This window comes from Meles meles, chromosome X (genome assembly GCF_922984935.1).
Source record: "Meles meles chromosome X, mMelMel3.1 paternal haplotype, whole genome shotgun sequence".
NCBI classification, from domain to species: domain Eukaryota; kingdom Metazoa; phylum Chordata; class Mammalia; order Carnivora; family Mustelidae; genus Meles; species Meles meles.
Genome location: NC_060087.1, coordinates 9842651 through 9986510, shown reverse-complemented (window position 1 = coordinate 9986510; position 143860 = coordinate 9842651). Strand labels below are relative to the sequence as shown.

Below are 143860 nucleotides of genomic sequence, written 5' to 3'. Positions count from 1 at the left end.
CATAAGAAAGAAAATATATTTACAGTACTGTAACTGTATTTCTATTTAAAAAATCCATGTTTAGGAGCACCTGAGTGGCTCAAGTCGGTTAAGCATCTGCCTTTGGCTCAGGTTATGATCCCAGTGTCCTGGGATCAAGCCCTGCATCAGGCTCTCTGCTCAGCGGGGAGCCTGCTTCTCCCTCTCCCTCTGCCTGCCTCTCTGCCTACTTGTGCTCTCTCTCTCTGTCAAATAAATAAATAATTTTTTTTAATCCATGTACAAATGGACCTGAGCAGTTCAAACCTGTGCTGTTCAAGGCTCAACTGTCCAAACTCGGAACAGTACAAAGTCAGAAGGTGTCCTACAGATCATCTACTGCAAACTTCCTGTGTTGTAATATACGTTCAGGTAATTGGAGTTACATCTCCCTTAACACTTTTGTGTCGATCAGTCTAGGCTTAGCCATGCTGTGGTTGAAAAAAAAAAAAAAAAGAAAAGAAAAAAGGAAACAAAGGTGGACCCCTCATACCCCCCACCAAATCTCAGTGGCTTATAAAAACAAAGATTTATTTCTCACCTTAATGTCTGTTACAGGTCAGCTGTGGTTGCATTCCGTGTTATGTTCCCTCTGCACCCGGGCGGATAAACCAGAGCTACGGAGAAGCCCGTCTGATACACTGCAGTTCTCACTGGCTGGCTGGCTCTTTTTTTTTTTTTTTTAATTTTTTTTTTTAAGATTTTTATTTATTTATTTGACAGACAGAGATCACAAGTAAGCAGAGAGGCAGGCAGAGAGAGAGGAGAAAGCAGGCTCCCCGCAGAGCAGAGAGCCCGATGTGGGGCTCCATCCCAGGACTCCAGGATCATGACCTGAGCTGAAGGCAGAGGCTTTAACCCACTGAGCCACCCAGGCGCCCCGGCTGGCTGGCTCTTAAAGCTTCTACCTGGAAGTGACATGCATCATTTCCACCCGTATGTCCTTGGCCAAAGCAAGTTATGCACTAGGATGTACAATTCTTCTAAAGGGATGGGGCAGTGCAAACCACATGGCAAATTTGATCTAAGTGGTATGGTTTTCCAGAATTGTCTCACTGGAAGGTCATCAAATACTTGAGCAATAATACAATCTAAAACAACCCTTATGACTCAGGGCTCTCTTTCATTAATTTGGTAAGTTTCAAATGCCATAACATGAGTGAAATAAATTTATTTTGAAAAAATTATTTTTTTGGAGAGTGGGTTTGAAACATTAACCATCATAACATGTGATCCAGTTTTATTAGATACAGTGCTTCCAAAGCGTGGGGCAGCAGATGTAGAAAAGAAACACATATGAACTCACTGAAATTCTACTCTAAATAAAAACCCATTTTACAAAATTGCATTAAGCGGGGCGCCTGGGTGGCTCAGTAGGTTAAAGCCTCTGCCTTCAGCTCAGGTCATGATCCCAGGGTCCTGGGATCGAGCCCCACATCGGGCCCTCTGCTCAGCGGGGAGCCTGCTTCCCCGCTCCCTCTCTCTGCCTGCCTCTCTGCCTACTTGTGATCTCTGGTCTGTGAAATAAATAAATGAAATCTTTAAAAAAAAATTGCATTAAGCATCTGCCATGCCCAGAGTTCATCTTGGGCCTTTGAGGGATACAGACATACCTAAGATGTACACAAGGAACTTAATGGACAATCAAGGGGAAAAAAAAAACCACATATTTACAAATAACTTACGAAGCCATGATAAAATAGAGGAGAGACAGAACGGAGAAAATTCATAGGACAAGTTAAGTGTGAAATCTCTCCGCCTAGAGATATAATAAATTGTGTGAGGAACCGACTACTTTAAAACAAGCCATATACTGGATGCCTGGGGGGCTCCGTCAGTTGGGCGTTGGCCTTCAGCTCACGTCATGATCGCAGAGTCCTGGGATCAAGTCCCGCATTGGGCTCCCTACTCAGCGGGGAGCCTGCTTCTCCCTCTGCTGCTCCCCCTGCTTGTACTATCTCCCTCTCTGTTAAATGAATAAATGAAATCCTATAAATAAATGAATGAATGAATAAATAAATAAATAAAACAAGCCATGTAATTCTTTTTGTTTTCAAGCCATATAATTCAGAGGCACAATAATTTTATACCACATGGTATGTGTGTTTGGAAGAAAATGTGCAGGGGAGGAAACACTGATCCAACAGGTTGCTAAGAATTCCTCACTTTGGTCCTCACTAAGCAATGGCTACAAGTCTTTACTGAAACAGTGGTTATACTGAAGAGAGCTGATTGAACTCTACTTTGCCAACTAAAATAAGTGGTGGAAAATATCCTTGTTTCCCTTTTCTTAAAGAAAAAAATCTTGTGACCTTTATCTTGTAGATGAGTGGGGGTTTTTTGTCTTTCAAAATGTCAAGTTTTACCATGTGATTATACTGACATAAAAATCTGAAGAAGGGCAATTATGACAGATGTGTTAAATTATGTATGTAAATTCAATTAAAGCTGGGCTTTAAATAAAGGCCAGTACAGTCCCCTTGGTTAGTAAAATAGGGTTTATTTCTTGAGTTAAAACAAAACAAAACAAAAACAGAACAAAAAAACCATGTGAAAGAAGCCAGACACAAAAGACCACAGATTGCATGACTCTACTGATGTGGAATGTCCCGGGTCGGCAAATCCTTAGAGACAGAAAGTAGGTTAGAGTTTCCCAGGGGCTCGAGGGAGAGAAGAATGGCAAGTGACCACTAATGGGTTTAAGGTGTTTTTGGTGGGGGGTGATGGAAATGTTCCGGAATTAGATGATGGTGATGGTTGTACAACTTTGTGAATATACTAAAAACCAATTGAAAAAAAAAACCTTATAAGTTGCAAATAATGTTTATACATGTGATTTGGGGGATGATTATTTTCAGAGGCACTTTTAGAATTACCGACATACAGCCAAGCACTATCTGTAATACACAGAAAAACCCAACAGCAGAAATATCACCAAACAACTCTTTCGAATATGTTCCTTACCTACGATTTGTAGGGCCTTCTGGAAAGTAAAACAATAAACAGAAAGAATTTTATATATCTTTTAAGGATTTTATTTATTTATTTGAGAAAGCTGTGTTTTGCTTTGTTTTTAAATGATGCTCAACATCATTAATCACTGGGGAACCATAAATCAAGACCACCATGAGACACCACTTCATGCCCACTAGGATGGCTATAATTTAAAAAACGGGAAAATAAGTGTTGGTGAGGATATAGAGAAGTGAGAACCCTTGTAATTTGATGGTGGGAATATAAAATGGTGCAGGCACTTTGGGGAACTGTTGGGCAGTTTCTTAAAAACTCAAACACAATTTTACTATACAACCCGGCAATTTGGTACATACCCAAGACCCACACAAAGACTTGTATACAAATGTTCACAGCAGCATCATTCATAACAGCCAAAAAGTGGAACAACGCAGATGTTCATCATCTGGTGAATGGACACAAATTATGGTCTATCCAGTCAAAAAAAAAAACAAAACCAAAAAAACAAGCTACTACTCAGTAATATAAAGGGATGAAGTACAGGTATTGTGCTGTGACAGGAATGAATTTTGGGAACGTTTGCTAAGTGAAGGGAGCCGGCCACAAAACACCACATGCTTCCTGTGACTCCACTTATATGAAATGTCTGGAACAGGCAAATCCATAAGGACAGAGGCGGATGGGTAGTCGCCTGGGATTGAGGGAGGCACCGGCAAGTTAGTGCATTATAACGGGCACAAGGGATTCTACTGGGGTGATGGAAACATTCTAAAATTGGATTGTGGTGAAGGCTGCACCACTCTGGAAAACTGTGCAAACTCTCCACAATTCATTAGTATGTGTACTTAAACTGAGTGAATGTCATTGCGTGTAAATTATGCCTCAGTAAAGCTGTTAACAATGTCCACAATCTGACCATATGATGTTTTCTGCCACCGTATCTAGTGTGCTGTCTTATAAACTTTCTCCTTTTTTCCTTTGTTTAGAGAGAAAGAGAGAGAGTTTGAGAGCAGCGGGAGGGGCAGAGGGAGAATCCCAAGCAGGCTCAGCACCCAGCACGGAGTTGGACACGGGCCTCGATCCCCAAACCCCAAGATCGTGACCTGAGCCAAAATCAAGAGTTGGACACTTAACCGACTGAGCCACCCAGATGCCCCAATCTTTCCCTGTTTAGTACACTGTTTTCCATTTTAGTGTTCCATAGCATTGTCACCAGAAATAAATAAGGAAAAGGAGATCAAAAATAAAATCCTAGAGGCACCTGGGTGGCTCAGTTGGTTGAACGGCGGACTCTTGATTTTGGTCAGGTTATTGTCTCACCGCTGGGAGCTTGCTCAGCAGGGAGTCTGCTTGAGATTCTCTCCCTCCCTCCCCTGCTTGGGTTCTCTCTAAATTAAATATTTAAATCTTCGAGAAAAAAAGAAAGATTTTCTCTCTCCCTTTCAAAGGAAGGAGGGAAGAAACAAACAGAGGCACCCGGTGGCTCAGTGGGTGAAGCCTCTGCCTTCGGCTCAGGTCATGACCCCAGGGTCCTGGGATCGAGCCCCGCTTCGGGCTCTCTGCTCAGCGGGGTGTCTGCTTCTCCCTTTCCCCCTTCCGCCATTTGTGCTCTATCTCACATGCTCACCTGCATTCTCACACTCTCAAATGAATAAAATCTTAAAAAAAAAAAAGATTCATTTTAGAGAGAGAGAGTAGGGGGTAGGGGCAGAGGGAGAGGGAGAGAAAATCTTGAACAGACTTTGCACTGAGCATAGAGCTAGACCAGGGCTCGATCTCACCACCCTGGGATCATGACCTAAGCCAAAACCAAGAGTCAATGTTTAACTGACTGCACCACCCAGGTGCCCCAATGACGCTGAGCATCTTTTCATGTGCTTATTGGACATCCTTGTATCTTCTTTGATCTTCTTTGTTGAAATGTCTATTTAAATCTTTTGCCCATCTTTTATATATATATATATATTATATATATATATATTTTTTTTTTTTTAGAGAGAGAGGGAGGTGCCCCCAGGCTCGAGCTCACAACTCTGAGATCATGCCAAAATCAAGAGGCAGACGCTGAACCAACTGGACCACCCAGGTGCCCCAATCTTTTGTCCATTTTTAAGCTGGGCTTCTTTTTTTTTTTTTTTTTAATTTAAATTGGGATTTTTTTTTTCTTAAGATTTTATTTACTTAGGTGACAGAGAGAGATTACAAGTAGGAAGAGAGGCAGGCAGATAGAGAGAGGGGGAAGCAGACTCCCTGCTGAGCAGAGAGCCCAATGTGGGGCTTGATCCCAGGACCCTGGGATCATGACCTGAGCTGAAGGCAGAGGCTTTAACCCACTGGGCCATCCAGGCGCCCCTTAAGTTGGGCTTCTTAATCTTTGAAATAGAGCCACAAAGCTTTGTTGATTGATTGGAAGTTCAGAGGAAGGGAAAGAAAGGACTTGATCATTCCTCCAAGGAATTTAGCTTAAGTTATTCAACTATGGAGTTCCTACTAAGTGGAGAAGTAGTGTTGGAGAGAAGATCGGAAGCTTGATTTGAAACAGACGAAGTTTGACATGCTTGTCAGATATCTCAAGTAGGCTGTGAGATTTTGGGACTTGGGATTCAGAGGACAGATGCAAGCCTGAAGATAAAGAGGGTCATCAGCATGTAGATGGTACAGAGAGCCGTGGAACTAGATAGATCAACAAAGGAGGGAGTGTAGATAGCGGGGTCCGGGACTAAATTCTGGACACTCCAAAATTAAGAGGTCAGGAAAATAATGCGGAAGCAGCAGTAATATTGAGACAGAGTGGCCGGTAAGAGGGAAAACCGGAGAGTGCAACCTCCCACGAGCCACGTGGAGAGTGTTCCCAAGGAGGCCAGTGTCTCAAATGCTGCTGACAAGTCTCAGGGCTGAGGACTGTCCCTTGGATTTAGTAGCGTGGAGAGTGGACGTGGTTGGTGACCAAGACAAGTGGAGAGACCTGTGTTTGCTAGAAACTCGAGCGTTTCATCCAAAAGCGCAAGAGGGAAGGCGGAGTTCCCAGGCACACTCGAGGAGCGGTGTCACCCGCGTCACAATTGATTTTTGAAAGTTTTCATTTCCCCGGAAAGGAACCCGCAGGCCCTTTAGCCGCCGCCCAGATCCAGCTCTCTGCTCAGCGGGGAGCCTGCTTCCCCCCACCCTCTGCCTCCCGCTCCCCCTGCTTGTGCTCTCTCTGTCTGTCAAACAGATAAATGGAATCTTAAAAAAAAAAAAAAAAAGGAAAAGTAAAGAAGAGAAACCTTTAAAAACAAAATAAAATAAAAATCTTAAAAAAACAAAAACAAAACCCAGAACAACCAAAACTGTAAAGCTGCAAGTCCTCAGTCTGAGAGACACTAAGGACAAGATGAGACACCAACACTCCACGTAAACCTGGGACATCTTTCTAGTCGGATGTGGGGGACCATCTACCTCAGCTTGCCTGTACAGAGGAGCACTCGGTTCCCCTGCCCTGGGTAAGAGCGAAGCGGCACAGCGAATGGCCAAGCCCCAGCCGAGCCGTGGTTGGGGGCAAGAGAATGGAAAGTGGGTTGCAGTTCTGTGTGCTCGGACCTCACTGGGCAACTGTGGAAATGTCTTAATCTTTTGTTTCCACCCACCCATGTGAATATATTCTGAAAATACTAAGTTTTTGAATGGGCATTTTTTTTTTAATTTTGGAATTTCTTCATTTTTAAGTAACAGCTTTATCGCGGTATCATTCACACACCATAAAAGCCACTCTTTCCAAGTGTACAGTTGAGTGGTTTTTAGTGCACTCGCAGAGTGGTACAGCCATCACCACTGAAATGGGCAATATTTTAATTTGTTTATTAATTAGATCTATAAATTTCCTATGGCTGTTGTAGATGCCTGAGTGGCTCAGAAGGTTTAAGCGTCTGCCTTTGGCTCAGGTCATGAACTCAGGGTTCTGGGATGGAGCCAGGGAAGGGGTTCCCTGCTCAGTGGGGAGTCTGCTTCTCCCTCTCTCTCTCTACCCTTCCCTCCTGCTTATGTGCATTCCCTCTCTCAAATAAATAAATGAAATCTTTTAAAAAGTTTCTGAAAATACGTGCCATCATTTGAAAAAGTAATGACTACTTCGAACCTACTCCTGTTTGTACCTCGTTCGTATTTTAAAAGAAAGAGTATGTCCAACAAATGCTTTTATCTTTTTAATTGTCCTGTAGGATGCTTGCAATCATTTAACAAAAGATGCAACACAGCTTGGTTCGTTTGTCACAACTGATTGCTACCTTCGTTACAGAGTCTCCCTAGTCCTACAGAGACGGGAGATACAAAGGCCAGGATAATTTAGAGGAAATAGTATTTGAAACTGCATTTATACACTTAAGAGTCTTCAAATTCCAAAACTATATAAACATGTAAATGTCCCTTTAAAAGCTATACGTTTTTATATTTTAAAATTTAAGTATTTAACAACTCACTTTTCAGAAAACCCGATAAACCCCATGGGGGCCACAAGGTTTGGGAAGGGTCCCGCGTCAGGAGGGCGGGCGACCCAGGCTGACCTCACTATCAGAGGGAGGAATGCAGAGCACTGGGCCACGCGGAGCCTCAAAACCACAGCTGAGAAACAGTGGTACCTGGAGCGGAACAAATAGGAAGTCTGGACGCTTCTGGAAGCAAACAGATATACAAGAAAACAGCCCGCAAAGGACACCCCACCTGGCTCTGGCTCCGTGTAGCCCTGTGTGACTATCTGAATCTCCCTGGGCCTCAGATTCTCACTTCTCAAGCGCTGGCAGGGTCGTTGTGTGGGTTAAATGGGAGGTTGGAGATGAAGTGCCAGGAATCTAGCGAACACAGTGATGAAATATCCGTCCCCCTTCCTCTACCGGGCTAACCTCATCTCCACATTCAGCCTCAGCATCACAGCCTCCGTGAAGCCCTCCCTGATCTTCCCAGGTACCGTCGGTCGGTGTCTCTGTCCTAGCCCGTAATATCTAGACTGAGAGCTGCCCGCGTCTTGGTGCTTCCCCTGCATCTTGCAGGCCCTGAGGCCTCGGACACGGCTGTTGATCACCTCACCGCTCCCAGCGCCGGGCCATAAAGCCATGCACAGTTGCTACCGCGGGTCATTTCTGATAACGCCCGGCAACGTCTCTGCAAACCTCATTTGCAGCAGTGATGCGGACGGAATTCTGCGAAGCTCTCATCCTTTCTCCTTTTGGACTGTGGGCTCTTCTGAAAGCAAGATGACGCCTTCTATAAATCCAGGCACTTACAGTAAATACCCCTGAGAGATATAAAAATATTTGTGGAAAATATTTTGCATTTACTGGGCAGGTATAAATAAAGCCGTCGAACCAAAGAGACAAGACAAAATCGCCGCCCTCGCAGAGGCAGTGAAGTGCGGCTAGCAGCGGGCTTCCTGGCTGGTGCTTAGAAACGGTAATAGGGAATGAAAGGAGCCTCTCCTCCCAGGAAGCGCCGGGGGAGAGACAGAGCTGCGGTTGTATCCAACTTTTTATCTAAAAAATGTAACCCGGACAAAAGGAGGGTGATGTGGGGAAAGGCACGGAGAGCCCTTTCAGATTCAGGTGTAACAGCGGATGCTCATGCCCCATGCAGGGACTCCTCGTAACCAGGGCAACCAAGATCCAGGCTGCGCGTGTATTGTGCTGAATTTCTGTGCTGTTGGTTCATCTTTATTACGGGTCACGGGTAGGGAGCTTGCGGGGGTTGGAAGTGAAGACACATCCGTTTGCAAAACTGCCAATATAAGGAAGGAAAAAAATGTGTTTTCCTCTACCCGATCTAGCTTCTCGGCTGGAGCTCTGTAGCGGAAGACAGGTTAACAAAAGGAAAGCACTCACCTTTGATACAAATTTTACAGGACACAGGAACCTTCATAAGGAAATGAAGCCCCAGAGAGTGCTAAGCCCCTGTGTTTCCGGGGCAGGTCTGGGAGGAATGCGATGGGACAGAAGCGGGGGAGCTAAGGGGGAAACCTAGAAAGTCCTCTTGGCTCAGATCCCCTAAGTGTCCCTTCCCTGCAGAGACCAGGGATGCTCCCCTCCTTGGGTGTGGGGAGGGCACCGCTCCTAGGAGGGTCTCGGGACCTGCCCCGGGGACGGAGGGAGAGGCAGGCAGTCCCCTGGGTACAGGCTCTTACTCCATTCCCTTCAGCTTCCTGGAACGCAAAGGTACCAGATTTTAGAGTGGCGTTTCCTGAGCCCCGTCGCCAAGGACTTTGTCAACTGTAAAGGTGCAGGGAGACCATCTCGTGTACCCTTGTTTGAACCCAGTCACGTGACAACCGGACCATTGCTGTGGCCACCTGACTGGGTGTCTCCGCACCCGTCCGGGCTTCCCTTCCCATCTCACTTAACAAAGCAGCCGGAGGGAAACTTCCGAAAGGCCCCTGAAGTTGTATAACTCCCCCATTCAATGGCTTCCCTTGGAAGAAACCCAAAGTCCTTACGGTGACTGACAAGGGCTCTAATGAACCCAATGGCTCTTGTGACTTCCCCGCTCGTCCCTCCTCCCCTTGCCACTGTCCGTCAGCTCTGGTGGGCTCCTGCGGCCACCCCAGCCCCCATCTTGGGGCCCCTATACTTGCCAGTTCCTGTGAACGTGATTGTAAATTAAATGAAAGCTCCTTTCCCCCAGAAGAAATTGTAAAAACCCCTTTTCTTTTAGTGGGTAAGACATAGAATATGAAAGGATGATTATCTATACTTAAAAATATAATGCTGTCTCATTGGCTGAAAGAAAAAAAAAAAACCCCACATTGCTATTTGCCTATGTCTGGTTCCAAAAGTCAGTTCACAGGAAATGAGAAAGACTACCCAGATTTTTACATTTTGGAGAGTGAAGGAATTTCCATTTCAAATGCTTTTATTTGTCTGCGAACGAAGTTTGCACAATTCCAACATCAAAACTTTTTTTAAAACCCCTCCACTCACAAAAGAACAAACAATGCGGGGCGCCTGGGTGGTTCAGTGGTTTAAGCCTCTGCCTTCGGCTCAGGTCATGATCTCAGGGTCCTGGGATCGAGCCCCGCATCGGGCTCTCTGCTCAGTGGGGAGCCTGTTTCTCCCTCTCTCTCTGCCTGCCTCTCTGCCTACTTGTGACCTCTCTCTCTGTCAAATAAATAAATAAAATATTTAAAAAAAAAAAGAACAAACAATGCCACGAACACTTGGTTTTCATGTGATGTGCTCTTTTATAACCACTGAATAGTTTTTAAGATCAGACCAAGTCACATGAAACCAGTTTGTGCAACTTGAAGTTTTAGGTGACTTTGCAAGTCTCTCTTTAAAAGACTAGCGCGTTACATCACAATAAGCAGCCCTGGGAAGCCACAGGGAGGGGAGAAAAAGATATCAAAAATAGAATTTGCACTTGCTGGCCTCTGATTACTTCAAACCCACTTGAACACACGAACATATCTTAGTTTTAGGCACCGTTTGGGGAATTGTGTCATGAGGCAGGGAAACTGTGTATCTGGTTAGGCCTTCGGAGCTCTGGCACAGGAAGGCAGGAACAGTGGGAGGAAAGAATTGGTGCAAATGTGTAGGTTTGGAGGTAACTATGAAGTAAACTTATTAAAACCGTAACCGTTAACATTTGACAAGTTCTCAAAAGAGAACAAAATCTGCTATAATCACACAGAAGGCGTGTTGCGCTTAAACAATTGCACAGGTTGGTTCAACGCTGCAAAAGCCTGAAAGAAGGAATTCCCTCTTCATTTATTAGAGAAATGTTGGTAGATTCAAAGGCCGAGGCAACAATGGACGACCTTTGACAGATCAAGGCCCGTTTTTGCATAAACAGAATTGGAACTTCAGACCTAAAAGGGTTCAGAGCACACGACCCCCCAAATATGCCATCCTGGCACAATGGATCATTCTGGACCGAGAGCGAATGAGAAAAGGCAGATGCAGAAGGTGCTCTCTGCCCCAAAGCAGAACGCAAATTCCCCTTGTGAATTCTGTATCCGGAAGAAGGTAACAACCTTCTCAGGATGACAGCAAGAACGGTCTACCCAACGAACCTTAGTAACCGTTAAGTTCACTAGTCCCCGCCATGTATGTGCCCTCCCAGTTTGCTGCCCCTATAAGCCTCAAGCCCCCTTCGACTTGTTATTTCTCTGCAAATATATCATTCTTAAGATGCTATTACGAAAGCCCAAGTTCTAACCACCCATTTGGAATCTTCATCAGTGAGTTTCTTCTGTATGTATTGTGTCCTGCGTGTTAATGGTTTTTCTCTCGGGAATCTGTCTTTTATCCATCTAAATTGTAGGCTCCCAGTTGCAGAGCCTAGGAGAGCTTTTTCCCTCCCCTACGGATCTAAACTCACAGGCCTTGAGAATACGAAGACTCCCTTAAATCAGAGACTCAATTTCGTGCATGATTTATAGACTTGAGAGAACTTGTGCAGAAAAACTAAAAAATAAACATACAACTCTTCGGATAAGGCAGAAGGACTCGAAACGAATTCTAACTGTGGGGTCAGAGGCTAACTTTCACGGTTTGAGGGAGAGACAAGTGAGGAAAGAGAGGGGAAAGTAACAAAGCCCTGGTTATCCGATTGTGCATCCTAAAGATACTATTCACCTTTGTCCCATGTTGCCAGGAACTTGTTTCTCAGAAGTTAGTGCTAAGGCGGTCTTGGACGGTGAGTTTGGAGGGAGACTGTGCAAGCGGTTCCAGCCGGGCTAGCTAAGGCTGTCTGGCTTGGCCAAGTCACAGCGCCTCTGGGGATCTGTTTTCTCGGGTATAAAGTGCACAGCAACGTTATTTTCTTAAGGCTGCAAGACAATCACTTGGGAGCCTGTGTGTGAGGAGTTCTTAACTCTGCTGCATCTCAAAACAACTTGAGGAATTAAAAAAGCCTGGATTGCACCCTGTGCACCCCATGCATTTAGATTCAATTTTTTTTTTTTTAAGATTTTATTTATTTCAAAGAGACACAGCGAGAGAGGGAACACAAGCAGGGGGAGTGTGAGAGGGAGAAGCAGGTTTCTCACGGAGCAGGGAGCCCGCCCAGGCAATCCCACATGACCTGAACCAAAGGTTTAATGACTGAGCCACCCAGGCGCCCCTGGATTCAAGTGTTCTGGGGAAGGCCCCACCCCCCAGCATCAGTGGTTGTCAAAGCTCCCAGACAAGTCTCATATACAGGCCCTGCCAAGGACTGCAGGCCTACTGAGAAAGCAGCACTTCCCAGAACACTTTGAATGGGATCATGGCGGGGGGGGGGGGGTGGCGGGGGATCCTCCCAAAATGCAGAGCTGGGACTCAATGGTGTGAGGCCTGGGACTCTGCATTTCTAACAGGCTCTAGAGGGCCTGCTGAGCTGCTCTCAATCACACTCTGAGTACAGCGAAGGGCTAAGTGGCCACAAAGCAGACAGTCAGTCATCTATGCTCTCCCCAGAAGGTCAACTTTTAGTGGTCATGGCATGAGCTTCAATGAATGACTTTCCCTCCTTAAGAATACAGTGTTGGAAAGGCGCCTGGATGGCAGTTGGGTAAGTGTCTGCCTTCAGTTCCCGGCATGGTCCCAGGGTCCTGGGATCTAGCCCCGCATTGGGCTCCCCGCTCAGTGGGAAGCCTGCTTCTCCCTCTCCCCACCTTCTGCTCGTGTTCTCTCTTGCTATCTTCCTCGCTATCCAATAAATAAACTAAAATCTTTTAAGATTTTTATGTATTTATTGGAGAGAGAGCAAAAGTTAGAGAGAATACAGAGGCAGAGGGAGAAACAGACTCACTGCCGAGCAGGGAGCCCGATGCAGGGCTCGATCCCAGGACCCTGGGACCATGGCCGGAGCCGAAGGCAGACGCTTCACTGACTGAGCCATCCAGGCGCCCCTCAAATAAACTTAAAAAACAACAACAAAAAAAAAACACACACACAAAAGACTATAGTGCGTGTAAGATTTTAAAGACCAAGCATAAAAGGGTGGTGCCCAGAGGAAGGGTACCGCTCCAGTTCTTGGTTAAGAGAACACTGGCCGGCAGTCACAGGCACACCCACTTGCTATGGTACCACTGCTCCCCGCATTCGTTACAGATCACGTAGGTCATCATCTCTTCATCTGGATTTGAATTCCGCACCCAGCTTGGCAGGAAAAGCGTTCCTCGGGCGACTACGGTGACCTCGCAGTTGAACTTCTCGCAGCGCCTGCACTTGATTTTCCGGGTCGGCGTGCCCCCGGCAGCTTGGGGAAGGTGGCGCTCCCGTATGCAGGACTTCGTGTAGGAGGCTCTCAACTGCTTCAGCTCCTCGCTTGCCATCTCCAGCGCCGTCATTTCAGCAAATTCTCTCGGAGACGTGGTCCCAGAGAGCAAGTTCTGTTGCAGGTGAGAATTGTGGGGGTTCTTCAGGTTGGCAACTTTGCTTCGAATGCAAGTTTTGTACTTTCTGAGGTTCTTCGAGTGAAGGGTAAAAAGGTGCCCTTCAATTTCTCTCGCCAAGTCCTGCCACACATCAGCCCTGGGCTGATCCGTGCAAGCGCTCGTTAGGGCTTCATAGAGGAGCTCTGTGCATCTGGCTCTCACAGGTGCGGCGGGATCCGGCGGCTCCCCGAGATGCTCGTCCCTGGGCTCCATGTGACTCGTGCTATTTTCAGGCACAAGCGTTTCCAGGGCTCCTGCCACATCGTGGGATGATGAATTAGAACTGGAGCCGCCTGACAGCTCATCCTGACTTGGGTCACGAGGAAGTCCGGGCTTTTCTTCCATTCTGCCCGGAGGGAGCGATGGAGGGCTGTCCCTCGGTGAGAAGTGGAGATCCTTATGAAGCGCTTTCCATTCTGACAGCAAACGCTTGGCTTTCTTTTTCAACGCCACCGTAGGGCAGTTTCTGAGGACGCCGTACACTGCCCTGACCACGGCCGTCTCCTGGAGATGCTCTTTGGTCACCTGAAGAGTCTCCAGCTCAGCAAGGTGGTTGCCAAGCTCCTCAAAATTCCTCTTAGACATCAGCTGCTCAATAAGAGACGCTCTGGCGGCTACCTGCCTCTGCTCAGACATCCTTGCAGCTGCAAAGAAAAGAGAAAAGAGGTTTCTGGGTTTTTTTTTTTTTTTTTTTTTTTTTTTCAGCTTGGGCTTGCCGACTGCAGCCTCCTGATGGGAGCAGAGCGCTTTCTGCCCATCACCTATGTGGCATTTTCTGCAAGAGTTATGTAACACAAGTGGGCGGGACCTATTAGCAAATGGAATCTGCGCTGTGGTCTGGCTCAGTTTCAAAAGGCTGAGTCTGGGTGGTTGGAAAAAAGAAAAAAAAAAAAAAAGGCAGCACCGCCACCAGGTTCCGCATTAACGGTTGCTTGTGAGAAGCTCCCGGGAAGAGCCCTAGAACTTCTTCCATCCCAAATTTTACAAATCAATGATCTTTCCGGATCCGGATCGGTTGGTTGCTTTGGATCGACTCTGGTGGTCATGCTGAGCATGCAATCGTGCCAGGGTCAGCAACAACGGGGTAAGTCAGAGCGAGGCTGTACTGTTCCCCCCACACTCAGCTATAGAGCTGAACTCCTTGCTGATTTTATCATCTTTAAGTGGTACTTTTCTGAATAACAGAACGAGACACAGGGCAGTAAGTGGATGCTGTTTAATGTTCCAAGGAATGTGAAGAAATCGTAACGCAGTGAGGCGGCAAGGCGGCCGGAAGCGGACCTGATGGGCCCCCGGAGCCCACGGGCACTGTGCTGACATCGGAGCCTTCTGAAAAGCAGGATGAGGGTTCAGACTAAGCGATCTGGACAAGTTATGACTTTGGACCAGCTGGTCCCTAGGCCAGTTTGGTTCCATTAACTTTTTTGTTTAATTTTGACATGCAAAAAGTTGCTTGATGATTATATCTGTGGGAATCCCATCCCGGGCAGGTAAATGTTTACTTTATCTAACCAGGCTATTTTTCTCCCCACACAATGTACACAACCTTGCTACCTAATACCCCTGGATCTACACCTGCCCATCTGGCCTAAATCTGGACTTATGCATTTTTTTTTTAAAGATTTTATTTATTTGACAGACAGAGATCACAAGTAGGCAGAAAGGCAGACAGAGAGAGGGAAGCAGACTCCCTACTGAGCAGAGAGCCCGATGTGGGACTCGATCCCAGGACCCTGAGATCATGACCTGAGCCGAAGGCAGCGGCTTAACCCACTGAGCCACCCGGCGCCCCTGGACTTATGCATCTTAATGGCAGGGACCCTGTCTTTTCAAAAACTCACGGGCTTCCATTTCATAGCATTTGATATTAAATGCTCGTCACTGGGGCACCTAGGCGGCTTAGTAGGTTGAACATCTGACTCTTGGTTTCAGCTCAGATCCTAATCTCAGGGTCCTGGGATGGAGCCCCGTGACAGGCTCTGCACTCAGCAGGGAGTCAGCTTGAGATTCTCCCTCTCCCTCCCCCACTGCCCTACCCCCTGCTCACGCTCTCTCTCTCTAAATAAATAAAAGCTTAAAAAATGTCCACCACTGAGCACACAGACTAATAACACCGAAGCAAGTACAGAGAGGATCAACGCAGTCTCCTTAGAAACCAGCTGACAAGTTCCACAAAATGCAGCGTCCTTTTCTTCTCATGGGTGATTTGACTTTTATAAATTTACTTTAGGGAAACGAGAGACGTGGAAGCTATCCGGGTAAGAATCTTCTTCCAACTCCGAAGAAACGGTGAGTTCCCAAATGGTTAAACTTGCACAGAAATGTTCAGAGAAGCATTATTCTTAATAGCCCAAAAGTGGAAACAACCCAAATGCCTGTCAACTGATGGAGAAACATGTAGCTTACCCAAGCAACCGAATAGTATTTAGCAAAACAGAAAGGACCCAGGAGATTCTGAATATACAACAGGGATGAACCTTGAAAGCAGGAAGCTAGTTAAAAACACAGAAGACTCCCTACTGTAAGATCCCATTCATATGAAATGTCCAGAATAGGCAAATCTACAGAGACAGGGAATAGACTGGTGGTCGACTAGGGCTGGGGCGGAGGGATGGGGGAACCAGTGGGGGGGGAACCGTGGCAGTTGCCCACGGGTGCGGAGTTTTTCTTGGGGGAAGTGAACAATGTTTGCTAAAGTTGACTGTGGTCATGAACTGCATAACTGTTTTCTTCAAACTAAACATCACTGAAGTGTACGCTTTGAGGACGTGAACTATATGGTGTATAAATTAGATCTGAATAAAGTTGTTATTTAAAAACGGCATATAGAGTCTGATCCAAATTTCATTTAAGAATCCCAGGTGAAGAGAAAAGGTCAAAAACAAATACGCAAAATTTTAGTGACATTTTCTGAATGGCAAGATTTTAGAGATTATTTATTTATTTATTTGAGAGAGAGGGAGAGAGACAGTGAGAGCGCAAGCATGAGAGGGGAGAAGCTCAGAGGAAGAAGCAGACTTCCCGTGGAGCTGGGAGCCCGATGTGGGACTTGATCCGGAGACTCCAGGACCATGATCTGAGCTGATGGCAGCGGCTTAACCAACTGAGCCACCCAGGCACCCCTGAATGGCAAGATTTTATATGATTTTCTGTTTGTTCTTTTATTCCTCCCCGTATTTTGCGTGATGAGCATGTATTATTTTCCTAACCAGAAAAGTGATTCGTCCGATATCATCTCCCAATAAACTCTGGATATTTACAACATTTGCTATTGGAAAATGGCACAGTAAATGCTCTTCTGCCTTCCCTCTGGAATCAGAGCATCATTTTTTTTTTAAAGATTTTATTTATTTATTTGACAGACAGAGATCACAAGTAGACAGAGCGGCAGGCAGAGAGAGGAGGAAGCAGGCTCCCCGCTGAGCAGAGAGCCCGATGCGGGGGCTCGATCCCAGGACTCCAGGATCATGACCTGAGCTGAAGGCAAAGGCTTTAACCCACTGAGCCACCCAGGCGCCCCGAATCAGAGCATCATTAACGGTGCTACGTGACCTGTGGCTTCATCTCCAGATTAGCATCAACAATTTCCTAAGAGGTCTATTGCTGGATCTAAACCAGCTGAATCTCCCCTGGGACAGACACACCCTCGGTCACAACTGTGAGGTTCCTACCGATGTTTTCCTGCTGGACCAGCTCAAGGATGACCAAGATTGTGAGTCTGGAATTTTTGCCAGCAGAGGGAGCCGGCATGTAGACCACCTGGGCAGTCACTCGGTGAGCCAGCAATTCAGATGGTAAGAGGCTTTTTTTTGGTTGTTGTTAAGATTTTACTTATTTATTTGAGAGAGAGAGAGAGAGAGCTTGAGAACAGGGTGAGGGGTAGAGGGAAAAGCAGACTCCCCACTGAGCAAGGAGCTGGAAGCAAGGCCCGATTCCAGGACCCTGGGATCATGACCAGAGCCGAAGGCAGACGCTTAACTGACCGAGCCACCCAGGCGCCCTTAAGAGGCTATTTTTTTTTTTAAGATTTTATTTATTTATTTGACAGAGAGAGATCACAAGTAGGCAGAGAGGCAGGCAGTGAGAGAGGAGGAAGCAGCCTCTCCGCCGAGCAGAGAGCCCAATGCGGGGCTCAATCCCAGGACCCTGGGATCATGACTGGAGCCGAAGGCAGAAGCTTAACTGACTGAGCCACCCAGGCGCCCTTAAAAGGCTATTTTTATCATTATCAAGTATCAGTACTTCAAGATCATTGTTTTAGCTTTTTATAATTCCAGACTGCAAATAGTGAAGGAGGTCTTCCTAAGGACCAAAGGTTCAGCAAACAATGAACAGGCAAGATAAAAATGCCAAAAAATTAACAATACACGGCCTCCCTTACTGAACATTTCTCTTAGAACTGTCTGCCGGACGTCCTGGGATCTGGAGGAAGTCAGGCAGCCAAGTCATCGTGATAAGGTTTCAAGCTGCTTAATATACTTGAACCCTGCCCAGCTTGCTGCGAAGTTTCCTAACGAAGAAAAAACAGTCCTCTCGCCTGCCCTCCGTATTCATTCTAGAGTTATCACTACCCAAGATTTCAGGCTGGAAGTTTGCCGGGTGTTGGCAAGGTGGTTAATAAGAGACAGGTCTCGAGTGTCCACAAGGAGGTTAGGCAATATTTAACTCAGGTCAGAATTTCTCACCAAACGGGCAGAGTCTCAAGGAGATCCTGAAGGGGACTCTGTAGCTCCGGGGCTTCAGTGCAGTGAGAACGGCAGTCTGTCTCACCAGCGAAACTTTTCCTTCACGTCTGTAAATCTACAGACGTTCATGTACGCAGGCATAAGCACTCTGCTCTTTATTTCCCATGTCCTTTTAGTTACCTCTCCTCCGTACTTCTTTTTCATTTCTAGTTGTGGTAAAACACACGTACCGTAAGACTTAGCCTCTTAAACATTTGTAAGCGTATGGTTCAGTAGTGTTCAGTACATTGGCGTTGTCGTGCCGCCAACTCCCAGAACTCCGCTCCTCTTGCAGACCAAACTCTGTACCCATGAAAGAGCAGCTCCCCACTCCTTTCTCCCCCACAACCCCTGGCAACCGTCATTCCACTTTCTGCCTTGAAACTGACTACGTGCTGCCCGTAAGTGGACTCATACAGCATCTGGCCTTCTGGGTCCGGCTTATGTCACTCAGCATAATGCCCTCAAAGGTCACCCGTGTTGGAGCCTGTGTCCTGGATCATTTATACTCCACTGTAGGTACAGACCACGTGTTCCTTATCCACTCATAATAAATGCTTGGGTTCCTTCCACCTTTTGGCCACTGTGACTAACGCGCTATAAACATGGGTACACAAATATTTCTTCGGGACCCTCCTTTTCAACGCTTCTGGGTAAATATCCAGGAGAGGCATTGCTGGGTCACACGACAGTCCTATTTGTAATTTTCTGAGGAACCGCCATACTGTTTTCCACGCTCCTCCATACGTTTAACAGCATTTAACTGCTGTCAAACTTTCTGCTCCCCCTGTGGGAGGATGATGTGGATATAAAGCATTTATTGCTCCAGGAGGGTATACCGTGAAAGCAACTGAGATACAAAATTTTGAGCATTGCCATAAAGAAGACTAAGTTGTGTCTCCAGTTTACAGCTCTATAGAGTTCATTCAGTTAATATTTATCATGTATGTAGGACATATGAGATGCTGAGCCTAAAGAGACCCTCTCTGCCTTGAGGAAGCTGACAGCCCCGTGGAAGGAATACAGACACAAAACGGGCCGTGTCTCCGAAGGACAGACACGGCTGCTAGAGGCCACTCAGAGGAGGAATCCAGAAGCCAGGCTGGGCTCCCTATCACCTGGCAGGTGCTAACTGCTTCTTCCCTGCATTTGCTCTGACTCATGCCTCTTTTTTGGAGGAATCATCCTCTAATACAGACCTCAGCAAGACATCCCCTCATCTTCCCATTTTTTTTTTTTTTTAAAGATTTTATTTATTTGACAGACAGAGATCACAAGTAGGCAGAGAGGCAGGCAGAGAGAGAGGAGGAAGCAGGCTCCCTGCTGAGCAGAGAGCCCGATGCGGGGCTCGATCCCAGGACCGTGGGATCATGATCTGAGCCGAAGGCAAAGGCTTTGACCCACTGAGCCACCCAGGCGCCCCTCCTCATCTTCCCACTTAAAGCCCTTCGGAGGCTCCCTCTGCTCTCAGGATGGAGCCCCGAGGCCCTGGACCAAGTGATAATTTTTTTTTTTAATTTTTATTTTACAGACAGAGATTACAAGTAGGCAGAGAGGCAGGCAGAGAGAGAGAGTAAGGGAAGCAGGCTCCCTGCTGAGCAGAGAACCCGATGCGGGGCTCGAGCCCAGGACCCTGAGATCATGACCTGAGCCGAAGGCAGAGGTCCAACCCACGAAGCCACCCAGGCGCCCCTCGACCAAGTGATAAAAAGCCACCTTCCAGCCTCCTCCATGACCTCGCTGATCCGCGACAGGCACTGCCCATTTCGCAGCTCTGCCTCTGTGTCAGCAGCTCCCTGGGCCGAGCCTACTTCTCGCCGCCAGTGGCTGTCAGTCCTGACTCTAAGCCTCAATCAGCTGGAGAAATTAAACAGCAAACACAGAAACAATGCCAGCGCCTCGTCCCAGACAGAAAGGGATCAGAATCTCTGACGGGAGGCCTGGGTATTGTCCCAGCGGTTGAGGTGACTCTGATTTTAACCAGAATTGCCACCACTGCCCTGCACACACGAGCACGAGGCCTTCCCGTGGCAGGACTGTCTCAGTTACACTGCAATCAGCCCAAAGATGGCCCCGGACCTGCTCCTCGACTGAATGTATGGAACCTTTCCGTTTTGGATTTCTCTGACGAGCTCCATTGGGAGAGATTAAAACCACCTGCTTGCACCTCTCACCTGAGAACCTACTCTACAATTACAGCCGGTGCGTGCAGTGTTTTAAGTGTCACCGGGCACCCAATTCCCTATACCCACGCCCTCCCTTACCTCTTAACAGCAGGAGACAACGTGCATTTCTTGAACTCCACGTGCCATCCACATTCATGTCCTCTCCATCCTTACCATGAGCCCGAGTCAGGTAGACGGCTTATCTCCATCTTACAGAGGAGGAAACCTGTTTAAAAAAAAAAAAAAAATGAGGGGCACCTGGGTGGCTCAGTGGGTTAAGCCGCTGCCTTCGGCTCAGGTCATGATCTCGGGGTCCTGGGATCGAGCCCCACATCAGGCTCTCTGCTGAGAGCCTTCCTCCTCTCTCTCTCTCTGCCTGCCTCTCTGCCTACTTGTGATCTCTCTCTGTCAAATAAATAAATAAAAATCTAAAAAAAAAAGAAAAAAAAATGAAATGTTTGCAGTGGCTTTTTTCATGGCATGTATCACACTAAAAGTTTTTTTATTGTCTGCCTTCCCCACAAGACCGCAGAAGAATGATGTATTTCTTTTGCTGAGACATGCCTGGCAAACACCTGCTCAGTGTTTCCTATTACTCAACAAGTAGGTTTTTTTGGCTGTTGTTGTTAGATGAGAAAAGAGAATCCTGAGTGCTCCCTCTCCTCTCCGCTCGTGGGCTTCATTCTTTTCACTGCATACCAGCTTGCTTATACCCCCACGAGACTAAAGCCCAGTGTCCCTAAGCTTCTTCCACCGGAGCCAACCTTATCTCAATTCTAGTTCAAAAAGTCATTCGAAAGGAGGGGATAAAGGGCAGCAGCAGCAGCATAGTGCCCACTGCGGGCTAACCGAGTGGACTCTAGAAATCAAGCGTTTGGGGATGAGGGTCAAGGCGGTATAGCTCGCGGAAGTGAGAGGTGTTAAGCATGTTTGGTAAGTTTCTTGCCCATTTTGTGCCTCAATTTCCTTGTCTACAAAATCAGGGAAATTCCACATCCTCGGATTCATATGGGAAATAAATGACATAGTCCTTATAAACTCCTTAGAGCCATGCCTGTCATACAGTTAGGTCTGACCGACAATGACACAGGGCTATCATTAAAAGATTTACGTGACGTGTATCCACCATACCAGGCACTGTTCTAGAGCAAGGCGCCGGCAAACTTTTTGCGTAAAAGGGCAGACAGTAAATATTTTCAGCTGTTGCAGGCCATCGGATCCTTGTACGGACTATTCAGCTCTGCTGCTCTTGCGGCAGGAACAGCGGCCATAGACGATACGTGAGAGAATGGGGATGGCTTTGCTCCAGTGAATCTTTTTTCAAAGACAGGCAGGCTGGATTTGGCTGGAGGCCTTCATCTGCTGACCCCTTTCTAAAGCAGTGCTATCCAAAAGAAATACTACACAAGCCACGGATACAATTTAAAGTTTTGTAGTAACCACGTTAAAAAATAAACAGGGGAAATTCATGACATTTTACCTAAACAGTGTGTTCAAAATCCTGCCATTACAACATGGAATCGATAAAAACAAATTAGTGATCTTTTACATTCTCTTTTTCATACTAATTCTCCAAAATTCCCTGTTTGACACTACCACACGTCTCAATTAGGACTAGGAACATTTCCAATGTTCACTAGCCTGCGTAGCTTGTGGCTACCTATCGGACAACCCAGTTCTGGAGCATCTGCTAATACGGGTGGTGTTTACATACACACCTGTACCCCTAGGTTCTGAATGCATTTCAAAGAGTTTCCACGTGGCCAGCAAGAGCAGGTCCTATGGACCTGTTGACTGAATGCATATAAAAGCCTGTAAATATTAACTAATACGGCTGGGTTGCACCCATCTGCCCACATCTGGCTTAAACCCCGGGGAGAGGGGAGGTCAAAGAGAAATTCTGTTTCTAGTCATAAGTCACGTACACCTCTCCAGCCACACAGGGAGGCCCTTCCCCAAATGGAGAACTGATGCCAAATGTTGGGACGCCGCCGTTTCCGAACAGCCCCTCAACACTGCGCTACTGCCCTTTCAGGTCGGAATGATCCCTGGCACAGGTGCAGCGAGTGGAAGGAACCAGCCCAAGGGCCCGCTGTGGCCCGGGGTCGGGTTCCGGAGGGCGGGGCGCGGCGACAAGCGAAGCCTGCTGCAAGCCGTCCCGGGGTGCCAGCCTGGCACCCAGCACAGAAGCGGCGGCGGTCCCAAGAGAGCTGCCCACCCAGCGCCTTCCGGGGGAGAAGAGGGGCGAGGGCACGATCGGGCCTACCCGACCCAGGACGCACCGTGGACACCCCCCGGGGCAGTGGTGGGCTTTCCCGAGCACCGGTGGCCTGAGACACCGGAGAACCCGCGGCGTCGCTCACCGAGAAGCGCAAAACCCCGTGAGTCTCGGGAGACCTCGGCGTCTGGGGAGAGTTTCCGGTACGCGGGGCGGGACCACCAAGGTTCAACCAATCCAAGCCCGCAGACTAGAGAAGGCGGGCCCCGGGCGCCGGCGCATGCGTGCTAGGTAAATGGTGTCCGCGCAGATCGACTAGCGGCGGTGAATCCTCCCGAAACTGTGGCTGCCGGTGGCCCCCGGGCCTCGCTGACAGTCTGGCCGCAGGGCGTGCGTGGAAAGAAAGTGTCCCCAGTAATGCCTTTCAGCTGCAGAGTTTGTTGAACTACTCTACGACATGCGCGTTCTGCTTTCATTCAAGACATTGCTTAGCGAAATGCTGACAAAACCTTGGCCAAAAATGCCATTTAATGCAGCAATTAATTCGACAAGTACTTTTTGCCCCCTTGGCACACATCAGTTGATATGGAAGTGTAAACATTCATTAAGTAGCCATGTACGTAGCCTGCACTTCTCACCTGTACGCATTCTTTCCCTGCAAGGGTCCAATAAAATCAAAGCGATGGTAAAACTAGAGACTTTATTTTCAAAAGGCTATCGTTTTAAGATCGTTTCTAACACAAGACTGAAGTGAGACACCTATAAATCTAATTTATTGAATAGGCTCTTGGGGGCCGTTAGGTAGCCTCAGCGGCTAAGCAAAGGCTTTGGGCTGGGGTCCTGATCTCCGGGTTCTGGGATCAAACCTCCTGTCCGGCTTCCTGGTCTGCGGGGAGTCTGTTTCTCGCTCTCCCTCCACCCCTCCCCACGGCTCATTCTCTCTCTCTCTCTCTCTCTCTCTCTCTCTGTCTTAAATAAATAAATAACATCTTTGATGGGGGAAAAAAGTAAATTTAATTGACTTGGTAGGTGGACTGGAGCAATTACCTGTACTTGAGACCAGCTTTTATGAAATGGGGTCCAATTGGCGGACTTTGGTGGGCTTGGGCCGCCCAGCTTTCAGCCTACCTTCTGAAGAGCCAATTGGGCCTGCCATCTACCCTAGCCAGGGGCCAGCTACAGGACCAAACTGGGCCCACTGCATACCCCTCCCTGGAATGTGAATTTTGAGTAGAGTAATGTGGAGACTAGTATGGTGAGAGATCATTCCAGTAACGTTGGCATGCTGATCAGCAATGCTTCTTTCCACAGCTCGGCTTCCAGCCCTGGAGTCCATTGCCAAGGCTGGATTGCTGGTCTTCCCATGCACCTGCACGCTCCTGTTTCCTTACCATAACCTCCCTTTGCTGTAAGTTAGCGGACGTCTGGTTCTGGTGCTTGCTACCAGCAAACGCTGCCATAGTCCCCATCTTAGTGTAGCTGTGTGATTTGAGAGCCATCCGAAGAGCATCCCTGATCATAGATGGTGCTGAAACTGCCTTCTTACTTGTACCTTCGTAGTAAAGCATTGGAAGCTACTATTCTAAAAGAACAAATATCTGAAAGATTACACTTGGAACTCTTTATTCCCTGCACCCGCGTTATCTTAGAAGGGTAGCCTCTCTTCACTTGATGGAGACCAGCAGAATGGGAGAGAGGCCAAGTAAATGTTGACGGGGGGACATGGGAAAGAAAGAAAGGTCCACAAGATTAGATTCTTCGAGATCTCAGGGGTCACTGAATTGGAAGGCTCTAGGTATCCAGAAAGACGCATGAGTTCACAAGACACGGGGAAGGGAGAAATGGAGCAAAGCGGGAGCAGGAGATGCTGCAGACACAGCCCTCTCTGCGGTTTGCCAGGTGGCAGCCACACATGGGCACACAGGCCATCACAAGAGGGCACTGCTAGAACTCTGAGAAAGATCCAAAAACTGAATGTGAGCACCCGGTGCCTCACCTTCTGGAGGAGAGCTGTGTTACTGCAGCTTGGAGCCACGAGGAAAAAGATTTTTTTTTTTTAAAAGATTTTATTTATTTATTTGACAGACAGAGATCACAAGTAGGCAGAGAGGCAGGCAGAGAGAGAGGAGGAAGCAGGCTCCCCGCAGAGCAGAGAGCCCGATGCGGGGCTCGATCCCAGGACCCTGGGATCATGACCTGAGCCGAAGGCAGAGGCTTTAACCCACTGAGCCACCCAGGCGCCCCGGAAAAAGATTTTTTAAAAAATTAACATATAATGTATTATTTGCCCCAGGGGCACACGTCTGTGAATCATCAAGCTTACACACTTCACAGCACTCACCATAGCACACACCCTCCCCAATGTGACAACCCAACCACCCTCTCCTTCCCTCCCCACCCCCCCAGCAACCCTGTTTGTTTCATGAGATTAAGAGTCTCCAATGGCTTGTCTCCCTTCTGATCCCATGAGGAAAAAGATTTTTAAAGGGACAGTGACAGGGATAAGAAAGGGGGGTGAAGAAGTTTCTGTGGGTGTCCAGGAAGACTAATGGATGTGGGAAGTTGAGAGTTCCAGGCTTTCTGAGCAGCAGGCTCATTTCCTCAGGTCTCAGCCCACCCCCCCAAATTCCAATGCTGTTGCCCTCCTGCAACCCACTTGATGTCCAGAGTCCTTTGGTATCCTGGAGGGCAAGCCAGGGGACATCCCCAGTGTCGGAGTCATTGGTGGCTGGGTTATACATGAGTCTATGCAACTTCAGTTCCAACTTGCCTGGTATTTATTGAGAGCTGAATTCACTGAAGGTGTCCCAAGTTCATTGGCACAGTCAGATAGATGAAGCTCGGCTTTGTCGGCGGTGGTGGTGGTGGGGGGGGAACACTTTTACTTTCCAAAGTGAATTTTCATCAAAGTATAGCCCACATGTAGACATGCTGGTGCACAAATTGTAAGCGTATTGCTCAACGATTCTCAAAAAGTGAACATGTCCGTCCAAAAAGCATCGAGAAACAGAATGACCACAACCCCACATCCCCCCTCGTGCTTCCTTCTAGCATCCTCTCAGAGGGCAAACACAACCCCAACTTCTCCAGCACAGATTAATCCTGCCTCATCTTGAAATTTAGGTAAGCATAGCCACACAGTATGTCCTTTCTAGATTCTTTTGATCAATGCCGTATTTTAAAATTCATCTGCGTTGTTGTGGGCAACGTTGGTTTCTTCATGCTCACTGCCTGATAGTATTTCATTGAATGGATAGACCACGGTTTATTTTTCTATTCTACTCACAAGGGACATCATGGATTTTTGAGTGGTCCCACTGTGACTATTATAAATTGTGCTTCTGGGCATTTCTATTGAGGGTATACCTAGGGTGGAATTCTGGCTCGGTCATACTGTTTGAGGCCATAAATGACTGATACAAAGTCTCTTGCATGATTTTTCTACCTGAAAAAGGCCAATTCCAAATGTGTTTCAAGCAACATGGTCAGCAAAATAAATATATAGGCTTTGAAAAAAAAATACTGAGACAGAAAGAGTAATTAGTTCTTACCTAATTTCATTGCCTCCAGCATTTTTCATGCTGTAGAAAGTGGCCACAGGGTGGGGGAAACCGTGACCCCCAGGGCCCGCCTCTGCACTGCACCCCTGCCCTGAGGCCTGTGGCAGAGAGGTCGGGATAGCCGTGTGGACATGAGGCTCAGGCTGCCTGCTATCCCGTGAGTAATAAAGCCCAGCTCTCTGATCCAGGAGTCTTGTGTTTTGTACTGGTCCGTATGAAACCAGAATAGGCCAACTTGTTAGCTTTCAAGAACAGTTCTTAACATCTGAAAACAACCTCAGGTAAAACCATTCCATAGTCATCCCTCAAGGATTCTGTGCCCCCAAGAAGAAAAGAAGAGTACAAAACCTACAGGCTACCTCAGGTCTGGCTGAAGATTGGTGGAGTCGTGGACAGACATCGAATGCCCAAGCAGAAGGTCTCTGGGTGTTGCCCAAGTCCCAACTGCCATCCTACAGACGAGGGAAATGGTACACTTCCCACGGGGGACCTGAAATCTCCCGAGGTCTGTAAGGGAGGGACACATCTTCCTGGCCACAAGGAGGCTTTTCCCACATGTGAGAGCAGAAAACCCCACTGTCATTCAGTGCCCCTCCCTACTTATGACAAGGGCCCAGCTATGCTCTCAAAGTCAGCTTGGTGCTTGAGTCAGCTGCTGACATTCAGCCCCAGAGGGGAGGCAAAAATGGGGACTCGTGTCATTGTTATTTCAATGGGTTCATGTAAACTCATGAGGCCGGAGGATGTGGGACATCCTGGTGAATGTTGCTAATCTGTGCCAGTGAAGAGGCAAGCACCATTCAGTGATAATTTGGGCAGCACGTGGGGTCTGTGAAAGGTTGAAGATCATGGTTTTGTTGAAGAATCTATCTGCACAATGTATCATTTTCTGTAACGCTGCTCGGCCGCCTGGTGATGGGATAGGGAAAGAAGTCAGTGGGGTGATCAAGATTGGGGCTCTGTACGGTGGCCTGGGTGGAAGAACACAAGAACATGGGTCTTGGGGGGCAATGGCAAGAATGTTTTTGAAGGGATGGGGGGCCTTAGACCCTATGTCGTTTTATTAGAGAGAGAGTCAAGATAGGAAGCCAAGAGATGGGAAGAAAATGAAAATGTCAAGGGAATGGGGCTTCAAAAAGTCCAAAGGAGAAGTATGAGGTTAAGAGAAAGCGAGATTGGGGCACCTGGGTGGCTCAGTGGGTTAAAGCCTCTGCCTTCAGCTCAGGTCATGATCCCAGGGTCCTGGGATCGAGCCCCGCATCGGGCTCTCTGCTCAGCAGAGAGCCTGCTTCCTCCTCTCTCTCTGCCTGCCTCTCTGCCTACTGTGATCTCTGTCTGTCAAATAAATAAATAAATAAATAAATAAATAAATAAATAAATAAAAGAGAAAGCGAGATAAACTAGGTAGTTTGATGTTGGAGTTCACGTTCAGAGCTGATGATTAAGTCCGAGGTGGTGGCCATGGTGCCGGGACCAGGAAGATGATGGTAACTGGAACAGAGGTCAAAGAACAGTGAAGCTAGGACATCAGATGGGTCATTTGCATAGATGTCACCACACTGGTTGATGACAATGGCCAGGAAGGGCCAAGAGGACTGTAGAGCTGTTTCACTGTACCCTCAAGGAACAGTGGCTTTTCCAGGGTAAGAGAGAAATAGGAGATTGTGAACAAGAGTGGAGCAACAAGGGTGTCCCCTTCAAGTGGACCTGGCATGTGCGCAGGGAGGAAGGACAAGCAGCTTTCATTTGCTAAGGCCACAAGGACAGAGGTTGCCCAGGAGAGAGCTCAGCTCAGCTGAGGAAGAGGTCCTTAGCAGAATTAAGATGGAGGAGAATTTTTTACCAGTGTCGTGTGTGTGATGGGGGAGAGGACAGAAACAGTGGAAGTTAGTATCCAGAGGAAGCAGCACATAACACCGTGGGCAGGACAGTGGAAGGGGGTGAATGACAAGGGGGTTTCAAGTTGAGCAGTGATCAGGGACAACAGATATGGATCCCGGCTAAATTATCTGCCCTTAGGTTCCCCAAAGGAACCCAAGTATGACTCAGGGCTAGTGCAGGCTAGGGCTCCATGACATAATAGCCCGTTGACCAGAGTTCAAAACAATATTTTGGTATTTAAGGACCCAAAGAGTTAGTCCCCCAAGACTATGGTCTTGGGGTATCAACAGCAGGGGAAGCCCCAGGGGTCAGGGAAGAGTAGTCACTTGAGTCTGGATTGTGATTTGTTTGAAATCCTACATAGGCCAAGAGAGGGTTTATTTTATTTTATTTTTTAAAGATTTTATTTATTTACTTGACAGACAGAGATCACAAGTAGGCAGAGAGGCAGGCAGAGAGAGAGGAGGAAGCAGGCTCCCCGCTGAGCAGAGAGCCCGATGCGGGGGTCGATCCCAGGACCCTGGGATCATGACCTGAGCCGAAGGCAGAGACTTAACCCACTGAGCCACCCAGGTGCCGAGAGGGTTTATTTTTGTCTCACTTAACAAAATGTTGAACAGAGACTGGTTGGGAACAGTTACCGAAATGTCATCAGGCACTCAGGTTTCTTCCAGCTATGCACCCCTCCATAAGGTATGGTCTTTGACTCATGATCACAAGGTAGCTCGAAGAGCTCCTGCCTTCACAACCAACTACACTGCAGGAAGGAAGGAGGAAGAGAAATGGCAAGAGAGGCTGCCAACTGACAACCCTCTTTAATGATCCTTCCTGGAAACCCCACCAATGACTTCAGTAGGCTCTCCATCTGAAAGAGGGGTTGGGAAATGCAGCCTTCTAATTCAGCACATTCCACTCCCTGCCCACAAAAACAAAACAAACAAATAACACACACACATTTATATGGTTATACTAGTAAGGAAAAAAATCTAAGAATGGATATTGGGTAGGCAACTAGAAATCTCTGCTACAGATATTAGAGAAACATGAAATACTATTATTCAATTCAACTTGACTCAGCCTTGCGCAATAATTCTCTACCCATATATAACATGATTTCCAAGCTTCCCTATTTCATTTCTGGTTCAACATCTCTTCCTTTAACCAGGATCACTGGGGCACTTGTCCTTCATTGCAAGTTCTCCCTTCTATCTTCCTTTCTTCTAAGCCATCACTGAGCTCCCAAATTTCCTTGGTCACTGAAGAAACAGAGGGTTCTTCTTCAAGTTCTATCACAGTCTTAGAAACGACCTGTATCAGTTAGCCCTTGCTGCATAACAAACCGCTCCAAAGTTTAGTGTCTTAAAATAACCATTTTATTCTCTCTCACAGTTCTGCAGGCTGATGGGACTTAACTAGGTACCTCTTCATCTGGTCTCACTAGAAACACAATTTTTCGGGTTTCTGTAACTAGTAGTTTTCCTAAAAGATACAACTACAGCCATTGAAGACAAGACGCTGTATGCCAAAGTTACTTCACACTAAAGGAAAACAATGTTTTTGCCCTACCATCTTAAAACGTTGTATGTGTTGGTTGTATTAAAGAGAACACTGTTGGAAAAAAGGTTACTAAATTTTTTTTAAAAAGGATTATTAAGAGTTTCAGTTTAAAAAAAAAACTTTAAAAGTGAGGTTACACATATGAAAGGTTAGTAAGTGGACTACCTTTTCTCCTTCCTTCCTCCTACAGCTCAAGGCCTTCGTTGCTTTAAGGGACAACAGGAAAATACTTGGGGAACCTTCTCTTTATGACCCAGAATCTTAAAACACAATATATGTTCATCTACAGGGAATATACTCAAGATTCATTACCATACAAAGCTGTTGCTGAATTTGAAAGAGAGAAACAGAGAAAAGAAGGCATTGGTTTTTTTTCTGAACCCTATACTTGCCTGATTTAGTTTTAGGTATTTCTCTGAGGCCTTAAGCTCAATAACTTAAGCTAATTTGCGTTGCACTTATGAGGCCTAATAAAGCAGTCCTGTGCTCCCATAAAAGAAAGTAATTTTACGAAGTTTTAAGTATATAGAGTGTTTCCAAAGAAAAAGAAGAAAAACCACATGTTCCAGTAAAGCAAATAATTCTACACATAATGAAACAGAGCATTAACAACACATTTTCTTACTTAGAAAAACTTAAACCGGGGTGCCTGGGTGGCTCAGCGTGTTAAGCCTCTGCCTTCGGCTCAGGTCGTGATCTCAGGGTCCTGGGATCGAGCCCCTGCATGGGGCTCTCTGCTCAGCAGGGAGCCTGCTTCCTCCTGTCTCTCTGCCTGCCTCTCTGCCTACTTGTGATCTCTCTCTCTGTCAAATAAATAAATAAAATCTTAAAAAAAAAAAGAAAAACTTAAACCATGACACAAGGTGCTCAGTTGAATATTATTACAAAGAATTTAAATATACAAGCTTGGCTATAAAAGATCAGGCTCAGCCACTTAGATAAAAATCTACCTGTGATGTCAGTTTCCAAGAAGTGCCAGAAAAGTCAGAGAAACAATTCCCTGTGGGGTTTTATTGTTATTTATTTTTTTTTAAATTTTAAACTTTTAAAAGTTTTTATTCATTTATTTGACAGAGAGAGAGAGAGGGAAAGTCAGCAAGAGAGGGAACACAAGCAGGGGGAGTGGGAGAGGGAGAAGGCTTCCTGCTGAGCAGAGAGCCCAATGCCGGGCTTGATCCCTGGACCCCAGGATCATGATCTGAGCTGAAGATCACTTCGGCTTAACGGCTTAACAACTAAGTCACACAGGTGCCCGTATTTGTTTTTGCTTTTGTTTTTTTTTTTTTATAATTCTAAAAATGTTTTATAGGGGTCCATCAATTCATGGAGACAAACCAGATACACTGGAGGAGGGGGTGTTGGGGAGAGAGGGGAGGAAAGCTGAGCTTTTCCACACTTCCACATTTTATAAATTCCGAAACGAATGAGCGCGACTATACTGAAAGGCACCTACTGGCACATCTTCCACAAGAAAGACACCTTACAGTAATGTTTCTGTTGGTAGGTTATGATTTTTTCATTTTGTTATTTCTACAGTGGGGCGATCTATGATGTTGTATCAGAAAACAGAGAACAGATATAAGAAGCCAAACATAAAGACACAGAAGACCAGAGTAACATTCAGCCAGTCGCAGATAAAAGGTCATCTGGACACAAGCCCGAGAGCAGCAAGACGCCATCCACTGCGATTTCTCCGCGTTTGCCCTTGCCGCGTTCTGCTTCAAAAATGATCTAATAATGGAGAAGATTAAAAAAAATTACTTCAAACCATTCAAGTCAATGATATAATCAAACTATTTAATAGCAATAAAACAGAACTGAACTCGGGGCACCTGGCCAACTCAGTCAGTGGTGCATGAGACTCATGAACTTGGGTGGTGAGTTTGAGCCCCAGGCTGCATAAAGATTACTTTGAAAAAAAAAAAAAAAAAAAAAGGGACTGAACTCATCAGCCCCTACGGCGAAGGGACAGGCATTGACATTGCATATATAGTAATGTATTTTCCAGATGTCAGTATCTGCACTGAGAGGATTATATTCAGAGAAAACAGGGTCACTGCCACTACTAAAAGCATCTGCACAGCCCTGAAAAGCTAAGAAAGGTATGGCAGAAGGAGGACATTTTGGAATTCCCATTTAAAGGGGAAAAAAGCAAAAATAAATGAATGATGTGGTTTTCTTTTCAAAAACCAGGCTAGAAGAAATTCAACATTCCTGGTGAACATCTAATGTAAAACTAGATAGTTGAAGGGGAATTATCTTGATATATTCAGATTTTGGTAGTTTGTAGTAATATGGCTATTTTTCTTAAAATATTGGCTTTAATACTGGAAATTATTGGGGATGCCATTGTTTTGTGATGACAATTGTTACATAATAGGCTGTTATCATTTTTATCCATAACATATATCAAATATCTATTATCTATTAATAATCAAAAGAACAGCAAACTTCTTTATATTTTAGAAGTATCTAATGTATGGAGAACAGAGAGAGGATAAATACTAAAAAATGTATCTTGAAATTGGACACAAAATGACAAGACTGACTCATTTAACAAAATTAAAGATACACAGTTAATGTTTTATATTGATTCATCCAAAAATATTTATAAAGAAATAGTATTAAAATAAATATCTGAATGATGTTTTCTCCCCATTACTACAACTTAAAAAAAATTTAATGCCAGTAAACAATCAGTGTTATATTAATTTCAAACACACAATACAGTGATTCAACAATTCCATACTCAGTGCATGTCATAAGTGTGCTCTACAAGCCTTCCCATCCCCCCACCTGCCTCCCCTCTGGTGACCATCAGTTTGTTCTCTATAGTTAGGTGTTTTTGTGTGTGTGTGTGTGTGTGTGTGTGTGTGTCTTTGGGGGGGAGTCATTTGTTTTGGTTCTTAAATTCCACATATGAGTGAAATTATATGGTACTTGTCTTTCTCTGACTGACAGAGAAATTATTTCACTTAGCATTATATCCTCTAGTCCCATCCATGTTGCTACAAATGGCAATGTTTCATTCTTTATGTGGCGGAGTGATATTCCATTGTGTATATATACCACATCTTTTTTATCCGTTTGTTTATGGATGAACACACGGGTTGCTTCCGTATCTTGACTATTGTAAATGACGCTGCAATATACATAGGAGTGTATCTATCTTTTCAATTTAGTATTTTTGTTTTCTTTGGGTAAATACTCAGTAGTAGAATTAGTGGATCATATGGTAACTCTATATTTTTTTTTAAAGATTTTATTTATTTGACAGAGAGAGAGTACAAGCAGGGGGAGCAGCAGAGGGAGAGGGAGAAGCAGGCTCCCCAATGCAGGGCTCAATCCCAGCACCCTGGGATCATAACCTGAGCCGAAGGCAGACTCTTAACTGAGCCACCCAAGGTCTGGCTAACTCTGACTTTAATCGTTTAAGGAACCGCCATACCGTTTTCCAGTGGCTGCATGGGTTCGCATTCCCACCAACACTGCACAGGGGTTCCTTCCTCTCCGCATCCTCACAAACATTTGCTAGTTCTTGTGTTTTTTATTTTAGCCATTCTGACAGGTATGAGGTGGTAATTTATGGTGGTTTTGATTTGCATTTCCCTGATGATGAATGATGTGTCTGCTGGCCATCTGTGTCTTCTTTGGAGAAGTATCTTCTACCCATTTGTTTGTTTGTTTGTTTGTTTTAGAGAGAGAGAGAGAGCATGTGAGCTGGGGAGGAGGGGCAGAGAGAGAGAGAATCCCAAGCAGCTCTGTGCTGATCACGGAGACTGACACGGGACTTGACCTCATGACCCTGGGATCATGACCCGAGCTGAAATCAAGAGATGGATGCTCAACTGACTGAGCCACCTAGGTGTCCCATCTGTTTTTTAAATTGGATTATTTGGGGGTTTTTTTGGTGTGGGGGTGCATAAGTTTCTTTTTTTGAAAACTTTTAAAAAAGATTTTATTTCTTTATTTGATAGAGAGAGATCACAAGTAGGCAGAGAGGCAGGCAGAGAGAGAGTAGGAAGCAGGCTCCCCGCTGAGCAGAGAGCCCGATGTGGGGCTTGATCCCAGGACTCTGAGATCAGGACCTGAGTTAAAGGCAGAGGCTTAACCCACTGAGCCACCCAGGCACCCCATAAGTTCTTTTTTAAAGATTTTATTTGACACAGAGAGAGAGGGCACAAGTAGGAGTAGTAACCAAGGGAAAGGAAGTAGTAGGATCCCCACTGAGCAGGGAGCCCCATGTGGGGCTCAATCCTAGGACCCTGGGATCCTAACCTGAGCCAAAGGCAGAAGCTTAACCGATTGAGTCACCCGGGTGCCCCAAGTTGCATAAGTTCTTTATTTATTTTGGATGCTAACACTGTAGCAGTTGTCATTTGCAAATATTTTCTCCCACTCAGTAGGTTGTCTTTTAACTTTTTGTTTATTGTTTCTTTTGCTGTGCAGAAGCTTTTTATTCTGATGTAGCCCCAACAGTTTATTTTTTGTTTCCTTTGCCTTAGACATCTAGGAAACTGTTGCTGGGACCGATGTCAGAGAAATTACTGCTTTTCTCTCTTCTAGGATTTTTATGTTTTCAGGTCTAACATTTAGGTCTTTAATCCAATTCGAGTTTATTTTTGTGTACAGTATAAGAAAGGGGTCTAGTTTAATTCTTTTACATGTAGCTGTCCAGTTTTCCCAACACCATTTGTTGAAGAGACTGTCTTTTCCCCATTGTGTATTTTTGTCTCTGTAGTAGATGAACTGACCATATAAGTGTGGGTTTATTTCTGGTTCTCTCTATTCTGTTTCATTGATATATGTGTCTATTTTCTGGACAGTTCCATACTATTTTGATTACTATAGCTTTGTAGTATATCTTGAAATCTGGGATTATAATACCACCAGCTTTGTTCTTTTTTCTCAAGATTGCTTAGGCTATTTGGGGTCTTCTGTGGTTCCATACAAATTTTAAGATTATTTGTTCTCGGGGTGCCTCGGTGGTTCAGTGGGTTAAGCCCCTGCCTTTGGCTCAGGTCATGATCTCAGGGTCCTGGGATCTAGCCCTACATCAGGCTTTCTGCTCCACGGGGAGCCTGCTTCCCCACCACCCCACCCCCCGCCTCTCTGCCTACTTGTGATCTCTCTCTCTCTCTCTGTCAAATAAATAAAATCTTAAAAAAAATGATTTGTTCTAGTTCTGTGGAAAATGTTGTTGGTATTTTGGTAAGGATTGCATTAAATCTGTAGATTGTTTTGGGTAGTATGGATATTTTAACAATATTTGTTTTCCAAATCCATGAGAATGGAATATCGTTCCATCTATTCATATCATCTCCCATTTATTTCATCAGTATTTTATAGTTTTCAGAGTACAGTTCTTTCACCTCTTTGGTTATGTTTCTTTCTGGTATTTTATTATTTTTGATGCAGTTATAAATGGGTCAGCTTTCTTAATTTCTCTTTCTGCTCCCTCGTTATTAGTGTAGAGAAATGCAATAGATTTCTGCACATTGATTTTGTATCCTGTAAACTCACTGAATTCATTTGTCAGTTTTAATAGTTTTTATGGTGGAATCTTTATGGTTTTTTTTAAGATTTTTATTTATTTATTTATTTGACAGACAGAGATCAGGAGTAGGCAGAGAGGCAGGCAGAGAGAGGGGGAAGCAGGCTCCCTGCTGAGCAGAGAGCTCGATATGGGGCTTGATCCCAGGACCCCGAGACCATGACCTGAGCCGAAGGCAGAGGCTTAACCCACTGAGCCACCCAGGTGCCCCTCTTTATGGTTTTCTACATGTAGTATCATGTCATCTGCCAATACTGAAAGTTTAACTTCCTCCTTACCAATTTGGATGCCTTTTATTTTTCTTGTCTGATTGCTGTGGCTAGGACTTCCAGTACTGTGTCGAATAGAAGTGGTGAGAGTGGACATCCTTGTCTTGTTCCCAACTTTAGGGGAAAGGCTCTTCCCCACTGAGGATGATGTTAGCTGTGGGTTTCCAAATATGGCCTTTATTATGTTGAGGTCTTCTCTCTAAACCTACTGTGTTGAACATTTTTATCATGAATGGATGTTGTACCTTGTCAAATACTTTTCCTGCATCTGTTGAAATTATCCTATGGTTTTTATCCTTTCTCTTTTTGATATGGTGGATCCTGTTGACTAATCTGTGAATACTGAACCACTCTTGCATCCCAGGCATAAATCCCACTTGATCATAGTAAATGATTTTTTTAAGGTATTGTTGGATTCGGTTTGCTAATATTTTATTGAGGATTTTTGCATCTATGTTCATCAGAGATATTGGGCTGAAGTTTTCTTTTTTTGTGTGGTGTATCTTCATCTGGTTTTGGTGTCAGGGCAATGCTGGCCTCATAGAATGAATTTGGATGTTTTCCTTTCTCTTCTGTTTTTTGAAATAGTTTGAGAAGAAGAGCTATTAACTCTTCTTTGAATGTTTGGTAGAATTCACCTGTCGAGCTGTCTGATCCTGGACTACTGTTTCTTGAGAGATTCTTGATTACTGATTCAATTTCATCAGGGGTAATCAGTTTCTTCCAATGGTTGTCTGAGGTATCTATTGATGCTAGATTCTTAGCAACAAGACTCCAGCCTTAGTAAAGATTTCTGTGTCCTGGCCAGGCATGGAAGTTGAAGAGATGGGTGGCTTTACGCACGGCATGGGTACAAAGACTATCCATGGCCCCCAGGATGAAGTGAAAATGTGCTGCCCTTTCTTAATATCTGGGCTGCTTTTAGCCCGTCAGGAGTGCAGGGCACCCTAGGGAGGGGCGCCCTCCCTCAAGTCTATGTGAGCAAATAGCCGAGATCGAATCTCATCCTGCTCCCCCCTTATCCAGCATCCCCACCCTCCAGTACACCCCAGTAAGGGTGCCCTTCCTACTGGAAGAGTTCAGGGCATAGATGCCTGCATCAGGGCCTGGCTGGGCCCGAGCGTCCCTCTTGACAGAGCAGTGTTGTGTTACAGTGTCCCTGCTGGCTGGGCTCTTTGGCAGTATATTTGCAAAAATGTGTACCAGAAAAAAAAAACAACCACTGTTTTGACGGCACATGCTACTACCCCGCCCCCAAGCTACCGTGTTCTAGAAAGCATTTCTCAGTATAAAAATTCGGTCATGGAAGTCATGATGAATGCTATGCGGAGGCGTATTTCAATTCTCCAACAGGATGTCAACTATGCATAGCACAGCCCAGTGTCACGGTCCCCAAACCACGCTATAGCCACAACGACGTAAATGTGTGGGTTGGGTTTGTATCGATGCAAATATGTTGCATAAACTAGAACCAATGTGTGCATCAGCACTACACAAGCATGGGAAAGAGGGAAAGAATGGTGAGAAAATTCACCTATAGCCCAACGTGCATTTTATCTATAGTCAGATCTCAGGACGTATTTTAAACAAGATGGTCTGCTTCACTGTGCCACGTAGATAAAAAGATATGGAATATAACATCTGACCCTAGACCCCAGGTTTCCTACTACTGTGTATTATCAAAAAACAGGATTTCCCTTATATTTATGAATCATTCTGCTTTCACAAGCGAAGTGTCAATGGGATCCTGATTCACGGATCCACTAATGGCTCTTCTTCTGCAAACCGCTCGTTGGTTCTCGGCTGTTCGCGTGTCTCCTTCTAGCTTCCACCCCACCTTTTCCCTTCTCACCTCAACCAAGCCTTACCCAAGGATCCACAGTGGTTGCCTCCCAAGCTCTACTCCCTTCCTCCCTCGTGTCTCTGTAGGGTGGCCTCCTGCTCCCCTGCAGACAAGCCCTGCAAGGGGCACCAGCCACCTCCTGATGGTCTAACCTGAGAGACACTTGTCATTTTTACCCTATGTTCTCTCTGTTTCAACTCATTGACCAACTTCCTCTTGCACGCTGTTCCCATTTCCTTTCTTAAACCCACTGGACAGTAAAGGATTGATCCAGGGGTCTGGGTTGTCTAAATTGTCTAAACCCTGAACATTCTACAGAAAGGTTTGGCTCTTGACTGGTTCCTGGGAGATAACCTCTAAGTCCTTGGAATATCTTGTCCCTTAAGAGTGCTTTTGGGGGCACCTGGGTGGCTCGGTTGTTAAGCATCTACCTTCGGCTTGGGTCACCATCCCAGGATCTTGGGATCGAGCCCCGCATTGGGCTCCCTGCTCTGCCGGGAGCCTGCTTCTCCCTCTCTCACTCCCTCTGCTTGTGTTCCCTCTCTCACTGTCTGTCAAATAAATGAATAAATAAAATCTTAAAAAAAAAAAAAGAGTGCTTTTGCCCGTGCCAGATAATGTAGCCTAACAATGTGACTTCTAGCAAGGGCCCTGGGTCACAAAGAAAAAATCTGACCTTTGGAGAGGCTGGAGACTGAGTAACAAAGGTCAGCTGTGCAGGCTGTCACGTGGGCAGACGATCCCCAACAAAAACCCAGAACACCAAGGCTTGGGTGAGCTTTGCTGGTGGGCCACATTTTGTGAGTGTCCTCACACATCACTGCTGGGAGAATGAAGGGCTGTACGTACAGTTCTCCTGAAGGAGGAATAGCACAAGCTTGTGCCCGCTCTCTCCTGGACTCTGCCTTAAGCACCTTTTCCCTCTGCTGACTTTATTTCACTGTAATAAACTGTAATCATGAATATAACAGGTTCTCTGAATTCTATGAGTCCTTCTAGGGAACCACAGATCCTGAATGGTCTTGGGACCCCAGACAACAGCCACAATCTCAGTTTAATCTAAACATTTAAAAAATGACCTTCTAGGGCTCCTGGGTGGCTAAGTCGGTGGGGTGCCTGTCTTCGGCTCAGGTCATGGACTTGGGGTTCTGGGATCGAGTCCTGAGTCAGGTTTCCTGCTCAGCGGGGAGCCTGCCTCTCCCTCTCCCTCTATCTCCTACTCCAGCGTTCTCTCAGATCAATAAACAAAATCTTAGTAAAGAAATGACCTTCTAGCTTCCATTCATTGGGATAAGTGCTGGACACTGAATAAATGAGCAAGACATTCTTTTATACACTAAGAATTTTGTGGTCTGGAATGAGAGGCTGCTGGGGAGCAGCCGGACGCCCGCCAGATCTTGTCTCTAGGGCACGCGATGCGCATGCGCCCAACACGCCAGCAGGGCTGACCCATTGTCTTGCCCATTTTGCTCCAGAATGCAAACTCTTGTATCTGTAAGGAAAAAGTCTTATCTTTGTGGTCCCAGTGCCTAGGTACTTGAGTGTTTTGCTTTGTTTGCTGAATCATGGAAAAACAACGTTAGTATCTCATTTAACACTGGATTTTTTTCCGCTTACACTCTTGGTAGTGCCGATCCCTTGATACAACGGAACTGTCCCAGTCTTCCACCTCTCGTCCTCACTTCCGGTCTCCTCCCAGGCCAGGATATTGTTACTGTTTTTCACAAACACTCGAAGCTTCCCGACTTTTTCTCCGGCCAGCCGGTAATCGAAGAGCAAACAGAAGTTGCTTTGGGGCTGCAGGTCTCGGAGGAGGAGTTTCAAGCGGCCGATATCCTTCCGGCCTGCCAGGGCCGGAACTGCCATGTAGTAGCCAACAGCTGCGAGAGGAAAAGCACCCAGTTAATGGAGCCATTGTATAGGGTCTGCCTATTGTGTCTAAACAGCATAGAAAAGGAATGATAATCGGAATTAAAAATTTTAAAAACCGTTAAAAAAAAATAAGAACATGAATGATAGTGTCCTCGAGGTGAAGTTGAAATCCTTTTCATTTCAAACACAGGAACAAAGTTCACATGCTAAAATGGCTTTTAGGGATCACAAAGATGAAATCCTTTATGGTACAGAAAAGGAAACAGTAGGTAATTTGCAGCTGATGGAGAACCTGTGTTCCAGAACTTTCCACCTTGGTTGCGGGAATGTACTTTCCCCCAGAGTCAATGATATGTATGATGGCCAGCTCATTAGGTAGTGTGGCATTTAATCCACAACATACATGAATTTGTCCTAATTGTTTCATGGAGCTCAATCACTTGTAGTGTACCAGTCTGAGTTCTGATTTAGGATGACAGGAGCACATCTGTTTCTACAATCCATCTCCTAAGTATCTCTTAACCCGCGGTAGCAGTCATGGCTCATCTCCGATACTCGGGTTGTGGCTTTGATGAACCTGGGCAAAAATTCTCATAGAATAGGGTCTCACAGAATGGGGTCTTAATGAAAAGAAGAAATTCCTGCGGAAGCCAGGACCGTCCAGTCTTCTCTCCTAGCTGGTCAAGTTGCCAGATTCAGCAGCTAAAGATAAGGACACTCAGGAGAGTCTGCATTTCAGGTAAGGAGCACGTCTGAGATATACTGAAAAATATTTCCTGCTTATCTGAAATGTAGGCACCGTGCATTTACCTAGCCACTCTGCCAGTGACACCCTCTCTTGGGTGACCCACTGTGGCAGATTTCCCCTTCTCTCTCAGCTAAAGCCCATGTTGACCTGTCCTTGAGATTTCATCCTTCTAAAAATGCTGATTCATCCTGCGTTTCTTCTATTTAACTATGTAGGGAAAGGCAAGCCCACTTAGAGATCTGAAGGGGACACAGGAGGGAAGAAAGTACATTTTGAGTGACACAAAGGCTGAGAACTTTGGGGCCATTTGTGAATCGTCTTTGCAAACAGGGGACTTCCCATTGCGATCTCTAACACATTGTTAGCCTCAGGAGACAGGGATTCTATTTCTGCTCCAAATGGGAGCTGCGAGCCAAATGCTCTACCCAAGGGAAAAGATCGGGCCCATCAGTAGCGTTCAACCAAGTGGAAAGGGCTGGAATGCCACAGCTCAGAGCTGAAGTTGAGAAAAATCCAAGTGGCCAACAAGAAATCTGTAAGCAATTGCTCCTTATGGTATTGATACTTTGAGGAGTGACTGCTAAAACTTCAGGTACAGGTAGAGGTCACATTTCCTTTGCCGATTTTTCCCACAAAAAAGCAAAAACAGAAGCTACAGCACACCATTAGCTGGCAAACTGGGGAAAAGGAACAATTTCTTTTTATCTTTCCCACAATACTCTTAAAATGCACATGAACTTGGGGCTCCTGGCTGGCCCAGTTGGTAGAGTATGCGACTCTGGACCTTGGGGTCAGGAGTTTGAGCCCCACATTGGCATAGAGATTACTTTTAAAAAAATAGTTTTCCTTTAAAAAATCTTAAAAAAAAAAAAAGTACATGAATTCCAGCATCTCTCTCAGCAGCAGGAACTACTATGACAGAGTTTTGCTGGAACATCCTGGGTTGGGGGGGGGCGGGTAGGAGGGATACGGCAGAGTATACATGCTGAACCAACTTAGCCACTCATCAGGGGAGATTTCAGGAAGGTCTAGAAGTTTCCAAACACGACAAACAACCCTGACCTAACGAGAGATAAGAGTAATAACCCTACATCACTGGAGAGCCTTCTTTACCTGTGTCCTACCACAGAACACAAAAGAGTAAAATCTCAATACCATTATCTCGGTCAGCAGGATTCCAGTCAAAGTCATCCTCTATATCCTGTTTCCAGTCACAGACCCCATGGTCAAAGCTGCAGTCAACTGAGATATTTAAATCTGCTAAGAAAAAGGGTACATTTCATAATCACTAAGACTATTAGAAACATGTCTAACATTTGGAGCTTGGGAAGGCCACGCCACTGTTTTCAGTTGCTGTCGAGCACTGAGCTAAGCTACTCCATGGTGCTGCTGCCTTGGTAGCCATTTTGTTTGGCCAAACAGCCTACAGGAGTCTAAAACTGACCTTCGCCCCTCTCGCCAGTGCAAGCCCTAGGGGCAGCCTGCTGAGTCATGAGGAAATGTAAGTTCTTGAGATGACTTCCCAACAGTTCTTGTGATCAACAGTCCACCCTGTCTCCCAGGGCCATCCTTTTAGGGGACCCTAAGGGTGAACTTCTTTGATAAGACTCCCTTGGAGCTCAACAAGATCCTGATCTTTCTGGTTTGAACTGACCAATCCAGCTTCAGCCTGGGAACCCCAAAGCACTCCATACATGAACACTAATAAGGGCATGTGCCCCAGATCCTGTCTCTCTTTCTTTAAGCACCCTGCCTCGACTTCCCCGTGTGGCCCTCAACAAGTACCATGATCCTCCAGGGCCGGTGACCAATACATTTCTCCATTTCAATTTCCCTAGTGGCCTTTTATTGAACCATCTGGCATTCGGGGGCTCTACTTAACAAATACTAATTTTAAAAAGTCACCACAACTGCATGGAGCAGAGATCATGGCAAATGAAACGGCCTTAAGGACAGTGTCAAATCAGATACTCTGTTTCAGTTTAAATCTGTGCGGTCCTTCTGGACAAATTGTTGTGATCTTAAAAAAAAAAAAAGACTCCTGGTAGCCATGTTCTTCGCAATTTAACTTTGTAGCACCGTTCCCAATGCTTAAGTCTGGCCCGGCCTCGTGACTTGCCTTGGCTTGCAGAATACGGAGGCGATGCTGAGCCAGTCCTGAGCCTAGACCTCAAAAGGCCTGTGTGCTTCCACTCGCTTCCTTGGAACCTTGCCACTGCTTCAGGAGAACAACCCTGGCTGGCCTGCTGGAGGATGAGACACCACCTGGAGCAGAGGTGAGTCAGCCCTGGTATCCCCGTTGAGGCCCCAGGCATGCGAGAGGCACAGCTAAGATGGGCCAAGTCACTGATTTGGCCCACGCTGACTGCGAACATGGGTAAGCTCCACCCAGGCCAGCTCAGATCAGCAGAACTACCCAGCTGATCCAGACTCCTAAGCAAAAAGAAATTTCTATCACCGCAGGCCACTGAGGGTCTGTGGTTGTTTGTTACGCAGCACTACTGTGGCAATGGGTAAGGGACACTGCTGCTTGGGCCCAGAACGTGGTACTTTTCATGTTGTGGGCCCTCAGGTGTTGAAGTTAAAGCAACTGAGTCATTTTCTTCCATCTTCAAATATAAACTATCTGCCTCGACCCATCACTCTAGGTGTCGGACAGGAGGGGTGGAGAGAAGACAGCCTTCCTATATTGTCACCATGGGTACTAATTACGTAAAGGTCTACTATTTTCATACTCGCACGGTGTGTCAGGATGTTCTGATTCTTCCCTTGGGTGTTTAGGAATGGAGCAGTGATTCATACCTCATCGTACAAAGACATTAAATGACATGCGACACTGTCAAAGAGCAGACGCTTGGGAAAAAGTATTATTTACCTTTGTGTTCGAGTCTGGATGTAAGTTTTCCATGGACCAGAACCAGACCCAGTCCACCTGCTTCATTCACCTTAGGGGCTAATAAAGAACACTTGGTCAGTTAAGAAAAACCCTGAACCCTCACATGCTAGGAAGGAAATGAATGGATGACTGAACAAAGAGAGTTTTCTCGTGTATTCTAATTATAGAATATGTTAGAGCAAAGTTTCCTTAACATTCCCAAAGCATTCACGTTGGTTTCACTTCCCTTGTCTAGAACATCGTTTTCCAAAGATGTCCTAAGCACCTACACTAGTAACATGCCCCTTCTCAGCAGGGTTTGGAAATATACATTCTTGAGATTTTCACTCTCTATTAGAGGCGATAATGCCATTGGTATGGTAGCTCTTGGATAGGTGTGCCTGGGTCTACTTTTCATTTGGTTAACTCTAACAGCCATGGAGCCTAGGACACACAAGGCAAAAAACAGAGGCAGCAACAAACGCCTGGTGAGAAAGAAATGCAAAATCTCGGCCTGGGAACGTGTGTGTGCACACGCGCGCAGTGGTTGGTTATCTAGAAACTACCCTGGCGGGGCGAGACTCCTGGTGGGGTCCCACAGAGCAACCAGTGAGAAGGGCAGTCATCCAGTTCATGGAGAAAACTTAAGCTCATCTACAGAATGTTTCTCCCTACAACTGTCATTTGGGCCTTTAAATTGTAGCCACGCCACTGTGATAGGACCCTTGCCATGAGCGGGCTGATTCAAAGTGCCTTCAAGGAGTAAAAAGGCAGAGCTTGGGAGATCTGCTTGGATCCGGGGTCTCTCTGGTTTGGGGGTGCACTGTGTGGACAGCCAGGTAGCCAGACAACTACGCTTGTAGAGTAAGCAAGTGTGCTTGGTGGGGGGCAGAAAGAGGATCTGCACTGAATAGGAACCCATCCCCAACCCCACCCCCAAAAGGGGAAAAGACCCATCCTCCCTTGTTTCCCACAGCAGCAAATTTGATTTGGGATTTGCTGAAGATGTTGCTATCCAGAGCTTACAGAGAATCCTGCTTCTTAAGGATCAGCACGGAACCTAATTTTACTTCAGGCACAAAGCTGTCTTTTCTTCTTTCACTTGCCAGGAGAAGTCACAACTCATTTTTCATAAAATGTGTAAAATAACAAAAATGTTACTCACAGAACACATCTCCTCGAAGGCTTTGCTCCCATTCTATGTGGTTCTTCAAGGCTTTCTCATTTTTTTTCTCGTCCTCAAGCCCCTCTATCTTTCTCCCTTCATTCTGTTTTTTTCCTCCATTAGAGTTCCTAGCTCTGGAAACAGTCTCTTCAGAGTTGAGGGGTCGCAAGTTAGCCTTAGGGGCAGGAGTTCCAGAAGGCTCTGTGATGACATTTTTAATTTTTACCTTCTTTTTCATGCTGTTTTTGTGAGCCAGCAACTTCTTGATTCTGTCTTTGATGGCACCAGGTGCTCTGAGGACTTCCTTCACAGAATTTTCAGGGATAACTAAAATAAACAATCAAGGTGGGACATTTCACACTGGCTGTTAATTGGGTCCCTCACAAAAAAATGTAACATTTAAAGTGTGGTAAATGAATGTTTCCAGAATCAACCCACATGAGGCTCTACCTTTCGATGTTTCTGAAGTAGGCTCCATGCCCAACATGGGGCTTGAGCTCAACGACCCTGAGATCAAGAGTCGCATGGTTTACCAACTGAGCCAGCCAAGTGCCCCACTAGCACTTGATATTCTAGGAAGAACTATATTTGCATCTATTTAAAGCAGTTCTAACGTTATGGTAGTCTCTTAGCTACCTTTCGTTAGAGGACATGCTTTTGTTTTGCTTCAGAAGTTACTGCAGTGAAATAAATACTTTCTCCTCCCAAGGTGGGCTACAGATCCCACAGTGATGGGTTTTCCAGGTCCTCTACTCTTTCTGCATTCATACTGATGTTCTTCAAAGCTGGTGTTGTTTGGGCAACCTACTGATTTGTCCAAATTTGATGTTCTAAGATTACAGCAATAGTGATAGATTGAACCATATAAACTGCCAATAATGGACCACTTATAACCTCTAAAAGTGGTGACTTATGGTTCAATGTATACAGACCCAATTTTTCTTCTCTGTTCTCTCTCCCCATTTGAATCTCTTCACTTCAATCAACCACTATCTAAAACTAAATGATTTTATTTATTGAATATTTAGAGAGGCTTCTGTATCTATCTTACACTCATTTTTTATTTCTCACTAGTCAATTAAGTTGCTTTTAGAAATGCACTTCTAAAAAATATAAAATAGGGCACCTGGGTGGCTCAGTCGGTTAAGCGTCTGCCTTCAGCTCAGGTCATGATCCCGGGGTCCTGGGATCGAGCCCTGTGTCGGGCTCCCTGCTCAGTGGGAAGCCTGCTTCTCCCCCTTCCACTCCCCCTGCCTGTGTTCCCTCTCTCACTCTGTCAAATAAATAAATAAAACCCATACACACACACACACACACACACACACAAAATATATTTAAAATACGAATAAAATAAAAATATATATATATATAATCTCAACACTTCCAGGTTGATTCTTCTTACCCCCCTCCCTTAACCAATGTCCCTGGTGGGGGCAGAATATGTTTGTGTGGAAGAACACAAGAGGCAGAATGGTCATTTAGCCCAACACCTCCGTTCTGTAGATGACACAACTGGGTGATGCTGAGTCACTTGCCTAAAGTCACTCAGCTACCAGGGGCAAAGTTAGAATTTGAGGGTCAAGAAGATGAGTGACTCCTTCTCCAGTCCTATGTACATGGCAGATTTATTCCTGTTTTAGGGTTATGGATTACTTTTTTCTAGACTGGTTCAAATTCCTTGAGATCTAAGATCCAAAGATACATGCCCATTTTCCAGGGATCTACTCACGATAATTAAGAATACCCAAATGATATTTTTTTAAAAAAAGGTAATTTTGTTTTTAAATATTTTACTTATTTATTTGACAGAGAGAGAGCACAAGCAGGGGGGAGCAGCAGGCAGAGGGAGAGGGAGGAAGCAGGCTCCCCACTGAGCAGGGAACCTGATGCGGGACTCAATCCCAGGACCCTGGGATCATGACCTGAGCTGAAGGCAGATGCCTAACCAACTGAGTCACCCAGGTACCCCAAAAAAGGTCATTTTTAAAGAATTAAAATCAGTGATCTCTAAAATCAAATATATTGTCCTTTTATAAAATACCTTGGCATGTGCCAGTCTAAGACTAGGCAAGAAAGGGTCTGATAACGCCTGAACCAATTCACTCAATGCTATTACTTGGACATCATTTAGAGGAAAATGAAATAAGGGAGTAGACATTAAGTTCAGTGCCTATAAAGAATGCTAGAAAAAGAAAACGGATTGGGATTTTATTAGAATATCTGTCTTAGAAATCTTCTAATCTGTTCTCCCACTCAGTTCCTTGTCCACCATTTGGCTGATTCAATCTGTACCAAAGAATAGAAGAATAAATGAGAAGAAGTCTACAATATTTGGGATAATCAAAAGGAGGAGGAACAATGTTTTGAACATATATATGCTCTTAACACATTATTTTCAGTTTGAAATCAATCTAAATAAAGCTGTTATGGCAAGAGCTGCATTTTCCTTTTCAATGAAATGTTTGAGCCGCTTATCAGCGTGATAGTCCGTACCTACGGGCTGGAAACCAGCTACTAGTAATACAAGTAATGTATCATTACTTCTTTTCCCGACCTTCGGATGGCCTGTTTCATCCGCTCTGCAAGAGGCTGCATGTTAAGCTTTGATTGGAAGGCGCGGATCATATGGACTTTCCTCTGGAGGTCCCACTGTGTAATTTTGTCAACGGTTCCCTGAGTCTTTTCCCAAGACCTCACATGAAAAATTAACAGGAAACACTCATTCCCTGGAAATTTCCTTCATGCAATCAGTAACATAAAACTAAGGACCTTTACTAAATAATGGGGAAGAGGGTTTCAACCCACATCAGGCAAACCTAATCATCTCCTTTCAGTTTCTGCTTTGAAGTTTCAATTTTTTCCTATTGGAAAAAAAAAATCAAACCATCACAACCTTTGTGGTGTCAACAATTTCACCGCTTTAGTATGTCAGAAGAGCTGGGGCAAGGGAAAAAAGCTAGGCATGCACATGACTATGAATGGATAGATGTGGCTTTTTAAAGATTTTATTTATTTATTTGACAGAGATCACAAGTAGGCAGAGAGGCAGGCAGAGAGAGAGAGAAGCAGGCTCCCCGCTGAGCAGAGAGCCCAATGTGGGACTCGATCCCAGGACCCTGGGATCATGACCTGAGCGGAAGGCAGAGGCTTTAACCCACTGAGCTACCCAGGCGCCCTGATAAATGTGGCTTTAATCTAGATATTGCTGTTTCAAACTTGACTTAACCGGTGACTGTGTCTCTTAAACATTTCTTGATTAATGCGCCATCTTCTTGGGAATATAAACACGTGGGAGGAGAAGTTACAGTAGGAGGGTCACTGGCACGCGTGGGGATCGCAGAACTAAAAACAGGGAATTTCAGAGTTTTCAGAATCACAGTCCCGTCTTCTACTGACATTTTCTCTTGGGAGAGATTGGAGAGTTCTCCAAATATCCACTTTGTCAAAAACTTCTACCTACCTGAAAATCTCAACTTTAGAGAAGATCACTATGATGTGAGAACATCTTGGCCAAGAGGAACAGGACTCTGACGTTCCTTCACCTGGGCTAGGTTCATCAGATGATCTCAAACCACCCGGCAGGCGAAAGGTTCCTCTCATCTGAACTCTGCGCACGGCGCTGGGAGGAGAGGCTGCATCACAGGTGAGGACAGTACTGTGCCGTGGGGCCCAGCAGACTGGGCGGGGCTGAGATGGCAGAAAGACTGAGCCACGGCAGCTTGCTGTGGAGTGACCCACTAGGGCTCTCCATCCCCGAGGAGTAGCCACAGATCACGGACACACCTAACCTGTGCTTAAGCACACAGCCCCGGAGCCCACTTCCCTGCATCCTCTGGGCATTTGTCCTCAAACCAATACTTAACTCCTCTTTGCCTAAGTTTACCCATTTATAAAGTTGGGGGCCGAACAGAGTTTTTGTGAGGTTTAAATGGGCAAATACATGTCAATTACTAAGATTAGTGCGGAACATATATTTGGCCTGGTCGCTGTTCTTTTTATTTGTTTATTTATAAAGAGGTTTTGTTTGTTTATTTCTTTATTTATTTGAGAGAGGGGGGGAGATGGGGAGAGAGAGAGAGAGTCTGAGGCAGACTGTGTGCTGAGCAGAGAACTCAGTGTGGGACTCGATCCCACAACCCTGAGATGATGACCTGAACCGAAACCAAGAGTTGGACATTTAACTGACTGAGCCACCCAGGCGCCCCTGTTTGCTATTACTTTTAAAATTCATCACCAGAATGTTGAAAATCTTTTACTGAGTTAAAAAGGTATTTTTCCAGGCCATCCCTCCAAACATCTAAGGTTTCCATTACAACTGAAAGAAGAAAGTTGGAATGGCCCATTGTAGCCACGCCTGTGATCTTAACTATGTGGTCTATAAATTGAATTAGATCAAGAGCACATTTCTAACGACCAAGGAAATGCTTGTGATGGGAGCAACTGTTGAATTCTGCTGAAGAAACCATTGCCAGGATCATTCCTACTACTAGCGCACGATTATCGAGCGTTTGCTGTATTCTGGGCTGGAACCAAGCCCTTTATATGGACATTTTTTTACATGGATTATTTCATGTAATCATCAAAAGAATACTAAGAGCCAGATATCATTATCTGTATTTTTTAGATGTGGAAACTGGAGCCCTAAAGGTGAAATTGCTTGTTTACAACCCACAGGTAGTAGGCCAAGGTAATGTGGCTCCAGAAGCCATGCTCCTGGTAACAAAGTGACATCATTTCCTTTCCTAAACTGACTCACTACCCAAGTCATGTAATATTGACGTTTTGATTTGCTTAGAATGAGTAGAGCTACTGTCAAATTAAGACCAAATTCTCTGAGGGGCACCTGGGTGGCTCACTAGGTTAAAGCCTCTGCCCTCAGCTCAGGTCATGATCACAGGGTCCTGGGATCGAGCCCCACATTGGGCTTTCTGCTCGGCTGGGAGCCTGCTTCTCCTTCTCTCTCTGCCTGCCTTCCTCTCTGCCTACTTGTGATCTCTGTCTGTCAAATAAATAAATAAAATCTTTAAAAAAAAGATCAAATTATCTAACAGTGTAGTATTAATACTCACATATATTAGACCAGGAAGAAACCATACATGTCTGCATAAAAGGTACTCTATCCCCTGGGCACATATGTGCACAAGGACAGTCTACTAACTCCTCTTGTTTTTTTCTCCCCCTTGGGGGCGGGGGAGGAGGAGAGGGAGAGAGAGAATCTGAAGCAGGCTCCATGGAGCCTGAATCCAGGCTGGATCTCACGACCCTGAGATCATGAAATCTAGAATCCGACGCTTAACTGACCAAGCCACCTGGACGCCCCCAACTCCTCTTCCATACTGCAACACGGAGTCTGGACTTTTGCAAAAACAATGAACCCATAATAGAAGTTGCTATATCAGTGCTGTATGTCATGTGACAGCAATTCATGCGCACACAAATGCATTTTACAATATAATGTTCTGTAATGCGGCAAGCTAACTGAACAGGATTCTCAATTTTGTTTGCATGACTTTCCTACACACGTTAGAGTGAATCTGGGGCCATCCTTTCGGCAGTGTGGTTAAGAGTCTGTTAAGATCAATTTTCAACAGAGACACGGCTATTTATTTTACAAAGGATCAAAGCAGAATGGAAAGGGCTGGGCAAGTAATATGGTAAATGACCCAAAGACGGTTTTCTCTTTTAAATAAACATTCTGGCGAGAGATGAAGAAAAAAATCCAGCTGCAGAACGGGCAGGGATGAAATGAGTGGTTTCAGGGTACCAAACAGAACATTGTGAGGAATCTGAGGTTCCAAAGAATACAGAAACCTTTTGCTTTATCCAAGAATACGCCTAAAGCTGGATGGTCAAAGAAAAACGGAAGTCTTAACATAAGAAATGTTTGTGTTGATGTGGGATTTATCATTTCAAAATGCTAGGGGACTACATAGAAAATGTGGGCGGCAAACAGCTATCTGGCTGCAGGCTTTGGGACACTGTCTTCATTTGGACATGAGTAACACATTGTGGGGGCGCCTGGGGGGCTCAGTCAGTTAAGAATCTGACTCTTGATTTTGGCTTGGGTCATGAGCTCAGGGTCAGGAGACTGAGCCCCACACTGGGCTCCACAGTCAGCGGGGGAGTCTGCTTCAGACCCCCTCACTCTCTCTGCCCATCCACCCGCTCACATGCTCTCTAAAATAAATCAATAAAATCTTAAAAAAAAAAACAAAACCAGTTTCAAGGGGGTTCACTGAGCAGGAAGGAAGGTGACCCCAGGTTTATTCTGGGTAGTTTTTGCTTTGATTCTTAAGCTTGGGGCTGCGGGTGGGTATGCGGAGGTGAGTTGCCCGGTTCCTGCAACAAGGGTTTTCCTGAGGCATCTCTTCTGCGTGCACAGCATTTGTGCATTTGCCATTACAGAATTTCAGATCGAGGAGTAGCTGGCCCTTGGCACGAATAACAATAACCACGGCTAACTTTACTGAGCATCTACTATGTGCTCGGCGGAACGAAGCTCTCTACCTTGATGCGAACCTCACAATGCACCTGTCTGAATGAGAGTTCCCCCAAGCAGAACCGGAAACAGATACCAAGGATTTGGGTGCGGGGGGTTTATGGGAGGTGATCCCAGGAGGCAGATGTGGGGGAAGGCTAAAGACAGTACCTCATTGGGCAGGAAATCACTGTGGGTTAGGGGCTCAGTCCTGCTGGGGACATCTGGGAACCAATGTAGAACACATCTCAGAACTGTCCCATCCTGCGACCACTCAGGGTATTTGTCCAGACTCCTGGGGCGCACTGGTTGAGGGCTGTCCTTGCAAAGGCGCTGAGCAGTGCCCTAGAGAAAGCGCATGGCCACGTGCAGGGAGCACGGGGGCTAATGATCCGCATGAACTGTCCGCCCTGCCTTGCTGAAGCCAGGGGGCGCCCGCGGACCGGGGCCTGGCTCATCACACGGTGTGCCGGAGAAAGCGGAGTTTGGAGAGGTTAAGACAACTTACTAAAGGTCGCGGGCAGGATGGCTCTGTAACCCCACCTCCAGCCCTAGGCAGGAATCCCGCCTAGAGAGCCTAGAGCCGGGCCTGGAAGGCTGCGCGGTAGAAGGTGTCCCTCGGCCGGGCTCCAGCGTCCGCTCTCAGACACCAGGCCAGCCTTCGTAAGAGAGAATGTAGGCTCTACCTATTGGTCCCAGTCTGCTTTGGGAAGTCCCCTTTTTAAAAAATATTTTAACATTTTATTTATTTATTTGAGAGGCACAGGAAGCAGGAGAGATCACAGAGCGTGAGGGAGAAGCGGACTCCCCGCTGAGCAGGGAGGCCCACGCGGGACTCGATCCCAGGACCCCAGGATCACAACCTGAGGCAAAGGCAGACGCTCTACCCATGAGGCACCCAGGCGCCTCTGGGCAGTCGCATTGATTCCACATCGCTTCAAATATGCGCGGGCACCATTTATACTCCTCCACGCTGTTTCTTCCAGACGAGAAGCGGCCCGGTTCTCCCGGCATTCCTCAGAGGATGTGACTTCCCGCCTCCCCCTCCTTCCGCACACTCTCCCGTCCGGCCGCTCTCAGCCACAGCCCACCGGGCACCGGGAGCCTTTACACCTCCGCTGCTCAGAGTCGGTCACGGCGCGGACACTGTTTGCCATCGGAGCGGCCTCTCTGCTGGGTCATCGGCACCACTGGCCGCCCGAGGGCACAGGACAGGTCAAGGCCCAGCCTGCAGCCACGCGTGTCGGAAGACGTGGCGAGTCTGCTAAGGGCGCACAGGGGAGCGGAGTTGGGGCAGTCGACCGACCCAGGCACACGATAAGCCAGCACTAAAAGGGACAAGGGCAGCTGGATAGACCTGCGTGACTCGCAACGCTGTGAGACACTTGCCAGGACAGCAACCGCACTGTGGTCCCTGCCAGGCTGCCTTGGTACACATTCTGGTCCTCTTCGGGACTTCCAGTTTCCTTTTTGGACACAAGGGGGGATGACGTATTTTTTTGTCCCTACTTCCAAGCTGAGTGAACCGAGAGCGGCTGTGTGGTTGTCGGTGCTTCTTTCCCGCCGTGACAAATTGCCAAGGCCTCAGACTGATACTGCGGTGCCGTAGGATGACGGCGCCTCTGCCGGCGTGGCTCCCCAAGTGACCACACTGAGAAGAAACCCGGACAACTCTCCCTGGACACAGTATGAGTGAGCAGTAACCCACTCCTGTTGTCCTGGCTGTTCACAGCACGGACATTTTCTGGTTATACATTCGGTTTACCAATTTAAGATTTTGGCACCTAAGCATTAAGGAATTCATGAACATGGAAAACGGGACTCTTTGCTAAAAATGTGAATCAGGGACGCCTGGGTAGCTCAGTCGGTTAAGCGTCTGCCTTCGGCCTAGGTCATGATCCCAAAGTCCTGGGATCGAGCCCTGCGTGGGGCTCCCTGCTCAGTGGAGAGTCTGTTTTTCCCTCTTCCTCTGCCCCTCCCCCGCTAGTCCTCTCTCTCTAATAAATAAATAGAATCTTTAAAAAAATGTGAATGTAGGTTTCAGGATGACTGATAAAGTGACGTCAGCTTCATCATACTTTCGGTTGTGTGTTCTGGAAGAAGTTTGGACTCATGTGGTTAAAAAGTGTGTAGTCCTGAGGCACTGATGTCTTAGGATGGCTTGTTACCGCACCATAAACTACCCCATCCTGCCGGATAACATTCGCACGGCGCCATTTGTCCTTCAAGCTTATTTTCAGTATTTGAAAGTAAGTTGTGACCAGAGAAATATCCAGGACCTTTGCTGGTCTTTAAGTTCGGTGCCCACAACTTCAGTGAGTGACGAAGGTGTGGTCTGATTAGCAGAGAAGACTGAAGCAGAGTGAAAATTTTCAAATATGGCACGCACAAGCTATCAGACGTGCACAGAGAGACAGAGACACACAGAGAGACAAATGAAGGGAGGAAGGAAGGACATATGGCAAGAACACTTTACCGCGGATCGCTAAGATGCCACGAGCAAGTGCTACTTACCGGAACACTGAAGGCCATTGCCTTTGTACCCCTGCTTGCATTTACACTTGAACGACCCTTGGGTATTGAGGCAATTGGCGTAGAGGCTGCACATACGGGTATTCGCGGCGCACTCGTTTATATCTAAAAATGAGAACGTTCCGTGAACAACTCTGTGGCAGCAGGGCTTGCTAGAAGACGACCCCATACCTACTCTAAGACCATCACTCGAGCAACGCCAGGGCCAACCTCCCAGCACTGCCGAACGAACTGAGTGGGGCCTGAGAACCGAGAGGTGTTCGGAACCCCCGACGCCTTGGCGGAGAGCCCGGCCTCAGCCTGACACCAGCACACGGTGGTGTGCCCCACCGCCCCCGGGGCAACCCTGCCTGCTTATCAACACGCTGTAAGATGTTCAAGTTTTTTTGTTAACTTTTTCATCCGTCTAATTCAGAAGTAACAGTATTAGAAAATAAATTCTACATGTGGAAGGGCTTGGGACGCCTAACCAACAAAGGATGGGGGGCTCTGAACCACTGACATCATCTGAACTCACAGGCATTCTGTTCAAAGCTGCTGGGAGCCGGGTCAGGCTGGTCGGAGCTCGTCTGCTGGATGGAGACCAGGAAAGTTGGCCGAATCCTACCCAATTGAGCAGCTCATTAGCCCTCTTCTCCATCTCACCTGCTCTCCACGCTTTGGGGTACGTGTGCCCACAAAATAGTCCATTGTTTCGAATGTAGCCACCAAAGGAGCTCAGATGCTAATCTTAATCACTTAGAATCACAAGATGCATTTCCCTTGGAAGCTCCCCGTGTGCTTTCCCACCCCGTCCAGACAAACCAGACAAACGCGGCTTTGCCGAGCTACGGAGCCGGGTGTCTGCAGCAGGGCCTGGGGGCCAAGCCCCCAAGAAACATGGATTTTATGAGCCTGTGTATGCCAGCCTCTGTGTTTCAAAGAATTTGAGTGCAGATAGATGTGGAGGCTTCAGGATGCTCTGGATGGGGGGTGGAATGAAATCCTACTTTCCCCCCAACCCACCAGCGTTCCCATTATACACACGTTTGCTCCACATGCTCCACAAAGAGGCATCTACAGGGAGCCCGGATCTCCCTTCACCGTAGGGCAAGCCCCATCCTGCGTTGTAGCAAGGGCGATGTGAGTGCGTCCAAGGGCTCCCAGACACCCCCCTTCACTTGCACATTCAGGCTTGGAATCCCTTCACTAAAGGCCAAGATATCTGATTTCACACAGAGCAGGCCAAGAGCTGACTGAGACCAGAATCTTATCAGAGAGTGGCTTCGGTGACCCACCGAATGTTTTAGGGGATTTGGAGCTTGGACCACGACAGGGCCGAAGAAGGAAAGAGACTGTGCCTTCAGCCCCCTCACATATTTTCCTAAAGCCACCTGCAAAGGAAACTGTTATGAAGAGATCCTGAGATCAAGACCAAACAGGCCTTTTTATTCTTCCTTTTGTGCTTTCTTGTTCCCGTTTTTAGATACGTACCCGGGGAGTCCAACATTAAAAAGAAAACCAACCGGATTTTCAAAAAATCCACAAAAATCATCTCAAGATATCTGCCTGCAAAGCAGAACTAGAAACAAGGCAGTCCCTTACTTTACACCTTTACTGACCTGACCTCACCTAATTCATCTCACCAGCGTTCCGTAAAAGCCAGAAACAAACAAACAAAGTGACTTGTTTTATATTGTTCAACTGGTCAGTACAGTAGATTGTTCAAGTATAGACTGAATTGACATCTGAACACCTGCAGACAAAGCCTACAGGTCTGCTGGGGAGACGGCAGAAGAAAAAGACGCCGACTCTTACCTACACAGTCATACCGGCCCCTGGTGTATTTCAGTTCGAAACCAACATGACATTTGCAGTAGTAGCTTCCGAATGTGTTCACACATCTTCGATTGTAAGGGCATACGGCTTTACCGGAGGCACATTCGTCGATGTCTAGGATGGAGAACCAGAAGGTGTCAGTGATGGCAAGAAAAGCACTCTCCCCTTAAGACACACACGTGTGCATGCTCACACCAATACACACGCAGTGTGTTTCCGTCACGTTGCACATCTGGTTTTTGAGACATCATCTCTCTGCCATGTGGCTACTCACATCCCCATCTCTCCAGGGCAGGGAGCGTATGGCTGGCACTTGGCACAGAGACATGACGTGCTCGTTGACGGAATTATTTTTCCAGCTATTATAGCATATACAACTTTTGAAAACCAAGTCAGGTAACTACACGTTAAGCAAACTGGATACATACCTTCAAGGTTGTCTTCTATGGAAGAATGATTTCATCGGCCAGTTCCCCCAGGGCTCCTACGATACTGACCCAAATGCCAGAGCTGTGGTTTGCTACAACTACCTTTAAACATAAATTTTGGGTCAAGTGTAATGATGTCGTGATGGAACTTGAGCAGACAACAGGCTTCCCTGCTTTCTTTGAGAGTTAGGCTACTGAGGGGCACGTGGCTATGCTGACCCAAATATCCAGACTCAGGCTTTGCTTTCACTTTAAGCTGTCAAATTGAATAGATGTTTTATATTGTTAATTTGGACCTGTGGGTAAACATGCAAGTTAGTGCTGGCTTACTGTTTGTTCTCTTTGCATTCTTAAAAGACTAAATACATTTGGACTGACCAAAATAATTTTTCAGGGACCACTTTTGTGCAGATTATCTTTCCCTTCAATAAAAATGACACCCGTCATATCAAAGGTGGGGAAAAATGAGTCTTATATTTATCTTATTTTACCGAGGAATGCCAAACCCTATGAATCTAATGAAATCAGATTATTCTCAAAGAGCAGGGCCAAAATTTTTATTTTACAGGGCTTTTAAAATTTTTATTTATTTATTTATTTTTAAAGATTTTATTTATTTATTTGACAGAGAGAAATCACAAGTAGGCAGAGAGGCAGGCAGAGAGAGAGAGAGGAGGAAGCAGACTCCCTGCCGAGCAGAGAGCCCGATGCGATGCGGGGCTGGATCCCAGGATCCTGAGATCATGACGTGAGCCGAAGGCAGAGGCTTAACCCACTGAGCCACCAGGTGCCCCTACCGGGCTTTTAAAAAAAAACTATTTCAAAGATACAGATGTAGTGAAAAGAAGGGCCATCTGTATCCCAATATTTATAGCAGCAATGGCCACGGTCGCCAAACTGTGGAAAGAAGCAAGATGCCCTTCAACGGACGAATGGGTAAGGAAGATGTGGTCCATATACACGATGGAGTATTATGCCTCCATCAGAAAGGATGAATACCCAACTTTTGTAGCAACAGGGACGGGACCAGAAGAGATTATGCTGAGCGAAATAAGTCAAGCAGAGAGAGTCAATTATCATATGGTCTCACTTATTTGTGGAGCATAACAAAGAACATGGAGGACATGGGGAGATGGAGAGGAGAGGGAGTTGAGGGAGACTGGAAGGGGAGATGAACCATGAGAGACTATGGACTCTGAAAAACAACCAGAGGGTTTTGAAGGGGCGGGAGGTGGGAGGTTGGGGAACCAGGTGGTGGGTATTGTGGAGGGCACGTATTGCATGGAGCACTGGGTGTGGCGCAAAAACAATGAGTACTGTTACGCTGAAAATAAATTAAAAAAAAAAAAAGAGGGGCGCCTGGGTGGCTCAGTGGGTTAAAGCCTCTGCCTTCGGCTCAGGTCATGATCCCAGGGTCCTGGGATCGAGTCCTGCATCGGGCTCTCTGCTCAGCAGGGAGCCTGCTTCCTCCTCTCTCTGCCTGCCTCTCTGCCTACTTGTGATCTCTGTCTGTCAAATAAATAAATAAAATCTTAAAAAAAAAAAGAAACGGGAAAAAAATTAAACAAATAAATGTCAACATAAAAAAAAACTATTTCACTCATTTAGGACCTATTTGACTGAACTTTGTAAATGCGGCTTATCAAGGTATGTGCATTTGGGATAAATAGACATCCAGCACTGAGAAATATTTCTATTGCAGTAAACAAGGAAGAACATTGAATTGCACAGGTGTTTGCTTATTTAAATAAAAAAGATTAACAACCCTTCCACCACTGGTTCCGTGTGACAGTCCTTCTTAATGCTGTGTGTTCACTTGCATGTCAGTACATAATGATGAGAATATACAGTTCGGTTACTGAACATAGTTCAGATCCACAAGGGAAGTAAGGCAAGAAGTGTTTCATCAGCCATGAGGGTACCCTGTGACTGCCCCACCCATCGCCCCTGGCACACAGCCTTTCTCTACCTAAGGCGGCACCTGCGACCTTGTGCAGTGACACTCACCCAGGCTGGGCCGGGCATGCCGGGGAGTCAAGGTTCCAGAGCAGCGCGTGCCCAGTTAATAAAGAACAGGAGTTGGTGCATAAATCCCCAGTGCCCTTGACCCAGGAGGAAAGCCCGGAGGCAGCTTCCCCTGTCTCGTAGAGGGGAACAGAGGCTTAATCTGCTCCTTAAACTCGCCCAGGCCTTTCCCTCACCTCCTCCTCAAGCAGCGTTCCCTGGGGTCACCTCCCCAGTCAACTACTTGCTCAGGGTCAGCTTCTGTGGGGCCCAAAACTAAGACACAAAATAAGACAGGGGAGAGCAAGAGACTGAAGTTCTAATCCATTGGTTTGACTGAACTCCAAGCTAGAAAGGAGGGCTCTCTCTCCTCCTTTAACATCATGGATCCAGTTTGCTCATCCCGCCAAGAGAGATGATTTTGGAATACTTAGTTCAGATAGTTCAGATCATTTAGAGCAACCTTTAAAGACAAAGGGAGGGGCACCTAGGTGGCTCAGTGGGTTAAAGCCTCTGCCTTCGGCTCAGGTCATGATCCCAGGGTCCTGGGATCGAGCCCCACATCGGGCTCTCTGCTCAGCGGGGAGCCTGCTTCCCTTCCTCTTCCTCTGCCTACCTGTGATCCCTGTCTGTCAAGTGAATAAATAAAATCTTTATTAAAAAAAAAAGACAAAGGGAAATTGGTTACTTGCTAACTCAAACAAACGCAGAAAGGACATACTGTTCTCAATAGTCTTAGATCTAAAAACAAAAAATAAGTAACTGCATTTTTGTAGGAAAATATGAGCTGGAACCCAAAACGGAGACCAATGGCCCTTGGGATTTTATTCACTGAATGACAGGTAAGTAGCAGGTTTCTATGCTAGTGGAAGGGAAACATGCAGGGTAAATATACTAACATAAAATGACCCCTATCTCTTTTCCACTAGGGCCTTAGACAATCCCCAAGGAACAGAGGAGTGTTCTGTCTAGCCTCCCAAAGTGTGTCTAGAGCCTATGTGGTCAGCTGGTTCGAAGTGGGCAGAAATCTGTCAGGAGCTTTCAGTCTAGTCAACAAGCAGATCGTGCTGAGTGACAGAGGAGGAAGGCAGTAGAGGGGAAGGAGGCGCGGAGGAAGCCAGGCAGCCCTACCTGTGCAAACTCTTCCGTTGGGGGCCAGCCGGAGGCCCGGGGACGGACACAGGCAGTGCGGCCCCTCCTCCGTGTCCTCACAGGCATACTGGCAGCTCACCATGGCACACGTCCTGGAGTCTGAAAATGGACATAAGCGTGAGCCTTCCCCTCCTGAGCCGGTAAAAAGCTCTCACTGAGAAAGGATCTCTGCATTGTAGGACATTCGGGGTGGTACACAGAATGTATTACAGAATGAATGTCACAGTCCGAGACCCCCGGGGCATCTAGGCGGCATCTTGGTGATGCCATGGTCCATTCCGCAGGCAGGCACCCCTCGGTCACCAAAGGCTGCATCCTTCTCTCATACATTCTCTTATCACGACTTTCTGTCACCTGTGGGCCTTTCTAGGCAGAAATGCAACCTCGGATGGGGATGACCGATCTGACTTATTAGGGGAAAAAATCCCTTCTATAGATCTCTCCATACATACTTAGCCTCAGTGAGAGCCACTCAAGTCATGAGACCTGGTCATTTCCACGCCTGTGTGAAAACATGTAGCGAATATGACTGACTGACTGCCCCAATCCCTCCAGGAGTCCTTTCCCTCTCACCACTTCCATCATTGAGGCAGGAAAGCCAGTTACTTATCTTCATCCCAGCTTCCCTTGGAGCAACAGTGGGTGGCCATAGGACCCAGCTATGGCCAAAAGAGATACAAAGATGAGTCCGCTGGCAGGAGCAGGACTTCTGGAAAAGATGCTGCTGCATGATGAAAGGGGCAAGCATGAAAGAGTCATTCATTCACTGGCATCATTCCTCTCCCCTTTATCAGGCCTCCCTTTAATGTACACGTGATATCTGGAGCTGGGGCAGCCATCTTGTGACTATGAGGTCACAAGTGTGAGGATAAAATCAGCACCCTGAGGATGGCAGAGAGTGAGTCATTACTGAGTTGTTCTGGACCTGCCTGCCTCCGGCTTTTTTAGTAAATGAGATAATTTACGTGGATTTTTCTGTTACTTGTTGCTAAACACAACTTATCCCACAAAAATGTATTTCCTTAGCAAAAGTCTATATATGGATCACGGGTGTCTCCAACAAGGAAGTGTAGTGAATACGCCCCCTTTATCCAGCACCATCCATAACATACCAAATCATCCAGCAGGACAAAAGAAACTGCCAGGAGTCAGGTGAACTAAAATCAGATGAGGTCCAGGTTTGACCTGGACGCACTGAGTTCTAAACTGGGAGTCCAAGCAACCCTTCCACATGCAGAAATAGAAAAAGAAGGTACAAAGATGGATACACGTGTCAAGGTAATGTAACGAATACCTACCGATGGCAACATTTCTCATTCATTCTCTTTTCTCTTTAGTTGTCTTCTTTTAAACTTAGTTTTCACCATTTCTCTAATTCTATCCTTCTATCTGGAAAAACATACCTTTTTTGGCACCAATTAGGCCTTCATGGAATGTTTCAAAACATCCATTAGCATAGAGCTTTGTAAAAATGTTAAGTGGGGAACGCCTGGGTGGCTCACTTGGTTAAGTGGCTGCCTTCGGCTCAGGTCATGACCCCAGTGTCCTGGGATCGAGTCCCACATCGGGCTCCTTGCTCGGCAGGGAGACTGCTTCTCCCTCTGCCTCTGCCTGCCACTCTGTCTGCCTGTGCTCGCTCTCTCTCTCTCTCTGACAAATAAATAAATAAAATCTTAAAAAAAAATAAAATAAAAATGTTAAGTGATCAGTATAAACACCTAGCCAGTGATTCCCATGATGTGATAGGGAGGGGGTTTCTGGCAAAGTTCTCTTTGGTAGTGGTTACACGGCCGCACGCCTGACAAGATTTCATTCAAGTACATAATATTTATATATAATATCATATATATTATAAACATATTTGCCTCTTGTGGGTTTCTGTTTCATTTAGTACAATAAGGATTTTTTTTTACCACATTCATATAACTTTTATTCAACAATAAGGATTTTTTAAAAAGACTTTGAATGTCTGCTTTCTCTCCTAAGCCTCCTTGCCAACAGAGGCTCTAGGTGACTGGTGGTTGTTGGGGCCCTTTACCAAGGGCGGAAAACACAAGGACAAGCCAGGGGAGCGGCAAACCATGCACTAGCCGAGACTGTGTAACCGTGGCAAAGCCCCAGATGGGCAAGAAGTCCATAACTCCGTAACCACGGGAAGCTAGCAGAAGCCATAAGAGATTGGGGGGGGGGGGGTTGGAGGGGGTGGGGGAAGAGACGAGGAAGGGAGACAGGCAGGGAGGACGGGTCTGCCTTTCAGCTGCAACAGTAAACCTGATTCCCTTTGGATAAATGGATGGATATACTCTTACCTCCCACAGGACATGGGTTTCTCTTTATCACAGAAAGGCTTTTCTTTTCAGGAATGTGAATCGGAATGTATTTCCAACAAGAGTCACTAATCTGTGAGCACAGGGCAAGGGGCGTGAGAAAGGCACTTGGGAAGAACTGATGTCCCCAAATGGAATTTAACTTGATCACCTCCCTAAAACAATATGCTTATTTTCATGAAGAAACCCCAAATGCCCTACATATACAGAGACATGCAATTTATTTTTCTCCCCAGTTCGCCTCTTTCTTTAAAAAGCAGGTGTCCAGGGCGCCTGGGTGGCTCAGTGGGTTAAGCCGCTGCCTTCGGCTCAGGTCATGATCTCAGGGTCCTGGGATCGAGTCCCACATCGGGCTCTCTGCTCCGCGGGGAGCCTGCTTCCCTCTCTCTCTCTCTGCCTGCCTCTCTGCCTACTTGTGATCTCCTGTCTCTCGCTGTCAAATAAATAAATAAAAATAAAAAAAAAATCTTAAAAAAAAAAATAAAATAAAAAGCAGGTGTCCAGAATAGGCAAATGCAGAGAGACAGAAAGCAGATGAGTGGGTGTGGCGGGGGGGGGGCATGGTACTGGGGAGGAGGAATGGGGAATGATCGTTAATGGGCACAGGGTTTTCTTTTGGGGTGACGAGGATGTTCTAGAATTAGACAGTGGCGGTAGTTGTACAGCATCGTAAATGTACTAAATGCCACTGAAACGTATGGTTTAAAAATGGTGACTTTCACGTCATACTTATTTTACCATGATTTTTAAAAGAAATTGTTCCTATGGTCTCGAACATCTGGTCTCGAAGGATGACTGCAGGCAGCCTGGCCGCTGGAACTTACTCGCACATGTGGCATCCGGCATGAGCACGTGGCCGCTGAGGCAAAAGCACTTGTAGCTGCCGTGCGTATTCACACATCGGTGTTGGCACGGCCGGGGCTTTACTCCGCACTCGTTCACATCTGCAGGGGGCAGGCAGAACACGAAGAGAGGCTAACTACATCGGGAGACATCGAGACGGAGGGTTGGGCCGGCCTCCCTGGACCCCGCCGGTGGAGGGGGGGGGTAAGTTTACATGAAGAGGCAATGACTCGCCTCTTCTCCAATTATCAGTCAAACTCCGTTCTGAAGGACTAACGAGGGTGTGGGGCAAACAGGACAACCGTACAGACACGGAGGGGAGGCAAAGGGGCAGAACCACTTTGGAAAGCTGCTGGGCAGAATCTGTTGTAGCTAGAGACACGGATATGCATGACCTAGCGATGCCACTCCCAGGCGGACCCCCAGCAGCAACGTGGATGTGCGCCCGCCAAGGAGATGTGTACTGAGATGATCGCAGCAGCACTATTCTCAATAGCCGCAGGCTGCAGAGAATCCTACCGCTCCCAACAGAGGGCAGGAGAGGAGAGAGGACCTGTATCCTCGTGCAAAGGAATCCTATATAGCAATGAGGCCGAACCAACTATAGCTCCAAGCCACAACAGGTGAAGCTCATGACCCGGGGAGTGAGAGGAAGCAGCTGAAGACAAAGGAGCACATTAGAAATCGGGCGAGGGACGCCTGGCTGGCTCAGTCAGTGGAGCACGTGACTGTTGATCTCGGGGTTGAGTGGGAGCCCCACTTAAAAATAAAATCTTTTGGGATGCCTGCGTGGTTCAGTGGGTTAAGCTTCTGCCTCTGGCTCAAGTCATGATCTCAGGGTCCTGGGACTGAGTCCCACGTCGGGCTCTCTGCTCGGCAGGGACCCTGCCTCCCCCCGACCCCGCCTGCCTCTCTGCCTACTTGTGATCTCTGTCTGTCAAATAAATAAATAAAATCTTTGAAAAAATAAAAAAAAAATCTTTTTTAAGAAGTCAGGCACAGGGGCACCTGGGTGATTTGGTTAAGCATCTGCCTTCGGCTCAGGTCATGATCTTGGGGTCCTGGGATGGAACCCCGCATCGGGCTCTCTGCTCAGCAGGGAGTCTGCTTCTCCCTCTGTCCTTCCCCCCACTCATGCTTTCTCTTGCTCTCTCTCAAATAAATAAAATTAAATCTTAAGAAAAAAAAGTCAGGCACAACTAATCTGTGGTGTAAAAGGTCAAGACAGAGTTCCTTGTTGGGGGTGGGAGGGGCAAGTCACTGGAGGGGAGTACGTGGGGTTCTCAGGAAGGCTGTTAAGTTTCCGTTTCTTGGTTGTGTGGATGAGTCTGAAAGTTCACTCTGCAGTATACTGTTGATGTGCGCACAATTCTGTGTGTATAACGTTTGAATAAAAAGCTAGAAATACAATTTAGATACTTTAGCCTTTAGTACTGTCCCAGACAGCCTATGACAGGTGCCCAGAGCAACGCCTCCTTCCGGTGGTTCCTGTTTTGGGTTGCCCAGGCCGACTAACTTGTGTTGGCTCACACCCTTCCAGAAGGAGCCCTGGCAGGCAGCTATCGGTGGGGAGGCTGTAGGACACCATTTAAGCCTTGGAGGCTATGCTCTAAATGCCAACAATGGTAATCTCTGGGGGTAAGATTGAGAGTGACTTTCTTCTCTGTGCTTCTCAGTATTTCCTAAAAAAGAATTTAAATACTAAGAATGAATGACTTTTGGGGGCATCTGGGTGGCTCAGTGGGTTAAGTGTCTGCCTTCGGCTCAGGTCATGATCCCAGGGTCCTGGGAACGAGCCTCACATCCAGTTCCCACTCCGGGTGGAGTCTGCTTCTTCCTCTCCTTCTGCCCCTCCCCCCATGTGCTCTGTATCTCAGTCAAATTAATAAATAAAATCTTTTAATTTAATTCACTTATTTGACGGAGAGCACACAAGCAGGGGGAGGGGCAGAGGGAGACCGAGAAGCAGGCTCCCTGCTGAGAGAGGGGAGCAGAATGAGGGACTCGATCTCAGGACCCTAGGATTTTGACCCAAGCCGAAGGCAGATGCCCAACTGACTGAGTCACCGAGGTGCCCAAATAAATAAAATATTTTTAAAAAAAGCTATCATGGGTAGAGGAGCTTATCTTTGGAGATGTGGTCATGTGGGTGCCTTGTGGCTTAACTCACTCTAAGGAAACAAGAACCAAATTCTGCATAAGACCAAAATTTAGCAGGGCAACAGGCAAAGCCCATTGTGGAAAATAAAGAAGTGGCTGCTTTCCCCTCTTATAAGAACCTCAGGAATTTTCTGGTGTCTTAGTGGAACATCTGGAAGCTCCTCCACTGCTTATCCCCTCTACCCCACCTTCTCTGCAGGGGTTCTGACCCCTTCAAAAGGGGGGACTAGAAAAACATAATCGGACATTAAGGGGAAATCCAGAAATACCCCATCGCTTGGCCCTAACTCAAGAGGTGACTCCCTCCTTGCTTGGGAGAAGCATCTGGGGGAAAGACACCACCGTGGAGGACGGAGGCCTGTCACCATTAATGGCTCTGGAAGGACTTTGATCGGGCCACCCGTGGCGCCAGGAAAGCTGCAGGAGGAGACAAGACGGTGGCAAACCTGAGCCAGCTAGACCACTCCCTCAACACTGATATTTCACGGGGAATGGAAAATCAGCATGAAAAATATCTTCTCTCTTCCAAACGTCTGCAGACGATATCTTGGGACAGAATCCAGGATGAACGGAGGAACAGGTTTTCTGGTGTGAACTGTCCCACTGCTAGTGGTGGGACAGTGGAGACTCAGAGGTTCCCCTCTGAGCAGAAGGCCTAGTGGCCCCTTTGGTGCGTGAGTGTCCACGGCTAACCTTGGGGCTTGGCAGCAAGGCCTGGGGGGTGGCACAGTGGAGTGTCTGCCTGCTCATCTCTGAGACTCCGTCCTTCCCTCCAGAAGCCCGGCAGCCCCGAGGACAGCTGAACTTGATGCTCTGTTCTTTGCCCAACTGTATTATGGACTGCGGGCACTTGCTTAATTACTCCAGGCTTCTGCCCACCTGGGTCTCTGGGCCTCAGCCCTGCTGACATTTGGGCCAGATCCTTCTCTGCAGTGGGGGCCGCCCCACACACTATATGAGGCAGAGCAGCCCCCCTCCCTGGGCTCTACCCAGCAGATGCCAGGAGTGACCCTCGCACCCCCACAGCGTCTTCGGACATTGCCAGATGTCTCCTGGGGTAAGGTTCCCAGATCGAGCAAACAGAAAGCAGCATGCCCAGTTAAATTTGAATTTTAGATAACTGACTAATAATCTTTTAGTGGACATATGTCTCATGCAGTATTTAAGACCTAGGTTCCCTATAAAATTATCAATGGTTTACCTGCAATTTAAATCTGATTTGAGTTTTATATTTTATCTGGCAACTCTTTCTGGGGAATAAAACTGCCCAAGTTGAGAACCACTGTGGTCAACAGTATAAACACAGTCTTTAATATCTTCAGATAAACAGTTTATGAGAAGTCCTAAAGTACCTCTTAAGATACGTCAATTATAATAAAAACATACATGTCATCCAAGCCAACAATTTTATTTTCAGACATCTGCCCTATAAAACCAGGGTGCAAGGTTCCGTGTAGGATGGCGTGTGGCTTCGCACTGGGTGTGATGGCAAGAAATCGGAGACAACGTGGATGAGAGTGGTTAAATGATGTCCTTTTTATACAAATGATCAAAGCGTTTGCTTCAGGACAAAGGACACAGCCTTGAGCAGCACGAGCCGGCTCTGTCCTCGCTGACCCGCACATGCAGTACGAAGGCACCGACCCGGAGCAGAGCCCTTCGGGGCCTGAGGGTAAACTCAAGGGGTCAGGGGAGCAGACAAGACGCTCCCACTTGTTACCTTACATCCTTTCGCATCATTGTGCTGTTGTTTCCCCAGTCAAAAATACGCATGACTTTGGTAGTGTAGAAACACAGTGAAAATTATTTTAGGAACAAAAAGATTATTATTTAGGAAATTATTATTAATTTTATTTATATTATTAATATATTATTATATATAAATTATAAATATATTATATGCTATTATTAATATATTAATATATTATTATACATTATTATTTATTATTTTATTTTATTATAATTTGGAAAAAAAGATTATTTGAGAAGAGGAAAAAAAGGCCTTTTGTCTGGCATCTTAACAAAAACTTTGGAGGGACTTTTGTATTTTTCTAGAAGAAATGGATTGAAAGATCTAGTTTGGAAACCCCTTTCATTCGAAGAGTCGACTTACAACCCACCCAGTGGCGGGCCCAGGAGTGTGTATCACAACTGCATGACTTCGGAAAGCTCTGGGGTACGTCTGTACTTGGACCCCGGCCTGTAGTACTGACCTTGACTGCAGGTTTTCCCGGTGTATCCTGGGAAGCATCTACATTTGTTTGGTCCCACGCACTCACCGAACTTGCACCCACGTTCGCACGTAGCTGTGGAAGGAGAGGTGTTTGGAGGAAAAAAGAACAGGAGTACTGAGCACAGAGAAATAAATGGACGCAGGTCGAACTCGGCAGCCTTCTCTCAGGTGGAGAAAGCCATGGGGGGATGGCGACGGTGAGGTGCTTCCTCTCTAGCTGTGTTTTCCCCTTCGGGATACTGGAGAGCGCTTTTTTGTGAACTAGATCATTCTCCCTCACCCCTCCACCCCGACGGAGTGCGAGTTCAGCCAAGTTTATCATAACCTTGCTTAGCACTGCCGATGCCTCAAGTGGCACTCAAAGAAAAACAAAGCCTCCCAGACCACAGGCGGCTAGTTTTGCATATAAACACAAACATTTAATAAGAGATATGTGATGGGGGGGCGCCTGGGTGGCTCAGTGGGTTAAGCCGCTGCCTTCGGCTCAGGTCATGATCTCAGGGTCCTGGGATCGAGTCCCGCATCGGGCTCTCTGCTCAGCGGAGAGCCTGCTTCCCTTCCTCTCTCTCTGCCTGCCTCTCTTGTGATTTCTCTCTGTCAAATAAATAAAATCTTTAAAAAAAAAAAAAGAGATATGTGATGGGGTTGAGGGAAACTGGAAGGGGAGGTGAACCATGAGAGACTGTGGACTCTGAAAAACAACCTGAGGGTTTTGAAGGGGCGGGGGGTGGGAGGTTGGGGGAACCAGGTGGTGGGTAATAGGGAGGGCACGTACTGCATGGAGCACTGGGTGTGGTGCAAAAACAATGAATATTGTTACGCTGAAAAGAAAAAAAGAAAAGAAAAAAAAAAGACAGGAAAAACAAAGAGATGCGATGTGGGAGCTGGAAGGGACCCACTCCAAAGCAATCCTGGTCAAGTGCCAAGGTCGTCCTTCTTTCTGTCACTGACCTCTTTTTTGTCTTCCATATTTTCTCTATCTTGCTTTTGAATGATCAAAGTCTATCTCTAAAGCTCTGTATGATCAGTCAAAATGACTGAACCACAGAAGGAAGGCAGGGAGGCCCGACTTCCAGCCCTAAAGACGAGAACTGGAAGACTCGTGAGGAGGAGGGGGCGTGGTGGCACGACAGAGGCAGGATTTGTTTCTTCTGTCTGTTTGGTTTTTTTCACTTCTATATCCAGACACCTGGCACAAATTGGGCACTCCAGAAACACTTGTTTGATGAAAGAAGTGATGGGAGAAACACCAAGAAAAGAAACTTTCACTGGATTGGGGGCAAGAAAAAATAGTCAAAGATGATGGGAAGTTTGAGTCTGGCTGATAGGGAGGAGGTAGGGAGAAGAGGCAGTGGATGGGACAAAAGGAAGATGGAAAAGCCCAAAGAGAAGGAGGGGAGAGAACAAAGGAAAAATGAATGAGAGAGAAAGGAGTCTATGGGGAATCGGGAGCCCCCCGAGCAGTTTCCGTGTCCGGATCCAGCAGGAGCTCAGGAACTCGCCAGCGCCTGAAAGGATGGCGTGGCAATGGCCCAGGAATGCCGCCTACTTCCCTTCCCCTTGAGTCTCTGGCTTGACCCCAGCATCTCCTCCCTCGACCCCAAACCCTATTCTTTGTTAATGTCAACATCTATCTCCCAGTCACCTGGACCCAAAATGACCCGGTGACCCGGTGCTTAACTGATACGGGGTCTAACAGCCTGGCCCTTGCTTTCGGGGCAGGACAAAGTCTGTGGTGTAGAGCTCCCTGTGGGATCAGGCTGATCAAGATCAGGATCTTGAAACCATATCTTTGCCTGGCTCCTTCCCCCGCTTCCACGGTCCCTCACAGATCTCTCCAGAGAGAACCCCTCAACAGAGGACTGACACAAAAATCACTTTCACAGGCTCTGCTCCTGGGAAATCTGGTATCAGATACGACATCAAACCGATGTCGTCCTCCAAGAGCACGGCTCTGATCATGCTGTGCCTTGCACAGAAGTCACCAAATAATCTTTACTGCCTTTTGAACTTCGCACAGGTATCATCACTATGACCCGGCTTCGGTCTTACTTTGCACCTGTGACGTACTCTGTTCCTGACACATGGGCGACACTATGGTCAAACAAGATTGCCTGCTCTTCTCTAAACCGGACCCTTTCTGCCTCTTCCTGTGTTGTTACCCCCACCCGGGGCACCCCTTCCCCACCTTCCAGTGGTTAATATCCTGCTGCTCCTTCAAGAGCTACCTGGCATGAGCCCTCCTTCTGGAAGCCTTCACTGATTTCTCCGGCCATGACAGAATTCCACTCAGCTTTGAGAATCCCACAGAACTTGGGTGGGCCTCGCCCGTGAAATTGACCAGGCTCCATCTTCTGAAATAATTAGACCTACACTTGGCTTCTATCCTTCACTTAGATCTGCTACCCGATTCCCAGCACCTTCAGAACAGGGACTTAAACATTCATCTTTGTTTTTCCTGACGCATTTACTAGTGCTATGGACACATCAGACACTCAGATAGTTTCAAACCGTAAGTGAAGGAATCGGTGTAGACCTTTTAACAGGGAACCATTTTATGGCTCTGAAGAAATCTTAAGTGAGAAGGCAAGGCAAAAATGCTTCTCGGCAAAATTCTTTCCCTCCTGGAGACAAAAGAGAATTTTGCTTTCCAGAGTCTATTTTGTTATGGATATGCTCTTAGAGACGCAGCTTTAAGTTTAGATGTTAGGAAAATACATTTTTTTAACTTTTTAAAGCCTTGAATACCTCTGATTGCTCCCTGGAAAGTTATTTTCAATGTGGGCCAGACAGGAAAGCCAGGATCAAGGCCAAACCGAACTTAAGAGAAATGGCGGAGGTTACCCTCGCTGCTATAAGGTCAAAGCTCCAGCAAGATGTTTTCCATTTCCAGCGGCTTTGGATCTGTAACTTGAACAGCCAATCTACAATACAGGGAAATTTACTTTATGTCTAAACTGGCCTGGGACTGAAGTGTACCTTAGCTACAGTTCTTGTTCATTCCTCCCTCCAACTCCTCCATCTGCGGCTTTTCACTGGGATTTGTTCAGGGATGACTCTTTACCTCATCTTGCTAAGTGACATACACTTGAAGGCTAAGGGTACCGAGCTGAGTCATCCGGCCCTCAGAGCAGATTGAGGCAGGGCAGGAGCCAAGATTCAGAAAGCTGCAGCCTGGAGTCAGGGCGTCTGGAGGAGCGAAGGGTGAACAGACGGACGGAAGTGGAATCCAGGCGTACTGGGACCTTCCAGGCTGGGGTGCGACCCTGCCCATTCGGGCAGGTGGGCACGTCTTCTCTTGTCATTACCACGCAGCCCGCGCTCTGGCTTAGGAGCTCTGTTATTTGGTGCTTTAGGGAGCACACAGCTTTACTGTCAAGAAGGACCATGCAAATTGGATAGAATACAGACTTGAGATATAATAACCATTGCAATTTAATACTTCAACATTTCACTGGGGCTGCGGGGGTGCCGATGAGCTCTTGGGCTTGCCAAACGTGCACACTGAGCATTGTGCTTGAACCCTCTGCACGTGCTCTTTCAACAGCTCGCTTTACATCCTTCCATGCCAGTGGTATTACGCTGTCTACAGAAGTATCGAGAACGCGACCAGCTGGCTGCAGCGTGGCCAGACTGCTCTGATTTAGTTACAGAGTAGACCTTACAGAAAGCCAAAGATCACCCTCACTTATTCACCAGAGCCTTTTAAGTTTTATGGCAGGAGGGGCTGAGGCTCGAGGCTCGAGCAGTTCTAAGACTCCAAATCATGCGATCCTTTCCACCTGACTGCTCTCACATAAAAATGCGCTGTGTCTAGAAAAAGAACACAGCAACATTTAATGCCTGCACCACATGGGCTCTGAAGGAACAGGAGAGTCATGGGTCCTTTCTGAGTCAAGGGTGATTTACGAGATATTTTCTATGCACGCTGGGTCATGAGCATACCGTTCAATGCTTACACTCCTTCCCTTCTGAAGCAAGGATTAATCTCTCCAAGTTGCAGAGGAAGTGGAGCCTCAGCTGGCTTACCTTGACCTTGACATTCTGACATTCCCAAGACAATGCCCGTGACCATGACAGTATACACCCAGTGTAAGGACCCACCCTCTTTTTGAACTGATAAGGTCCCAGGGGGATGTTCTCACTTGCTTCATCTAGGGAGGCAATAATGCTCTTCAAGTATTTTTTCTAGTATCTTGATACTGTTGTCATCATGTCACCAGGAAACTGATGGTGGGTGACAAGTGGGAGTGTCATCAGTGTTTTTCAGTGGTTTATAGATTCTGGATATTATCAAGCTCTGTCTTCACCTGTGGGCTATCCAGATATTTCTGAACCAGCTAGAGAGGAGGACTTTGAGGCAGAGACAGAAAGAAGGTAGTACTGTTACTCTCAAAAAAAAAAAAAGAAGCTAACATTTTTGCCCTTTACCATGTATAATCCAGCACAATCCACACCAGTACCTAAAGTGTATGGGACACGCAGGTAAGAGTTTATCCTTTTTAACTGATGAGGGGATTTGGTGACAAGTGATGGACCGTCTGGTGACAGTTCATGGTGTCCCGGATAAAAACCTGAGGACACTGGCCGACGACTCGAGCCCGGGGTCGTCTGAGTTTTCCCACAACTACCTTCACAGACTTCCTTGCTGTTCCTTCTCCAGCCATAGCAGCAGGCCAGCTTGGTCCCGTAGCGACAGACCCCGGGCTGCAGCGCCGAAGGGGACAGCCCATGATCCTTTGGACTGGGGATAAAGAGTCGCATGTTAGTGTGGAAAACACAGAAAAGGGCAACAGAGACTCACCCGTTCCTGCCGGTAGGTGAACAGAAGAGGGGACAATCAGCTGGTGAAATTCGATAAACCTGCCCTAAGGGCTCGATTAGATTCTGAACGCCTGAATTTGGGGTTGCCCGCCTTCCCCAGTCATGAGTGCTGTCCGTTTCTTTCTTTGCTGGGTTAAAAGAATCTGGTTACATAATCTATAAAACTAGGGCACGTGAAAGGGGCCAAGAGTCTGTCTCCGAACCGTGTTGGGTGCCAATTTTCCAATCTGCTCTGTGCAGACACAGGGGCGGTCTAGGTCTGTGTCTGTTCTGGCGCCAAGTGTGGTCACGTGACGCCGTGGCCCTGTGGCTTTGTCCCCGACAAGAATGCTGTGCGTGTACCTCATCGGCTACCTGGGAACCACTACCCAAAACTGGACTCTCCACACCGCCCCCCCCCGAACAGTTCAGAGGCGGAAGGGCTCTAGAAAGTCTCAGAGTTTGTCTAAGTCCCCAGCTGGGCCACGCATCAGGGATTCTGGCCCAGGGTGGGATCTCATTCCTCACTGCCTCCAAGGAAAACCATTTGCTAAACTCTTTAACCGTAGAGAAGAGGTTGGCAAATGCTTTTCAGAAAGGGTCGATGGTAAATATTTCAGCCTTTGCCATCAATAGGCTTGAACGATCTCTGTCCAAGGCCAAGAACAGCCAGATGGGAAGTAGTGGGCAACAGCAAACAGATGGGCATAATTGGGCTCAATAAAACTTCTATTGATGGACACTGAAACTGAATTTAATATACTTTCCAGGAGTCATGTAATACCATTCTTCTGTTGGCTTAACTTTAACCAGTTGAAAAGGTTACACCAGGGGCACCTGGGTGGCTCAGTGGGTTAAAGCTTCTGCCTTTGACTCAGGTCATGATCTCAGGGTTCTGGGATCGAGCCCCGCATCGGGCTCCTTGCTCAGCGGGGAGCCTGCTTCTCTCTCTCCCTCTACCTGCTGCTCCCCCTGCTTGTGCTCTCTCTCTCTGCCAAATAAATGGATAGAATCTTAGACACACACACACAAAAAGGGTAAAACCAGGCTTAGCTCACAGGTCATATAAAAACAGATGGCCACTAGCCTTGGCTTTCAGGCCTTAGCTTGCTGAGCCCTGATCCAGAGACCTGAAGGAGTGAGCCCAGCCACCAAGTGGCCTTCTGGGCCCTGACTGAAGCCTGCTGCTCCTTTACATACTGTCTGACCTGGTGGTGGGCGTGACTGCCACCAGCTTTGGGAACAAAAGACTTGAGTCGTATATTTTGGGGAGGGCTGGGATTGTTTCCTTGGGCATATGAAATACAACGTAAAATGGTTCCTGGTCTCTTTAACTGACAAGGAATGCACATGTGACCACGGGCTTTCCGCTGCAGGACTGAATTCTCCGCAAGTTAATAATCCTTAGTCAAGGTCAGCAAGTGCCCCAGCTCTGCCTCTCCCACCCACCGGCTTCTTCGGTTCAGAGCCGCAAAGATCCAGTCGGGGCCGTTTCATTAACCGAGAGCACCAATTGCAGGGATGATTTTATGATTTAATTTTCCTTAAAGGGACCTTTTTTTCATCTTCTGATGAAACTAATTTGGGGGACTTGTAAGTCATTTGCTCAATCATTTTTTTATTTTTTAAAAAGATTTTATTTATTTATTTGAGGGGGTACGAGCAGGGGAAGCAGGAGGAGAAGGAGGCTTCCCGCTGAGCAGAGAGCCCAATATGGGGCTCGATTGCAGGAGCCTGGGGATCACGATCTGAGCCGAAGGCAGACGCCACCCAGGTGCTCTACTCAACCATTTAGAACAGGGTTTTTCAATGTCTACACGACTGACATTTGGGGCCAGAGAAATCTTTGCCTTCGGGGGCTGTACTGTGCATCGCAGGACCGGTCCCAGAATCCCTGGTCTCCACCTGTAGGTGCCAGAAGCACCCACTCTCCAGGTGGGGCAGGTGGAAATGTCTCTGGGCGCTGCCAACTGTGCCTTGTTAAGTCCCACTGCAAGTGAAACACGCATGCAGCGCTCGCAACATCCCAAGTACTGTCTTAGGCACATAGAGTGATGAAAATGACCCAATCTTGACTCTCTTAAATTCCCAAACCATTAAAAGTAGATAGTCTGCAGTAGAAGACAGCATGGTAAGTGTCATAATAATACAGTCACCTGTCGTAATCTAATCTGCCATTACTAACCATTCTGCAGGCGATACGACCATCTTGACCCCGTCTGCACGCAACTAACAACTCCCAAACAAGAAACCACAGACTGAGCATAAAGCGTGTCGAATAAGTGCGTCCTAGTGCACACAGAATGACGTACTTAAGAATCTTTTTAAGCATTTTTAAAATGGATATAACTCATAATAAAATGCAGCGGTTTTTAGCACATTCATTATGTTACGCAACCGTTACCACTATCTAATTCCAGAACATTTCCATCCCTCCAAAAAGAAACACCATATCCATGAGCAGTTAATCCCAATTCCCCGCCCCACAATTCTCCAATCCCGGCCACCACAGATCTGCTTTTTGTCTCTGGATTTGCCTTCTCCGGACATTTCACAGAAATGTAATCATACGCTATGTGATCTTTCTGTCTCTCTTCTTTCACTTAATATGCCTTCAAGGTTCGTCCATGCTATGGCTGGTAATAGTGCTCCATTGCTTTCTATGCCTGAATAACCTTCCTTTGTATGGGTGGACCACTTCCATTCACCCAGCCATCAGTTGATGGACATCTGGGTGGTTTCCATGTTTTGGGTTTAATGAATAATGCTGTTATGAACACGGTGTACAAATTTTTGTGTGGACATATGTTTTCATTTCTCTTTTGGTATATACCTAGGAGTGGAATTGCTAGGTCATACGGTAAACACGTTTAACTTTCTGAGGAGTTGCCAGACTGTTTTCCAAGATGGCTACTCCATTTTCCATTCCTACCAGCAGCGCACGAGGGTTCTTCCAATTACTCCATCGTCACCAGCACTTGTTATCGTCCATTTTTCTTTTTTTTAAATTAGAGCCATTCTAGTTGATGGGAAATGGTATCTTACTGCAGTTTTTTTTAAAGATTTTATTTATGGGGGCACCTGGGTGGCTCAGTGGGTTAAGTGGCTGCCTTCAGCTCAGGTTCTGATCTCCAGGGTCCTGGGATTGAACCCCACATCGGGCTTCCTGCTCAAGTGGGAGCCTGCTTCTCTCTCTCCTCCCCCCAACTCATGCTCACTCTCTCTCTCCAGTAAATAAATAAAATCTTTAATTTTTTTTTTTTAGATTTATGTATTTGAGAGAGAGAACAAGTGGTGAGAAGGGGCAGAGGGAGAGAGAGGGAGAGAAGCAGGCTCCCACCTGAGCAGGGAGCCTGACACGGGGCTCGATCCCAGAACCCTGAGATGAAGACCTGAGCCGAAGGCAGATGCTTAATGACTGAGGCACCCAGGTGCCCCCTTAATTTCATATTTTTTAAGTAACGTAGGATTCATTTAGTTAGATTTCAATCTATCAAAACTTTGGAGATAACCTGCCAACCTCTTGACTATAGGTTTACAAGTGAGGACCTTACCTATTTTCCTGATGCCCCAAGCCCCAGCTTATTCAATAGGACACGAATATGTGTTTAGCACTATGCTAAGTACTGAGAATACCGAGATGAACAATAGGGTCCCTGACATGAGCTTTTAGACAAGAGGATTAGAGTAACAGAGGCACTACACTTAGTCGGTCAGTCAGCTAGAAAGGCTTAAAGCAAAGAAATACACTCTGGTTAGAGGGATCCAAGATGTTCTCTCTGCGGGTGCAATGGAAGATGAACGGAAGCCAACCACATGAAATGAGGGCAAGTGCATTATAAGAAGGCATGGAATGAGTGCAGGGGGAGAGGTAAGAGACAATGGTGTCTCTTGTGCTTGAGGAACCTATAGACCAGAGGAGTGGAGCAAAGGGAGGGAGAGGAGCGGGTTACAGCGCTGGGCGCCACGTTAGTCAAGATAGGGCTGTGAGGCAAAGGAAACAGTTAACAAAACCAAAAGACAATTGACAGAATGGGAGAAGATATTTGCAAACGACATATCAGATAAAGGGCTAGTATCCAAAATCTATAAGGAACTTAGCAAACTCAACACCCAAAGAACAAACAATCCAATCAAGAAATGGGCAGAGGACATGAACAGACATTTCTGCAAAGAAGACATCCAGATGGCCAACAGATACATGAAAAAGTGCTCCACGTCACTCAGCACCAGGGAAGTACAAATCAAAACCACAATGAGATATCACCTCACACCAGTCAGAATGGCTAAAATTAACAAGTCAGGAAATGACAGATGCTGGCGAGGATGCGGAGAAAGGGGAACCCTCCTCCACTGTTGGTGGGAATGCAAGCTGGTGCAACCACTCTGGAAAACAGCATGGAGGTTCCTCAAAATGTTGAAAATAGAACTACCCTATGACCCAGCAATTGCACTACTGGGTATTTACCCTAAAGATACAAACGTAGTGATCTGAAGGGGCACGTGTACCCGAATGTTTATAGCAGCAATGTCTACAATAGCCAAACTATGGAAAGAACCTAGATGTCCATCAACAGATGAATGGATAAAGAAGATGTGGTATATATACACAATGGAATACTATGCAGCCATCAAAAGAAATGAAATCTTGCCATTTGCGACGACGTGGATGGAACTAGAGCGTATCATGCTTGGTGAAATAAGTCAATCGGAGAAAGACAACTATCATATGATCTCCCTGATATGAGGACATGGAGAAGCAACATGGGGGCTTAGGGGGATAGGAGAAGAATAAATGAAACAAGATGGCATTGGGAGGGAGACAAACCATAAATGACTCTTAATCTCGCAAAACAAACTGGGGGTTGCTGGGGGGAGGTGGGGTTGGGAGGGGGGAGGGGGTTATGGACATTGGGGAGGGTGTGTGCTATCGTGAGTGCTGTGAAGTGTGTAACCTGGCGATTCACAGACCTGTACCCCGGGGGATAAAAATACATTATATGTTTATTAAAAAAAAAAATTGGAAGGGGAGGCGAACCATAAGAGACTATGGACTCTGAAAAACAACCTGAGGGTTTTGAAGGGTCAGGGGTGGGAGGTTGGGGGAACAGGTGGTGGGTAATAGGGAGGGCACGTTTTGCATGGAGCACTGGGTATTGTGCAAAAACAATGAATACTGTTACACTGAAAAAATAAATTAAAAAAAAAAAAGAGGAAAAAAAAAAAAAGATAGGGCTGTGAGGCCTGCTAGCGGAATGGTGATAGGGCAGCACAGAGGGATGCTGAGTAGGGAGGTTATTTGATACCGTTTTCCCTTCAAAAAATATTATCATGGCAGTAATCTGGAAAATGGATGAGATGAAGGCAGATGGAAGCAGGGATACCAGTTGGCTTGGAAGATTCTGGTCTTTTGGACTAGAGCAGTAGCAGAAGTAGGGAGGAAAACTGAATAGATTTAAGGTGGAACCAAAAGACTTGGTAATGACTTAGAGCATTCATTCATTCTGTACTGAAACCCTACAACGTATCATGCATTGGGTTAGTCTCCAGAGGGTCAACAGCAACCACAAGGAACATACGATCTTTGCCTTCATGGGGGTCATATTCTGGTGAGTTGGATCTGGAGTGTGACAGGGACCATGAAGGACCATGATCAGGAATAGGCCAAATGAGGAGCTCTCTTAGGGACATGCTAGTTTTGAGGGCTCATGAGACGGACAACCAAGAGAAGATACTGAGTAGGGAGTTGGCTATCTGGGCCAGAAGTCCAGGAAGCAGGACTGGGTTTGGGATTCACCTGTAGGTCTTTGCTTACTGAACCTATGGGAACAAAGTAGCATAAGAAAGGGCGGCTTAGGGCACAGCCCCAAGAAAACTAGTGTGTAAGAGGGGGGCCAAGGAGGAGAAGGGTCCAGAAAGAGATCCAGGCAATGGCCAGAAAGGTAAAAGGAACACCAGGTTAAGCCAAATGCAGAATGTTTCTAGAAAAAGCAGGACGAGCTCTGATGTTGAGCGGCTATAAACTATGATGGTTAGGATGACCTAACCATCATAGTTTCTTCCTGAAACTATGTCTTCTTCCTGAAAACTCAACCATCATAGTAACCAGTCACTGATTTCTTTCTTCTCAGGGGTAATGGCTAAAATGTCATTATTCAGACGCCTGGGTGGCTCAGTCAGTTAAGCACCTGCCTGTGGCACATGTCATGATCCTGGGGTCCTGGGATCGAGCCCCGTGCCCTGCCTCAACTATCTCATTTGTAAAATGGGGATAAAAAGGGGATTTACTTTAAGGCTTTCTGTGACGATGGAAAGAGGCGATAAATATAAACTAACACAGTGAGTGATACAGCAAATCTTGCCTAACGCATCACTTCTAGTGGTACGAGCAGAAGGGTTAAGATTGCTATTAGATGTGCTGAATAAGGCAGAAAGTTTAAAACTGCTGTAGGCTCAGAATCCCTGAAATGAACCGCAGTGTGAACTAGGTTTCTGCTTTAGTCTGAGTCCTCCGAGAAGCAGAAGCCATGAGAATGAATGGGCAAGGATGTTATTACAGGAAACACCTGTGAGAGAAAATGGCAAGAGAGCTGGGGAAGCCTGGGAGGGCCATGGGACCACCATGGGAGGCCGACCCCAAGTGAAGCAAAGACGGAGGGAAGGTTGGGTGGAGGCATCCGAGGCTGCTGTGTAGTCAAAGGAGGGTTTGGCAAAACTGAGGGTGAGTCCGGGACCCAAAACTGACCGTCAGCGGAGAGTGGTATTTCCCACAAAAGGTCCTGCTGTGTATCCCTGCCATGCTCCTTCTGGAAGGTGGCCTGGCAGGAGCAGCCCGGGGGAGGCAGGGCCTTCCCCAAACATGGTGATGGCTTTCCAAGAGCAGAGTAGTGGGGGCCCCGAGTCAACCACACTCCCCGCGGTTGGAAGTCTGCAAGGCACATCCTCGCGGCTGCCACAATCTCCATGTGACTTCACATGTTAATGTATGTAGGAATCCATTTTCACTGCAAGGGGAGCTTATTGTAGGATTATACCTGAAAGAAAGTAACCTTAGACGTCAGCCAGTTCTAACCTATCATCTTACACATGAAGAAACCAGGGCCAAGAAAAAGTCCAGGTGACCTTACATTGGTATTAGAAGTCAGACAGGAAGGAATACAGGGTCCTGGAATCGAGCCCCACATTGAGCTCCATATCAGACTCCCTGCTTCTCCCTCTGCCCCTCCCCCTCCTTGTGCTTTCTCTCTTTCAAATAAATAAATAAAATCTTAAAAAAAAAAAAAAAGCCGTTATCAATGGAGAAGGTTGAAGGCTTCAATCCGTGGAACAACCTCACCCTGATTTCCTATGCTTTGCTGGGTCACATCCCGTAACCTGCTCCCCCAGCCTCCAACAACATCTTTTACCTTCAGCTGGAGACGGTGTGAAGGTGATGGCTTGTGCCGTTTTGAGTTACTCGGTTTTCCTGGGTATCTCCCAGGTAGAGCAGGTATGTGAGCTATGTACTTCTGTTTGGTTTCCTCCTATCCATCTGTTTTTTATTAGAGGGGGTTCTCAGCCCAGAACCTAGAAGGGTAGAGGGAAGAGAATCTTTCCTCCCCCGCGCGATTCATGCACCCGTCTATCCATCCGTTCACTCAAAATGCTTTAGGGAACGACACGTGTCAGGCACTAGCGTGGGCACCGAGAGCAGCCCCTGTCCACAAAGAACTTACAGGCTAGGGATGCAGCTGGGCAAGCGAACAGATAATTATTTACTCCAACGTGACAAATCTCACGAAAGGAGTAAGTTCTCAGGCGCTAGGGGAAGACGGAGGAGTCGTTAGGTTGGGGGGGCGTCAGGGGTTTTCTCAGGAAATGGGGCCTGATATGAATCCTGCAGACTGGAGACTGGAGGGACTTACCTGGGAAAATGAAAGGAGGCTGTTTGGTGGGAAGGTGTTCCAGGCAGAGAAAACAGCCTGTGCCAAGGAGGGAGCCACCAAGAACCTGAGGAGTTGATGGCCTATAAGCTAGAGCGTAGAAGGTGCTGTGTGTTTGGAACAGGGGAGCAGGAAGGGAAGGGGAAAGGGAAGCGGAGAAAATAGAGGGGAGGAGAAGGTAGCAGGGGCTGCTTCCTTACTGTGACCATGTAAAACATTTTGTCCATCCTGAAGGCTCTGTGGAGTTACAGAAGGATTTCAAGCAGGTGGAATTATCAGGGATTTTGCAAAACAAAGCAGTCTCCGTAAGAGTAGAGGTACTCAACAAGCAACAATATTACTGAAACTTGACACCAAAAGCAAAAGCAAAAATGGACAAAGGGGACAGCAAACTAAAAAACCTCTGCACAGCAAAGGGAATCATCAACAAAATGAAAAGGCAAACTACTAAATGGGAGAAAATATTTGCTAATCATATATCTGGTAAGAGGTTAATACCCCACATATAGAAAGAACTCATACAGCTCAATAACAAAAAGACCAATCTGATTAAAAATTTGGAAGAGGATCTGAATAAACATTTCCCCAAAGACATCCAGATGCCATCAGACACATGACAAGATGCTCAACATCGCTCGACATCAGGGACATGCAAATCAAAACCACAATGAGGTATCACCTCACACCTGTCAGAATGGCTAATATCAAAAAGGCAAGAAATAACAAGTGTTGGTGAAGATGTGGAGAAAAGGGAAGCTCTGTGCACTGCCGAAGGGAGTGTAAATTGGTGCGACCACTGTGGAAAACAGTATGGAGGTTTCTCACAAAACTACTACCATTTGCCAACAATCCCACTTCTGGATATTTAGCCAAAGAAAATGAAGCCACTAACTTGAAAAGATACCTGCACATCCCATGTTCACTGCAGCATGAGATGCAATAGCCAAGATCTGGAAACAACCTAAGGGCCCAATGACGGATGAATGGATAAAGACAATGTGGTATATACACAATGGAATACTATTCAGTCATTTAAAAAAAAAAGTGAAATCTTGCCATTTGTGAAAACATGGATAGACCTTGAGGACATTATGCTAAGTGAAATAAGTTAGAGAAAGACAAATACCACATGAGCTCACTTTCATGTAGAATCTGAAAAACAAAGAACAATAAAAAAAAACAAGCTCACACATAGAGAGAACAGACTGGTGGGGTTGCCAGAGGCAGAGAGGTGGGGGGTTGGGGGTAAAACAGGTGAAGTGGGCCAAAAGGTATAAACTTTTAGTTTTAAGTCATAGGAATGTAATGTACAGATGGTGACTGCAGTTAACAATACTATTTTGCATACTTAAAAGGTGCTAAGAGAATAAATCTTAAAGGTTCTCATTACAAGAAAAACATTTATAACTATATATGGTGACAGACAGTAAGTTGACCTATTATGATCATTTTGCAATAAATACAAACATGGAATCATTATTTTGTACACCTGTAACTAATACGTTACATGTCAGTTACACTTAAAAAAACCATCAAAACTATTAGATGTGAAATCCCAACAAAAAAAATAATTGACACTGGTTGAAATACGGTATTTTTTAAAAAGCCTAATTAAAAACTTTAGTGAAGGAGTCCAGGGTCCTCTGTAGAGGTGGGCAAACCCATTCCGTATGTATTGGTCAAAGTGAATTACTTTTGATTGGAAAGAACACAGGCTGGGGTTAACGAAGAGGAGATGAAATTCATAGACTGTTTGCACATTACTACTCTCCAGAGAAATCCTTTTTCTTGAGTTTTATTGCTTTCACATGCTTGTCTTTAGGTGAAAAGGTGAAACTGAGAAATCCAAAGTGTATCAATTCCTCCCAAGTCATCATTTTTGACATTGTACAAAGTATCACTTATGAAGCTCTCCAAAACCTTCACAACTAACACTTGGGCCATCAAAATTTTGTTAATCAAGTAAGGTTTCTTATCCACTGTAAAGAATCCTTTCCTCAGTCACTAATGCATTTTAGCTTTACAGCTTTGTTAGAAGAGAACAGAAATTTGGTGTTGAATCTAGCCTTATTTCCACTTGTTTAAAAAAAAGGAAACCAGGGCACCTGGGTGGCTCAGTGGGTTAAGCCTCTGCCTTTGGCTCAGGTCATGATCTTGGGGTCCTGGGATCGAGCCCCGCATCGGGCTCTCTGCTCTCCGCAGAGAGCCTGCTTCCTCCTCTCTCTCTCTGCCTGCCTCTCTGCCTACTTGTGATCTCTGTCAAATAAATAAATAAAATCTTTTTTTTTTTAAAAAAAAAGGAAACCATCATTAGAAATCGACTCATGAACACAAACCAGAAAGCACCGGCTCAGCTCACAGCTGCAGTGTAGACGCAGCGACACGTCCTGTGCATATATCCTAGAGAAGAGCAAGTGGCTTACAACAACATCGTAGGAAAAACCATCAAGGACCACGCAAGTCCACAAATGAGCAACATGCCTTTTGGTTGATGGGAGGTGCCATCCTTGTATTCACCCAGTTTTGAGAGATGCCTCAAAGGGACAACCACAAGTGGGATTTTCGTGGTTTAATCATCAAATTCTACATCTGGCCATGAAAATGGAAAAACAATTTAAAGGGGGGGAAATCTCTGGTGGATAAAATGGCCAATAATCACTTGCTGATTTGTAGATGCCGGAGGAAATTGACTTATTCTACCAAGCATCCAGCCCTGCATTCTAAGCCCGCCAGGTTTTTTTTTTTTTAATGCACATATGCAGTCACTTAAAATTTTGGATAAAAAAGAAAAGTAAATATTAAAATATTTTTGCTTAAGTTGAAACAATATTATTGAGGGGAAGAAAGGAATCCAGCACAGGCAAGCAAGACATTGACAATAACAGCATGGCCCACTATCTCATAAAAGTTTTTAAAAACGGCTTAAGAAGCTATGAGCTATGGTCCCATACATATTCTTGCGTGGCGCTGTAAGTTAATCGTAACCAATTATTCAGATTCCTTCCTCAGCATCCTCTCCTTCTACCTGTTCTTTGCTCCAATTCCTGCCTCAGCATTATTAACTTTCCCATAATTAATTCAATGATTCTTTTACTTTAATATCTGGTTGTGAGTATTCTGGATAAGGGACATAAATGATTAGGTTAAACTACACAAAACTTTTGTAAGTTAAACATCACCAAATAGGGGCACCTGGGTGGCTCAGTGGGTTAAAGCCTCTGCCTTCGGCTTGGGTCGTGATCTCAGGGTCTTGGGATCGAGCCCGGCGTTGGGCTCTCTGCTCAGCGGGGAGCCTGTTTCCCCCCTCTCTCTGCCCGCTTCTCTGCCTAGTTGTGATCTCTGTGTGTCAAATAAATAAATAAAATCTTTTTTAAAAAATCGCCAAATATCTGTAATTTCATAATTTCATGTTACAATTTACTGTGTTCAGCCACTGTGATTCTGAGATAGTTTGATGTAGAAATTAGCCTACCCTGCTCAACAGAGTAGAATTTCAAGAATCATTTCTTTTTCTAAGGTCTTGGGCACATGTCTTTTTCCTCATATATGAATCTATTCATACAAAAAAAAATCTTATAAGGGGCTTGGGTGGCTCAGTCAGTTAGGCGTCATGTTCTCGATTTGGGCTCAGGTCATGATCGTGGGGTTGAGATTGAGCCCTGCATGGAGCTCTGCACTGGACGCAGACTCTGCTCAGGATTCTGTCTTTCCCTCTCCTCTGCACTCCCTGCTCTCTACCTCTCTTAAAACAACAACAACAACAACAACAACAACAACAACAAAAACACAAAACTATCAATATGAATTGCATTTAGTTCCATATTTAGTAAAGCACGTATTTTTAAAAATGTATAAAATTGGAGCAGTGCATTCCAACGTACCAAGGAGGCATGGTCTGGCCGAGAACCAGTCACTGGCATGTCATACATGTCTGAGTGTGATGAGCTGCTGTGCATTTGGCTGACTGGCTCAATCTCATGGGACCCGATAAACATGGGGTAATCAATCAAAAGGACTTTGGTAACCTAGAAAGAGAACTCTTGATCTTGGACTGAAGTGATCCCAGCAACACCCTTTGCCATCTCAGAAGGTCTGGTTGGGCAAGCCAGCAGCATTCCCTCTTTCCCAGAGCTCTCTTGCTGAACACCATTTGGCGCACAGAAGGCCCAGGGAGTCTGGTCCCAAGGCAAGGAAGTGTCCGTGCAGGCGAGCGAGTCTCTGTGCGGAGGCGGCCCCGAGCTGTGGGAGTCTGACTGAATGTTTGCTTGTCCCAGTTCCTTTAACGCATTACACAGCTTGCTGTCTACACTGATCAAATGAATCACGAATCGCCGTCTCCACAGCTGAAGTTAATTTAAAAACATTCCAGGGATTGTGTAAGTAGTGTAGTGTTTCTTCATGGGATTCCTTATTTTCTGCGAAATATGCCGTGCCAGAATTCCTAGTGTGCTTGCTTCTGGTCAGGTTCCAGGAAACTGTATGATGGTCTTTCTCCAAGACAAATTGAGAAGTTAGAACTTCTTTTGCTGATGTTTAAATATGTTTAAATGTGGCCAAACGAGTGAAATACATTTTTTTTCTAAATAGGGACCATAAGGTCCAGCTATGAGAGTTCTTTGTTTCCTTTTGTTTTCATCAGAGTTCCCAGTACGGCAAGTCCAGTGCACCTTACTGGTTAAGATTAATTCTGGTTCCCACCATCTTCAACATACAGAGTCCAGATCCAACAGGCCCAGGAATGCCCCAAAGCATCTCAGCTGCTCGTCAACAAATGTCTGGCTACTGGGGCGCCTGGGTGGCTCAGTAGGTTAAGTGACTGCCTTTGGCTCAGGTCATGATCCTAGAGTGCTGGGATCGAGCCCCACCACGGGCTCCCAGCTCAGTGGGGAGTCTGCTTCTCCCTCTGACTCTCCCCGCTCTCGTGCTCTCTCTCTTATTCTCTCTCTCAAATAAATAAAATCTTAAAAAAAAAGATAAATAATCACCTTGCTATCAAGTGCATACCAGTGTGTGTTTCCACCTTCAAATTTCCCATGTCATCAACAGCAGAGCAAAACTCAGCGCCCTCCCTGGCTTCTTGTTTCTCTCATTTACCCTCCACGCTAAGGAGCTGGGGGGAAATCTGGCATGGCGAGGTCTTAGTGTGGGCTCCCCCCGAAGCAGACTGAGACAAGGAGGTGAACATGAGTGGTTTGTCTATGAGATAAAGTCACATGGGTGGGGGTGGGGTGGGGAAGTGAGATGAGGAAGAGAAGGTAGTCCAGAAAGCAAGTGTCCCCCGGGGCCGCTCCTTTACTGTCCATCCACAGTGAGCACGGTGGGGATGACAGAAAATGGGGAGTTGGAGAAATGGGCAGTGCCAGACCCACACGGCCTTTTCTGCCATCTTAAATAGAAAAGATCTTACTCGGAACCCAATACAAAGTCACTGAAAGGCTTTGAGGAGATGGCTAACATGATGTGATTTAAGTTTTAAGAAGAACCCCTCTGGAACGTGAACTAGAGGGGGCAAAAGCAGCAGCTAGGGGAGCTATCGTGGGGGTTCAGGTGCGGGATGATGGCGCACGGCCGGCTGGTGGCGGGCAGGACAGGGAGGAACAGATGGGCTTGAGGCTCGGTCCACGATAGGATTTAGTGCCAGAGTGAATACGAGCGGGGAGAAGACTGAGTTGCCAGGAAGGATGCCCAGGTTTTTGACTTGAACCAGTGTGGACACTGTCCTGGAACAGGGAGGATGGGTGAGATGGGTGAGATCAGCTCTGGAGAGCTGATCCGGAGCACAGTTTGGGGCGTCCGAAGCTCAGCGGGACATTCCAATGGCCAGGTGAAGAATGCAGCGGGTAGAGTGTGGGGCCGGAGAGTCACACTGTGAAGCCTCACCTACGTGGAGACAGCGGGGAAAAGGAGAGGAAATGGAGTCGGACATAGCGCTCTGTGGAAATGGAGCCCGTGAAAAGAGGCTGAGAAGGAAAACCAGAAGGTGTGATGTGGTTTTAAAATATGCTGGCAAATTCTTTGAAAATCCATCCTGCAGGGGCGCCTGGGTGGCTCAGTGGGTTAAGCCTCTGCCTTCGGCTCAGGTCATGATCTCAGGGTCCTGGGATCGAGCCCTGCATCGGGCTCTCTGCTCAGCAGGGAGCCTGTTTCCTCCTCTCTCTGCCTGCCTCTCTGCCTACCTGTGATCTCTGTCCGTCAAATGAATAAATAAGATCTTAAAAAAAATAATCCACCTCGTAAGGGTGGAAGCCTAATTCCCCTCTCTGGACATGGGACTGGCCTGATCGCCTGGTTTCACGGAAGCAGCAGCAGCGGGGATGGATGGAGGGTAACTCCCCAGATCAGGGCACAGAAGGCAGAGCTGCTCTCACCTTCTCTGTCCCCAAGTTCTTGCGACGTGGAAGTCTACTGCCAGGCCACGAGGACTACAGCTTCGGCCAACAACTTGGCCGCAGCCTCGTTAAAAACCCCAAGCTCCCCGTCCAGCTAAAGTGCTCGGGAATTCCAGGCCCACAGAAACGGTGAGAGGTAGTGAGTAAACGTTGTTGTAAATCTCTGAGCTTTGGAGTATGTTGTTGACTGGCCACATGCGGTGCCGGGAAATGGAGCAAAGGGAATGGTCTTTGTAAGGATGGTTGCTGCTGTGGTGTGCTGGGTTTTAATTCTGCATCTGTGTTCATCCAGTCTGAGCTACCGTGGATTCTAAGTACACGGACAGTGTCTACCTTCGGAATGGAAAAAGGCTGCCAATTTCACTAAACTCTGGTGCAGTACCTTAAAAGTAATTTGGTGCGAATGAGGGATCATTATGAGCGTGAATTTGGTCACCGTGGGGTTATCTCTATACAACACCGCCTGCAACGCCCTGCTCTCCTCTCCACTCTCAGAACAAAGCCCGAGCTCCTTGGTTCAACACACAGGGCTCATTGCAGCAGGCTTCCAGCTCGCCTTCTTGGCTGTCAATGGGTTGGTGCCCCCAGATGCCGGCCAGTGCACTTCCTATTTGGAGCCAAAGCCTTCCTTTTGCATCCCTTTGGCAGCGGTGTATCGACCCAGCCAGCCATTTATTTATTCCTATGCAGTAGCTGCTCGGAAGTAAGCACTGTAATACTTGCCCTCTCCCCTCTGTTTTGTATCGGGCAGGTTCATGTTCATTCCACAAGGACAGTTTCCACGTCATCTCCTCTCCTCCACTTTCCCTGACTGACCCATGCAGACTCAGTTTCTCTTATCTGATTGCTATGGAATGGTTCATATGATCTATATGCTTTTCTCTCTCTGTATACACACACACACAGTTTTACATGCATATACACACATGGACATACACAATGGATCATTGAACAACATGGGAGTTAGGGGAGTCGACCCCCGGCACAGTCAAAGGTCCTTATGTAACTTTTGACTCCCCTGCAATGTAACTACCAAAAGCTTACTGTTGACTGGAAGCCTTACCAGTAACAGAAAACACCTGATTCACCCATATTTTGTATATGTATTATATATGGCATTCTTCCAATAAAGTAAGGTACAGAAAGGAAAATGTTATTAAGGAAATCAGAAGGAAGAGAAAATACATTCACAGAGCCGTACTATAAAAAAATCCATGCATAAGTGGACCCATGTAGTTCACACCTGTTATAGGTCAAGTGTAATATGCAAAAACATAAATATACATATTCATTCTTTTGAATGCTTATATATAGAGGTATAAACACACATTATTTATATGTGAGTAACATTATTTGCCTCTCCACCACAGTCCTGTGGGCATTCATTAATGCACCAAGTTTTTTGTTCAACACCTACTATGTGCCAGGAACTGCGCTAGGAGCTAGAGTTACAACCCTTTCCCTGCACCTCACTTACCAAAAAAGACCGATATGTTGCCTGCCCTCCCAAGTTGTTTAGTAGGGGCAGCAGATAGATATGAATCTCCAGAATTCAGGAGAGCGTCCGGGCATGTCATTTGTTCGATTAATGTTGAACCTGAAGTGATTTAATTTTAACCAGGTTTAGAATATTGTTTTTTTTTTTGCCTTTTGTTTGTTTTCATAAGCAAGACCTTCAGATTTAGAACAGGTTATTGGAACCAGTATGTTGAGACCCAGCAAGTTAACAGACGAAACCAGAAGTACAGCTGATTACTCTGGACAAACCACCCCATGGGAAGTGATCTAATTGTCCTTGGGAGATAGCCATGGCTTTTGAATCTGCCACCTGTTCACTGTGATACTTTAGGCAAATCACTTAATTGCTTAATCTTTTGAAACTTAGTTTACTTATCTGTAAATGGGATCTGATCTGTAATTTACACATGACTGACAATGCAAGTGGTACCTCAGGATCTGTTTGCCCCTTCTAAGTCCTAAGACCTCTATTACATTGTCCCTTCTTAGAGGCCTTCAAGCAATGACTGATGGGAGTATAAATACCTCAGCTCCCTCACCTTCAGGGGTGGTTAGCTCTGAGGCTTGTATCTTACTGTCTTCTAGAATTCCCCAGCAGGACTGAATCACAGTGACAACCTTTTATTTCCATAGTACTTCTTTCCCTACTAGAACTTTCTGGGGTCACCTCACAAATAAACCACGTACACTCAAATCCTTACCTCAGAGTCTGCTTCTGGGTCATACTGGGCAGGAGTCAAGCAAAACAAAATCATGGGTGATAACATATGAGAAAGCATTTTGCAAAATCGTCCACTTTTATGTATCCAATATTTTTTGGAGAAAAAACTGAAATGTTAGAATGGCACTGCTCTTAAAGTAGAAAATCAAATCAAATAAAGTTCTTGGAAATTCATCAAACTTCTTCAAGTTTCTCCATTCCAATGTCTGTCAAATAGGAACAATATCTATTTTGCAGGTTTGATAAGTCATTGAAATCACACTGAAAAGTGTTTACACATAGTAGAATCTCACCAATATTTGCTGAGCGCCAATCTGATTTATGAAGACTAGGTAATATGCTTATCTTCATTTTAATGTTTACGCAACCTTGGCTATATGCACATAAGTCACATATAAACAGGACTGTAATATCTTCTAAACCAATGAAACTATTGAAATAAAGTTGTTCAGAAGTGATTTCTATGTTGTAATTGACTATTTCATGGTCACTATTTCCTAGAAAAACTCAGCTCTTGAGTTTTGGGGATATTCCCACAAATTCTAGTTTCAAGAGTAAGAGACGAATGATACCTCAACTGCTCACAAATCACTAAAATCATGTTTTCAAAATAAGATCCAACCCACAAAACTAAAACAACCGACTCGCAGTTCTCACTTCTTGCTTAAGGCTGAATAATGGCCTCCCCAAAGATGGCCAGGTCCTACCTAATCCTTAGAACCTGTAAATATCACCATATATGGCAAAAGGGACTTTGTGGATGTGTTCAAATTAAGGATCCTATGATAAGGAGACCATACTGGATTATCTGGGTGGGTCTGGTATAATCACAGGTTTCTTCATAGATAAGGGTGGAAGGAGACCAAGAGAAAAAAAAGGCAAGGTGATGAAGAAGAGATTGAAGTGATGTGGCCGCAAGCCTAGGATTGTTGGAAGCCTCTAGAAGCTATGAGAGACAAGGAATGGATTCTCCTCTGGAACCTCCAGAAGGAACAGCCCTGCCAACACCTTAATTTTAGCCCCTTAAGACTCACTTTGGATTTCTGATCTTCAGAACTCTAAGAGAGTAATAAACCTGTGTTTTGTTTTTTTTTAAGCCATAAAGTTTGTGGGAAATTATTACAATGGCACTTCCTTAGCGGGGCTCTGAGAGGACTCAGCTCTCAAAGCAGGTGTGATTTACAGAAAGCAGGCATCTCTCCCTGAGTGCAGACCCTCAGCACAAACCCAGTCATTCCTTCATCTCATGTTACTTTTATTTGAATAAAGGAAAAAAAAATGTATAACAGAAATACGTTACGAATAGGGAGTTGCTCCAAAGATGAAAAGAATAGCAAAATTACTATTTATCTTATGTGCTCAAGCCCAAAAGATGCCAGTGTTAGGTCCTGGAACCCTGTGGACAGGGAATTCAGGCAATAAATATTCTAGACTGGCCAACGGACCCCACGCCCAAACAGCACTGAAAAAGTCTAGGGTTCCACCTAGAGACTCCAATCTCTGCTGCCTCGCCACACCCCCTGAGTGCCAAACCCTTCCCTGCAAGGTCGCATTTCCGCTCCTACCAGATGAAAGAAACTATCCGGAACAAGGAGAAATGCCCCAGACTGCAAGCACAAGAGCGCAGTGGCGGGAAAGTCACGGTGGTTCAGGGTGGTATTAAAATTTCATGGCAGGGGCGGGGGGGGGGGGGGCGCCTGGGTGGCTCAGTGGGTTAAAGCCTCTGCCTTCGGCTCAGGTCATGATCTCAGGGTCCTGGGATCGAGCCCTGCATCGGGCTCTCTACCCCCCCCCCCGTGTCTGCCTCTCTTGACTAAAGAAGTTGGGGTTAAATAATACCTCCAGTAGTGAAGAAGCGAGTATGTTCACGAACCAAGGAACAAGGGCCCACTTCACTGTTGTCCCGGTATCCGCAAGGGGTGCTTTTCTAACCGCAGATCCTGCGGGCGCCCCTTTAAAGATTTTTAAAAATTTATTTGTCAGACAGAGAGTGAGAGCAAACTAGATCTCTGTCAAATAAATAAATAAAATCTTTAAAAAAATTCTTAAAAAAAATTTTAAACAAAAATTTTAATCCCCAGTGCTTATGTTAGAAACCTCTATACAGCAGTCACAGCTTCACTGTAAGCTGTGAAGCCCCAGGAAGCAAACAGTGAGCACCTTGCCTTTTCTGTAAAAGTATCAGCCCTCATGGCACACAGGGTCCAGGCAGCTCCCGAAGACCCTAACTCGTCATAAACACACCAGCTTGGGAAGCGGACTGTGTGTCAAGAAAGCACATTTCACATCCTGAAAACCCAGAACTGCAGAAGCCTCACATGGAGTCTTCGTTTTAATACTTCTAGCTTTATCGGGGGGCTTTCCGGCTTTTCGTTTAATTTGGTGGCGCTTTGAAAGCGAAGCTCCTGGAGGTCCATTTGCTGGCTGCTAGGAAACTGCTAATCTTGTCTCCCAAAAGCAGTTGGTCTTTCTTAAGTGGGCTTTCTAACAATTCAAGAGCCTCCAACGTTCAGGAGAATGTGATTATGAGCAAATTGCATCTCCTTACATTTTTATTGTGGAAAGGAAATTGAAACTTACGATCCTACATTCTAAGAACCTGGTTTGAGGTTTGTTCTGTTTGAACTTCAAAATCCCTTAATACTGTGGCTGGCTGATGAAAGATTGTTTTCCTGTAAGTCAAACAAAGATAGTCAGGCTCACCTTTCAGAAGCCTGTTCCAAACCAAGGCTCTCTGCCCACTCTCCCCAGTGATTGCTGACTAAACAAATCTCTGCAAGACACTGCCCCCCCACCCCCACCCCCGGCGCACCTTGGGCAAGGGCCGGAGACAGTTTTGGTGGAGAGTACGCTTCTGGAATCTAGTGGGTGGAGGCCACAGGCAGTGCTCCAAATCCTACCTTGCACAGGACAGCTGTCGGACCGTCCCCAACCAGTAACCATCCAGCCCAGCGCAAAAGGTCCACAGTGCCCCACAGGAGAAACGCTGCTCCAGCGGACACCTCAGGAGGCAAGAGATCACAGCCAGAGAACCAGGAAAGCTTTTCCCGTGACTGATTCCTAAAGGCTGCAGTCATGCCCTGGAGAAGAGCAGACACCCGGGCCAGGCTGCCCTGTTCGAACGCCCACTTCATCTCTTACTACTGGCCATGCTGTCTCCGGCAAGTTATTCAACTTCTCCGCGACTCATTTTTCTTCTCCGCCAAGCGGGGATTATAATACCAGTACTTATCACACAGAACTCACGGGCTCTCAAATGGGTTAACAGTCCTAAAGTGTTTAGAACAGTGCCAGGCACCAGTACGCCTGTGCTTACCAAGTGGCTTTGCTGACCTCACGGCTCTGACCAGTTCATCAACAGTAGAGAAACGGCTTCACATTCTAAATTGCCAGAGTAAGAAAAAAGGACTCGATTTCATCTGACAACCACATCCTCTTTCCAGTTCATTAACCTTAATCAGAAAGGCACTGAGTAGAGCCCCCTTCCCAGTGGGGTCAGCCCCAGCCCAGCAAAGGCTTACTCTGCCACCCTGTTTCTGCCCCTGTTCCACCAGCACAGCCAGCGACCAACAATCAGTGGGTGCCCTTCAGCTAGAACGGAAAACAAAACTACACCCGCACAGAACCCACCCGCCCGCCGCCACTCGCATCCCCGCCGGCCCAGGAGATGCGCGCCCACCACCCAGCCAGAAGGCACCCATCCGGCTGCGCGCAGAGCCTCCCTCCCCCAGAAGCCGCCCGACGCCGCCAGGTAGGGCGAAGCGAACGAGCCTTGCCAACTGGGCGCGGGGAGGAAAGCCCGTGCGCGCCGGGGCCTGGCACCTGATGAAATTCCGTCTCAGTGCGCACACCCCCGCGGGGTCCCTGGAGGGACCAAGGAGAGTGGCCGCCCCGATGAGGAGCTCAGGCCGGGCGAGAAGCAGACACTCACCTGGCCGCGTTCCCTAATCCACCTGCCATCCAGGGGAACAGCAGCGGGAGCGCCAGGGCCCAGTGCGGCGGCATCTTCGCGCGGGGCCCCGCCGCTCCTCCTGAGCCCCCTCTCGGGAGGTCGCTGGCCCCGGGGCGCTGCGGGCCGGCAGCCTCCGGTCTCCCTCGGCCGCTCGGGGCCTCGGCTCCTGCCGGGCGCGGTCCCAGCGGGCGGCAGGGGCGCCCTGGTGAGGCGCGCGGCAGCTTCTCTCCGGGCGCCGCGGGGCCGGCGCGCGAGGGGAGGCGGGGCGGGCCGCGCACATCTGGCTGGGACCCGCCTCCAGCACGACCCGCGCATCCTCCTCCGCGCGCGGCTCTCACGGAAACTTCCCGCAGACTCCGTGCACTTCACTCTGGTCGGTCACCAGGTCGCGCCATCTGTTGCAGACCGCTTCTTTGCCGCAGGTTTCCGTGATACCTGCGCTCAGATTTCAGCATCTGGGTGAGTCCAAGCAGGAAGCAAGGGTGCTAGTTCAGAACACTTCCATAGTCCTCTCGTTTAGGTTCTCATCGTACTCTGCTAGGTGTTCTTCCACAAACTGCCAATCACGGGCTGGGCTGCCGGAGTTGGAAGCTCACCAAGTCCTGGGCAACCCCTTCATCTGACGTGACCGTCCGTGCTCGTTTGCAACAGCTCACTCACAGGGGACCACCGGACGACAGTGAAACGTAATTCCCAGGGCAGAAACTAGTGGCGGACACGTGTCTGGTCCCTCCTCCACCCCTTCCCTGCATCCATACCCTTTCGTTTCACAGTGGGGAGAGCCTAGGTCCCCACACTGTTCTTGGGACTTGACTGTGACTTGCTCTGACCAATGGCGGAAGTGCAGAAGTTGACCAAGTTGCCACTTCCAAGCGTAGGTTGTAAGACACCTGAGCCTCTCTCCGGGATGCAGAAGACCATAACCCCCGGCCAGCATTGTAGCCCCAGGAGAAGGAGGAACAGGTGGAACAGAGCCGTCCCACCCACAGATACATGGATGAGCTCAGCCAAGGTCAGTGGTGCCACCAAGTTCCCGAGGCTTATTGTGACAATCCATTACATGGCAATAGTTCTCCACCACCCCTATGACTAGGGTTGGATATGAAACGAAGAGTATGAAGAAAGAGGAAGTTCGTCTTGATGAGCTTGATTCGTGGTTATATAGTGGGTAGCTGCTTTAATTCTAGCCAAGAAAATGTGAGAAATGAAGACGGGGAAGAGGCTTGCTGGAGAGTCTTCATTTACACGGTAATGGATCTCCTTACTGGCCTAAGTCGTGTTTAGTTGGATCTTTGGTTTTATGGTTGAAGGTATCCTAATGGATTCAGTGTCCTTGGTTAGAAACCAGTTAGGCCGTTAAGCTGTTGCTAGAGAACAGTGAGAGCCCTGTCCTAACCATCTACATGCGTCATCTCACCCAACACCCACGACTCTAGATAGTGATCATTGGTTCCCCCATTTTTGAAGTGTCAAGAACAGAGTCAGAGAGGTGAAGTGACTTACCCAAGGTCATACAATGGACAAGTGTAGAACTGGGATTGGAAAGGAGGGCCCTTCTCCGCTGCATTCTGCTGTTCTAGAAATTCTTTTTCTCATCTTCTCACTTCTCCGCGGCCTCATATGTCAAATGAGTCTCATGAATAAGGTAATACAGTGACCTCTTCCAGGCCATTATTCTTCACACCAAAACGGGTTTGATTTACTGAAAATATGAAAAGTGAAAGGAAAGAATATGCAGTATGAACCACGTACCTGCAAATATCTTGAAGCAAATGGAGTCTAAAATGTGTCCTTGTGTGGCTTTCCCCACAGGCACACCGCGCGGCAAGGGGCCGAGGGGAAGTGTTTTCTCCGCAGTTCCCAAGGACACCGGCAGGGGGTGGGGAGTCAATCAGGAAGGGAAGGAAACATGCAAGTGTATATCGCATCATCACTGGGGACCACCGGAGCTCTTCGCTGCTGAGCAGCCCCCAGAGCCATCCTAGCACATGGCCTTGCACTTGAGCTCCTCCAAAGCGGCCCTCCAGTCACTGCGGGAAGCCTTCCACCAGAGTACCGGTCCTGGGACTTGTGCCTGCGGTGCTGACAGCCTTGTCGATGCTGACTGTTGAAGTCCTGCTAGAACGGGAAGGCCGAGGGGAGTCTGGGCAGGGCACCACATACGCCGCTTCCTCATGTCTACAAATGACATTAAATCGGCAATTAGGAGTTTTTCTCCCTAAACATGCTGATCCAGACCACTCCCTCTTCCACATAAACCATTACTCCAAAGAGTCCTAATAAAACAGGAGTAGCCTAGGGGCGCCTGGGTGGCTCAGCGGGTTAAAGCCTCTGCCTTTGGCTCAGGTCATGATCCCGGGGTTCTGGGATCAAGCCCCGCATCGGGCTCTCTGCTCAGCACGGAGCCTGCTTCCTCCTCTCTCTCTCTCTCTGCCTGCCTCTCTGCCTACTTGTGATCTCTGTCAAATAAATAAATTAAATTAAAAAAAAAAACAGGAGTAGCCTAACACAGGGGGCCTTCTGGCTTCTTAGCCCTGGGTTATCAAATCGATGCCATTTTCTGTTTTTTGCTTTTATCAGAGCAGACTTCTCTTCTAGGCTTAATGGAGGGGATGAGCGTTACGACAGGAAACTTCCAGAATGGTCAAACTCTCCTCGGCCAACCCACTTAATATCTCCCGAGGGGAGCTGTGCACAAAGACGCCGTCAGGGAGCATGAGGAACAGAGGAGGAGCCTGGAAGCGATGTGTGGCCAGGTGAGAAGACACCGGATACAAACGGCCGTGGACAGGCAGGTGTTTTTAATAATCACACTGGCATTGCCGACTTTGAAGAGCACAGCTCTCCAGGGGGCCCGGCTGCATTCTACAAAGGAAAAGCAATCTTTGATCAGAATCTCATAAAATCATCTGCACTTTTTACGGCGCTACTTTTGTTTTCAATCTATTTTCACGGAGCTCCCTGCGTGGTACAGGTGTGACAGGATATTTTTGTGTCTTTGGAGTATATAGGCCCGTCACACGCATGTAGAACTTTCCATGCTGACATTGTGCCTGGCACTGAGATCCAAAATTATATTATTATAGCAGCGCTGGAAGCAAAGCATGATCAGATGAAAGACTTTCAGGTCGGTACAAATTAGCTGGTGGGGGTACGGGGTCTTGTTGTTCTGATTGGGTAGCTCTGGAGTAAGGTCTGAGTCTTGATTACTAAAAACATCCCAAGTGATGCCTGTGCTGGTTGTCTGAGAACCTCTTACGGTAATGAGAGTCTAGAGATGACCTGGACGAGTCGTTCTCAAGTTCAGCTGCACACTGACATCATCCGGGAAGCTTTGAAACTGCTGGCACCCCAACCCCAACTCCAGAGTTTCTAATGTATTAACAATGGCTTGAGCTTAGGGACGCAGAGAAACTTCGAGGGTGGTTCTAATGGCGAACCAAGATTGAGAACCATTGGTGTGGATGGGTTCCAATGTCTTACAAATGGGAAAACAGCTCCAGTGTGTGAAGCGCCTTGCCCAAAGCCCCACATAGAATGAGTTCATGTCTCTGTTTCCATCACATGGCCCTCTCCTTAACCTTCACATTTTTCTTTTCTTTTTTTTTTTTCTTAAGAGAGAGCACGAGCATGTGTGAATGGGGCGAGGGGCAGAGGGACAGAATCTTCAGGCAGACTCTCTGAGTGCGGAGGCCACCCCATCACAGGGCTTGACCCCAGGACCCTGAGACACTTCACGTTTTCTTTTTTTCTTTTTAGATTTTTATTTATTTATTTGACTAAGATCACAAGTAGGCAGAGGCAGGCAGAGAGAGAGAGAGAGAGGAAGGGAAGCAGGCTCCCGGCTGAGCAGAGAGCCCGATGCGGGGCTTGATCCCAGGACCCTGGGATCATGACCTGAGTCGAAGGCAGAGGCTTAACCCGGTGCCCCGAACTTCACGTTTTCTTGATCACCATTCCTACTGAAGAGGAAGATGGCACCTCTTAATTCGTCATCGTCTATGTTAATTGTAGCGACGTGTTCACGAAATGGATGGGTTTTCCCAGTCTGTTTTTCTTTCCATTTCTTATTCCATGAAACAAGTCAATGAAGACATGTAAGATTCTCAATGCAGAAACAGCTACATTCTGTATGGGAAGGTGTGTCTTCAGGTATACACTGCTTTTTTTCATCCTGTGCCCGTGAAGGATCCTGTCTTTAGAGCGGGACGGCAGAAGAAAAACCCCAACCACTGTCAGCGTTCCCTTCCCTTTCACCCCCTCTCGACTTCCTTCCATCTTTGTCCTCTCCCTCCATTCTTTTTTTTTTTTAATTTTTTTTTTTATTATTTATTTGACAGAGAGAAATCACAACTAGGCAGAGAGGCAGGCAGAGAGAGAGGAGGAAGCAGGCTCCCTGTGGAGCAGAGATCCCGATGTGGGCCTCGATCCCAGGACCCTGGGATCATGACCTGAGCTGAAGACAGAGGCTTTAACCCACTGAGCCATCCAGGCGCCCCCTCTCCCTCCATTCTTGCTCAGACATTTATCTGGAACCTACAAAGTGCCAGGCCCTATGGGGGCCACTTGGCAGAAATGTGTCTACTGGACAGTCTGTAGCTTATTTTTCCCTGGAGACCGGGGCTGGCCAGCTAACACAAGGTCCTTAGAACGCCTGGACTTCAACACAATGGACCACACCTCTTGTGGAGCAGAAGAAAAATGAAGGTGGGATTAAAAGAGAAGAAAGTAACAATGGGATTCATTTTCCTTCAAATTTGATAATTGAAGAGAAATTGCTATTTGTGGGGTGATTATATTATTATTATTATTATTATCAGGGTAAGTATTTACTCTTGACAATGAGGTAGAGGTTACCATGCCATTTTACAGATGCGGCATGTGACATTTAGAGCAGTTACGTCTCGTCTATGGCCATGTATCCACATAGGAAAGAACATGGCTTTGGGAGTCAGAATTCACCAATGGTTAATGTTGCTGCCACACTTCATTCTTCGCCGCGGTAAGGTCAGTTCACCACCAGAAACAGTAAATATTTTATAGGTTGGTGAGGATCAGCGTGGCTTTTGTTGATTTTTAGGTGACGGAACCTATGATCTATGACCCTTTAAATGTCATGACTATATAGAAAAATCTCTTGCCTGCGAATGAAATTTCACTGTGTGAATGTTAGCACCCTTGACTTTGACTAAATTCATGTTTGCAACTTCAGGCAGTCAGTCATCGAGGGCTTTGCTTTTTGTCTTTCTTGCGGGGGGGAATGCAGTAACTTGGGATACCCCTGCCAGGCTTGTCTGTCTCTTCTGTCCTACAGAAATCTGACACAATGATTTCTGAGAGTGAAAGCCGAGCACCTCCATTGATGTGGGCCTTCAAAGTACAGACGCTGACTCAAAGCTGCTACTCCTGGAAAATGGGAACTACATTTGTGATTCTGGGGAATGTAAAGATGAATAAGAGATAATTCCTTGCCCTGGGTAACAGACATGTAAATATATTAGAATTACTGGTTTAAGTGTTAACAGAAGTACTTCGGGGAGCTGCGGAAACAAGGAAGGGAGAGGATAAATTCTTTGGGTTGTGCATGTATAAATGCTGCTCCTGGATTATCCCCTACTTTCATGAACTGTTTTCTAGCACAGTTTTGAGATGGCAAGATTTTGACAAAACAGGAAATCTTGAAAACTGTCTGGGCGTGGAGCACTGAGTAATGTATCGGAGTGCTGAATCACTGTATTGTACACCCGAAACCAGTATCGCGCCGTATGTTAGCTATACTGCAATGAAAACCGAATCATTGGTTGCTCTGGTGTCCTCATACTCTTTTTTTTTTAAAGATTTTTTTGGATAGAGAGAAAGAGGGAGATCACAAGTAGGCAAAGAGTCAGGCAGAGGGGGAAGGGGAAGCAGGCTCCCGCCGAGCAGGGAGCCCTATGTGAGACCCAATCCCAGCACCCCAAGACCATCACCTGAGCCAAAAGCAGAGGCTCAACCACTAAGCCACCGAGGGACCCCTGTCCTCATCCTCCTTTTTTTTTTTTTTAATTTGACAGATCACAAATAGGCAGAGAGGCAGGCAGAGAAAGAGGAGGAAGCAGGCTCTCCACGGAGCAGAGAGCCCGACGTGGGGATCGATCCCAGGTCCCTGGGATCATGACCTGAGCAGAAGGCAGAGGCTTTAACCCACTGAGCCACCCAGGTGCCCCCCTCATCCTCTTTTAAGTACAGGGCTACACCTCCAGCACTCTTAGGAGTAATAAGTAGGCATATTTTTGGGTGCTTGGACATCTTATGATTCACTCCCCAACTTTTATCTTTTAAAAGAGTTTATTTAGGGGTACCTGGGTGGCTCAGTCATTAGGCATCTGCCTTCGGCTCAGGTCATGATCCCAGGGTCCTGGGATCGAGTCCCACATCAGGCTCCCTGCTCCACGGGAAGCCTGCTTCTCCTCTCCCACTGCCCCTGCTTGTGTTCTCTCTCTTGCTGTGTCTCTCTCTGTCAAATAAATAAATAAAATCTAAAAAAAAAAAAAGAGAAGAAAATGAGATTTATTAAAAAAATATAAAAATTCTTGTAGAATAAAATATTTCAAATAAAATCAGATGGGCACAGATTTTCAAATGTGATGAAATAGTAACAACAGCTAAAACAAAATAAATAAATAAAACCTTAAAAAAAAACTATTCATTTTATTTTAGAAAGAGCGATCCAGCAGGAGAAGGGGCCGAGGCAGAGGGAGACAAGATCTCAAGCAGACTCCCCGCTTAGTGTGGCGCCCAACATGGGGCTCGATCCCACAACCCGGAGATCATGACCTGAGCCGAAATCCAGAGTCACGTGAGTGACTGACTGAGCCACTCAGGTGCCCCCGCCCCCCTCAGTTTTAAAACTAGATCCTACAATCCTACTAACGTGGTAGGCTTAGTAGTTAAGTTTGTGCCCTGTGACTCACCACTCCTTGGCCATAGCTGATTGGACAGGGGTGGATATAAAAGCCATGCTTTTCCTCTCCAGGACTGTGGATTAGGGCCACTGAGGTCATTAGTCAGTGAGCAGTGAGGGCCGGAGAGTGGCAGTGGGACAAGTCAAGCCATGTCGAAGCTGAAGTTAGGGCAGGGGGCTGATCGGGGAGCAGGAGCAGGGGCAACAAGACTAGGTGGTCCCGTATCAATGTTTACCAGCATCGGTATGTGTGTCCACACCCATCTCTGTACGTGTATGTAACCCAGTATCACAGTGTCTGTATCTCTACAACTGTAACTGTGTTCATGTCTGCCTGTATCTATACATCTCTAACTACATGGCTATCACTCTCTCTGTATGTGTAATTATTTCTCACTATACATCCACAGTGATGTAATACTGTATATACACGTCTGGAGCTCCATTACTAGACCTCTATCACTATATGTATAATTAGATCTCTGTATCTATAGATCACAATATCGCTATATATTTACATCTCTATTTCTGTAACTATGACTATATCATCTATATATCTATCTGTTTCTCTACCCCTATCTATATCATATCACTATCTAGCTCTATTTCTAGTTTGAGGACTCTTCTGTTCCTTTAAGGACTGTATCTATCTGCTGCTCTCCATCTCTGGGAGTCCCGGGATTCTTCTAATGTACTTCCTTTGAACTTGAGATAGTCAGTGTGTATCTCCTGCACCCTATGCGGACCTATCCAGAGGAGTCCTGACTCAAACACTATTACATTCCACCTCCTACCTTTTGCTCAGTCTGGCCAGCCCACACTGACCCTTTTAAGCAAAGAAAAGAAGAGCTCCATTTTCATCAAACAGAGAGCCTTAAGATGGATGAAATGCTCGAGATCACGTGGTCCAGGCCTCTCTTTTACGGGTGAGAAAACAGGTATAGAGAGTTCCAGCCTGAGGTTGGCCTTAAGATGGTAGCGGGACTACGACATAAACATGGAGCGAGAATGAAGGCACCGGATCGGCATCCTTCCCATCACCCAAGTTGATTTTCATCAGTTGAACTTTCCAAATCTTTTCTACAGGATGCCATCAGGACATCCCCCCCGTCCCCCCGTTTTCCAGTGCTCTCCATTGATGTCAAGGCTGTTGACCTTGAATACTTGCCACTCTTTGTCAGAGGGTTTTAGAGTCACTGAGGACAGCTCACCCAGTGATGGACAGGTATCTGGTGACTCAACACCCGGGCACCTGATCTCTTGTTTGGGGGAACTCTGTATGGTCTCCCAGGGCTCCCCAGGGGGATACAGCTCCAGACGCCCAGAATGGAAACTGGCCTGATTATTTATTCTTTACCGGCTTCCTTCTCCTCCCTATCTCACTTCCCCATTCCCTTGCTAATATTTCCTGGGATCACCTTCCAGATAACCTACCTGCATTCACCCCCTGGCCTCTGGGGAAATCCCCAAAAGACACCTATGTGCATTCTAGTAGAAACAGCTTCCACCTGAACTTTGGGGATCTCCTTTTCAGTCCATTTAACATAAATTCTACAGTATATATGAGCTCTGAGGTTCCCCATGGTCGATTTCAAAACCAGTGAGGTACATTGGTATTCCTCAGATGGTAAGCAGCCATTTTGGTACAATCCTTATTCTCTTCTGACTATAACCAAGGGTTTAAAACCCATAAATCTAATCCTAAATTCATTGCTTGGCCCCACACCTTTCATTTTAAGGAACTTACAAACATGGTGTTTTGGGTGTGGTATAATATTTGTATGGTGTGAAAATGAAGAAAATTCATCTTTTAAAATTTGTTCTCACTGTAACAAAGTGCACTATAAATTCCCTAAATGACATATTGATGATGTGTGTAAATTCTAGTATTTCCTTCTTTTGCCAAACTCCTGATACTGCTTGGATGCCAGAGACAAGAATCGATACCTGGATTCTTAGGGTAGAAACACAATATGATACTTACAATATATTTCACAGGCATCTCTGCTAAGTAGAAAAATATGTATTAAAATTTTATTGATGTTAAATCATCGTCCCCATGTTAAATAAGATACTATGTCTGCTACCAGGCTCTATTAAGACAAGTTAATTACTAAAACATTGTAGATGATTGGTCAGGACTTAATAATACAACATGGATCTGATGTAAATGTCTGTGTTTGAAGTTTAGTCTTAAAAAGTTGATGTTAGGGCACCTGGGTAGCTCAGTGGGTTAAGCCTCTGCCTTTAGCTCAGGTCATGATCTCAGGGTCCTGGGATCGAGCCCCACATCGGGCTATCTGCTCAGCGGGGAGGCCTGCTTCCTCCTCTCTCCCTCTGCCTGCCTCTCTGCCTACTTGTGATCTCTGTCTGTCAAATAAATAAATAAAATCTTTAAAAAAAAAAAGTTGATGTTATTTGCTCTTTTGTTCAAAGGGTTTCCCCAGCACCTATCTATAGAACACAGCAGACATGGGACACGTGGGGGGCTCAGTCAGTTAAGTGTCCGCGTTAGGCTCAGCTTACGATCCCAGAGATCCTGCTCAGTGGGGAGTGAGGAGTCTGCTTCTCCCACCTCCACCTGTGCTCTCCTTCTCTTGCTCAAATGAATTTTAAAAATCTTAAAAAAAAAGTAGATATGGTTTAAATAAATGGTATTTAGAGGTAAACACGGACCACTGACTTCACTAGACTCTCCAATTTTGTTGGAGATTTTTAAACTGCACCTACTTTCTAAAACATTTTTTTTTAATTAATTTATTTATTTGCCAGAGAGAGCGACAGCAAGAGACAGAACACAAGCAGGGAGAGCAGGAGAGGGAGAAGCAGGCTCCCTGGAGCCCAGTGAGGGACGTGATCCCAGGACCCCGGGGTCATGACTTGAGCCAAAGGCAGATGCTCAATGACTGAGCCACCTAGGTGCCCCAAAACATATTTTTTAAAACAACATTTAAAAATAGTTTTTAAAGATTTTATCAATTTACTTCTTTATTTGAGAGAGAGAGCGAGCGAGCGAGTGAGCACGAGAAGGGGAAGGGTCACAGGGAGAAGCAGACTCCTGATTGAGCAGGGAGTCCGATGCTGGACTCAATCCCAGAATTCCAGGATCACGACCTGACCCGAAGGCAGATGCTTAACCCACAGAGCCAGCCACCCAGGCGCCCTAAAATTTTTTTTAAATAGCAAAACATTCTGTGTCTTTTGGATAAATGGTGAGGGGTATCAATTATAGTATGTGTGCCTTTCGAATGTGTCATTGGAGCTCATGGACGATAGCCGTCTAAAGCTTCGCATTACTAAGTCCCGAGGGATAAAGGATCACTCAACATGAGGAAATGCACGAAAGTACAGGCACAAACTTCAGCAGCAAAGTGGCAGGAGATCTCCTCCTCCTCAAAGAAGGAAAAACGCCTTTACAGTAGTTGCAGTGTATTGCTGAGTTCCGCTTCCGGTCCGGGAGCGAAGCTAAGAATATTTTCTTCCCGATTCACGAGTTGAACCAGAGCCCTGAGCCAAGCCTGCTGAAGGGTGTCACCCGAACATCAGCAATATTGCCGAAGTGCAGCCTCGCTCTGGCCTCACCTGGAACGTAGCATCCTCTCTTTCTTGTACCAGGAGAGTTGCACGTGTGTACTTGTGACATCGAATCGAGCCGGACTTCTAAGACTCAGAAATCAAGTGATTGATCTGAAACTGCTAATTCTTGGTGAAGCTGAATCTTCTCTTTCAATGACGGGGTCTCCTCACCAGTCTCAAAGGACTAATGGGACTCCTTTGGGGATATGAGCGGTTTTGAAGGTTCGTGTTCTGACTTGAGTGTCAGTACAACAGATCTAAGATGCCATTTCTAAACGAAGTGGGTCAAAGCCCACCACCCATGGTTTACGCAAGGATTCCTTTTTGGTGCCTTTCTCCTTCTGTCCAGCTCAAATTGATTCCAGGCCAACTGAGAATTCCAGTTCCCATTCTTAGTCATAAAGGTACGGACATGAGGGGCACCTGGGGGGCTCAGTCAGTTAGGCATCTGCCTTCAGCTCAGGTCATGATCCCAGGATCCTGGGGTTGAGCCCTGGGTCTGGCTCCCTGCTCAGAGGGGAGCCTGCCTCTCCCTCTCCCTCTGCCTGATGCTTCCCCTACTTTTGCTCTCTGTCAAATAAATAAATTAAAAAAAAAAATAAAACAAAGGTATGGACATAAGAAATGGGGAATTGTAAAGATAAGTTTTGGAAAACAAACTTCTAATGAACTCGATCCCATTTTATCTGGTATCATTGACCTTTATTTATTTATTTTTTTGACTTTATGATGTAAAAATCAGAGCTAGATAGGACCTTGTGAGTGACCTGGGTTAAAGAACTGAGTTTAAACGCCCGCCTCTTACTAGCTGTATCACCAGGGGGGCGGGGGGGTGGGTTGGGGGTTTTGAGGTGGGGGGGACAGCAGTCAAATTTGCTTCTTCATTTCCTCAGCTGTGAAATATGAAGATACTTCCCAGGGTCATCGTGAAGTTGAGTGTTAACACAAACCCAGGCCTTCGAATGGTGCCCAGTACAAGGTAAGAACCCATCAAGTGTTAGATGTCATTAAGGTCAGAATGATTTTTTAGGAGATGTCTCCAAAGCCCACAGCTGGGCTGGCAGCCAGCTCCTTCCAAACCACCACACTATGGCCCACCTTCAAAACCAACACTGGCGGGGCGCCCGGGTGGCTCAGTGGGTTAAGCCTCTATCTTCAGCTCAGGTCATGATCTCAGGGTCCTGGGATGGAGCCCCGCATCGGGCTCTCTGCTTAGCGGGGAGCCTGCTTCCCTCTCTCTCTCTGCCTGCCTCTCTGCCTACTTGTGATCTCTCTCTTTCTGTCAAATAAATAAAATCTTAAAAAAAAAAAAAAGAAAAAGCCAACATGGGTGCTAGAGCCTGGGGTCAAAGAGGAGTCAATGTCTCCGTTACAGTATCGCTTAGCATACCAAAGACGTATGCATTTCCAGAGACCTCAGAATTCTACCAATGTTTTCCAACAGCAAAAGTTTGTTAAAAGCCTCCTGTGCTCCCCAAAAAACCCACTAAGGTTTTATCCTTTGGCTACATAAGATCTCCCACACTCACCACCGTGCCAATGGGAGAACTCAGTCAAAACCACGTTTTTCGTACAATGGTGTCAAGAAACATTTGTCTTTCAATGGCAAGCACCATGCTGTTTCCATCGCACCCTTCCTGGTCACAGTCTTTGAGCTCTTTCACTGCACCTTGTAGATGACTGGTAAGGATGCAGAATCATTTATATCTAGAGACATGTACGTCCTGTGCCCTGGAGGGTCAAGTGACTCCCCTCCCCCATGGTGGAAGAGGCGAGTTTGCCTCCATTTACAAGTTCATTTCAACTTTCCTGATCTCTGTGTGTCTGTTCTTGGTTTCTCCTTCCAACTAGTTGTACGATCTTACTAGTTCCCACAGGGATGAGTTAAACCAAATCTTTAATCATGTGTTCATCTTACATTTTTATCAGAGTCATGACTTTACCTTTTTTGAAAAATTTCCCTTAACTAATCTTAATGTCTAATCACAGTTAACTGATAATAGAGCTTAAATATTTGAAAGAAAAATACTTTTAAAACATTGGTTCTCCTTATTTGTGGGACACTAGTTTGATAATTAAAACATTCCTGGGTGCTGTTGCTCTAGTCTTCATTACTTTCATAAACTGGGAAGTCCAAACAAATTTGTTTTTTTTTTCTTTTTTTCAAATCACAATTTATTTCCACTTATCTTTGAAGGAGATCTTAAATTTGAACAAAATGAAGTATCTCTGGCAACCAAATTCACTCAAATTACAGAAATCCAGGGGGACTGTGGGAAACGAGGGATATGGTGGGAGAGGAGAGGGGATGAGGGGACGGTGAGGGATGAAGGGGAACTGTGGGAGAGGAGGGCAGACTGTGGGAGAGGAGGGGGGATTGTGGGAGAGGAGGAGGGATTGTGGGAGACAAGGGGGATGGTGGGAGAGCAGGGGATTATGGGTTTATGGGAGAGGGGAGCTGGATTGTGGGAGAGCAGGTGGATTATGGGATTATGGGACAGGAGGTTGGGATTGTGGGAGAGGAGGGGGATTGTGGGAGAGGAAGGGGGACTGTGGGAGACAAGGGGGATGGTGGGAGAGCAGGGGATTATGGGTTTATGGGAGAGGGGAGCTGGATTATGGGAGAGCAGATGGATTATGGGAGAGGAGGGGGATTGTGGGATCAAGGGAGAGGAAAGCAGGATTATGGGAGAGGAGGGCAATTATGGGATTATGGAGAGAGGATCCTGGGAGAGGATGAGGGGGCTGTGGGAGAGGAGGGGGGATTGTGGGAGAGGAGGGGTATTGTGGGAGATGAAGGGGGTTGTGGGAGAGTGGGGGATTATGGGAGAGTGGTGGGATTGTGGGAAACAAAGGGGACTGTGGGACAGCAGTGGAATTATGGGAGAAGGGAGGATTGTGGGCAACAAGGGATTGTGGGAGATGGGGGATTGTGGGAGAGCAGGGGGATTGTGGGAGAGGAGGGGGATTGTGGGATTATGTGAGAGGAGAGCAGGATTACGGGAGACATGGGCAATTATTAGAGAGAAGGGTGGGATTATGGGAGAGGAGGGGAGACTGTGAAAGAGGACAGGGATTGTGGGAGGGGAACTGTGAGAGAGATGGGATTATGGGATTGTGGGAGACCAGGGGGATTGTGGGAGAGGAGGGCAGATTATGGCATTATGGGAGTGGAGCAGGGGATTATGGGAGACAAGCAGTATTATGGGAGAGGAGGCATATTATGGGAGAGAAGGCATATAATGGGAGAATAAGGGGGATTGTGGGAGAGTGGGGAAGAGTGGGATTGTAAGAGGAGGGCAATTACGGGATTATAGAACAGGAGGGGGATTATGGGAGAGGAGGGGGACTGTGGGAGAGGAGGGGGATTGTGGGAGAGCAGGGCGATTTTGGGATATGGGAGAGGAGGGTGGGATTATGGGAGACTAGGTGGCATTATGGGAGACGAAGGAGATTGTGGGCAAGCTGGAGGGTTATGGGAGTGGGGGGATTGTGGGAGAGGAGGATTGTGGGAGATGAGGGAAATTGTGATAGAGCAGGGGGATTGTGGGAGACGAGGGGGATTGTGAGAGACGAGGGGGATTGTTAGAGATGAGGGGGATTGTGGCAGAGTGGGGGATTGTGGGAGACGAGGGGGATTATGGGAGATGAAGGTGGATTATGAGAGACAGGGGTTAGGTGTGTGTATGAGAAAGATGTAAGAGTGGAGAATTATGAGAACCAAAATAAAATTGACAGGCAATGGAGAATTGCGAGGGAGATGACTATTATAAAAGATGCATATAATTACGGGAGCACCCGAGGCTGTTGGGAGCACCCAATTATGAAAGAATTGCTAAAGAGAATATACAATTATTTTAGCAAAAAATGTCAGACTGTAGATGAGGCAGATGGAAATTACAATACTAAAACCCGTGGGAGTGGCAGGGAGGCCTGTGGGAAGAACTGACAGAAGAGAAACTTACTTAGAGTGAAAAACTTCCTGGGGAGGGGGTAAGAATTGATGGAGCTGGTGAGAATTGTGGGAGAAAACGAGAACAGAGACTAGAGCTGTAAAGGCAAACAAACTGTAGGAGAGCCTGGGCATCCCGGGAGCGCAGGGGCATTGTGGGAGAGGATGAATTGTGAGAGGAGAATGCAAGACCGAGAATTGTGGGCAAGGATGAACGTGAGACACAGGGCAGGGTGGAGGCTGAAATGTAAGAGCAGCTCGGAAAAACAATGAGGAATGGCAGGTTTGGAAAGTGACTCATTTTACCGGGACCCAGAGTAAATTCAGCTTCAACTCAGCTGCTGCTTTTAACTCTGCTAAACCCTCGCGTCTGCCCGCCGCAGTTCCTAGGCCACTACCCCCTGCTTCCTCGGGTCAAAGAGCTCGGTTCCTGTTCCAGCCGTCTCCATGCTGTCCTCACAGGACTTGCTCCCCGCCTCAGTTCAGAAAGTTCAACAGTAATTTAGTGCCTCTGTGCTTTGCTTTACCTCAGCACCTATGTTTGCGAGCCCTGAGAGGTCTAATTTTTTTTTTTTTAATTAAAAAAACAAAACAAAACACTTCAGGGTGCCTGGGTGGCTCAGTGGGTTAAAGCCTCTGCCTTGGGCTCAGGTCATGATCCCAGGGTCCTGGGATCGAGCCCCGCATGGGGTTCTCTGTTCATCAGGGAGCCTGCTTCCTCCTCTCTCTCTGCCTGACTCACTGCCTACTTGTGATCTCTGTCTGTCAAATAAATAAATAAAATCTTAAAAAAAAAACAAAAAAAACCCTTCTTTTCAAGATTTTATTTATTTGACAGAGAGAGAGATCACAATCTGGAACTTGATCCCTGGACGCTGGGATCCTTTTCTGAGGCAAAGGCAGAGGCTTTAGCCCACTGAGCTACCCAGGCGCCCGAGGAGGTCTAATTTAAACAGTCACAAGCCACTCATTTTTCATGTCATTTTCAGTGGTCCAGAAAGAAAAGGAATACAGATACCTTGCTAAGTGACATTTTCCCCCTTTTGTACTATATTTTCCAATGAATGGTAGGAAATCTGCTCATTCATCAGGAAATGGCCCATTTATCATTTTCATGAACAAATGTAACGAGAATGCTAGTTTCAGCTTGGAAGTGTTATAAATATAAATCACTGGCTTCAGAATTAAAAAAAAAAGTCTCTGCTCGCCTCTGGCCAAGAGCAGAGAGCCTCATCTTGCTGCATTTATACATCAGTGATTTCCTAAGTGTTTATAATTATAAGCAGGGAGATCTCTTGGATGTAATTCAGGACTCTTTCACTTCTTAGTCTCTAATATTTTCCATATGTTGGATTAGCAATGTTGTACCTCTGTTAGCAGCCTCCCCCCTCCCTTTAAAAAGCCATCAGCTTTAGAAAGGTAAAATATCCCTTACATTTTTTTCCCCTTACATTTTTAAGTAGAACAGTGTCATGTTCCAGAGTTACTTTCTCTTTGAGCTACTTCTGTGCCTACACATACATATGGGCGCTTTAAAGACTATCTTTGGGGTGCCTGGGTGGCTCAGTCTGTTAACTGTCACACCCTTGATTTTGGCTCAGGTCATGATCTCGGGGGTCCTGGGACTGAGCCCAGCAAGGAGTCTGCTTGTCCCTCTCCTGCTGCCCCTCCCCCAGGTTCTCCCAACTCTTCAAAACAAAATAGAACAAAACAAAAACCTATCTGAAAGCTGACCATCACTGGTAGCCAAGCGTGGGGTGGGGGGTGCTTCCAATTACTCCCATCCAGCATTGATGGCGCCCTGCTGAGCAGAGCGCTACCTCATTGATTAAATGCTAGATGTCTACACAGTCCAAGGAGCATCCCATTTTCATGGTTTAGTGGCTATTTCAGAGTTCATTTTTTGTTGTTTTAAAACTTAGAAAAAGTGTAATACTTCCTCAGTGCAAAGTAATTGGAAACATTTGTGAGTGTCGAGAAGTCAGTCTCCGCGTGGCCCTGTGGCCCCCTGGCCCCATCCTCTAGTCCCTCAATATCTCTCACTGGAGATAATACCGTTACCATTTCCTATGTAGAGAGGATTCATTTTCAAAATAAACAGCAGGGTTGAGCTCCAACTGTTTTCCACTACTATTATTCAGTATTTGATGTGGCAAAATTCCATTTCAACAATATAACTTGTCATGAACCGAAATGGTAGGACCCATGATTGTGTAGCCCCACAAGGAGTGCTAAGAGATTTAGTGAGAGTCTGTGGGTCTACTTGAATGAGAGATGCCTGAATTATCATGGAGTCACTGACTTCTGTGCCTGGGGAAACTTTTGGGGTCATTTTTAATGTAGAACTTGCTCTCCTGTCCCAACAGCCCTGTGTCTTTACCCCTCAACTTCAGTGCAACTTAGAGGGACAAAGCCCAGAATGTCCCTAAATTCTACAGTTCAAGACCAAAGACACGCCCAGGTCCACAGGGAATTCCAGACTAGCAAAGAAGTGCAATTTGCTGGAATTTCTTAAATCTGTGCTGTAACAATTCGAGACATCAAAATCCAAATCTTAAAAATACCATCATCAAAGACTATGTACTCCACAGACATCAGAGAAGACCAAGACTTATTATAATCAGGAAAGACAGAGCACCTGAAGAGGACAAAGTGACCTTCCTGATAAGACCGGCAGGAGAGGTCCAGCAGAGCAGGGCCATGAGACAAGCACGTCCAAGGTCAACAATCAGGCTAGCCAACAGAAGAAGGACAAATCTCGATAGGACCCTGGGTTAGTGTAGGTCCTCCACAGACCATTGATGAAGAGGAGGTTAGATGTTGCAGATCTGACCAGGGGAAATCCTGCAGGAGAAATGGGGTAGATGCTGGGGCAAGGCTGTAGCTTCAGACCTCGCTGCATGCCTGACCCCAGGAAAGGAGAGTGGGAAGGCATGGCAGAAGGATCCTCGCTACTGGGCAGACTGGTTTGGCAAAGGTGCTGGGAAGTGTTGGAGCCGAAGTCCACCATTAGAGGGAAGTGGGGTCTCCCACCCACAGGCGGCCTCAGTTTCCCCGCCCACTTGGGTAGTTGGCAGGCAGGGGCAGCACAAAGGAGGGCGGGCCTCGGCCCCAGCACAGCGATGGATTTCAGGGCGCACGTGCTAGGCCCTAGGTCTCCGAGGGCTGGCGGGGACATCTCCACTGTGCAGGGGACATGCAGGCGGCCGGCCGAGAGCGCCACCGGGGCTTCTCTCAGGCCCTTCTGTCTGGGGATCTACCGTGTCCATCTGAGGTGCAGTCGCGAGTGGAGATCCCCAGCTGCCCCGCTCCAGCCTCGTCCTCGCCCCCCCGCCCCTTCGGGCAGCCAGCTGTTTAGGGAGCTACAGAGAGTTGCTTCCTGAGAGAGGATTTAATTTAGACTCACTCTTCTGTGGTCATTTTCTTCTCCATAAAAGAACCCTTTTAGCCACGAAGAGAAATGAATGGGGGAACGTGGCCACTGCCATCGGGCCGCCGGCGCTCGGAACACAGCGATCCAGGGAGCGCGCCCTGTGCCCCGCTTGGGCGCACACCCCGGGGCGCAGACAGCCAAGGCCAAGGCCCAGGGAGGACGGAGCAGAAGGTCCTGGCTGGAGCCGAAAGGGTCTAGGCGAGAAAGAGCAGGCCCCAGCGGTGGAGACAAGCCACAGCGCCTCACGCGATCCCTTGAACCGAATATGAATGTCCCCCCCCCCTTCTCGCATGTACTCGGGCCACAGTCCACGTCCCATTTCGTGATCTGTTCAAGTGTGTAGAAGCGCGGGCTGGAGAGCAGCAGTTCAGTGGGAACCGAACACAGGACCTGCCTGGGACGTGAAAGCCGGAGACGCAGGGGCGGGTTCTGCAGTGTGGCCGGCTGCAGCCACGCGGCACCCCGCCTGTCGGCAGGAGCTGAACTCAGAACCGAGCCGTCAAAACCCTGGGAACAGGGGCGCCTGGGTGGCTCAGCGGGTTAAAGCCTCTGCCTTCGGCTCAGGTCATTCTCTCAGCGTCCTGGGATCAAGCCCCGCATCGGGCTCTCTGCTCGGCAGGGAGCCTGCTTCCTCCTCTCTCTCTCTGCCTGCCTCTCTGCCTACTTGTGATCTCTGTCTGTCAAATAAATAAATAAATAAATAAATCTTTAAAAAAAAACAAAAACAAAAACCTGGGAACATTTCTGGCCTCAACATTTCTGGCACTCCCACCCAAGTTTCTGTCAACACAGCCAAGACGTCCTTCTCCATCCAGAACCATTTTGGAAGAACTCTAAGCTGTAGGAAGAAAAAGAGTTTCTGGAATCCATGGTCTTCTATTTAAAAATTTTTAAATTTTACATGAAGATTTTGAGAGAGAGAAAGAGAAGGCACACGAACAGGAGGGGAGGAGGGAGAGGGAGAGAGAATTTCCAGGAGACTCCCCGCTGAACGCAGAGTCCGACATGGGCGCTGATCCCAAGACCCTGAGATCCTGACCTGAGCCCAAACCAAGAGTTGGATGCTTAACTGACTGTGCCACCCAGGAGCCCCTAAAAACTTTCTATTTAAGTTTATTTTGGGGTATAATTCAAAAGGACAAAAGGATTTGCCATGAAAAATATATCCCATTCCTTCTCGCCAGCAACAATATTGGACTGTACCTGAGCTCCGTGCTCCTGGAAGACAGCAGACAGCAGTCTCCCCAGGCTCTTGTGTTCCAGGAAGCAGCTTATGGCTAAGAACCACCTTTCTCCACAGAAGTTTGAGAAACTTGTGGAGATATTCTTTGTTGCCCTCAAAGCCAGACACAAACTCTCCTATTTGCCATTTTTGGCCTTAATAGTGATTAGCTGAATTGTTCAGCCCCCACCAACCCATCAGAACAAAATGCTGATTAACAGAAGTTAAGCTCCTTGCCTTCCTCCAGATCTCGAACTCTGGCTTACCCTCAGCCCGAGCCTGCAGACCACCCTCCGTAGGGCAGGCTGGCCTTAGGGGGAATCTTTCCTGCAAGAGTCCTTTCTAATGAAGTCTGTCAAGTCTGGGTTTTTTGTTTGACCTCCAACTCCCACTTCTCCCTGAAGGCAACCCCTGTTCCTGGCTTCTTGCACATCCTTCCCTAGATGTTTCTGTGACTACAGACTAGGTTTGTGAACATCTGCATCATTTCTGCCATTGTTTCCATCTGACAGTGTAATGTACAGACCATTCCCCGTTAGCATCTGTGGACGGCCTCACTGTGTTTTGAGCTAGAGTCTTCCAAGGCCTTTCGTGGACACCCTGTCATTTATCTACACGGTCCCCCGCTGGCGGGGGTTTAGGCTGTTGCGCAAACTCTAACGTGAGGAATTTTGCATCCGTTTGTCATCTCGCACCTAGGTACCTGTGTCCGTAAGGAGAATCCCTCTAGTTGGGGAATTTTGGGTTGATAGTGCTGGATTGTTCTAAGTTTCTGTCCCAATTTACACTTCCACTGGACAATATATTTTTTTTTAATGCAGAATTTTGGGGGCGCCTGGGTGGCTCAGTCAGTTAAGTGTCTGCCTTGGGCTCAAGTCATGTTCCCGGGGTCCTGGGATCCATCCCCATGTCGGGCTCCCTACTCACTGGGGAGTCTGCTTCTCCTTTTCCCCCCACTCATGTTCTTTCATTCTTGCTCTCTCCCTCTCAAACAGTAAATAAAGATCCTTAAAAAAATGCAGAATCTCAGAAGCCCAATGAGATTTACTAAATCAATCTGCATTTCACTAAAGCCCCAGGTGATTTGCAAGCACAGTTCAAGTTTGAGAAGCTGCTCACCCCTGGCCCCTTACTAGAAACCCCTGGGGAGAAGTCATGAATTCCGATGCCCGGGCCACACCAGCCCAATAAAATCAGAATGGGAGGATTTTTTTAAAGCTCCCCCAAATGATTCCATTGTGCAAGGCAATTACTTTAGAAATTGGAGGTTACAAATGACCTGTTTTATCATTACCTGCCTCTTTCAAAGTGAAAAAGTGGAATGCAGCACAACAGTGATGACTGAAGGGTTCTGATGTAACTCTGGACTTTAGTGCCTTCAAACTGGGGTAAATAGAGCAGACACACTTGGGGCCATTTAATGCTGGGGAGCAACGGGGAGTTCCTTTACCCTATTGAAACTTGTTTTAACCCCATCTGCGTCCATTTCATGCATCCCATTTCTTAACCGCCACCTTGAGACTGTCATCCTGCTGGGGGCGGGGGCAATCCCTAGGCTCTCCTCGGTCTGTTTCCCTCCTACCCTATTTCATCATAAAGCTGGTCCCATACAGCTTGCAAAGAAACTTCTGAGCTGCTTTAACTGGAGCATTCCACTTGATATTCATAAAGGGAGATGGGCAGTCCCCCTTTTCAGGGGAGCTGTGGGTTCTGTACCAACCCAAACACACCCTTCCGCCCTGCAGCGTGCAAAACCCAAGCCACTCCTAACTAGCGCCTTTCATCATCCAGGTCAGCAAAGGCCACTTCGGAAACGGATCCACAAGGCGAGGATACCCATCCCCAGACTAAAAACAACTTCACACTCTACCCCCGGGTCCGACAGTTCCTTAGCTCTGCCCTTCCATCCCGTGGACCACCTTCTTGGTGACCACGGGTCTCAGAGGGACTTTGTGCTGTCCCTGCAGAACTTTCCCCTTTCTGGGTACCTTCGAGGCTCATGGCCAAAGCTCAGACTCACTTTGACTGAAATCTCAGTTCGGTCCAGCATTGAAGCCTGAGTCAGCGGTCTTTAAATTTCATTTTAACTATTACTGATAAGCAACCCAGGGATAGAAAAATTTGCCTTTTTCTTAGTAGTCTGCATTTCCTTATGCATCTGGCGAACCAACTTCCCAGCAGTTGGATTCGTCTCTAGATTCCAACGGTAAACTCTTACCTTTCGTGACGCAGGCATGGGCCCGACAGGAGAGACACACAGGGCGAGCGCGCGGAGCTTCCCAGTCCTCTCCAGGCACTCAGCTCATCTGCACATCCGCGCATTCAGCACGAGGCGTCCCCCATCCTTTGGGGTTTTAATGGAGGGTTCATTACCTAGGCATGGTTAAGTACATCATTGGCCATTGATGAATCATTGGCGACTGGCCCCCCTCCTTCCGTGCTTTCCAACAGTACCCCATTAATGTAACAAAATGCACCTTTCCTGCTCTCCTGGCATAGTCAATCCTAAGGGTTTTAGGAGCTCTGTGCCAGGAAAGGAGGCCATAGACCACATACAGATTTATTATAAACCACAATATCACACTCAGGCAGAATCTGTCTGAAAACACCGCCTAAATCCTATTACTACTTATCCTGGGAACTTGAAATGGTTCTCCATCCTCTTCTGCAAATTTGAGCTGTCAGTAGATTCCTGGACCCACTGCCCTGAGCTATGGAAGCGGAATCTCTGGGATAAAGTCCGAAGGGGCCAGTAGAGCATCTGCTGGCTCACAAGACCTCCATAGGTATGTGTTGAAAGAATGAATGGATCACGCGTTTATACGCTTAAGCTGGACTGCATAACGGAATCACTGGTTGGTGACTGTTAACAATACTCATGGTCCCAGGCTCCCTTTAGGCCAATTTAATCAAAATGCATGGGGGTGGGGGCCGGGCCCCTCAAGGGACCAATTCTTGCAGAGTTTATCCAAGCTCGGGGTCACCTGGGAGTTCTTTGGGACGAACTGATTTGTCCTTAAGTTTTATTTTGCCAGCCTTGTAGACTGGTTCATCTCATTCTTTCTATCTGTGCTGTCCGACGTGGTAGCTACTTGCCCCACAGGGCCATTAAAACTTAAAATGTAAAAAATTCAGTTCGGTTACACTAGCTATTTCAAGTGCTCAAAGGCAAATGGTTATTTAAAATGAAAATAAAATTGCTTTGCCTCCAATTTCTGGTGTTGAACCGGCACAGGTAGTTGGGGATTACCATATTAAACAAAGCAGACCAAATGTTGGCCAAAAGGACGGAGGGATGGTTACTTACAGGGAGAGGCAGGGAAGGGCCAGAAATGGGTACCTAGAAGAGGCACTGGGGCGGCCAGCACCATTCTCTTGACCTGGGGATGGTTGCGAGGGTGCTCAAGTTCGAACCGTCCACTAAGTGTTCACTTTATGTGATTTCCTGTATCTACTTCCCTTTACAATGAAAATACTTAAGAAACGATTAGACATCTTAGCCCTGAGGTACACTGTTAAATCCTCCTGAGGATATTGGTTGGACTTTTGTGCCCAAGTCACAGTTCCTTGAACACTATAAATTAGGAGGCCAGAACATAGGTCTTTTTAAAGATCTTTTTCAAAAGTATGAAATGCAATGAAAGGCAAGCATGCCAACATAGTTACAACATTCCTCCTCTTTTTCCCTCGCACACCTCTTCAAGGTAGTAAAAAGAAGGAATTTCACATGACTTCTCATGCACTGTAGAGGCACAGATACTCTCTCTGTCCTCAAATCCAGGTTATTGTCTTTGGAAGGGAAATAGGAAATTGAATGTGACGGAATGAAAGGAATTTCTACTGCAAGTAGCACCAGTAACCCAGCTGTGCCTTTTGAACGAAAGAATGATGTCCACTTCTTCCCACCTCCTCCGTCAATAAGCTTGAGTTATCCTAAACATTAACAGGGGTAACTTCCCAGCAAAAGATGTAGTTCTCATGTTTCCTCACAAAGCTGAGAGGAAGAGAAAAGAAAACACAGCAGCCTAATCCCAAGTAATTTCTTAGCTATGCAGCTAAAACGGAAAGTCAAATCAAATTGAAAATCATCTTTTTTCTTAAGTGAAAACTATGTGGCACTAGAAATCAGGGTTATTTTTACTGGGAGGTGGTTGAGTGAATAGGTCCCATGGGGTATCTCTGAATTTTCTAAAAGCTGTTACGAGTTGGAGGCCACTCGTTTGTGGTGGAGAGAAACTAGTTCTTGATCTTCTTTCCTTCAACCAATACCCTAAAGTCAGCAGAATTCCCTTGTGTACTTATTTTTCTGTTATGCCTCACTCTCATTTCCAAGAATAACCTTTTACTTTTTGATTTAATTTTTTGGAGAGAAAGACAGCAAACGCGCACGCATGCTCATGTTCAGTGGGGGGCAGGCGGCGATGAGGGGCAGTGGGTGAGGGAGAGAATCTCAAGCAGACTCTGCAGCGAGCGCTGAGCCTGACGTGGGGCTCGATCTCATGACCCTGAGATCATAAGCTGAGCCAAAATCTAGAGTCAGACACTTAACTGACAGCCACCAGGTGCCCTAGGAATAATCGTTAAAAACTGGTAGACAACAAGGGAAGAAAAACCCCAATGAAAGTGTGTTTGGAACACTTGGAGGCTAGGCCAGACTTAAAAGTAGATGAAGTTTCTGGAGCTTTTTCACGCATCTGTCAGGAGTAGTCCAAACCTATGTATTGTTTTCACAACAACCTGGGGCTCTGCCTTTTCTCCCCCCCACCCCTTTCCTTTTCTTCCTCTTCTCATTTTTTTTTTTTTTATTTCAGAAATTATAGTTTATGATTTGGGGTTGTTTCCCCAATCTGGAGGCACGCCAAATTACCTGGGCTGGGTGGATAGTTTGTCTATATTGTTTAATGAGAGGAAGTGTCATTCGTATCATTGTTATTATCTATGGCCTTAAGTCAAATCAATTCAGTAAACACTGAGACTATTCAGCATCAGAATTGTTTTTACTAACATATAATGTATTATTAGCCCCAGGCGTACGGGTCTGTGAATCATCAGGCTTACACACTTCACAGCACTCACCATAGCACATACCCGCCCCAATGTCCATCACCCAGACACCCTCTCCCAACCCCCAACCCCCCAGCAACCCTCAGATTGTTTTGCGATATTAAGAGTCTCTTATGGTTTGTCTCATCAGAATTTTTTTTTTTAAGATTTTATTCATCTGACAGAGAGATCACAAGTAGGCAGAGAGGCAGGCAGAGAGAGGGGGGGAAGCAGGCTCCCCACTGAGCGGAGAGCCGGATGTGGGGCTCGATCCCAGGACCCTGAGACCATGACCTGAGCCGAAGGCAGCGGCTTAACCCACTGAGCCACCCAGGTGCCCCTCTCATCAGAATTTTTTAAGCAAAAAGTATACAACACCAACAGGATACTTCTCTATCAACAGCGTTGTTGGGCTTAGATGCACAGCAGCACATTCTCAAACCACAGGGCACCTCATAAGGCCAAGCATTTAAGGAAACAGAGTCTGGACTCGGACCAATAGAATGTGTTGTCTGTGTCCAGAGACACACAAGGAGGCAGAGGAGGAAGACTGTCTCCTTGTCAGTTTCCCCTGCTTTAATCGGGGGTCGCCTGTGCCGCGGTGGGGTGAGATTACCTGATAAATTCAGCATAGAACTGATAGACTGGAAGGACAGAGGAGTGGTGTTCCAGCTGTGTTCACCGGGGAATAGACTTTGGAATTCACCCCCTTTGAAAAATTTTCTTTAAAAATATTCAGGAAAGGGGCACCTGGGTGGCTCAGTCGGTTGAAGCCTCTGCCTTCGGCTCGGGATCGAACCCCCGCATCGGGCTCTCTGCTCAGCGGGGAGCCTGCTTCCTCCTCACTCTCTGCCTGCCTTTCTGCCTGCTTGTGATCTCTGTCTGTCAAGTGAATGGATGAAATCTTTAAAAAATAAAAAATTTCAGGAAAGTCCACCCAAACAGTACATGTTCTGTCCATCAATCTAGTTAGCCCTTCTCAAAGGACTTTGGCACCAGAAGCATGTGGTAAGGGAGTTAAGAATACATGCACATGACTCCAGCCAAGACTCCCTGATTCTTAGGTCTAGGGAGGTCTAGGTGGATCATGGTGAAAGCTCCCGAGGCGGTCTTTATGCCTACACCTGGTTACCCTCTCACCACGGCCTCCTCCACGTACTTCCCACCCTAACACACGTGAGGGAGTCCCTCCAGGCTCACTCTTGATAAATTTGGGGACAAACTTTCTGAATTCTCATCAAATCCCGAGGGAAGATGGCAACTGGGGAACATTAGACGTTAGATGTCATTTTGAAAAATTTACAGTTGATTCAAACAGGACTCCTCATTTTCCCACTTACGCCAAGAATCACAGCTCTACATTTTATCCTTGGATTAAACAATACATCAGAAAGCAGTTTCACTGGACAAAAACATTTTGATCCCAAGTCCTTGTTTAAGAATTGGTTTTTGAAACTCTTAGAGACATCACTTCTTGGACTTTTGCCTAAGATCAAGTGTGAAACTCTCAGAAATGCACATTTCCATACTGCTCACGTGTACACTGTTCTTCTCGTTGGCTTGGCTGTTTGAAACCAAAATTTGTGGCCACAGCACGGATGCTAAGCCTTTCACTCTGTTTTCTTTTGCCTAATTTCTTCACTTATTTTTAAAGATTTTTTTAAAGATTTTATTTATTTATTTGACAGACAGAGATCACAAGTAGGCAGAGAAGCAGGCAGAGAGAGAGGAAGGGAAGCAGGCTCCCCACGGAGCAGAAAGCCCCATGCAGGGCTCGATCCCAGGACCCTGGGACCATGACCTGAGCTGAAGGCAGAGGCTTAAGCCACTGAGCCACCCGGGTGCCCCTCTTCACTTATTTTTAAAATTAACCTTATCTCTGTTTAAATGTGCTCCAGTTGATACATTTGAACTTACTTATAATTGGTACACTTGACACAATGTGTAAGTGTACATGTAGCAGTTGAAATGTTTGTAAATGACTGATAAATTTGCAACAACTGATGAGTTTATTTATTTATTTATTTTAGATTCTTATTCTCACTGATGTCTGATTCATCAGCGTCCCTAGTATCTTCCTGGTATTAACAGGGAACTCAGAAACAAAAACTTTCCATTTCGGCATACACATGTGTGCGTGCATGCGCGCACATACACACCCACACACCCACACACACTGTATAAACTGTATTTTCTTCTATGCCTTCTTACTCCTATTTCCCGACTATGGTCGTATGTACTTTCTACAGTACATGCATTTTCTTTAAAAATAAGAGAATGGCATTCTATGAATTTCTGCTTTGAATCTGGACTTATTTTCTTCCCCTTGCTGAGATCCTTTATAATATACTGTAAAATTTCCTCAGTCTATAAAATATCCAGAGGTATTCAAAGCCTCTTTCAAAATGCTGGAAACCACACCATCTGAGACAGCTCCCAGAGGAATGGCCTCCGTCTCACATATGGGGAGGAAGCCATTAAAATCCCATCCCGCAGTGTTCAGTTTTCCTTCACTCTGGAAATCTGGTTTCATTTGTGTGCAACGTGTCCTGGTGGAAAGAGTACGTGCGAGGCTGGCCAGGGGCTGCTTGGGCCCTGTGAGTGGGTGCCAAGGGCAGAGGTGGGTGGGCTGGAAATCATGGAACTTGAATGTGAAGAGCTTGCCCTTGACAGGGTTTGCTTGCTTTGTGGTTCCTGGTTCCCCTGCAGCTCATTCAGAGATCTGGCCTTAATAAGCAAGGCGCCCTCAGAAGTTCTGGAAAACGACCAGACAGAAGGCTCTAGGGCACATTTCGTGGTGAGAACAGCACACCGCTTTGCAGCACCCTTAGACGCACGCTGGGCACTAGGACTCAGCAAGGATGCAAACGGCCTGTCCCACAGGGTTGCTGCTAGCCATGGAGGACCGCCGCTAGCCATGGAGGGCCGCTGAGCACAGGAAGTGAGGCTGGTGCAACCCGGGAACCGAATATTTTATTTCATTTCATTGTAACTAATTTAAATTTAAATCAGCACATGCGGGCAGTGGCTACTGTATTGGACGGCGCAGCCTTTGACAATTTCTTTCATGAGGATAATGAAGTCTGATTTGGCTTGCAGACATGCTTAACGCGAGGCCTGCCTGCTCCTAGGTGTTTCTCAGCTATTTTCTGTGTTTCTGAGGCTGTGGTCCCTGAGGATTTGTATCACTCAAAATAAGCACGCCTGCACTCCGGTTTGTCAGTCCCTGTCAGCTTTCCAATGGGCCTTTGCAAATAAATGTGCTTTCTTTCTTCCTAACCCGCTTCTTGCAGAGAGAGCCAGAAGACAGGGCCTGCCCGTACTCTACCCCAGGGCTTAACTCAAGAGGCTGAGAGCGAGTCTCTCGGGTAGGATTTGCTGGGACAGACCTCTCCAGCAGAGGGCGGGGGCCTTCTGTCTTGGCACCTCCCTTCTTTAAACAAAATGCCAGGTGAATTTACAAGACTTACAGATGAGGAATGCAGGACTACTTCAAGGCAAGAGCCTGAACAAATTGTGAGCCGGACAACAGCTACTTCCAGTTTAACCTGAGTCGGGGCTGTGTGGGGGCTGGAAATCAACACAGGACCCAAAACTGGCGACTTGGTGAGCAAACCCCAGAATACGAGCTGTAGTCAAGCATGGTGACCAGGCTGTACAGTCTTCATCGGGGTCACTGAGGGGCCCCCAAGTCCCCAAATCTGATGGTAGCAACTAAAAACTGGCCCCAAAGCACATGAAAACACAGTTAGCGCATCTATCAATACACAACTGATTTAAAAAAAAAAACATGGGTTAGTGATTACTAAATGCCAGGCCCCAAACTGGGAGCTGGAAAGACGGGAGAGAAGGTAACAAACTCCCTGTCTTCCAGTTGCTCACCGGCCAGTGGCAGGAAGAGCAGGAAGGACCCAGATATTGTAACAGGCTACGGTAAGGACTCTCAGAAAAGACGGGATGGGAGACGGTGTTGGCACAGCGAAGAGCCCAGATTCAGCCCAGGACTTCGCCAAGGGGGCTTCCTGGAGGAGGTGACATGGGAGCTGGACCTGAAAGCACAGTGGGAATTTGTCACGTGCGAAGAACACCGTGGACAGAGGCATCTCTTCTGAGGCACAGAAGCAGGAGCAGCTTGGTATATCTGGAGGAGGGGAGATGCTATATTCTGCCCCTCGGTATGCAAAATTTGAATATTATAATAATTCGGACCACACAGAACTGGTGAAAGCAGAAAGTCAGATGAACTCTTTTGCTCCAAATTCCATGCCCCAGGGACAGCCACCGTGAACTCTGTGATGTATGCGTACACACAGCTTTGAAAAATAGTGCTTTGCACACAGTAACTGCTCAATAAAATTCATTCAGTAAATGCTGGCCCTGTGTGCATGCACAAACAGCCACAAAATCCAGAAGCAAGCTCCCTCATTTTCTCCCAGACATGAATCTGTCCACGTCCCTCTCTATGTCTCCTTCCATCTCCATGCCTGGAAATCATCAGAGCAAGCTCTGATGGCAAGTTCGAGGGCTCTGTTGTTGGCACATGGTCTGGGGCACAGAACTTTGAGGCCCCCGAGGGTCATGTTTTGCTGGAAGCTTGTTTTAGAACCTCTCACCCAAGAATTTCATCTCGTTGAAGGCTATTCCCCCTTTTGAACCCTGGAGGGACTCCCCAGAGAAATTGGTCCATTTCTGCACTGTGTGTTGTGGCATCTTCCTCTGGCTCTAGCTAGGGGCCCTTTATCCTCTTCTCCACCCTCTCTACACCTCCAGTAATCCTCAAAATTGCCACTCTGAGCCTTGGTCCTCTGCAGGTCCTTCTTGGTGGCTTCCGTCCCTCTGGCCTCAACCCTCACCCCTTTAGCTAGGCAGAAACAGCACAGTAGTCTTAGAGCACATGCCCTATGTCACTGCCTTCCATGGGTTCAAATCCCAAGCAATCGTATGACCTTGGGCGAGTTATGTCACCTCTCTGGGCCTCTTGGTGGCTCCCAAATTCAACTGCAGAAACATGTCCCCACTGGGGTGTAAATCGTACCTCCTGTCATCGCTTCATGCTGGCCATCTCTACCCTCTCTAAGCGAACTCGTGCCAACGGGAAGCTCAGAGGACTTACCATTTTCCTGATCACATATTTACACAGACTGGTGGGTGGGTGGCCCTACCCTTGGGATAACACCAGGGTAACCAAAGTAGGTTTTAAGTAGGTTCGTTATCAGTTTCCCTCTCAGACAATCACAGGCTTCCACAGCGCCCATGATTGTTGACGCACTTTCCGAACATTTTGTTTATCTAAGTAGTGAGAAGCTGCGAAAAAGCTGGGTCTGGATACACTAATTACCCAGGTTGGCCACTTCACTGGTGTATAAAAGGTATAGCTATATAAGAAGGATTTTAATTTTAAAAAGAAAGTTCTTTAAAAAGTAGAAGAAACTGGGCACCTGGGTGGCTCAGTTGGTTAAGCGGCTGCCTTCAGCTCAGGTCATGATCCTGGAGTCCTGGGATCGAGCCCCGCATCGGGCTCTCTGCTCAGTGGGGAGTCTGCTTCTCCCTCTGCTACTTGTGTGCTCTCTCTCAAATAAATACAATCTTTAAACTAAAATAAAATTTAAAAACTGTACATACTTAAAATAAGTTAGCCTACCCTAAGGTAGACACCTAGCTCCCAGCTTAACCAAGTTGAAAAGAGAAGAATGTATGTGGGGAAGGCCCAAGAGAGGAGGCTGGGATGGCCACAACTACAGAAAAGTGAAACAGTCACAGAGCCAGGCATGTGTGTATGTGTAAGGGGAAAGCATTATTTGTCCCTATAAATGATTCTGAAATCCAGTATGATTCACACTACTATTTATCCTGAAGTCCAAATTCAATCCCAACTAAAAAGAAATCAGAGAACAGGGGTCCCTAGTTGATGATGCCTTGACACCCATTCTTACCGTAGTCTCCCCTGGGATCAAAGTGCATCTGTGTCGGTCACTCAGTGGCCCTCTTAGGTGATCATGCCAAGTCTGTAATAAAATCCTTGAACTTTAGATCACAACGAGTTCTCCATGGTTTTTGAGCTGTTACGGAATGTGGTCCTAATAAATATAAAGCAAAAAAAAAAAAAAAAAGCAAAAGGTTAGGGGAATAACCCAAACTCTCCTTCTTAGGTGTGTGGCCTATGGCTTAATTTTATTACGAAACTTATTGATTGGGGCGCCTGGGTGGCTCAGTCAGTTAGGCATCTGCCTTCGGCTCAGATCATGATCCTAGGGTCTGGGATCGAGCCCCACATCCTCCCTCTCCCTCTGTTGCTCCCCTTCTTGTGCTCTCTCTCTGTCAAATAAATAAATAAAATACCTTTAAGAAAAAAGAGGCCCCTATTAATTAGATATAAAATTCCTTGCAGCAAAATGGTGCATTGCCATGGGTGAACCTTAACATCATTATGCTAGAAGCCAGATTCAGAGACCACATACTACACAATTCCATTTATGCGAACTGTCCAGAAAAGGCCAACCTAGAGAGTCGGAGAGTAGATCAGTGGTTGCCAGGGGCTGGGGGCTGGTGTGGGGGTGACTGCATTTGGGTAGCAGAGATCTTTTGGGGATGACAGAAATGTTCTTCATCTGGATTGTGGGGATGGTAGAACAACTCAGTACACTTATGAAAAAGCATTGTACCATTCATTTCAAGGGCAATCATTTTATGATAGGAAAGTGTATGTCAGTAAAGCTGATAAAAGTTCATTGCCACACTTGACCATCAGCAGCTTCATGGCAACTTTCTTTTGGGGCTCAGTGGCTTTTTGAGGCTCACCCCAGCCCTCTTAGCAGTACACCTTTTGTTCTCTGATCACCACCTTTAGTGTGTGAAATGGACACAGTAAACGCGAAGTGACCTGGGGTATTCTGGGGAATGAGGAGGTGGGAGAAACGTCTCTGTTGCCGTTTAATGTTTGTGAATTTCCAGTACCCTGGTACTCCCCTAATTGTTGTTACCAGCTTGCTGGAGCAATGAGATGGAGCCTGGAAAATCAAAGTCATTCTGGCATTTGCAAGCTGATCTGGGTTCTCTTGGAGTCTTACATTCAGAGTTGCACAGATAACTGCCCACTTACTCTAGCCCTTCAGCCTGTGGGGCTGGAGTTTTTTTTTAAAGACATCACATTTTTCAGAGAGATTTTAGGTTCATGGCCAAACCGAGAGGAGGGTACAGAGGTTTCCTGAACAGCCCCCTGCCCCATCCCCACGCACAGCCTCCGCCACAGTGCGCCATCCCAGCGGAGGGCACATTTGTTATAGTCAACGAGCCTGTACTGACATCATCACCGGACTCCGCCGGTGACAGGAGGGTTCGCTGTTGGCGTGCTACATTCCGGGGGTTTGGACAAGGGTGTCCTGATGTGTATCCATCCTTACCGGGGCTGGATGTGTGAGTTTAAAGCTACAGGGAAATGCTGGGCATTCCTGGAGAGAGAGCACAGGATCTACACAGTCATAACATATCTGAGGTTTGTCAGGTAGATACAGCTGAACCTGTTACAAATCAATCTATCCATCATCTAATAAAAGATTTATTTGAGAGAAAGAGTGCATGTGAGAGCAAGGGGAGGGGCAGAGAGAGAGAGAGATGCTCAAGCAGGCGGAGCACAGAGCCTGACTGTGGGGCTGGGGCTCGATCCCAGGACCCTGAGATCAGGACCTGAGCTGAAGCCAAGAGTTGAATGCTCAACCGACTGAGCCACCCAGGTGACCCGTTACAAATTTAGAAAGACTTAAGGTAAATTCTGATGGCCAAATCCCGCTACACTGTTCCACTGTTGTTAAAAACTGTTGCTTGGAGACTAAATTCGATCTATGGAAACGATTTGGTTCTTCTTCACCTTGATGTGATTTGTTAAGGGGCTTGGCTGCCAAACCGATTTCCTATTATTCTGTATAATTGTCCAGCACGGAAAAATAAAGAGATTTCTTAAAGAGTCCAAGAGATTTCTTAAAAAGTCCGCCTGGCTTGCTGCTAGTACCCAATGCCGCCAGAACCCCCTTCACCGCCAAAGAAAGTGTTAGATAAGCTAAGCAGTTTCAAGCCTCGGGTGGGACTTCTCTGCAAGGCCTTGATTCAGTCCTGTAGATGTGCAGAAGATGCTTGAAGCCTATCTTTTCTTCTCGATCTCAAACGTTTAGCAATAGCCGGAAGAGTTTTTCTTTGACTAAGCCCGTTCTGTTTCAAAACATTCTTGATTTTAATCTCATCAGGAAGGCAATCTTGAGCCCTTACTGCAATAACGGTTTTGTTGGTGCTCCTGATAACCCAAGGCCTCCTGCTTCGGTCTCCAAGACCAAGCCAATTGTCAAAAGTGGCTGAGATTGCACTGAGATGTGCCCAGTTCCGTGCGGGCAGACACACTGCACAGCCTCCTGGGACAGAGCCGCGCACAACAGGCAGCACGAGTCCCCAAGTCCCACCGGCTGATGCGGAGATGGGCCCCGGGTGCCGGCTGTGCACGCTGAGTCGCGCAGTGGTTTGGAACCCCCTAATGGGCCAAGGGGGCAGCAAGCAAACCTGCCCACCTTTGCCCTGGAGGGACCCATTATCTTCATTATCCTGATCCAGAAAGAAGTCTGCCCTTTGCCCCAGAGCAACATACTATCTCTGGATTCCAAAGCTGGGTGGTCTCCGGACATCCTAGGAAGAAATATAACCCAGAACAAAGGCTGTCCGGCCTTTGCTCAAATGCGCAGAAATGCAGGAGAACTGCCTCTTGACACCACCAGTTTGGCGCAGATGTCTGCCTAGATGTCCCCTCTCTGAAATAGTCCCCCATGTCACTTGCTACCCCTGTGTCTGCTTTCTGTTTACACAGTTACTTGTCTGTTGTAAATTTCTTCCGCTAGACGGCAAACCCCACAAGGGCAGGATGTCATCTGTCACTGCTGTACCATCAAGGTTTAAAACAGTACTTGGCATCTAAGTGTCCAATAAAGACTTGCTAAATTCGTGAATGAATCAACAGGCGGTCAGGGAGTACTTCCCTGTACCCTCTGCGGTCTGTGTTGGATGAGAGCGCTAGGTACATCGATACTTACCAACTTAACCTAAACCAATTACTCCACACACTCTGCTCAATAACGGGGTGCCCCCCAAAGTGCCCGGGATTCCATTACCGCCTGTTTGGGATCCAAGCTCATGGCTCAAAGCAGAAGCCTCTTTTCAGTCTTCAGCACAGAAAGGAAAGGGGCAGACGAGGACTTGTCTCTTCTGGGAAAGTTCAAGGCCCCACCAAAGACATGACCAGGGCTCCTAAGCTATTAGAGATCTGAGGATGGGCGCTAAAGGCCTGGGGAACCAATCCATGGTGGTACGGCCCACAGACCACAGGCTCCAGAGTTTTACACGAGACTGGCAATGTGTAAGATGGAAGAGGAAGAGGGGAATGCTCACCAGCCAGGTACTGGGAAATCCCAAGCCCCGGTTATAGGTTAGCGGATACCCTGAAACCAGGAGTGCTCTTTAAGAGCTGGGTGTAGCCAAAACATGCATCACAGCCCCCAACCCCTTGTGGGAGAATGACTCTGGATTCATAAACAAGCTCCAGAAGACTAAGTTGACCCTTTTCACTGCGAACAAGGGCAACCAGAGACATGTAGCATAGAAGAATGAAGGGAAGTGCTCCGACTGTGAAGCTGTTGTCTCTCAGGCCAATTTCACATCCCACATTTCCGCTTTGCCGGTTGCTCCCTGCTAGACTTTTCTGCGAGGCGACACGGGAGGGACACCGGAGGAGGGAGAAGGCTGCTCCTTGTTTATTGTGGTTTCTGTGAGTGTCTCCCCCAGGAATGGTCCCTCCCCTTGGCCCTAGCAGCTGGGTCCGGTTCTAGCTGTTTTTTCCCTACACTGGAAGACCTGATGTCACACTGTGACACAGAAGGCTGTCGCACCTGCTCAGCCCCATCGGAGCCCTGAGATCAGACAGGAACCCCGCCCAGAGAGCTGGGGGACAGCCCCACGGGGACATTCCTACAATATTCCCCATTCAGATAACCCCTATCTCTTCCTCTGAGCCCTAAGGGGAGTAGCTGATTTTTTTCTCTGAAACGATCAAGTACTTTATGTGTCGTGGGACACGGGCTCCCAGGCCTCCGTCTCACCTTCTAACAGGCAGACGTTTGCCATCCCATCATAAGGAAGTGTGATCTGTGCCAGAGGTTGCCACGCTCTGTTTTACGGTTTTCTGAATGACAGGCATTTCCCCATTACATGTACAACTGGGGAGAAAGGGAAATTATTCACAGAAATGTAAGGGAAGGAGACATTTAGTACAATCCCAGGATCTGCTTCTGACCCTCTGTGCTCCACGGAGCCTTCCTTGGCAACGTTCTCCGGGTTTCCTCTGGGCAGGATTACTGAAGCGCAGCTGGCCTCCTTGGGGGGTGGGGGAACGGCTGTTTAAGTCAGTATCTCACACCTGAAGACAGACAGCATACATTTTTCTTATAAAAATAACTCAAGGGACAATGAGATGAAACATGCCTCCCGAGGAAAGAACACAACATTTCCTGTGCCCTTGCCAAAGACACTGAACTTGAGTCCATTCAGACCTCTGGATCCAGATGACAGCAGAGGGAAATAAAGAAGATAGAGGTCAGGGTCAGACTGCCCTAAAATAGAAAATAGCAGAATCCAGACAGTGGGAAATGTTACAGGTTGAATGGCCTTGATATTTCAACAGATAAATCATAAGACAACAAAGGGCCAGAGAGGAAACCCATGGATTCAAAAAGATTCAACTAAGATTTTTGGGGCCTCCCGCTGGCTCAATCCGTAGAACATGTGACTCTTGATCTTGGGGTCATGAGTTCAAGCCCCATGTTGGCCGCGGAGTCTACTAAAAAAATTTTTTTTCAAAAAAGGAGTCAAAAGATATATCAAGTTTTTAAAAATAAGTAAGACCAACCAACAATGTCTAGGGAGAGATACTGTGTGACAGAATGGTAAAGACACACCGGGAGGTGATTGCTGTGAAAGTCTGATGGCTCCTTTTGGGGCCGTGACTGAGACCAGGGAGCCGCAGGCCTTCCGGGATGGCTGGCAGGGCTCTGTCTCTTGGAGCACGGTGGTTACAAAGATGTTTCTCTTGTAAAAATTCACTAAGCCCTGCTTCTGTTGTGTGTAGGGATTTGTACTCGCCCTTGATTTCACGTCAAAGAGTTAGGGAAAAGAAAAGTACCCCTGAGAGCCTGACGCTGTCAGTGAGCCTTCGATGTTGCTGGAATGGCCTGGTATGAACAGCTGGGTCTTGGCACGGTCCTGTTCAACGCGAACATGTTCTAGAGCAGCAACGTCACATGGGGCCACACACGGGGCCACCCACTCTGTGACCAGGATGGAGCCACATGAAAAATAAGACTGCCCCATAGTCACGTGTGGATACAGAAGATAAAACCTGACCCTTGTAAGGTCCCCAAAATGACCACACATGCCCCTCTCCTGGCCAATATGAGTAACTATTGTTTCTACCAAGTACAGCTTTGGCTTCGATTTAGTCCTTCTGCTTTATACATAAGATCGGATCTAAGATACCCAATCACAGAACTGTCCTCACTTCTTCACGGCAACTGTTCGAAAGCAAGACCCCACTTTTTGCAACTCTCCAAGTCACCTAACACAAGCCCAAATTCTCAAGTAAGGCCTTCTGGAAAGCCTCTTCATGAGCTGCCCAGTGGCGCCCCAGTGTGGGCAGTCTCTCTTTTGTCATAAAGCCCAGTAAGCCCAACGTGTCCAACCAGGTTCATGTCAACTACAGGTGTCCCTTGTGGTCTTTGCCAGGAAGTCTTTGGACAAGGGAAAGAAACAAAGAAAGGGAAAAAAAAAATTGCTCAGAGGTAACAGCTCCAGTTTGTCTGGGAAAGAACGTTCCAAGCATCCAGAAACCTCTCCTGGTCGAGGTTCATGTTTGCTGTGGCCGAGTATACAATGCTGTACATGGAAACATTTCTATTTCCTGGTTCATTTGGGAAATGGAGAAATACCACTGCAGTTAAGTATAAACTGGAAAGCGTGATGAACACATCTGGATGTAAATTCCAGAACTATCTGGTTTCTCTGCTGGCCCGTCCAGAGGGAGGAAGCCATACTGCTTTGGCGTAATCAGCAAGTCACCGAGATTACTTGGCAGTGACCAAACTGAGGAATCTGAATTAGTCGGAGGCCCAACACAGAAATCTCCAGAAATGTTCACATTCCCTTCAGGATGGAAAAGATGTATTATTAGGCATTATTTTACCTTCAGAGCAACCCTGAGAAAAGCAGAAAACACATTTTCTTCCCTCTTTTACAGACAGGGAAAACAGAAAAATGAGCAGACAGTCTCGAGGACATCCAGCAGCCTCACTAGAAGGGCAAGAGCCAGGCCGCCCAAGCCCCTTTATCTTCCCACTTTCGAAAATGCTTCTCCCTTTTGTGGAAAACCTGAATTCTTCCGGGGTTGATCTGATTCTTTGAAAGAGTCGCATTTTGTTTCAACAAAGTCTGGTGGAGGAGATGAGTAAAACTCTTTACGTTTTAAGAAATGTAAAAGGTCTTAATCCTTAAGAATAAGGCTGATGGTTTTGGTCTGATGTTTCCTAGCTCCTTGGCCAATTCTCCTTCCAAAATATCCCATGGTCTCCAGGGGGACCATTTAAACTTTGTGCTATGGGGTTGTGTCTAGGCAGTTTAAGGGAAAGGAGGGTTCACGAGAAACACGTCTCATATCATCACTCCATTGCCCTTCAGAGACTGGTGAACGTGAGCCAAAAGGGTAAATGCTTTGGAAACAATATGATGGTACAATTTCTGCTTCCAGAACTTTCTGTTCACTCATTCCAGGTGCATCTCTGCTGGCAGAGTGGGCAGGCTAGGCCATCACTCTCCCGTTATGCGGAGTCACACTGCTGCATAGTGGCTCGCCACCTGACTGGACCCGTCGCCTCTCTTAGGACACATGGTTTATAGCCACTTTCCTGTCCTTCAGTGAAACTCAGGACAGTGCAATCACATACCTTTTTCTTACCGTCAACAGAGGGCATGCTGCTCTAGTAGTAACACAAGAAGGAGTAAGATGAGGGTAATTCATAACAAAATGTATTTCAACATGTCAACAGTCGAGCATGACGACAGCGGAAGCATCCTGCCCTTTCCTCATCAGAAATCTTGGGAAATCATCCATGATCAACTAAATTTGGAAAGTTCTGGATTAAACAAAGCACAGCATCTCTCAGGACTTCTCAAGAGACTTGAACATACTCCTGTCTATTGCCAAGTTACAAGGGAGAAGCTGATAACATAGCATTTCCCCAAATCATTGGACGGTGCAAGCCATGCTATAGGGGTGTCTCGCTCAACTAGTGATCTTCGGACAGGCTTGGAGAGACATTTTCCTACATCAGTCATGGGGTATGTCTGACCTCGAGTGGCGTCACAGCCCCATGAACTGTTCATTCTCAAGGCTGGTTGTTAAGGAATCTAGGGACGCAGAAATAGAACCCACTGGATTTCAGTAGCAACCCCCTCCCAACTTCTGAGCATGAAAAACGTTTTTGGACAGGGCCAAAATGTCCCGTGGGGCGCAAGAGTACTTCCAGTTGAGAACCACTAACCCTATTAAATACGCATGTAACGTAAAACATGACTTTAGAATGCTGTCCTGTTCACATTTTACAGAAGATATTTTCTTCAGATTCTCCACATGCATCTTCTAACAGTGACGTCTTCGTCATTCTGGGAGGCGCTTTTGAATCGGCTAAAGGAATCTTCCAGATTTCTATTGGCTTCCTTTCTATCTTAATTGTTTTTGCTTTTTAAAGATTTTATTTGACAGGCAGAGATCACAAGTAGGCAGAGAGGCAGGCAGAGAGAGAGAGGGAAGCAGGCTCCCTGCTGAGCAGAGAGCCCGATGCGGGGCTCCATCCCAGGACCCTGAGATCATGACCTGAGCTGAAGGGAGAGGCTTTAACCCACTGAGCCACCCAGGCGCCCCATCTATCTTACTTGTTCTGAGGCATAATCACTTGTATCTTGGGGCCACTGAACATTTTATTCCCAGCCATGGTTTTTTTCATTCATTGTGTAGGTATTTGTGATCTTCAAACCTAATGATACATTCCATCACCTTATTTATTTATTTATAAGATTTTATTTGACAGAGAGAGCACCAGGGGGAGCAACAGGCAGAGGGAGAGGGAGAGGCAGACTCCCCGCTGAGCAGAGAGCCCGATATGGGGCTCCATCCCAGGACCCTGAGATCGTGACCTGAGCTGAAGGCAGATGCTCAACCCACTGAGCCACCCAGGCACCCCTTTATTTATTTTTTTTTTAAGATTTTATTTATTGATTTGAGAGAGAGAGCATGAGCTGGGGGAGGGAGAGGGAGAAGCAGAATCCCCACTGAGTGTGGAGTCCGACATGGAGCTCGATCCCAAGGCCTCGAGATCATGACCTGAGCCGAAATCAAGAGTCAGATGCTTAACCAACTGAGCCACTCAGGCGCCCCTCCTCCACTGCTTTTTTTTTTTTTTTTTAATATTTTATTTATTTGACAGAGAGAAATCACAACTAGGCAGAGAGGCAGGCAGAGAGAGAAGAGGAAGCAGGCTCCCCGCTGAGCAGAGAGCCCGATGTGGGGCTCGATCCCAGGACCCTGAGATCATGACCTGAGCCGAAGGCAGAGGCTTTAACCCACTGAGCCACCCAGACGCCCCTCCTCCACTGCTTTTAAAGAGCTGCTGCCAGGGCTCGTTCACACTCATACGCACTGACCAAGACTGTGAGAGGTGGCTGGTGCAGGGGCCAGAGCGCGGGCCTCACAGCCAGCCTGCCTGTGGCCCGTCCCTGACTCTCCCGCTCCATGGTCTAAGACCTAGGGAAAGGTACTTAGCCTTTCTGTGCCTCAGTTTTCTCCTCTGCAAAATGGGGGTATTAGTACCGCCCTCAGAGGTGTTTTGGGAGGATTAAGGAGCAGATGAGTAAAAGGCCTGGCCAGTGCTTGGCCCCCATGAACAGACAAAACACGTTAGATATTACCACATGCACGGGAGTCATGGCCCGTCTGCATGAGCAGTTGTTTTGCTCCTTCTCACTAGGGACCTCTCTCAGGGACGTTTATAGGTCTCCAGGATTACTACTGAGTAAGTATTTCTGAGTAAGGAGAGGGTTAAGGTACAGGCAGGGAGAGACAGGGGACCCATGACTAGGCTCTGAAAGAGTGACCAAGAGATGAGGGAGGAGGCCAGGCCGCCTGGTCCCGGATGTGAGGGAGTGTGTGCCTCTGGCGGCTACAGTGTGACTGCAGAAACGGACCAAACCTCACAGAAGTCAGTCACTGAGGGTGTTTTCTGTTGTCCCTGCTCAGACCAAGACCGCCCAGGAATCTCAAGGCCACAAGCTCCCTGGTCAAGTTTTCAATGAAAGACCGACCTAAACCCCCCAATGGCAACCCACTGGGGACCCCTCTCCCTCCAGAGAGCTTTCTCTTTCCTTTCGGCTCCTACCTTCGCTTCAGAAACTTTCACTTCACTTCACCCCTTTGTGTCTGAGAGGGTCATTGTTTGTGAGACGAGAACCCTGCGATCCTGTAAAAATATCGGGCTAATTTGCCTTTCACTCAAAATACTTCATTGTTAAAATAATTCAGGGAGGACCTTGTGATATGAAAGACTTTCTATAAACTCAAATATAAGACGACGCCTTTCTTTTCCCCCCCAGGGATGCTTTTGAGAATTACTCTCCTTAAACTCAGGAAGCCGTGGTAAATTAATTCTCAATTTGGACAAGAATGACCAGAGTGAAGTATATTGGTCGGTTTGGGAGTTTACGACATCTACTGAGAGCTGACTATGGGTAAGTGGCGTTCTGGGCCCGAGCTAGGTGCAAAGCACCAGTTCACGCACTTGAACATGAGCTCTCACGTAGGCCTGCCCTTGAGCCGGCCAGCCCCTCCCTGACTCTCACAGTGCAGGAGAAGGTGACCACACGTCCTAGTACCTCCTTCACTAAGTACCCCCTCACCTACATAACCGAGCTCTTCCATCGCGGAAATGAAGGCTGAGTTCTAAATAATCAGGTCCTGCACGTCCACGTGCCCTTGACCCCCTGCTTCCTCCCTTTCCTGTTCTTCCACCGCCTTTTTGCTCCCGTGTCTGGGACCCGCCAAGCAGTGTACTTCACCCTCAGTGTCCCTTTCTTCCTTCTGCACGTCCTCTGTGTCCCCCCCCCCCTTCTGCTTGCTGTGGCTCGCTCATCCTCAGAACTGACTTCGTGGCCTTGCTGAAGAGAACAGAGCTCACTTTACTGGGAAACCAGGGACAGGCACACCTCGGAGATACTGCAGGCACGATTCCAGACCACTGCGACAAGGCGAATATCATAATGAAGCCAATCAAGTGAATGTTTTGCTTCCCACTGCATGGAAATTTCTGTTTACATCATACCATAGTCAATGAAGTGTGCAATAGCGTTATGCCTTAAAAAAAAAAAAAAGTATGTATCTTAATCAAATAATACTTTCTGGTTAAAGAAAAATGCTAACCATCATCCGAGCTTTCAGCAAGGCATAATCACATCACAGATCACCATAATAGAGAATAATAAAGAAAAAGTTTGAAATAGTGGAGAATCACCAAAATGTAACAGAGAGACAGGAAGCGAGCAGACGCTGTTGGAAAAAGAGCACCCACAGAATTGCTCAACACAGGGTTGCCACAGATCTTCATTTTGCAAAAATAAAACGTCAGTATGTGAGGCACAGGAAAGGAAAAGCACGAAAGAACAAAGCGTGCCTGTATTTGTAGATTTCTGCTGGGAATCTTAGCCCCTGAATAAAATGTCAAGTAACAGAATCTAACGTCCTTTGGGTCCCTTCTCCTGGAGGATGGAAGGTCGGCCTGCTATCTCGGGCTCTGTCTGCAGAGGGATAGGACCCCACCCCACCACTGGGGCTCTTTGTCCTGGTGCCCACCGAGTGCCCTTATTCTCCTCCGCTCTTTGGTGCCTGGGCATTCCTGTCACCATTCTGTCTCCCCATGTTTCCAACTTTAAGACTTCTTGAGGTTCAGGGTGCCTGGGTGGCTCAGTCATTTAAGCATCTGCCTTCAGCTCAGGTCATGATCCCAGGATCCTGGGATCGAGTCCCACATTGGGATCCTGGCTCAATGGAGAGTCTGCTTCTACCTCTACCCTTCCCCCTTGTTTGTGATCTCTCACTCTCTCTCACTCAGATAAATAAATAAAATCTTAAAAAAAAAAAAAAAAGACTTGAGAGGTTCACTGGCTTATGGTACCATGACCATATGCCTCCCTGGCTTGGAGGAACATTCTGTGATTCTCGGCCATCTCAGGGCTCTGAGAAACTCTTGGAGGCTGCCTTACCCTTCCTATAGACCCCACAAATGGATGTGTCTTCCCCTTCCTCAGCAAGCTGAAACAGGGAACCCCAGGGCCTTCCCGCCCACTGCAGTTTTAACCACGGACAGGGCACAGGCACCCTTTGCATCTGGATCTCCGAACCGGACTGGCCCCATGTGATGCCCTCCGGTCTGCCCTGACTCGGCCTGCTGGAGGGCCCAGGCCTCATCAGGGACTCACCGGCATCGAACTGATTCTCAGCTGCCTTCTGCCCGACATCCCAGGGTGCCTTCTCCACGCCTGAGCGTGGGGCAACAGGGGCCCTTCTCCTCCACGCATTCTGCCCGGTCTTCGTGTCATGCCCAGACCTTGGCTCTGGGGTAGTCACAACTACCCAGTTCGCGCATTTGCCCGTGTCATCACTCCCCTGAAGGAACCGAGGCTACCTGCCTAGAGGAGAGCGAGGGTAGGCCCCGGGGAAATCAGAAAAAGCAGCAGAGGCTCATCGCTTGACATCTCACGCCATCACGTGGTCAGGAGTGTGCCCGATCACAGTGGGAGGAAGAAAGGACAGGACAGACGTATTTGAGCTTGCTGGCTACGCTCCCGGAACAGAAACTGATCAAGAGATGGGGAGGAAGTGGGGCTGGTTTAACAGCTGTGATTCACCGTCACATGCTCGTATTGTTTTAGCAGTATAATTTTTAAAGATTTTTTTATTTAACAGAGATCACAAGTAGGCAGAGAGGAAGGCAGAGAGAGAGAGAGGAGGAAGCAGGCTCCCTGCTGAGCAGAGAGCCCGATGCAGGCCTCCATCCCAGGACCCTGAGATCATGACTTGAGCCGAAGGCAGAGGCTTAACCCACTGAGCCACCCAGGTGCCCCTGTCTTAGCAATATTTAACAAGCATTTACAATTCTGTGGCAGTACCAGTAAGAGTCAACGTGTCAGCCCTCGAATGAAGCTGCAGGTAACGGCAGAACAGATAAAAGCCATCGAAAACGGACCAGTAATTTTCTGCAGTGGTAGGCTGAGTATTTGCTCATTCACTATTTACCTGGCCGTGGAGGATGGGAACAGCATTTTGGGGCCAGAATGTAGTGGCATTAAAAAAAAAAAAAAAAAAAGAGGGGCGCCTGGGTGGCTCAGTGGCTTGAGCCTCTGCCTTCGGCTCAGGTCATGGTCCCAGAGTCCTGGGATTGAGCCCCGCATCGGGCTCTCTGCTCAGCGGGAAGTCTGCTCCCCCCCACCTCCGCCCACTGCTCTGCTTACTTGTGGTATCTCTCTCTCTCTCTCTGTGTCAAATAAATAAATAAATAAATAAATACAATCTTAAAAAAAAACAGATTTGTGAGAGAGCACACGCAAGAGAGCATCAAGAGAGCATGAGCAGCAGGTAGAGGGAGAAGCAAGACTCCCCACGGAGCAGGGAGCCTGATGCAGGGATAGATCCCAGGACTCTGGATCATGCCCTAAGCCGAAGGCAGACGCCTCACCGACAGAGCCACCCGGGCATCCGTGTAATGGCATTTTTTGGTCTACAATTGTGACTAGGCATATCAGTGGTCCCACTGGCCCGTGAAGGCCCTCTTTCATGTCTCTGGCCCTGGGGTGGGACATAAAGACTTTTGGGGTCTCCTTTGTTTATAACACAAGCATATTTCAGGTTTCTCTCCCCAAGTTTACAGCTTCTAGAACAGGAGCTCAGTCAGGAGTGGTTCTATGGAATGTGATACAATATAGATCATCATCATCAACAACAACAAAAAACTGAAGTGAGTCACTCTGCCTTTCTGTGAAAGTTTCAAAGGACAAGATGGCCATCAGTTTCTTTTCCTGACCTGGAAGGTTCTCTCAGTAAACAAGTCATCTGGGGGTCCTTAACTAGTCATGCTCCTGAAATTGGGTCCAGGATCAGGGTCAGGATGTGGAAGGCATGGAATCCACGCTTTGTGTTTCCAGGGCCTATAACAGCAAGAAGCAACTGAGCTGAACTCAATCAGCTCATCTCCCCAAATGTCCACGTGATTGAACAAGGGGACACACGTTCCATGTCCCGAGAATGGCATCACCTGAACGAGGCCAGGACAGTGGCTGCTCCTGAAAGCTCAAAGAAGCGATTTTCAGATCACGTATCACGGGAATTTCACAAAACTAAGGAAAAAAACGAATGCGAATATCCTCTGAAGAATTATAATTCTGAATCTGAAAAGCCAGACCCCAGCGGTTCTCACGTACATGGTGGTCTCCCTGTGAGCAGCTAGCAATGAAAGTTTTGGTTTTTTAACACACGTGAGATTATTTTGAACCAGGAGGGACTGGAACTCTCTGCATTTCCCACAGGAAGCAGCATGCTGGTGAGAGCCAAGAACACACCAGCGCCCCCAGACTCGGATCTGAGGCTCACTTATCAGACACTACAATTAATAGGTATCTGTAGTAAGAAAAATTTTTCCTGAGGTTTGCCTTTAATTGCCTAATTTCCTGAGCTAGATGCAAAATCATTCTAATTCATAAGGATCTGGGTTTGACCCTCATGTGGCCAACAGATGATGGGTCAGGGGTTACAAAATCTAGTCTTCTAAAATGAAACCATGCAATGGTAAAAGAAATGAAGAACCACAATCCCTACCGCAGCGGCCCAACTCCCACCCCTAGCAAAGCATTCTCCAGGCAATCTTCGTCAGGCCTCAAATATTAGGTAGGTCCTGCTTGAATTGAAACAGACACTGGCAAGGATTTAGAAATGTAAACAGTCTTCTAGTGACTTAAGTAAATGGTTCTCATGGGACTGCTCCAGCCCTCCTTGGAGGCACGGCTTTCAGAACTTGGAAAAATCTGGACTGAGTCTTTAAACTCGTAGAAATGGGGTTTTGATAAGCTGAGGTTCTAGAGGCTGACTGGTTCTATGTTTGCTAAGTAGCAGACCGGCCTTGGTGTGAAAACCATTTGATGAAAGAACACAACTGGCTTCTTTCTCCTGTCAGGGCCCACCCAGGCAAGCTCCAAATTCTAGAAGCTCGGACAGTGTCAGGGAAACTGCTTTATTTTGGGACACAGACTCTTTTTTTTTTTTTTTAAATTTAAATTCAATTAACATACAGTGTATTAGTTGTTTGTTTCAGAGCTAGAGTTCAGGGATTCATCAGTTGTGTACCACACCAGCGCTCACTCCATCCCCGCGCCGTCCTCAATGCCCATCCCCACTTACCCCATTCCCCACCAGACTCCACTATGGACAACTGCGGAAGGAAGGCTGTTTCTCTGTTTTGACGCACACATTTCTTAATAAACATAATTTTTATCTTTTTTGTTCTTTTTGTGGTCATTCTCCATCTTTTTCATGGGCTTGTTTTCAGGTTCTTTGCTTTCAATCGAGGTGACCTCACTGGACGAAATAAACGGTATTGCGTTTTTCACTTAAAATCCATCCATATTTTATCAGTGCGCATACAGTAAAATCCGAAGTCCGTGAACTTGATACAGTCATGTGAAATTGGAAATTTTTTAAAAATTTTTATTTATTTATTTTTTCAGGTAACAGTATTCATTGTTTTTGCACCACACCCAGTGCTCCATGCAGTACGTGCCCTCCCTATTACCCACCACCTGGTTCCCCCACCTCTCACCCCCCCCCCCCACCGCCCCTTCAAAACCCTCAGGTTGTTTTTCAGAGTCCATAGTCTCTTATGGTTCGCCTCCCCTTCCAAGTTCCCACAACTCCCTTCTCCTCTCCATCTCCCAATGTCTGAAATTGGTAAATTTAAAGTTATATATTATAGAATACCAGAACACATATAGAATATATACATCACATGTACTAGATGTTTGGAGTAGTATTGAGGAGGAAAATCCTCCTCTGCCCTATGGCTCTTCTAGCTGGACTTAGAATCAAATTGACATGGGGCAGAGTCACGAGAGAAAATCAAATTTAACAGATGTACAAACGAGGAAGCCACACAGACAGGGAATTCCAAAGACAGTGAGGCACCAAGAAGCTTATGTGAGCAAAGGAAAAAAGAAGGGGCCTGCAGACACAAAGGGGAGAAAACTCATTAGCAAGAGGTGAAAGGAGATGTTTGAAAAACAAGATGGTTCTATCATGCTGATGAGTTCCTTCCTAAAGGGGCCTCGGTTCAAGCTTCCCCTCCTGGGGGCAGGCTCGCCTTTCCAATGTAAATGTAGGCAGTCAAGGGGGCTGCCAAGCACCTTTCCTGCCCTGCGGGCTTTTTATTACTTTTAACTTGAAATAATCTTTATGCCAAAATGGCCCATTTTGGGGTGTTTCATCTCGCAGCCCTTCAATAGCTAAAGATTGAAAACAGTCTAAATGTTGATTAGTGATTAGTTAACTAGCTGATTGGTGATTAGTTAACTAGTGATTAATAAAGTATTGTATATTCACACAGTGGAATGCTAGGCATCTGTGAACAAGAATAAGGGAGCTCCTGGAGCGCCTAAGTGGCTCAGTGGGTTAAGCTGCTGCCTTCGGCTCAGGTCATGATCTCAGGGTCCTGGGATCGAGTCCCACATCGGGCTTCTTGCTCAGTGGGGAGCCTGCTTCCCTCTCTGCCTGCCACTGCCTGCTTGTGTACTCTCTGACAAGTAAATAAACAAAATCTTAAAAAAAAAAAAAAAAGAAGAAGGAAGCTCTTTACAGATGGATACGATGCTCGAGGCTCAGCCAGAACCTCCATTTCACTCCCTCAAAACCAAAAAGGCACTCATCCATTCCCACTGCTGCGGGAAATGTTGACAAATGACACATCTTGGCTGGAGATTGTCCAGATTGTCCCCACTTGCTTGTCCCTTCCTTCTTCCCTTCAAGTTCCACGCAGGATGCTTTGCCTTCCGCCGCCCAAAAACCTGCCAGGCGGTAAAGGATTGTGTAGAAGGTTTCCCAAATAGGGGCGCCTGGGGGGCTCAGTCTAAGTGTCTGCCTTCAGCTTAGGTCATGATCCCAGGGTCCTAGGATCGAGCCCCGCATCTGGCTCCCTGTTCAGCGGGGAGCGTGCTTCTTTCTCCCTCTGCCCCTCTCCCTGCTTGTGTGCTCTCTGACAGATAAATAAAATCTTTAAAAAAAAAAAAAAGTTTCCTGAGTAGGCATACATCATGTCCTCCCACATCCCAGCAGTCAGCAACCAGTCACAAGGCCTCAATGGAACTGCGCAGAAGTCTGGGAATGCAGACCTTTTGTGTGCCAGGGAGCCTTTGGATGGAACCTTCCGCAAGAAGGGTGGTGACCTCCTCGCTGCCACCCAGTGGCTACTTTTCAGCTGTCCTTTGCCCTGACCTGCCTGTAGCGTTGCTGACAGTTGAGGACTGCTTCCTGGCCTCGTCTGCTCTCTGGGCTTCCCCACGTCCGGCTGGCTGCCTGCCCCTTCCGCTTCTCGTTCTCCTGCCCTTCATAGGCTCATCTCTGCTGCTTTCATTGTGGCTACATTTCTCTTCTGCACAAAACCTGAGGATAGGGGCCTTTTCCTACTTTTTATATCCCCATTTTTTTTTCTTTTGCATTCCAATTCTTAACAAGTGCCCCATGGATGGTGTGAGTTGAATTAGATTGGTGAATGATTCTTTGCTGTCAATGTACGTATAGTCCACGCACACATCATTAATCCCAGAGGCAATGTAAGCCAATGAGGGGTCTCCAGGTACTGTGTGGGTTCTTGAAGAATAGAGTCTCCACTTGCTGAAAGGAGATACAGAAATCAGCAGGGACAAGGCACGAGCACAATGGGCAGGTCAGATTCTCCTGTGCCAGGACGGTCGTGGAAGTATTCTGAGTGATAGCTACCAGGGCAGAGATGGTGTGCAGGTGGACTTGGCAGAAAGGGACGGTGTGCATAGGAAGGAGACAAGAGGCAAGAGATAGGTCAGAAGAAGGAGAAGGCATGTTGGTAAGGATCTTGAGAATTATGTATCCTTGGCTTTATTCTATAGGCCCTGGAAAGCACTGAAGATTTTTTTGATCAGAGTGACATCAAGCATTTCTCAAGCACTTAGTATGTGCCAGACACTCTGCTAGGTGTTTGGGCTCCACCAGTGGTTAGAACACAGAAAGAAAAAAAAAAAGGAACACAGAAAGAGCCCTGCTTCCAAGTGAGTTGTATTCTATTTCAGGGACTAGACAAGTAAGAATAAACACAACACATATGTAAATTACATATTATTTTGGAAGGTGGTAAGTACTACGGGAAAAAGAAAATTAGAGCAGGGTGAAAAGGAATCGTGGTTTGGCGGACAGGGCAAGAGAGTGGGCACAGATTAAAATACTGAATAGAATGCTGAGGGTATGGGCTCCTGGGTGGTTCAGTCGGTTAACTATCACCTTCAGCTCAGGTCAGGATCCCAGGGTCCTGGGATCGAGCCCTGCATCAGGCTCTCTGCCCAGCGAGGGGTCTGCCCCTCTACCCACTTGTACTCTCTCTCAAATAAAGAAATAAACAGAATGCTGAGGGTACACATCATTGGATAAGTGTGATTTGAGAAAGGATTTGAAGGAAGTGAAGGCATTAACCAAGTCAGCATTGGGAGGGGGGACATGGTTGTATAAACTACCCCTGGTACACAAATCACCCCAGAACTTAGAAGCTTTCAACAAGAATAAGCATCTGTTTTCTCATAATTCTGTGGGTCAGGAATTGAGAAGCAGCTTAACTGACTCAGGAAGTCTCCCAAGACTGTAGTCAAGACGTTGGCTGGGCCTGCAGTGTAGGAAGCCGTGCCTAGACAAGGATCATCTACTGCTAAGGGCGCTCACCCGCGTGGCCAGCTGCTCACGTGTCTGTCCGCGGCGCTCTTTGCTCCTCAGCGCATGGGCCTCTCCACGGGGCTGTGTGAGTACCCGCATGACAGGGTGGCCGGCTTTCCCCCAGAGCCAGTGATCCAAGAAAGAGCAAGACAGGAATCACAATGCTTTTTATGACCTAGCCTCAGAAGTTGCAAGCCATCCCTGCTGGCGTCCTACTGGTTGCACTGGTTGGCTCTATTCAGCCTGAATACCAGCGGGTGGGACTCACTGGGGCCCATCTCGGAGGACGGTTACCACAGGACTATTCCAACCAGAGAAAACAACTAGAACAAAGGTTCTACGGGGGGAATGTGTGTGGAACAGCAAGGTTGGTGTGCTGGAGAAGATTGAGCTGCGGGCACTGTAGATGACGAGCTCAGGGAGGTACCATATGGCTTTGTAGGCTGTTGTGAAGACTGACTAAAAGTGAAGGGATGGAAAATATTCCATTAAATGGCAACCAAGAGAAAGCTGGGGTAGCTGTATTTCTCTCAGACAAAATAGACTTTAGGACTGTAAGAAAGAGACAAAGAAGGTGATTATATAATAATAAAGGGGTCGATCCAACAAGAGGATATAACATTTGTAAATATTTATGCACTCCACATAGAAACACTTAAATATACAAAGCAAGATTTAATAGACCTAAAAGGAGAAACAGACAGCAAAAATGATAGGGTCTTTTAATACCCACTTACATCAATGAAGAAATCATTCAGACGGGTCAATAAGGGAACGCTGATCTTGAAAGACACATTAGACAAGATGAACTTAACAGGTGTATTTAGACAGAAGAGATTCTTAATCATTGGGGGCTTGAGGGGCGGGGTTGCTTGGGGGGCGGGGAATGGGATAACTGGATGATAAACGTGAAGGAGGGCATGTGATGGAATGAGCACTGGGTATTATTTAAGACTGATGAATCACTGACCTCTACCTCTGAAACTAATAATATGTTATATGTTAATTAATTGAATTTAAATTTTTAAAATGTTAAAAAAAAAAAAAAAGGACACTGGGAGGCAAAAACAGGCACGTTTAGAATATTCCATCCAAAAGTAACAGAATACACATTCTTCTCAAGTGCACATGGATCATTCTCCAGTATCAATTTAGGAAGACTGAAATCATACCAAGTACCTTTTCTGACCACAGTAGTCTGAAATCAATTACAAAAAGAAGCCTGGAAAATTCACAGACATATGGAGATTTAACGACATTCTTAAACAATCAATGGATCAAAGAAGGAATCAAAAGAGAAATAAAAAAATACCTTAAGACAAGTGAAAATGGAAATGCAGCATACCAAAACTTACTGGATGCAGCAAAAGCAATTCTAAGGGGAAAGTTCATAGCAATAAATGCCCACCTCAAGAAATAAGGAAGGGGTGCCTGGCCAGCTCATTTGGTAGAGCATGTGACTCTTGATCTTGGGGTTGTGAGTTTGGGCCCCACGTTGGGCACAGAGTTTACTTAAAGAATAAACAAATTGTTTAAAAAAAAAAGGAAAGAAGAAAGATCTCAAATACACAACTTTACATGTCAAGGAACTAGAAAATGGACGAATGAGGCCCAAAGTTAGTAGAAGGAAGGAAATAACAAAGATCAGAGTGAAAATAAATGAAATAGAGACTAAAAAGGCAACAGAAAAGATCAAACTAAGAAGCTGGTGTTTTTGAAACTAAGAGCTGGTTTTTTGAAAAGATAAAACTGATAATGTTTAGTTGGACTCAGCAAGAGAAAAAAAAGAGGACCCAAGTAAAATAAAAAATGAAAGATAAGAGTTACAACAGATACCACAGAAATACAAAATCATATGAGACTACTATGAACAATTATACACCAAAAAATTGGAGAACCTAGAAGAAATGAACAAATTCCAAGAAACATATAGTCTATCAAGATTGAATCATGCAGAAATAGAAAAGATGAAGAGACCAATTTACTAGTCAGAAGATTTAATCAATAATCAAAAACCTCCCCTGGGGTGCCTGGGTGGCTCAGTGGCTTAAAGCCTCTACCTTCAGCTCAGGTCATGATCCCAGAGTCCTGGGATTGAGCCCCGCATCGGGCTCTCTGCTCAGCAGGGAGCCTGCTTCCCTCTCTCTCTCTGCCTGCCTCTCTGCCTACTTGTGATCTCTGTCAGGTAAATAAATAAAATCTTTTAAAAAACAAAACAAAACAAAACAAAAAACCTCCCAACAAAAAAAAATCCAGGACAGGTAGCTTCATTGGTGAATACTACCAAACATTTAAAAGAAGAATTAACGTCAATCCTTCTCAAACTTTTCCAAAAAAACAGAGGAGGGAATACTTCCAAACGCATTTTATGAGCCTGGAATTACCCTATCAAAACCAGACAAGGACACCCCAAGAAAATTACAGGCCAATATCCCTGATGAACACAGGCACAAAAATCCTCAACAAAATATTAGCAAACCAAATTCAACAATATATTAAAAGGATTAGACACTGTGATCAAGTGGGATTTATTCCAGAGATGAAGTATGGTTCAACGTCCGCAAATCAATCACTAACAAAAGGAAGGATACAAGTCAGATGATCATCTCAGTTTATGCAGAGAAAACATCTGACAAAATTCAGCATCCATTAAGGATCACTTTCAGCAAAGTGGGTATGGAGGGAATGTAAGTCAACTTAATAAAGGTCATATACAACAAGCACACAGCTAACATCATAGTCAATGGTAAAAAGCTGAAAGTTTTTCCTCTAAGATCAGGAACAAAGAAAGTGAAGAAGACACAAAAGGAAGGATATTCCATGCTTGTGGATGGGTAGAATTAATAATTAAAATGTTCATACTACCCAATGTGATATATAGATTCCATGCTATTCCTATCAAAATTCTAATGGCATTTTTTACAGAAATACAACGATCTTAAAATGTGTATGGAACCACAAAAGATCCCAAATAAACAGAACAATCTTGAAAAAGACGAACAGAGCTGGAAGCATTATACTTCCTGATTTTAAACTATATCACAAAGCTATAGGAATTAAAACAGTACAGTATTGGCATAAACACACACACACAGAGATCAATAGAGCTGAGTAAGAGAGCCCAGAAATAAACCCACACAAATGTGGTCAATTAATTTCTAACCACATAAATGTCTGGTGCCAAGAATATATAATGGGAATTTATAACATTGCTAGGAAAACTGCACAGCCTCATGCGAAAGAATGAAACTTGACCACTATTTTAACCATACACAAAAACTAACTCAAGATGGACAAAAGACTTAAGCATAAGGCCTGAAACCACAAAAGTCCTAGAAAAAAACTTAGGTTTATCAGCCTTGCCAACAATTTTTTTTTTAAACAATGTTACCCCAGAAGGAAAGGCAACAAAACCAAAAATAAATAAATGGGACTGCGTCAAACTAAAAGGCTTTCACACAGCAAAAAGGAAACCCTCAACAAAATGGAAAGGCAACTTACTGAAAGGGAGAAAATAACAGCAAATCATCTAGTTGATCAGGGGTTAATATCCAAAATACATAAAAAACTCATACACCTTGATAGCAAATGGACAGACATTTTTTCAAAAAAAAAAAAAAAAGCATACACATAGCCAATGGGTATACGGAAAGACGCACAACATCACTCATCATCAGGGAAATGCATATCAAAACCACAACAAGCTATCCCCTCACACCTGTCAGAATGGCGAGCACCAAAAAAATAAGAAAACAACAGGTGTTGGTGAGAATGTGGAGAAAAGAGAACCCTGGGCACTGCTGATGGGAATGTGAATTGGTGCCCCCAAGAAGGAAAACAAAAGGGAGGTGCCCCAAAAAATTAAAAACAGAAATACTATATGATCCAGCAAGTCCACTTCTGGGTATTTATTCAAAGGAAATGAAAATGCTGGCTTGAAAACACGTACGCGCCCCCATGTTCACTGCGGCATCACTGACAATAGCCAAGCCCTCACGGTAGCAACCTACGTGTCCAATGATGGATGAATGGATGAATAAAATGTGGTACATACAGCTGACCCTTAAAAAAAAAAAAGACTTTATTTATTTATTTGACACAGAGAGAACAAGCAGGGGGAGCAGCAGAGGAAGAGGGAGAAACAGGCTCCCTCTAGGCAGGTAGCCTGATTCGGGGCTAGATACCAGGAACCTGGAATCATGACCCCCGCGGAAGGCAGACACTTAAGTGACTTAGCCTCCCGGGGCCCCGCTGGTTGACCCTTGAACTACATGGGTTTGAACTCCGTGGGTCCACTTATACGTGGATTTTTTTTCGATAAACGTAGTACAGCACTATAAATGTATTTTCTCTTATGATTTTCTCAGCATTTCCTTTTACTTACTGTAAGAACATAGTATATAATATATATAATATACAAAATACATGTTAATTGACCCTTCATGCTATTGGTAAGGCTTCCAATTAGTAGTTAAGTTTTGGGGAAGTAAAAAAAA

The 143860-nt window shown here is 46.6% G+C and overlaps 2 protein-coding genes across 4 annotated transcripts; both read right to left on the bottom strand.

The window, feature by feature from the left end:
* Positions 1-12893: 12893 nt before the first annotated feature.
* Positions 12894-22679, bottom strand: TCEANC (transcription elongation factor A N-terminal and central domain containing). Of its 2 annotated transcripts, none has more exons than XM_045995179.1 (3): positions 22622-22679; positions 20358-20484; positions 12894-14013 (listed from the first exon to the last, which is right to left on the bottom strand). In XM_045995179.1, exons 2-3 carry the CDS (start codon positions 20413-20415, stop codon positions 12992-12994), a joined length of 1080 nt encoding a protein of 359 aa, XP_045851135.1. In that variant the 5' UTR covers positions 20416-20484; positions 22622-22679; the 3' UTR covers positions 12894-12991. The 2 variants fall into 2 exon arrangements, with proteins under 2 accessions (XP_045851135.1, XP_045851134.1); XM_045995178.1 differs by having other exon boundaries at positions 22541-22669.
* An 8053-nt stretch (positions 22680-30732) lies between these two features.
* On the bottom strand, positions 30733-91287 carry EGFL6 (EGF like domain multiple 6). 2 transcript variants are annotated; one of them, XM_045995176.1, is made up of 12 exons: positions 91060-91287; positions 70407-70519; positions 65756-65848; positions 61364-61483; positions 58192-58311; positions 54608-54742; positions 52793-52915; positions 43801-44127; positions 42636-42713; positions 40916-41020; positions 38758-39020; positions 30733-31205 (listed from the first exon to the last, which is right to left on the bottom strand). In XM_045995176.1, the coding sequence occupies exons 1-12, from the start codon at positions 91131-91133 to the stop codon at positions 31095-31097; spliced, it is 1662 nt and encodes a 553-aa protein (XP_045851132.1). In that variant the 5' UTR covers positions 91134-91287; the 3' UTR covers positions 30733-31094. The 2 variants fall into 2 exon arrangements, with proteins under 2 accessions (XP_045851132.1, XP_045851133.1); XM_045995177.1 differs by having other exon boundaries at positions 40916-41017.
* Between the last annotated feature and the right edge of the window lie 52573 nt (positions 91288-143860).

Excerpts from the sequence above, each read along its gene's own strand:
- TCEANC (XM_045995179.1), bottom strand. The coding sequence starts at position 20,415 with ATGAATGTGGATGGCACGTGGAGTTCAAGAAATGCACGTTGTCTCCTG. Across the intron at positions 14,014-20,357 it reads TTGTCTCCTGCTGTTAAGAG|CTGCAAGGATGTCTGAGCAG; the intron begins GTAAGGGAGGGC and ends TTTTCTTTGCAG.
- EGFL6 (XM_045995176.1), bottom strand. The coding sequence starts at position 91,133 with ATGCCGCCGCACTGGGCCCTGGCGCTCCCGCTGCTGTTCCCCTGGATG. Across the intron at positions 61,484-65,755 it reads CGGGAAAACCTGCAGTCAAG|ATGTGAACGAGTGCGGAGTA; the intron begins GTCAGTACTACA and ends TGCCCCCTGCAG. Across the intron at positions 54,743-58,191 it reads CAACGGAAGAGTTTGCACAG|ACATCGACGAATGTGCCTCC; the intron begins GTAGGGCTGCCT and ends TCTCCATCCTAG.